General features: G+C 41.3%; 3 protein-coding genes across 5 annotated transcripts; 1 reads left to right on the forward strand and 2 right to left on the reverse strand.

The window, feature by feature from the left end:
- The first annotated feature begins 13,195 nt into the window (after positions 1 to 13,195).
- On the forward strand, positions 13,196 to 45,244 carry hmbsa (hydroxymethylbilane synthase a). 2 transcript variants are annotated; one of them, XM_064980778.1, is made up of 14 exons: positions 13,196 to 13,362; positions 33,394 to 33,447; positions 37,846 to 37,918; positions 38,260 to 38,309; positions 38,448 to 38,503; positions 39,322 to 39,399; positions 39,703 to 39,780; positions 40,134 to 40,209; positions 41,556 to 41,669; positions 41,933 to 41,971; positions 43,197 to 43,316; positions 43,565 to 43,618; positions 43,859 to 43,945; positions 44,190 to 45,244. In XM_064980778.1, exons 1-14 carry the CDS (start codon positions 13,336 to 13,338, stop codon positions 44,355 to 44,357), a joined length of 1,074 nt encoding a protein of 357 aa, XP_064836850.1. In that variant the 5' UTR covers positions 13,196 to 13,335; the 3' UTR covers positions 44,358 to 45,244. The 2 variants fall into 2 exon arrangements, with proteins under 2 accessions (XP_064836850.1, XP_064836849.1); XM_064980777.1 differs by lacking the exon at positions 13,196 to 13,362 and adding an exon at positions 33,174 to 33,291.
- Positions 45,245 to 45,798: 554 nt separating this feature from the next.
- Positions 45,799 to 46,476, reverse strand: LOC135550195 (histone H2AX). The gene has a single exon (XM_064980786.1). It carries the CDS (start codon positions 46,395 to 46,397, stop codon positions 45,969 to 45,971), a length of 429 nt encoding a protein of 142 aa, XP_064836858.1. The 5' UTR covers positions 46,398 to 46,476; the 3' UTR covers positions 45,799 to 45,968.
- Positions 46,477 to 58,073: 11,597 nt separating this feature from the next.
- c2cd2l (c2cd2 like) lies at positions 58,074 to 101,060 on the reverse strand. Of its 2 annotated transcripts, none has more exons than XM_064980766.1 (15): positions 100,780 to 101,060; positions 99,877 to 100,308; positions 75,429 to 75,524; positions 75,152 to 75,271; positions 74,324 to 74,431; positions 73,923 to 74,036; positions 73,450 to 73,561; positions 73,192 to 73,324; positions 72,897 to 72,961; positions 70,259 to 70,380; positions 69,841 to 70,009; positions 67,488 to 67,595; positions 63,380 to 63,513; positions 62,880 to 63,105; positions 58,074 to 62,571 (listed from the first exon to the last, which is right to left on the reverse strand). In XM_064980766.1, the coding sequence occupies exons 2-15, from the start codon at positions 100,249 to 100,251 to the stop codon at positions 62,330 to 62,332; spliced, it is 2,124 nt and encodes a 707-aa protein (XP_064836838.1). In that variant the 5' UTR covers positions 100,252 to 100,308; positions 100,780 to 101,060; the 3' UTR covers positions 58,074 to 62,329. The 2 variants fall into 2 exon arrangements, with proteins under 2 accessions (XP_064836838.1, XP_064836837.1); XM_064980765.1 differs by having other exon boundaries at positions 69,826 to 70,009.
- Between the last annotated feature and the right edge of the window lie 2,145 nt (positions 101,061 to 103,205).

Consider the following 103,205-nt stretch of genomic DNA (forward strand, 5'->3'; position numbering starts at 1 on the left):
TAATTCTAACAGCTTTTTTGTTAGTAGAGTATTTAATTGTCTTAAAATACAGTTCAATTTATTTTTGTGGGGTAAGAAAATTTTTCTTTTGTTTGTAAATTTACATTTGTGACTATGAAATTTGGCCAAAAGAATAATGAAATTAATTACATAAAAATGTTTCACCTTATTCCTATCGTAGGTAAAGAATCCAAGCAGTACATCTCTCCACAATAGTGTTAAACCTTCATAAAATTGTTCAATTATAAATCTACTGATGTCTTGCCAGTTTTCTTACATGAATACAATGCCAAAGAAGATGCACTGTTTCTGGGTGGTCATTACAAAAAGAGCAATTTGAGTTGATGTTTTCCTTAAACTTCTTCATATAGTGGTTGGCAGGATAACATCCTGCTGAAACAAGGTTTGTATCGCTCTGTTGTTGAATGGGCCAAAAGAGAAACAAATCTTTCCTACTGATGAGTCAAGAGGGTCTTGACACGTTCCTGAATAACAGAGCAACACCTGAGGGAATGGCATCTAAAACAATTACAAAATCTTTAGGTGTTACAGGGACCTTGTAAAGTGATAAGAATTCCTTATAACTGAGTAAAAGACCCTCTGCATTTACAAGTTGGCTCACCAATAGGATATTATTTCAAAACCAATATTCTAAAAACAAAGAAGTATTTTTATACAATATATCCCAATTATTCCATATATAATATCTGTGTGGAGAAAAATTGTGTTTATAAATTAAGGACCATGACAAGAAAACCTGCCGATGAAAAGCAAAAAGTTTCACTGGAACTTTGTCAATATCATAATTTCAGAACAACATGGAGTTAAGGCCACCAAAAGTAGAGAAGACTTGATGAGGAATAAAATTCCAGATAGAAATGGGTCTTCTTAGGAATTGCTTTATCCAATTGATCTTAAAAGTATTATTTAAGGTAGTAAAGTCCAGAAAATTCAGCCCAACATTTTCATCAGTGTTCATTACAACAGTTTTCCTAATGTAATGGGTACGGTTTCTCCACAGAAAGTTGAAAAACATCTGGTCTATCTCCTTGCTTATTTTACTGTCAAGATATAAAGATAGCTTCAGCCTTGGATATTAGGACTCTTCCTTTTAAAGATAAGTCCCTCTGTAGCCATTGATTTAGCTTCTTCTGGGGTTTTTTAATAAGAGGGTTAAAAATTTAGTAAGCCGCGAGACTTCTGATCCTTTGTAATGATTATGCTTAAATATGTAAGTTCGTCTTTTACTGGAATACCATAATATGAAGGTGTCACACAATCTTTGACAGCCATGAGATCACATTTATTAACATTAAGATACAGACCAGACCCTTGGGAAAAGGATCAAATCAAATCAAATTTTATTTGTCACATACACATGGTTAGCAGATGTTAATGCGAGTGTAGCGAAATGCTTGTGCTTCTAGTTCCGACAATGCAGTAATAACCAACAAGTAATCTAACTAACAATTCCTAATCTACTGTCTTATACACAAGGGATAAAGGGGATAAAGAATATGTACATAAGAATATATGAATGAGTGATGGTACAGAGCAGCATAGGCAAGATACAGTAGATGGTATCGAGTACAGTATATACATATGAGATGAGTATGTAAACAAAGTGGCATAGTTAAAGTGGCTAGTGATACATGTATTACATAAGGATGCAGTCGGTGATATAGAGTACAGTATATACGTATGCATATGAGATGAATAATGTAGGGTAAGTAACATTATATAAGGTAGCATTGTTTAAAGTGGCTAGTGATATATTTACATCATTTCCCATCAATTCCCATTATTAAAGTGGCTGGAGTTGAGTCAGTGTCAGTGTGTTGGCAGCAGCCACTCAATGTTAGTGGTGGCTGTTTAACAGTCTGATGGCCTTGAGATAGAAGCTGTTTTTCAGTCTCTCGGTCCCAGCTTTGATGCACCTGTACTGACCTCGCCTTCTGGATGATAGCGGGGTGAACAGGAAGTGGCTCGGGTGGTAGATGTCCTTGATGATCTTTATGGCCTTCCTGTAACATCGGGTGGTGTAGGTGTCCTGGAGGGCAGGTAGTTTGCCCCCGATGATGCGTTGTGCAGACCTCACTACCCTCTGGAGAGCCTTACGGTTGAGGGCGGAGCAGTTGCCATACCAGGCGGTGATATAGCCCGCCAGGATGCTCTCGATTGTGCATCTGTAGAAGTTTGTGAGTGCTTTTGGTGACAAGCCGAATTTCTTCAGCCTCCTGAGGTTGAAGAGGCGCTGCTGCGCCTTCTTCACGATGCTGTCAGTGTGAGTGGACCAATTCAGTTTGTCTGTGATGTGTATGCCGAGGAACTTAAAACTTGCTACTCTCTCCACTATTGTTCCATCGATGTGGATAGGGGGGTGTTCCCTCTGCTGTTTCCTGAAGTCCACAATCATCTCTTTAGTTTTGTTGACGTTGAGTGTGAGGTTATTTTCCTGACACCACACTCCGAGGGCCCTCACCTCCTCCCTGTAGGCCGCCTCGTCGTTGTTGGTAATCAAGCCTACCACTGTTGTGTCGTCCGCAAACTTGATGATTGAGTTGGAGGCGTGCGTGGCCACGCAGTCGTGGGTGAACAGGGAGTACAGGAGAGGGCTCAGAACGCACCCTTGTGGGGCCCCAGTGTTGAGGATCAGCGGGGAGGAGATGTTGTTACCTACCCTCACCACCTGGGGGCGGCCCGTCAGGAAGTCCAGTACCCAGTTGCACAGGGCGGGGTCGAGACCCAGGGTCTCGAGCTTGATGACAAGCTTGGAGGGTACTATGGTGTTGAATGCCGAGCTGTAGTCGATGAACAGCATTCTCACATAGGTATTCCTCTTGTCCAGATGGGTTAGGGCAGTGTGCAGTGTGGTTGAGATTGCATCGTCTGTGGACCTATTTGAGCGGTAAGCAAATTGGAGTGGGTCTAGGGTGTCAGGTAGGGTGGAGGTGATATGATCCTTGACTAGTCTCTCAAAGCACTTCATGATGACGGAAGTGAGTGCTACGGGGCGGTAGTCGTTTAGCTCAGTTACCTTAGCTTTCTTGGGAACAGGAACGATGGTGGCCCTCTTGAAGCATGTGGGAACAGCAGACTGGTATAGGGATGATTGAATATGTCCGTAAACACACCAGCCAGCTGGTCTGCGCATGCTCTGAGGGCGCGGCTGGGGATGCCGTCAGGGCCTGCAGCCTTGCGAGGGTTAACACGTTTAAATGTTTTACTCACCTCGGCTGCAGTGAAGGAGAGACCGCATTTTTCCGTTGCAGGCAGTGTCAGTGGCACTGTATTGTCCTCAAAGCGGGCAAAAAAGTTATTTTTTGTATCACATTTGATATGGGAATTTGGTTAGCATTTTTCTGAAAAAGTGTAGTATTGTTAGCCAGCTGGCTTATAATAATGTCTTTACCAGCTATGGAAATACCTTGTACAGGACTAATATTTAAAGAATTTGCAATATGTTGGGTGATTAATAAAAACAGGTATGGAGAGATAGGACAACCTTGCCTAATTCCTCTCTTTAACTCAAATCTAGGTGAGGTGCCATATTTCAATTTGATAGAGCTTTTACCATTTGCATAGAGAGTCTTAATAGCATTACAGAAAAAATCCCCAAAGCCAAGTCTCTCAAGGGAGTGGAAGAGGAACTGATGCTCTACTGTGTCAAATGCTTTATAAAAATCTAAAAAATAATATGAAGCTATCCTCAGTTATTAGGTCTGAGTAGTCAAGTATGTCTAATACTAGTCTGACATTGTAAGAAATATGTCTGTTCCTCATGAAGCCAGACTGTGTTTCATCAATGATTGCATCCAGGACTTTTTAAATTATTTTTGCAAGTAGTAAGGCTAATATCTTATAGTCATTATTAAGAAGACAAATTGGACGCCAGTTATCGATGAGCAACACTTCTTTTTTAGGCTTAGGTATCAGTGTTATTAACCCCTGACTCAGTTGTAGGAGGGCGAACATTGTTTTTAATACTCTCTAAAAAAAGACTTCAAATAGGAAGGGAGCTACTTGTCCATCAACACCTGGTGATTTATTGTTCCTTAGATGTTTGATAGACTCTATAATCTCTTCAAGTTTTATGGGTTCATCACACTGTTTAGATTCTATATCACTGATAGAGTGAACATTATTCAGTGAGTCAAAAAAACATATCTGTGGAACCCTGACAGTACGTACAGCTTTACTGTTTACAATTTTCTGTAAAAAATGCTATAGTATTTAGCGATTAATTTTTGGTCATCTGTAATAACACCATCAATGTTTAACTTATGGATAGTGTTATTTTCAGAGTGAATTTTTTTAAGTCTAAAGAAACAGGATGAATTATGTTCTCCCTCCTCAATCAATTTTTTCCTAGATATAATAAAGGCTCCTTCTGCTTTTAATCTATATATACAGTGCCTTGCGAAAGTATTCGTCCCCCTTGAACTTTGCGATCTTTTGCCACATTTCAGGCTTCAAACATAAAGATATAAAACTATATTTTTTTTGTGAAGAATCAACAACAAGTGGGACACAATCATGAAGTGGAACGACATTTATTGGATATTTCAAACTTTTTTAACAAATCAAAAACTGAAAAATTGGGCGTGCAAAATTATTCAGCCCCTTTACTTTCAGTGCAGCAAACTCTCTCCGGAAGTTCAGTGGGGATCTCTGAATGATCCAATGTTGACCTAAATGACTAATGATGATAAATACAATCCACCTGTGTGTAATCAAGTCTCCGTATAAATGCACCTGCACTGTGATAGTCTCAGAGGTCCGTTAAAAGCGCAGAGAGCATCATGAAGAACAAGGAACACACCAGGCAGGTCCGAGATACTGTTGTGAAGAAGTTTAAAGCCGGATTTGGATACAAAAAGATTTCCCAAGCTTTAAACATCTCAAGGAGCACTGTGCAAGCGTTAATATTGAAATGGAAGGAGTATCAGACCACTGCAAATCTACCAAGACCTGGCCGTCCCTCTAAACTTTCATCTCATACAAGGAGAAGACTGATCAGAGATGCAGCCAAGAGGCCCATGATCACTCCGGATGAACTGCAGAGATCTACAGCTGAGGTGGGAGACTCTGTCCATAGGACAACAATCAGTCGTATATTGCACAAATCTGGCCTTTATGGAAGAGTGGCAAGAAGAAAGCTATTTCTTAAAGATGTCCATAAAAAGTGTCATTTAAAGTTTGCCACAAGCCACCTGGGAGACACACCAAACATGTGGAAGAAGGTGCTCTGGTCAGATGAAACCAAAATTGAACTTTTTGGCAACAATGCAAAACGTTATGTTTGGCGTAAAAGCAACACAGCTCATCACCCTGAACACACCATCTCCACTGTCAAACATGGTGGTGGCAGCATCATGGTTTGGGCCTGCTTTTCTTCAGCAGGGACAGGGAAGATGGTTAAAATTGATGGGAAGATGGATGGAGCCAAATACAGGACCATTCTGGAAGAAAACCTGATGGAGTCTGCAAAAGACCTGAGACTGGAACGGAGATTTGTCTTCCAACAAGACAATGATCTAAAACATAAAGCAAAATCTACAATGGCATGGTTCAAAAATAAACATATCCAGGTGTTAGAATGGTCAAGTCAAAGTCCAGACCTGAATCCAATCGAGAATCTGTGGAATGAACTGAAAACTGCTCTTCACAAATGCTCTCCATCCAACCTCACTGAGCTCGAGCTGTTTTGCAAGGAGGAATGGGAAAAAATGTCAGTCTCTCGATGTGCAAAACTGATAGAGACATACCCCAAGCGACTTACAGCTGTAATCGCAGCAAAAGGTGGCGCTACAAAGTATTAACTTAAGGGGGCTGAATAATTTTGCACGCCCAATTTATCAGTTTTTGATTTGTTAAAAAAGTTTGAAATATCCAATAAATGTCGTTCCACTTCATGATTGTGTCCCACTTGTTGTTGATTCTTCATAAAAAAATACAGTTTTATATCTTTGTTTGAAGCCTGAAATGTGGCAAAAAGTCGCAAAGTTCAAGGGGGCCGAATACTTTCGCAAGGCACTGTATATTATCCAGTTTATTTTGTAACTCAATTAGTTCCATCTTCTCCTTCCCGAGAGGCCGGCTGGAGACCTCTGAGAAAGGGAAGTTATCTTAATGATCACCTTTTCCTCCTCAGCTCTTCTGGTCTTAGCAAGATTACTACCATAGTTTCTAAGGTATTTGGACACCTCAAATTTAAAGAGCTCCCAGTTCTTGCAATAAGATTTTTCTCCACAAGCCTTTTCCCAAAAGTGTGAAAGCAGATCTTTAACCTCAAACTTAACTATATCATTATATAATAATGAGCTTTTTAGCTTCCAGTAGGATGCTCTACCAAGGTTAGTATCAGGGGTAAATATTTTGATATCAATGTAAATGGCCCTATGGTCTGTGAGGGGAGCAGTACAAATATTTTGTAGTAACAAACTCACTATCAATACATTTTGATATAAGCCAAAAATCTATTCTGGATTGTCTGGAACCTGTTTTGTTACTCAAAGTGAATGATCTGTCAGCCAGAACCTTCTCTCTCCATATATCAGTAAGATCAAACTTTTTCCATAAAAAGTATTAAACCCAAATTCTGATTGGTTGGCCTACTATATTTATAGTAATGTTAAAGTCCCCTCCTATCAATAATAACAAATTTGGGAATTTAGATAACCAATGAAATATATGTTTCTCTATAGATTCAAGCAACTCATCATTCTCATGTTTGGTGTTGTACCCGTAGAAGTTTACAGTAATGAGCATAATGTCATTGTAAATGATCACAAGACAAATAACATGACCAAAGGCGTCACATTCCAGGTGTAGAATATTACCACCAAAGGTATTTTTCATTGTAGTGACACCAGCGGAGCTTTCAGATCCACTGGAAAGCCAAATATCGTTGCCCCACTGTGACCTGAGGCCGAAATTGAGTGAGACTCTTGAAAAATGAAAAAAGCTGTTCTAAATTATTTAGCAAATAAAAATAAGGCCTTGCGCTTCACATTGTTTCGTAACCCTCTAGCATTAAGAGAAACTATAGACAAAGACAAAACAACAAAGTATTAACTGTAGTAGGATGAGTCAAAAACGTAGGAGCAGTAAATATAAATGACAAGGAACCGAGATCTGCACCATTTAAGTCAATTTAAGGTGAAAATAGCTTATTCCATAAACTTTGAGGTAGACGTTATCCGACTTTGAAATTCAACTCAACTGAAAATTATGTTCAAGACCAAACCAAGGGTTATTGTAGTAAGAGACTAAAAAGTGTAATCAGGAACTATTCTGGAACTATTCTGAAAAAGAAAATACAAAATAATCATTTAAATAAAAGGGTATCTACTATTTTAAGTGCATATGAAAACTGATCATAAAAAATATTTTACATATACATGTTCCTAAGACCTATTTCACTTGGAAATAAGTATTAATAACTAAATAGAACAATAACCGTGTAAAGTCAGAGCAGACCTGTATGCCCTTTAAAACAGTATCTTAGTTACTGTATACATAAAAAATAAATGCAGCTTTCAGTCTTCTTCATAAATTTGTAAACTAAATAGGTATTCTGGTCATACAAGAACAAACTAATAAATTGAAGTACCTGAGTATTCCGAAAAATAGTCACTTGATGCTTGTTTGGTAAAGTTAAACAATATAAGGAAAATGAGAATACCATGGCTGAAACCATCAATCTGTTCCTTCTGGTGAGATTTTAGGGAGGAATACGGATTTCTTAAACGTTGATGTAGCCTTTCCCTCATTTCAAGGTAATCCACTCATCAAATCAAATCAAATTGATTTATATAGCCCTTCATACATCAGCTGATATCTCAAAGTGCTGTACAGAAACCCAGCCTAAAACCCCAAAACAGCAAGCAATGCAGGTGTTGAAGCACGTTGGCTAGGAAAAACTCCCTAGAAAGGCAAAAAACCTAGGGATGAACCAGGCTATGAGGGGTGACCAGTCCTCTTCTGGCTGTGCCTGGTGGAGATTATAACAGAACATGGCCAAGATGTTCAAATGTTCATAAATGACCAGCATGGTCAAATAATAGGTCTGGGACACGTAGAACGTCCGGTGAACAGGTCAGGATTCCATAGCCGCAGGCAGTACAGTTGAAACTGGAGCAGCATGCACTCATGTACACATATACTGATTCATAGACCTTTCAGGTTTCATCCGGAGTATATGGACCAACATCACAAGCGCACGAGCACTCAGTGTGTACAGGGAGAAGCGTGAGCAACGGCGACGTCATCACGTCATCCAAAAACATGGCAGACATTGAAAATGAAAAAAAAAGTTCATATCTTTGTGAGTGCTGGAAAAAAAAATTGGCCTCTGCGACAATTAATTGAATAATTGAATGGATGTTTTGTGTGCAAAGGTGATGACTAAAGTGTCTTATTAGTCATTTTCTAATTTGACTTCTCTATGTGGCCGTCTATGGAAATTGCCTTTTTCTGGACCGGGAATCAGTTAAACTGCAGTACCGAATCAAAACTGTAGGAGCAGGAGGAACTGGACTTCTAGATCCGAACCCTGGCCCCTTGGTCTGGTCTATAGATAGAGACAAAGCTGTGTCATTGAACACCAAACATTGCTAACGCTAGCTAGCCACTTACTATAACTTGTTTTCTCAATGCATGTTAGTTAGCAATTTTATGAATACAACTCCCATATTTTTTTCGACATTTGAGAGCACTAGTTAGCTACAAAAGTGGTTTTAGCTTTGACTGCATGCTGACAGTGAATTTAGATACATTCAGTGGCTAGCTATATTACAAACATAATTTTACCAGGTTCCTGTGAAGCAATTGTATTGACAGGCCAGCACAACATACCCAAGAGTTTCCTGATTGGCAAGGGGTAGTCTGTGTTTAATTATTTTTAATTGTGTATTAGAAACACAGTTTGAGATCATTGTGAGGGGATTTCGCCAGTGGTTGAATTGGGGTTCCTGGGAAAATGTTATCCGAGGTTGCAAGAGTAACCAAGGGTGACGGGGCTTAAGCGAAGAGTACATTTTCTTCTTCACAATTGGCTGTTCCCTCCTGATGATCCAAATGGACATGACTTCAACAGGAGGGTTCAGCCAATGAAGTTGGAAGTTCCACTCAATGAAGTTGGAAGTCCCACCCATTTGACAACATTAAAAAGCCCTCAATGGCGCTGCCCATGCTAATGGCCTTTTGGGTACTAGACTCTTATTCTCCATGATCTGGTCTACTTACTGTAGTTCATTGGGCTTGTTTTGAGTGGTAAGGCTGAAGCAACCAACTGCAGACGAAAGTTGAGGAGTGAAGTCGGGGGAGGTGCATCTACAACAACCGAAAGTCAGACTGTAACCACATTTCCCTCCACAGTTTTTATGCGAGTAAAGTCACACCGTATTTAAAAAATCACGACAGCTGTGATGGAAATGGGTAGTGTCAGTACAATTTTATATTTGCAGACAGATCATTTGTTCGTTTGACATGGTGGGATCTTTTTGTCAGTAAAATGAATTAGGCTATGTGAGAAATGGTGGTGGAGATGCCTTTATGCGCAAATATTGATATAAAGACCATAATATCGAAGTAAACTTTGTGAATTGGTATGGTATGGTGTGTGGTCCTCCCACTACGACTCGGTAAAGCATGCAGTTTATTAGGCTACAGATGAAATAAGTTATGACATTCACAGGGTGGTGAAAGTGCACAGTGATTTTGATGCCTTTTTCCAATAGATATTGAGGGTCTTATTCTGGGGATGATGATCGATGCTTGACTGCCGTTTGACCCAGTCTTTTTGACGTCATGAAAAAATGTCTTGTATTGGTTGTGATCTGGTTTTTGGTTGAAATCTGATTTAAACTGCTGACCAGTTATCTGAATGTTACTCAATTAATAGACACCGATTTATATAAACATGTGAATACTCTTTGTGGGCACTAGAACCATTACAATTATTAAAATTGGGTAATGTTCTTTTTCAGCATGGTTCAGTTTAGCACAGTTGGCAAACAGCTGGCCAGGGCCAGCGTTATGGACGCGCCTTAGGGGGCCTGGCCCGCCCTACCATACCCCCTTGCCCATCCAGATAAATGATCTATATTTTAATATTTTATTTGACCGAGACACACACCGACAGAAAGACGCATCAATATCAGATAAAACCTCCGATCGAGCGAAACAGCGCCCCCCTATCTCAGTATGTGTAGACCATGTATCTGATGCAGTCTGGACAAACATAGTGTGGCTGCTGCCCTATGTACATAGACATGGAATCACTGGTCACTTTAATAATGCTAACATACTGTTTTACTCAATTCATATGTCAATGCCATCCTATTCAGCTATTGCTGTATGTATGTATGTATGTATATTTATTATTGTTGTTGTATCCTACATATTCTACAGATATACTAAATATTCTATCCACGTACTGTCCATAATGTCTATACATCCCATGACACACATACATACAGTGCTTTAGGAAAGTATTCAGAACCCTCGACTTTTTACACATTTTGTTATGTTACAGCCTTATTCTAAAATTGATTAAATACATTTTTTTCCCCTTATCAATCTACATGCAATACCCCATAATGACACTGAAAAAACAGGTATTTAGAAAGTCTGACATTTGGAAAGGAACACACCTGCCTATATAAGGTCCCACACTTGACAGTGCATGTCACCTAATAATCCCCAGTTTACTGTTTACAATTGGCTCATTCATCCCCAGGTCGTTTGCTGTAAGTGAGAACATGTTCTCTGTCAACTTACCTGGTAAAATAACAGAAAGAAGAAAAAAAAATAATGTCCGTGCAAAAACCAAGCCATGAGGTCGAAAGATTTATGTGTAGAGCTCAGAGACAGGATTGTGTCAAGGCACAGAGCTGGGGAAGGGTACCTATATACATAGATATTTCTGCAGCATTGGAGGTCCCCAAGAACAGTGTCCTCCATCATTCTTAAATGGAAGAAGTTTGGAACCACCAAGACTCTTCCTAGAGCTGGCCACCCGGCCAAACTGTGCATTCGGGGGAGAAGGGCCTTGGTCAGAGAGGTGACCAAGAACTCGATGGTCACTCTGACAGAGTTCCAGAGTTCCTCTAAGGAGATGGTTGTCCTTCTGGAAGGTTCTCCCATCTCTGCAGCACTCCATCTATCAGGCCTTTATGGTAGAGTGGCAAGACCGAAGCCATTCCTCAGTAAATGACAGCCCGCTTGGAGTTTGCTCAAATCAAATGTTATTAGTCACATGCGCTGAATACAACATGTTTACAGTAAGTAAATGCGTACTTACAAGCCCCAACAATGCAGTCTAAATATGAATTATAAAAGGAAATAAAATAACAAGTAGTTAAAGAGCAGCAGTAAAATAACAATAGTGAGAATCCACTTCCAGAACCCCTTGTTGGAGCCCTATTCACCATCAACAGCAAGCAATACTTATTCAAAAGAATGCATTGAATCAAAGATATTTACAACTAACCCAAGATGGTTAATCTGTGTCGTTTACAGTGGGAGCAAATGAAACATAGTGGGCAGAACATGCAAGGAGGTGGTTATAAATCAAGAGCTAGCGAGATCCTATTGGCTCATTGTAGCTTGTATTTGCATATTTCCGTTAGGGAACGTCTCCTCTGTGAAGTCTGTGTTTGCACAAACTCAATTCGACCTTGCACTCCTTCTAAACAACAATTTTTTTTTACACTTTGGCAAAGTGTCAAGTCTATAAGACTTAGTGCAGTGTGTTTGTAACAGATTGTAGTTTTGGGAATAGAAAAATGAATTGAGATCAGATGTTTCATTGTTAACAAAATTTCCCACTACCTACGACTGAACTTCCTGACACTACCATATTTGGTGGTAAGAAAACGTTATTCCTCTGCAGTGGGCTTTAATGGTGGTGGGCATCCAATATGGTGCATTATCGTCCCCAACTGGACAATAGTATAAATCCGTTACAGTTTGTGATACAAAATGGAAGAAAAAAAATGTATAGAAAAAAATATAAACACCCTTCCAACTAACCCTACAGTCATTAAAAAACCCACTGCCCTATCCCACTACTTTGACCCTATCTGCTCCTGCAACACGCCAAAGGCCTGGGTGGACGGGACACCACCTCTCAACACACTCTGTAACTCTTCTGAAGTCAAATCTCGTACACCCAAGTACAGGTTGGCCTATCCCTCTGTGCTGGCACAGATCTACTACTCACAGGGACTCTCTCAGGATCTCACCCTTGAGCCATCTTCCTCTACTTTCTTGACTGCCTCAGCATAAAACACCTTCTTCACTTCTGAGCATGGCCACTTCAACCTGACTCTCTCCTACCAGACACTTCCGATCCCTAGCAAATTTGAAAATGAAATTTGCTTTAAAACTGCAAAATGATCACAATGTGTAAAATAGAGGGGGGGGGGGCTTGCTCAGACCTGCAAAACTGTGAACCAATGTGGAATAGATGTTGAATTGATGTCTGTGCCCAGTGGTCACTGCCTTCTTCCTCTGTTCCTCAGACACACTATTAATCAGGACAAGTACACCCGTGGTCACACTGACTGATCCCACTTTTACCAGCACAAGATACACCTTCGAAACCCCCAAACTGATATCCCAGATAAACATTGTTATCCAAAGATCGCATCCAAACAAGAAACAAAAACTTGTCTGACACACATTCATCATCCCCTTCAGTTTTCAACACTTTCTTCAACACTACTGTTTTCCATTCATCTTCTCCAACTCCACTCGACTCGCTTTTCATTTCAATATCGACATCCAATTCCGCCATGATTCCCCGAACGTGCATTGAATCCAAATGACATGACTTATTAACTAAGTGCACTGCAACCCATCAGCCATCATCTTATTTCCCAGGTTTACCCATTACAATAAACAAACAAAACAGTCATTATACAAATAAATGTGTTTACACAAGACTGTCAATTAAAACCATTGTCCAGAAAAACCATTGTCCGTGTATAAATATTATGGGAAAGATGCCTTTTTATGTAGCTACACTAGTTATGAACTACATGCCATGCTATCAGTAAGAAAAGTAGGCTTATGTATTGGGTCTCAACTATGGTGAGCAAAGAAACAAACGGACAGACAGGGCAGCGCTGCCTACATAGTCAAACTCCCTTGAACGCGCCACGCCTCATTTTTACTTTGACGGAAATGACATAGTCGTCGAGGACACTGATCCAAGGTGGATTGGAATTTGACATTCATTTACTATTTCGTTACGATAACAGCATATATTTTAATGATTTTGAACACCATTTTGATAACATCTCTGGGCAGTTTGTTTGCGATGAGATGTCTGGTGAAGTTCTAAACACACAGGTAAGAATCTGAGAGTACGGTGCACGAGGAGTTTAGTTTTTGGGACAGCCTTCATTGAACATCCATTGGTGGAAAAATACATAACACGCGCTGCTATTGGCTAAACAAGTGAATTGGTATTTGTTATTGGCTCCTCGGGGAGGAAATGTCCAAGAAATAATCTAGCAAGCAATTACGTACTGCCGAAAGATATCAGAGTTATAAAAACACGTACTCCTCTGAAGTGGTTAGTTGTTCTTCAATTAATCACTCCAGATATATATCGCACATAGACTTGTTTCTGTGTAGCTAGCCAGTTAATAGCCATATAAAAGACGCCGCCCATGGGCGTCCTGGGTGGTTAATATGCAGCGTCCGACAAATACTGCCGAAATGTTTTGGGGGAGGGGTACTTGTTTACGAAAATCTAGTTATTTAAAGAATCCGTGATCCTATAATTGTATAATTTCTGGATACCTGTATTGAAACAGTCTGACCCGCATTTTTCGGCACCTATAACTCTGATGTGGTAGAATACGCGTTTTTCGCTCCGTCTAGCACAGCAGCTAATTTGGAGAAGGATGCTATTCGGGGCGTTCCTGTATGTGGAAGTTGCCGCATTTGCAGGAACCCTCCCTTTATACCTTTTATATATTGGTAAATGTTAAATTAGCGGGAGGCGGGGACGCTCCAATATAGTAGGTGACGTTAATGCAAAAATAATGTTTGATTCCAGCTGCGACAACTGTAGAAGGCTGGACACATTACATTTTTAACAACGCTTTTTTTCTGATAAAAACTAGTTAAATGCATCCGCCATGGAGCTCAGTTTCATAATATTGCCATATGTCTCAGTTTCATAATATTGCCTAATGTCACAGCTACTTGCCATAGTTGAAGTAATATTGAAAAAAGCAATGTTATTTTAGGGCGTTAACCCTGTAGATTTACCTCGGGTAATTTATTATTAACACGGTTACGGCTACTTGGTGAGCAAGCTCACTGTTCTCCTGCGTATACGTTGTGGTAACCCACAGTGCTTGCGATGGCTGGCGCATAGCCCTCAACCATTAAACATTTTCTGGTCAAGGTTAACCACATTTCTTTTTAAGAAAACGTTGTAAAACCTCAACAAAACGCATGTCCCTGTCCTCGTATTAAAGATGTGGCCAGACAGTGCTTTTTTTTTTAATTAATAATTTTTGTTTGTTTCTAAATGGCTGCTGAGTAATTTTATATGCGTCAATCTGTTCATTTTTAGGAATCTAGAGGTCGAGCTCATTGATTTGTAAGATCTGACGCAGTTAACTCAGTCTATAAGTCTCGCAAGTGTGGCATGACTATTTTGACAATTTTTCGGAATACTCAGGTCCTTCAATGTATTAGTTTGTTCTTGTATGACTAGAAACCCTATTTTGTTTACAAACTGACGAAGAAGACTGAAAGCAGTATTTATATTTTATGTATATGGTAACTAAGATACTGTTTTAAAGGGCATACAGGTCTGCTCTGACTTTACATGGTTATTTTTCTATTTAGTTATTAATACTTATTTCCAAGTGAAAAAGGTCTTAGGAACATGTAATATATATACAATATGTAAAACATTTTTTATTCCATTTTTTTTATGATCAGTTTTCATATGCACTTAAAGTAATAGGTCCCCTTTTATTTAAAATATTATTTTGTATTTTATTTCTCAGAATAGTTCCTGATTACACTAAAGAGGGTTTTTAGTCTCTCTTACGACAAGAACCCTTGTCTTGAACATAATTTCCAGTTGAGTTGAATTTCAGAAGCTGGATAACGTCTAGCTCAAAGTTTATGGAATAAACTATTTTCACTTTAAATTGACTTAAATGGTGCAGATCTCTGTTCCTTGTCGTTTACGTTCACTGCTCCTACGTTTTTGACCTATCCTACTAAAGTTAATACTTTTATATAATCTTTGTTGTTTTGTCTTTGTCTATAGTTTCTCTTAATGCTAGGGGGTTATGAAAAAATAGGAAGCGCAAGGCCTTATTTTTATTTGCTAAACAATTTCAAACAGCTTTTAGATTTTTTTGCAAGAGTCTCACTCAATTTCGGCTGATGCCAACTTCTGGAGGTCACAGTGGGGCAACAATATTTGGCACTCCCATGGATCTGAACGCTCCGCTGTATGTCACTACAATGAAAAATACCTTTGGTGGTAATATTCTACACTCAGAATGTGACCCCTTTGGTCACTTTATTTGTCTTGTGATCAGTTACAATGACAGTACGCTCATTACTGTAAACTTCTACGGGTACAACACCAAACATGAGAATGATGAGTTGCTTGAATCTATAGGGAAACATATACTTCATTGGTTATCTAAATTTCCCAATTCGTTATTATTAATAGGAGGGGACTTTAACATTACTATAGATAATTAAACTGATAGATGGCCCCAAGGTAGGCCAACCAATCAGAATTTGGGTTTAATACTTTTTATGGAAAGGCTTGATCTTACTGATATATGGTGAGAGAGATTTCTGGCCGACAGATCATTCACTTGGAGTAACAAAACAGGTTCCAGACAATCCAGAATAGATTTTTGGCTTTTATCCAAATGTATTGATGGTGTGTTACTACAAATATTTGTACTGCTCCCCTCACAGACCATAGGGACATTTACATTGATATCAAAATATTTACCCCTGATACTAACCTTGGTAGAGCATCCTACTGGAAGTTAAATAGCTCATTATTATATAATGATATAGTTAAGTTTGAGGTTAAACATCTGCTTTCACACTTTTGGGAAAGGGCTTGTGAAGAAAAATCTTATTGCAAGAACTGGGAGCTCTTTAAATTTGTGGTGTTCAAATACCTTAGAAAATATGGTAGTAATCTTGCTAAGACCAGAAGAGCTGAGGAGGAAAAGGTGATCATTAAGATAACTTCCCTTCCTCAGAGGTCCCCAGCCGGCCTCTCAGGGGAGGAGAAGATGGAATTAATTGAGTTACAAAATAAACTGGATAATATATATAGATTAAAAGCAGGAGCCTTTATTAGATCTAGGAAAAAAATGATTGAGGAAAGAGAACAGAATTCATACTATTTCTTTAGACTTGAGAATTTTCACTCTGAAAATAACACTATCCATACGTTAAACATTGATGGTGTTATTACAGATGACCAAAAATTAATCGCTAAATACTGTAGCAATTTTTACGTAATTGTATAGTTCTATGTACTGTCAGGAATCCACAGATATGTTTTTTGACTCACTGAATAATGTTCACTCTATTAGTGATATAGAATATAAACAGTGTGATGAACCCATCAAACTTGAAGAGATTATAGAGTCTATCAAATATCTAAAGAACAATAAATCACCAGGTGTTGATGGAATTACATCAGAATTTTACAAATTATTTTCTGAATAAGTAGCTCCCTTCCTATTTGAAGTCTTTTTTTAGAGAGTATTAAACACAATGTTCGCCCTCCTACAATGAGTCAGGGGTTAATAACACTGATACCTAAGCCTAAAAAAGACGTGCTGCTCATCGATAACTGGCGTCCAATTTGTCTTCTTAATAATGACTATAAGATATTAGCCTTACTACTTGCAAAAATAATTTAAGAAGTCCTGGATGCAATCACTGATGAAACACAGTCTGGCTTCATGAGGAACAGACATATTTCTTACAATGTCAGACTAGTATTAGACATACTTGACTACTCAGACCTAATAACCGAGGATAGCTTTATATTATATTTAGATTTTTATAAAGCATTTGACACAGTAGAACATCAGTTCCTCTTCCACTCCCTTGAGAGACTTGGCTTTGGGGATTTTTTTTATGTAATGCTATTAAGACTCTCTATGCAAATGGTAACAGCTCTATCAAATTGAAATATGGCACCTCACCTAGATTTGAGTGAAAGAGAGGAATCAGGCAAGGTTGTCCTATCTCTCCATACCTGTTTTTATTAATCACCCAACTTCTTGCAAATTCTTTAAATAATAGTCCTGTACAAGGTGTTTCCATAGCTGGTAAAGAAATTATTATAAGCCAGCTGGCTAACGATACTACACTTTTTCGGAAAGATGCTAGCCAAATTCCCATATCGATCAATGTGATACAATCCTTTTCCAAAGCGTCTGGTCTATATCTGAACATTAATAAATGTGAACTCATGGCTATCAAAGATTGCGACACCTTCATATTATGGTTTTCAAGTAAAAGAAGAACTTAAATATTTAGGCATAACTATTATAAAGGATCAGAAGTCTAGAGGCTTACTAAATTTGAACCCTCTCATTAAAAAAACCCAGAAGAAGCTAAATAAATGGCTACAGAGGGACTTATGTTTAAAAGGAAGAGTCCTAATAACCAAGGCTGAAGGTATCTCTAGACTAACATATGGAGCTCTATCTTTCTATCTTGACAGTAAAATAAGCAGAGATAGACCAGATGCTTTTCAACTTTCTGTGGAGAAACCGTACCCATTACATTAGGAAAACTGTTGTAATGAACACTGATTAGAATGGTGGGCTGAATTTTCTGGACTTTACTACCTTAAATAATACTTTTAAGATCAATTGGATAAAACAATTCTTAAGAAGACCCACTTCTATCTGGAATTTTATTCCTCATCATATATTCTCTACTTTTGGTGGCCTTCATGTTGTTTTGCAATTATAATATTGACAAAGTTCCAGTGAAACTTTCTGCTTTTCATCGGCAGGTTTTCTTGTCATGGCCCTTATTTTATAAACACAATTTTTCTCCACGCAGATATTATATATGAAATAATTGGGATATATTGTATAAAAATACTTCTTTGTTTTTAGAATATTGGTTCCGAAATAATATCCTATTGGTGAGCCAACTTGTAAATGCAGAGGGTCTTTTACTCAGTTATAAGGAATTCTTATCACTTTACAAGGTCCATGTAAGATTTTGCAATTGTTTTAGATGCCATTCCCTCAGGTTTTGCTCTGTTACTCAGGAGCGTGTCAAGACCTGACCCTCAGAGCCTACCTTGTATTGACCCTGTTGACTCATCAGTAGGAAAGATTTGTTTCTCTTTTGGTCCATTCAACAACAGAGCGATACAAACCTTGTTTCAGCAGGATGTTGTATACCTTATGTCATTTCTTATTGGAATGGATTTATTGATCATATCCGTTAGAAAAAAGTTTGGATGTTGCCACACACATACCTACTTGGCGCTATTTCATTTTTGGATGAAAAACGTTCCCGTTTTAAACAAGATATTTTGTCACAAAAAGATGCTCGACTATGCATATAATTGGTAGCTTTGGAAAGAAAACACTCTGACGTGTCCAGAACTGCAAAGATATTCTCTGTGCGTGCCCTAGAACGTGAGCTACAGGCAAAACCAAGATGAAACGGCATCCAGGAAATGAGCAGGATTTTTGAGGCTCCGTTTTCCATTGTCTCCTTATATGGCTGTGAATGCGAGAGGAGTGAGTCTGCCCTTTCTGTCGTTTCCCCAAGGTGTCTGCAGCATTGTGACGTATTTGTAGGCATATCATTGGAAGATTGACCATAAGAGACCACATTTACCAGGTGTCCGCCCGGTGTCCTGCGCTGAAATTGGTGCGCAAAACTCAGCTGCAAGTATTTTTCCATGGAATTCAGAGAAGAAAGCAGGCTTCCACGAACGATATATCAATGAAGAGATATGTGAAAAAACACCTTGAGGATTGATTCCAAACAAGTTAGCTTAGCATACTCTTACAAAAATTAGTGAATTGCTATGGTTCAAAAGCATATTTTGAAAATCTGAGATGACAGTGTTGTTAAGAAAAGGCTAAGCTTGAGAGTATGCGCATTATTTTCATTTTATTTGCGATTTTCAGAAATCGTTAACGTTGCGTTATGCTAATGAGCCTGAGGCTTTATTCACGAACCCGGATCCGGGATGGAGAGTTTCAAGACAAAATTAACGAAGTTTCCTTTAAAATTATTCATAAATATCATCCTGCCAACCACTATATGAAGAAGTTTAAGGAAAACATCAACTCAAATTGCTCTTTTTGTAATGACCACCCAGAAACAGTGCATCTTCTTTGGCATTGTATTCATGTAAGAAAACTGGGGCAAGACATCAGTAGATTTATAATTGAACAATTTTATGAAGGTTTAACACTATTGTGGAGAGATGTACTGCTTGGATTCTTTACCTACATTAGGAATAAGCTGAAACATTTTTATGTAATTAATTTCATTATTCTTTTGGCCAAATTTCATATTCACAAATGTAAATCTACAAACAAAAAAACCCACATTTTCTTTCCCTACAAAAATAATTAAATACTATACTAACAAAAAAGCTCTTAGAATTACAAGTGTATGTAAGGTGTAAGGTACTTGTGTAATATGATATTGTACCCCAAGCTCAATTGTCCATTGTATATTATCCATATTATTATCCATATATACTTGTGGTCCCTTTTGTACTTCCTGTATTGATTTGTTGTTAATAAAAAATAAAAAAGGGAGGGAAAAAAAGTGTCGCAAATGAGTTTTCTAGTACTTGCAGAAGGCCATAAACCCATACTGGTTTTTGCCTTAAAAACCCTAAACCTACGTATAACCTATTTTAGCCTTAACCCTAAAACCTTATTCTAGGGTAGGGTAGCCTAAAACACTTTTAGCAGTAATATTACGTTAGTATTTGTCATTATAGTACTTAGTAGCATTTGGATCATTTAAAAAATCCCCCCAAAATTTTTTTGCTGTATTATTTTGTATTAGTTATTATACACTGCTCAAAAAAATAAAGTCAAAATGAGGCTCAGTAGTGTGTGTGGCCTCCACGTGCCTGTATGACCTCCCTACAACGCCTGGGCATGTCCTGATGAGGTGGCGGATGGTCTCCTGAGGGATCTCCTCCCAGACCTGGACTAAAGCATCCGCCAACTCCTGGACAGTCTGTGGTGCAACGTAGCGTTGGTGGATGGAGCGAGACATGATGTCCCAGATGTGCTCAATTGGATTCAGGTCTGGGGAACGGGCGGGCCAGTCCATAGCATCAATGCCTTCCTCTTGCAGGAACTGCTGACACTCCAGCCACATGAGGTCTAGCATTGTCTTGCATTAGGAGGAACCCAGGGCCAACCGCACCAGCATATGGTCTCACAAGGGGTCTGAGGATCTCATCTCGGTACCTAATGGCAGTCAGGCTACCTCTGGCGAGCACATGGAGGGCTGTGCGGCCCCCCCCAAAGAAATGCCACCCCACACCATGACTGACCCTCTGCCAAACCGGTCATGCTGGAGGATGTTGCAGGCAGCAGAATGTTCTCCACGGCGTCTCCAGACTGTCACGTCTGTCACATGTGCTCAGTGTGAACCTGCTCTCATCAGTGAAGAGCACAAGGGCGCCAGTGGCAAATTTGCCAATCTTGGTGTTCTCTGGCAAATGCAAAACGTCCTGCACGGCGTTGGGCTGTAAGCACAACACCCACCTGTGGACGTCGGGCCCTCATACCACCCTCATGGAGTCTGTTTCTGACCGTTTGAGCAGAAACATGCACATTTGTGGCCTGCTGGAGGTCATTTTGTAGGGCTCTGGCAGTGCTCCTCCTGCTCCTCCTTGCACAAAGGCGAAGGTAGCAGTCCTGCTGCTGGGTTGTTGCCCTCCTACAGCCTCTTCCATGTCTCCTGATGTACTGGCCTGTCTCCTGGTAGCACCTCCATGCTCTGGACACTACCTTCTTGCCACAGCTCGCATTGATGTGCCATCCTGGATGAGCTGCAGTACCTGAGCCACTTGTGTGGGTTGTAGACTCCGTCTCATGCTACCATTAGAGTGAAAGCACCGCCAGCATTCAAAGTGACCAAAACATCAGCCAGGAAGCGTAGGAACTGAGAAGTGGTCTGTGCTTATCACCTGCAGAACCACTCCTTTATTGGGGGTGTCTTGCTAATGGCCTATAATTTCCACCTGTTGTCTATTCCATTTGCACAACAGCATGTGAAATTTATTGTCAATCAGTGTTGCTTCCTAAGTGGACAGTTTGATTTCACAGAAGTGTGATTGACTCGGAGTTACATTGTGTTGTTTAAGTGTTCCCTTAATTTTTTTGAGCAGTGTATTTATTATTGCAAGGCAGAACACTTGATAAACAAGCCACATTTTATGTTTTATATTTCAAATGTGGTTTGAACTGGGTGTGACCTAGTAACCTCTATGTAAAAGTCCAGCAATTGGGGTGAGGTAGGTGGGGCAGGTTTGAGACTGATCTCAGGAATTAATAAGAAAAATACACTTTATTTCTCAGTCTTTATATGAATTAATGAATTAACTGCTAAATATTTCCAATAGATGGCAGCATAAGACCACTAAGCATCAGGTATAGGCTATAGCAGCAATATGTTTGACATAAAGTAGCATGCAACCAAAGACTATATGTCCCATGATTTTCTAAAATGATTACTCATTACTTTTACAGTAATATTTATTTGTTTATTTATTTGGGCTCTCGAGTGGCGCAGCAGTCTAAGGTTCTACATCACTACAGACCCGGTTTCGATCCCTGGCTGTTTTGCAGCCGGTTGCAACCAGGAGACCCATGAGGCATCGCACAATTGGCCCGGCATTGTCTGGGTTAGGGGAGGCTTTGGCCAGCCGGGATGTCCTTGTCCCATTGCGCTCTATTGACTTTGGCGGGGCCAGGCGCCGCACGCTGACTTCAGATGCTGTATGGTGTTTCCTCTGCCACATTGGTGCAGCTGGCTTCTGGGTTAAGTGTGCAGTGTGTCAAGAAGCAGTGTGGCTTGGCAGTGTCGTGTTTCGGGGGACGCATGGCTCTCAACCTTCCCCTCTCTCGAGTCCGTACAGGAGTTGCAGCAATGGGACAAGACTGTAACTACCAATTGGGGAGAAAAATGGGTAAAAGTAACACAACTAACCTCAACCTAGTATACAGTACCTTTGGAAAGTTTTCAGATCCCTTGACTTTTTACACATTTTGTTAGGTTACCGCCTTATTTATAAAAATGATAATAGTTTTTTCCCCCTTATTCACACAATAACCCAGGTTTGTATACATTTTTGCTAATTTATTAAAAATCATAAATGGAAATATGACATTTACGTAAGTATTCAGACCCAAGAAGCTTGGCACACCTGTATTTGGGGAGTTTTTCAAATTCTTCTCTGCAGATTCTCTCAAGCTCAGGTTTGATGGGGAACGTTGCTGCACAGCTATTTTCAGGTCTCTTCAGAGATGTTTGATCGGGTTCAAATCCGGGCTCTGCGTGGGCCACTCAAGAACATTCAGAGACTTGTCCTGAAGGCACTCTAGTGTTGTCTTGGCTGTGTGCTTATGCTCAATGTCCTGTTGGAAGGTGAACCTTCACCCCAGTCTGAGAACCTGCTCCAGAGCGCTCAGGACTTCATCAAGGATCTCTGTACTTTGCTCTGTTCATTTTTCCCTCAATCCTGACAAGTCTCCCAATCCCTACCGCTGGAAAACATCCTTACAGCATGATGTTGCCACCACCATGCTTCACTGTAGTGATGGTGCCATGTTTCCTCCAGATGTGACGCTTGGAAATCAGGCCAAAGAGTTCTATATTGGTTTCATCAGACCAGGTTATCTTGTTTCTCATGGTCTGAGAGTCTTTAAGTGCCTTTTGGGAAAACTCCAACCGGGTTGTCATGTGCCTTTTATTGAGGAGTGGCTTCCGTCTGGCGACTCTACCATAAAGGCTTGATTGGTGGAGTGCTGCAGAGATGGTTGTTCTTCTGGAAGCTTCTCCCATCTCCACAGAGGAACTCTGGAGTTCTGTCAGAGTGACCATCGGGTTCTTGGTCACCTCTCTGTCTGCTACTTGACTGCTCAGTTTTGCCGGGCAGCCAGCTCTAGGAAGTGTCTTGGTGGTTCCAAACTTCTTCCGTTTAAGAATGATGGAGGTCACTGTGTTCTTGACGACCTTCAATGCTGCAGACATTTTTTGGTTCTCTTCCCCAGATCTGTGTCTCGACACAATCTTGTCACAGAGCTCTAAGGACAATTCCTTTAACCTCGTGTCTTGGTTTTTGCTCTGACATGCTCTATCAACTGTGGGACCTTTTTTATAGACAGGTGTGTGCCTTTCCAAATCATGTCCAATCAATTGAATTTACCACAGGTCAACTTCAATCAAGTTGTAGAAACATCTCAAGGATGATCAATGGAAACAGAATGCACCTGCGCTCAGTTTTGAGTCTCATTTGCAAAAATGTCTTTAAAACTGTTTTATTTTCATTATGGGGTATTGTGTGTAGATTGCTGAGGATTTGTATTTTATGTTCTTCATTTTAGAGAAATTCAAAATTTTTTCAATAATTCCTCGTTATGCAGATGTAAGCACAGTTGACACCATCGAGGTGCGGATGTTTATTTTCTACACAAGTTGTTCTTTTTCAGATTTGTCCTAAGAACAGATTGTAGTGGTAAAATAAAAAGTGATACATTTTTTGTGACATTTAGGGATGAATTTAAGCATTTTCTAATCACAAGTTGTTATTTTTTCTTGCTCTTGTTCAGCTAAGAACAGACATTTTTCAGCCTTGGTGAAACTCATTCTAAAAAGTAGTAGTTATACATGGTTTTCACCCCCGCCTGTGACACTGTTTTTCGCAGTTCTGTTAAAGATTTTGTGGGAGGTTTCCAAGCAGGTATGGACTCTAGCTTTCAGCAAGTCCTCAGGAGGTACACAGCAGGCTTAGCGACACCGTGTGCTAGCTAACTATCAAGCCAGCTTATACACAGTGTTGCCTTAGCCTTCCGTCTGATGCTGTGCTAGCGGGAGGTGGGGACGACAGGTTGATGGTGTCCTTCACCCCCGTCTGTCGGGCACTGTTCTCCTGCAGCTCTGTTAACAACAGTGAGGGCAGGTGTTCGGCAGGCGGGAAGCGAAGGACACGGTCTAAAAATACTTTTTAAAACCTTTTTGACGCAAATTCAAAAGTGTCACGCAAGCATGAAGATGCCGTAGTGCCGATTGGTGGACAACGAATCAACGAGACAACGAAAGCCATTGTTAGGGCGGAGAGACACTTTTCGTCATGTAGTGTACGTATGTGGACACCTGCTCGTCGAACATCTCATTCCAAAATCATTGGCATTAATATGGAGTTGGTTCCCCTTTGCTGCTATAACAGCCTCCACATTTCTAGGAAGGCTTTCTACTAGCAGAATATTGCCGCGGGGACTTGCTTCCATTCAGCCACAAGAGCATTAGTGAGGTCAGGCACTGATGTTGGGCGAAGTCAAGTTCTTCCACTCCGATCTCGATTAAAAAAAATTGTATGGACCTCGCTTTGTGCATGAGGTCAACATTGGATCATTCAGAGATCCTCACTGAACTTCTGGAGAGAGTTTGCTGCACTGAAAGTAAAGGGGCTGAATAATTTTGCACGCCCAATTTTTCAGTTTTTGATTTGTTAAAAAAGTTTGAAATATCCAATAAATGTCGTTCCACTTCATGATTGTATCCCACTTGTTGTTGATTCTTCACAAAAAAATACAGTTTTATATCTTTATGTTTGAAGTCTGAAATGTGGCAAAAGGTCGCAAAGTTCAAGGGGGGCGAATACTTTCGCAAGGCACTGTATAATTATCCAGTTGGCATTTCCACTCGCCACCAAATATGGTGATAAGAGGATGCCTAGTGGGAGAAGATGGAACGAGATAAATTTTAGCCAACATTCTGCAAATGTTCTGATCAATGAAACATTTGATGTCAATACGTTTTTCTTGTTCCCAAAATTACACTGAGCAAAATTATAAACACAACATGTAAAGTGTTGGTCCGATGAAAAAATCCCAGATATTTTCATATTTCTCTCAGATTTTGTGCATAAATTTGTTTATATCCCTGTTATGGAGCATTTCACCTTTGCCAAGATAATCCATCTGTGGCATATCAAGAAGCTGATTAAATAGCATGATCATTACACAAGTGCATCTTGTGCTGGGGACAATAAAAGATCACTTTAAAATGTGCAGTTTTGTCACAACACAATGCCACAGATGTCTCAAGTTTCGAGGAAGTGTGCCACTGGCATGCTGACTGCAGGAATGTGGGGGGGGGGGGGGATTTCTGTCTGTAATAAAGCCATTTTGTGGGGGGAAAGCTCTGATTGGCTGCTACTGGCTCCACAAAGGGTGAGCCTGGCTGGCAAGTGGGTGGCCTATGCCCTCCCAGGCCCCCCCCCCCATGGCTGCACACCTGCCCAGTCATGTGAAATCCATAGATTAGGGCATAATTCATTTATTTGACTGATTTCCTTATATGAACTGTAAATCAGTGTATTTTTTCTTCAGTTTACCCACAGAGTGGAGTATGTTTTGTAGACTTGACCCTTTTGCCTAAATCAGGGCCTAAAATTTACAGCTGACACCCGTGGAGGTTCACAGTCAAGGCTCAACAGTGCAGCATTTCATACAAATAGTGCGAGTTGTGATTTGTGGCTAAATAAATGCTGCAATATGTTTTTAAAGTATTTCTGCCGTTTTGTTTCATATCTTGTATTGCACAAAGAAATCTGAATCTTAACGTTATCCCACTTTACGCAGCAACACTGCCTGTCTGGGGGGCTGTGAGCACTGCTAGTGAAGATCTAAAATATATGTTTTTAGAAGCAATGCGCACAGGCATAAAAGTTGGTCTAATTTACTCAAGTCTACTAAAGTGTGCCTTTGTCCTTGTGTATCTTGGATATTTACATTGTTTTGTTCACAAGCTAGCAGAAAGAGACATCGTCAGCCTCTACTAGTGAGATTATCACAGGCAGACGTGATGACTCGAGTCATATATTTGTATAACTAATGCCAGATAGACCACATCCTGTCTTTTCCAATGGAAGCAAATTAATCATTAATCACAGAGCAAGCAAGGAAGTGAGAGCCTATTGGCGCGCTCTAGCATGTATTTGCATATTTCCCTTAAGGAACGCCTACTCTGTGAAGTGCAATAACTCAATTCGCCCTTGCACTCCGAAACAACCCATTTAAAAAAAAACTTTGGCAAAGGGTAAAGTTTACAAAAGGTAGTCCACTCTGTTAGAAACATATTCTAGTTTTGGAAACAGAACTGTATTGACATCAAATGCTTCATCGATGAGAGAATTTGCAGGACGTCAACCCAAATCCATTTCTCCCCACTGCCGGCCACTGGGCTTGTTCACGCCACCATATTTTGTTAGTGAGTGGAAACCAACTGGATGCTTCACATTTATATATGAAGTATTCTAATTGTTCTATCTATGCTCAGTGGCCCTGTTACCAATTAAAAGGGGCAGCTGAACATTTTAGTCTCTGAAGACTCAGGTCACAGAATATTAAATCGAGCAATATACCACATTTACTTCTTAATAGTAAGGCATAATTATGAATGCTCATCCATTTTTTTGTCTGGTAAAAAATTCTGAGTGGCTGGTATATTAAAATAAATAAATCTAACTGCCACATTGGCTGGAATACAAAACAGTTTGTTTTATACGTTGTTTGGAGTGTAAGGGCGGATTGAGTTATTGCACACACGCACTTCAGAGCAGGCATTCCCTAACAGAAATATGCAAATACATGCTAGAGCGTGCAAATAGGATTTCGCTAGCTCGTGCTTGGCTCTGCCCACCTCCTTGCTTGTTGTTCCCACTTTGATTAATTTGCTCCCATTGGAAACGACAGGCTGTGGTCTATATTGGTTTAGTTATAAAAATCTTTGGCGTGGAAATCTGAATTAACGCGTTCAAAGTGTCTTGGCCGTGAGTATCTGTAATTCATCAGGGTCCAGTTTCCCAAAAGCATTTTAAGGCTTAGTTTAATTTATAGAACCTTCTTAGGAGCATTGTTAAATCGACAAGCTGTTTCCCAAAACCGTCGTTACTAAAGTTGCTATTTATTTAGTGATTGCCTCACGCTACTCCAAGAACAGCGTCGTAAGATGTTTTCTTTTTCAATTCCGCATCACTTTATACACAGAAGATCTCTGCTCAACATAGAATCAAGCTGTTTGTTTGTCTCTCTGTGACCATTGATAATTCGGAAACAAAGTTGACTACAATACAAAATTGCCAATATCTTTGCAATTGAACAAGCAAAGGATACAAATATATTTCAAATGCAAACTGAGATGACTGCATTAAAACGAAATCCAGGAGGCCAATAGGCTACATACAGTGCCTTCAGAAAGTATTCAGACCCCTTTTCTCCTACTATATTTTGTTACGTTACAGCCTTATTCTAATAATGATTTACAAAAGAAAATCCTTATCAATATACACAGATTGCCCAACAATGACAAAGTGGAAACAGGTTTTTAGAAATGTTTGCACTTTAAAAAAAAAATATTAACAGATACCTTATTTGCATAAGTATTGAGATATTTTGCCATGTGACTCGAAAATGAGCTCAGGTGCATCCTGTTTCCATTGATCATCCTTGAGATGTTTCTACAACTTGATGGAGTCCACCTGTGGTAAATTCAATTGATTGGACATGATTTGGAAAGGCACACCTGTCTACAGTGCATTCGGAAAGTATTCAGACCGCTTGACTTTTTCAGATTTTTGTCCCAGATGGGTCTATACCCATGCCCCCTGTCCAGTGGCTATGCAAGGTAGCCATCACAGGGGTTCGGGGTCTGGCAGGGAAGCTTAAATCCTTCTTCTTTACGCAATCCATGCATTTCTAACCAAGATAGCATAGCAGTTCAGACGTCTTTTGTCCTCGTCTTGTCGTGTCCCATATATATATATATATATATACACAAAACTTTTTTCATACATTTTTTTTATTTACATTTTCCATAAACACTCTCCTACAACCCGCCTTACCAATTTGTATTTATAAAAAAATTATAAAAAAGTATTACTTACCTCAAGTCTGTAATCATCCAAGAAGCTAGCCAGAAACTAGCCAGAAGCTAGCCAGGTGCTAATCCAGAAGCTAATCGGAAGCTAGTTGGAGTTTTCGTCGATTCCGGAGCGAGCATCGGTTGTTCCGGAGCTAGCCAGCTGAGGAGTTCCATCAATCGCTCCTGGGCTGCGGTCACCTGTACGGACCCGTTTTGCTGCCTGCGCGGAGCCCTGCCAGGCCTTCACGGCTGAACTGCCGACGTTGTCAACCCGAGGGAGTTATCCGTCTGGTTCCTCTGTCGCGACGTTGCCTGGGCGCCCATCTGCGGCCTGCTAGCCATTAGCTGTCTTATCGGCTGCTCTCTGAATAGATATTCGGACAATTTATTTTTATTGTTATTGTTTGTTTTTTTCTTCTGGGCCTCTAGCTATATCTATTGTTTTTATTTTTGTTGTTTTTGTGTGATTTGGATTGGTCCCCTCTACCACACGGAACCCCACTAATCTACTGACGGAGCGCAAGAGGTGGCTAATAACAGACGTCCATTCTATGCTAGCATGCTACCGATGGCCTGGCTGGCTGTCTGGATCGCCGTGACCCCCAACCAACCTCTCCACTCTGGACCCTTTTGATCACTCGACTAAGCATGCCTCTCCTTAATGTCAATATGCCTTGTCCGTTGCTGTTCTGGTTAGTGTTTATTGGCTTATTTCACTGTAGAGCCTCTAGTCCTGCTCACCATACCTTATCCAACCTATTAGTTCCACCACCCACACATGCAGTGACATCTCCTGGTTTCAATGATGTTTCTAGAGACAATATCTCTCTCTTCATCACTCAATACCTAGGTTTACCTCCACTGTATTCACATCCTACCATACCTGCTCTGTACATTATACCTTGATGCTATTTTATCGCCCCCAGAAACCTCCTTTTACTCTCTGTTCCAGACGTTCTAGACGACCAATTCTTATTGCTTTCAGCCGCACCCTTATTCTACTCCTCCTCTGTTCCTCTGGCGATGTAGAGGTGAATCCAGGCCCTACAGTGCCTTGCTCCACACCTATTCCCCAGGCGCTCTCTTTTGACGACTTCTGTAACCGTAATAGCCTTGGTTTCATGAATGTTAACATTAGAAGCCTCCTCCCTAAGTTTGTTCTATTCACTGCTTTAGCACACTCTGCCAACCCGGATGTTCTAGCTGTGTCTGAATCCTGGCTTAGGAAGACTACCAAAAATTCTGAAATTTTAATTCCAAACTATAACCTTTTCAGACAAGATAGAACTGCCAAAGGGGGCGGTGTTGCAATCTACTGCAAAGATAGCCTGCAGAGTTCTGTCCAGGTCTGTACCCAAACAATTTGAACTTCTACTTTTAAAAATCCACCTCTCTAAAAACAAGTCTCTCACCGTTGCAGTCTGCTATAGACCTCCCTCTGCCCCCAGTTGTGCTCTGGACACCATATGTGAACTGATTGCCCCCCATCTATCTTCAGAGCTCGTGCTGCTAGGCGACCTAAACTGAAACATGCTTAACACCCCAGCCATCCTACAATCTAAACTTGATGCCCTCAATCTCACACAAATTATCAATGAACCTACCAGGTACCTCCCCAAAGCCTTAAACACGGGCACCCTCATAGATATCATCCTAACCAACTTGCCCTCTAAATACACCTCTGCTCTCTTCAACCAAGATCTCAGCGATCACTGCCTCATTGCCTGCATCCGTAATGGGTCAGCTGTCAAACGACCCCCACTCATCACTGTAAAACGCTCCCTGAAGCACTTCAGCGAGCAGGCCTTTCTAATCGACCTGGCCGGGGTATCCTGGAAGGGTATTGATCTCATCCCGTCAGTAGAGGATGCCTGGATATTTTTTTTAAATGCCTTCCTAACCATCTTAAATAAACATGCCCCATTCAAGAAATTTAGAACCAGGAACAGATATAGCCCTTGGTTCTCCCCAGACCTGGGGCGGCAGAGTAGCCTAGTGGCTAGAGCGTTGGGCTAGTAATCGGAAGGTTGCGAGTTCAAACCCCCGAGCTGACAAGGTACAAATCTGTCGTTCTGCCCCTGAACAGGCAGTTAACCCACTGTTCCTAGGCCGTCATTGAAAATAAGAATTTGTTCTTAACTGACTTGCCTGGTTAAATAAAGGTAAAATAAAATTAAAATAAAGACCTGACTGCCCTTAACCAACACAAAAACATCCTATGGCGTTCTGCATTAGCATCGAACAGCCCCCGTGATATGCAGCTGTTCAGGGAAGCTAGAAACCATTATACACAGGCAGTTAGAAAAGTCAAGGCTAGCTTTTTCAAGCAGAAATTTGCTTCCTGCAACACTAACTCAAAAAAGTTCTGGGACACTGTAAAGTCCATGAAGAATAAGAACACCTCCTCCCAGCTGCCCACTGCACTGAAGATACTGTCCTCCCAGCTGCCCACTGTCACCACTGATAAATCCACCATAATTGAGAATTTCAATAAGCATTTTTCTACGGCTGGCCATGCTTTCCACCTGGCTACTCCTACCCCTGTCAACAGCACTGCACCCCCCACAGCAACTCGCCCAAGCCTTCCCCATTTCTCCTTCTCCCAAATCCGTTCAGCTGATGTTCTGAAAGAGCTGCAAAACCTGGACCCCTACAAATCAGCCGGGCTAGACAATATGGACCCTTTCTTTCTAAAATTATCTGCCGAAATTGTTGCCACCCCTATTACTAGCCTGTTCAACCTCTCTTTCGTGTCGTCTGAGATCCCCAAAGATTGGAAAGCAGCTGCGGTCATCCCCCCCCTTTTTAACAAATCAAAAACTGAAAAATTGGGCGTGCAAAATTATTCAGCCCCCTTAAGTTAATACTTTGTAGCGCCACCTTTTGCTGCGATTACAGCTGTAAGTCGCTTGGGGTATGTCTCTATCAGTTTTGCACATCGAGAGACTGAAATTTTTTCCCATTCCTCCTTGCAAAACAGCTCGAGCTCAGTGAGGTTGGATGGAGAGCATTTGTGAAGAGCAGTTTTCAGTTCATTCCACAGATTCTCGATTGGATTCAGGTCTGGACTTTGACTTGGCCATTCTAACACCTGGATATGTTTATTTTTGAACCATTCCATTGTAGATTTTGCTTTATGTTTTGGATCATTGTCTTGTCTTGTTGGAAGACAAATCTCCGTCCCAGTCTCAGGTCTTTTGCAGACTCCATCAGGTTTTCTTCCAGAATGGTCCTGTATTTGGCTCCATCCATCTTCCCATCAATTTTAACCATCTTCCCTGTCCCTGCTGAAGAAAAGCAGGCCCAAACCATGATGCTGCCACCACCATGTTTGACAGTGGAGATGGTGTGTTCAGGGTGATGAGCTGTGTTGCTTTTACGCCAAACATAACGTTTTGCATTGTTGCCAAAAAGTTCAATTTTGGTTTCATCTGACCAGAGCACCTTCTTCCACATGTTTGGTGTGTCTCCCAGGTGGCTTGTGGAAAACTTTAAATGACACTTTTTATGGACATCTTTAAGAAATCGCTTTCTTCTTGCCACTCTTCCATAAAGGCCAGATTTGTGCAATATGCGACTGATTGTTGTCCTATGGACAGAGTCTCCCACCTCAGCTGTAGATCTCTGCAGTTCATCCAGAGTGATCATGGGCCTCTTGGCTGAATCTCTGATCAGTCTTTTCCTTGTATGAGCTGAAAGTTTAGAGGGATGGCCAGGTCTTGGTAGATTTGCAGTGGTCTGATACTCCTTCCATTTCAATATTATCGCTTGCACAGTGCTCCTTGGGATGTTTAAAGCTTGGGAAATCTTTTTGTATCCAAATCCGGCTTTAAACTTCTTCACAACAGTATCTCGGACCTGCCTGGTGTGTTCCTTGTTCTTCATGATGCTCTCTGCGCTTTTAACGGACCTCTGAGACTATCACAGTGCAGGTGCATTTATACGGAGACTTGATTACACACAGGTGGATTGTATTTATCATCATTAGTCATTTAGGTCAACATTGGATCATTCAGAGATCCTCACTGAACTTCTGGAGAGAGTTTGCTGCACTGAAAGTAAAGGGGCTGAATAATTTTGCACGACCAATTTTTCAGTTTTTGATTTGTTAAAGTTTGAAATATCCAATAAATGTCTTCCACTTCATGATTGTGTCCCACTTGTTGTTGATTCTTCACAAAAAAATACAGTTTATATCTTTATGTTTGAAGTCTGAAATGTGGCAAAAGGTCGCAAAGTTCAAGGGGGCCGAATACTTTCGCAAGGCACTGTAGACTTGTTTATACTGTATTATTGACTGTATGTTTGTTTTGCTCCATGTGTAACTGTGTCGTTGTATGTGTCGAACTGCTTTGCTTTATCTTGGCCAGGTCGCAATTGTAAATGAGAACTTGTTCTCAACTTGCCTACCTGGTTAAATAAAGTTGAAATAAAATAAACAATTAGGCTAAATTCACAAGATAAGCATAGGCCTATAAGGCGACTTCATAGGAAGTGTACATAAAATGCCATTATGTGCAGATTTGTAAGTTAACCTTCTGTTTCAACATATAGGCTAGGCCTAGCTGTTACTCTACAAATGAAAAAAGATCAACTAGAAAATTGGAAAAACTATATCAATCTCAATTTTGCAGGGTTGCACATTTTCAATTTTATGAGTGGATCAGACATTTTTTTTAAACATTTAAAATAATATTATGTAATTCAATTTGAATGATTGTATTATTATTGGATTGATACGTGTTACATGCACTGACAATGACAAGAAAAAATGCGAAATGAATAGCCTAAATTCTTAATTTGTCCCTAAATAATATAGTGTGAAGGCTATGTGTAGGCTTAACACACACCACCCAACAACTGACACAATGAATCTGCATTCTTAATTTATCAGCATATGCCAGGAGGGTGGAGGCTAGAGTCTAAGACACTACAGGGCAAGGACACTCATAGCAGTGCTCTTCACATACTCCTCACAGACACATCATTGTAGAGCCTGAGGAAGAGCTCTCGTCTTTTTTCACCCTTACCAGGAAGATCCCCCTTTTTAAGTCACCCGAAAGAATGGAGGAAGGACCTTATAAGTGTGTTAGAGTGAGTGATTTAAGGTTTAACCTGGTACTTGCCTAATAAGTTGGAGTTATTAGGAAGATGGCTTATAAGGAAGTTGATGTATTTTTGTTATTTTCTTAACAGGATGGAAACGGAACAGTGAATCGGGTCATTAGGATGGGGACCAGGAAGAGCCAGGTAAATACATTCATTCATTTAGTTGTAAATGTATATCATTATAATAATTATTTTTATTCACACCTGCACTGTTGGCGCTCAGAGCTTAAGATTTTCACTGTACACAGCAACTACATCTGTGCATGTGACTAAATAAAAATGCAATCATTAATTGATTAACAAACTTGTTCAGATGATCTACTGTAGGATATTTGATCACTTCATGTCATTAATATTACCGTTCACTAATTCTGGTCACCAAATGTGGACTTAAAATCATTCAGTCATCATAGTAAAATGTCCTCTCAAAAAGCCCCTCTATTAACCTCCATTTTAGTAAGGATTTTTCAGTTGAGAGGTTAGGAAGGGAGGTCAACTTGAAAAGGGTGGGTCTGTGTGTACTCATCTGATAAGAGCTCATCCCTGATCTGTCACCATTGTGATAGTCACACAAGTGTCTGTGGCCATGTGTCACAGATACTGCACAGGCTATATAACTGATGACAATGCATACATTTGTGGTTAACTTGATGTTTATTCGTATCCCAATTAGCTGTTGCACATGCAGCATTTACTCTTCCTTGGGTCCACATAAAACAGAAAATACATGTAAAGGTAAAGAACAGTTACAGATAAGAACGGCCTTAGATATTATTACATTCAAATTAAAAGTAATATATTGTCAAGGCACCAAGAGACAATTATTTAAAAACTATTTACACACTCTTCATGTATACATATTCACATACCTACAGTTGAAGTCGGAAGTTTACATACACCTTAGCCAAATACATTTAAACTCAGTTTTTCACAATTCCTGACATTTAATCCGAGTAAAAATTCCCTGTCAGTTAGGATCACCACTTTATCTTAAGAAGGTGAAATGTCAGAATAATAGAAGAGTGATTTATTTTAGCTTTTATTTATTTCATCACATCACATCCCCCTGTTGGTCAGAATTTTACATACACTCAATTAGTATTTGGTAGCGTTGCCTTAAAATTGTTTAACTTGGGTGAAATGCTTCGGGTAGCCTTCCACAAGCTTCCCACAATAAGTTGGGTGGATTTTGGCCCATTCCTCCTGACAGAGCAGGTGTAACTGAGTCAGGTTTGTAGGCCTCCTTGCTCATACACTCGTTTTCAGTTCTGCCCACAAATGTTCTATTGGATTGAGGTCAGGGCTTTGTGATGGCCACTCCAATACCTTGACTTTCTTGTCCATAAGCCATTTTGCCACAACTTTGAAGTATGCTTGGGGTCATTGTCCATTTGGAAGACCCTTTTGCAACCAAGCTTTAACCTCCTGACTGATGTCTTGAGATGTTGCTTCAATATATCCACAAAATTTTCCTTCTCATGATGCCATCTATTTTGTGAAGTGCAGCAGTCCCTCCTGCAGCAAAGCACCCTCACAACATGATGCTGCCACCCCCGTGCTTCACGGTTAGCTGGTGTTCTTCGGCTTGCAAGCCTCCCCCTTTTTTTCTCCAAACATAACAATGGTCATTATGACCAAACAGTTCTGTTTTTGTTTCATCAGACCAGAGGACGTTTCCCCAAAAAGTGCAATCTTTGTCCCCATGTGCAGTTGCAAAACGTAGTCTGGCTTTTTATGGTGGTTTTGGAGTAGTGACTACTTCTTTGTTGAGCGGCCTTTCAGGTTATGTCGATATAGGACTTGTTTTACTGTGGATATAGATACTTTTGTACCTGTTTCCTCTAGCATCTTCACAAGGTCCTTTTACTGTTGTTCTGGGATTGATTTGCATTTTGCACCAAAGTACGTTCATCTCTAGGAGACAGAACGTGTCTCCTTCCTGAGCGGGATGATGGCTGCGTGGTCCCAGGGTATTTGTACTTGCGTACTATTGTTTGTACAGATAAACATTTTACCTTCAGAGGTTTGGAAATTGCTCCCAAGGATGAACCAGACTTGTGGAGGTCTACAATTATTTTTCTGAGGTCTTGGCTGATTTCTTTTGGTTTTCCCATGATGTCAAGCAAAGAGGCACTGAGTTTGAAGGTCAGCCTTGAAATACATCCACAGGTACACCTCCAATAGGCATATTGACATCATTTGAGTCAATCAGAAGCTTCTAAAGTCATGACACCATTTTCTGGAATTTTCCAAGCTGTTTAAAGGCACATTCAACTTAGTGTATGTAAACTTCTGACCCACTGGAATTGTGATGCAGTGAATTATAAGTTAAATAATCTGTCTGTAAACAATTGTTGGAAAAATTACTTGTGTCATGCACAAAGAAGATGTCCTAACCGACTTGTCAAAACTATAGTTTGTTAACAAGAAATTTGTGGAGTAGTTGAAAAACGAGTTTTAATGACTCCAACCTAAGTTTATGTAAACTTCCGACTTCAACTGTACATACAGTACAGTTCATTTTGATCTTTAGAAAGAAGTGGTGCAAGTTTTTACTGAACTTGCTTTTTGCCACCTCTGGTGGCAGAACATTCCATGATGACATTGCTCTACCGAACTGATTGACGCATTAAATCTGTTTTTTTGTTTGGGTAGCGTGAAGAAACCCATAGTGGCGTGTCTAGTGGGATATGTATGTCTAACTGAAGTGTATGCAAATATATTATACAAGTGGTTTGGAATTTTCAATACACAAATGTTTTTAAAAAGACTAGAAGAGAAATAGTCAATCTCTCTTCAACCAAGAAAGACTATAATTGATGTTGATATTAGTTCTGTGTGTGCAGTTAAGGGCAAGATGTGCTGCTCTGTTTTGAGCCAGCTGCAGCTTTACTAGGTCATTCTTTGCTGCAGCTGACCATATTACTTGACAGTAATCAAGATCGGACAAGACCAGCGCCTGAACAACTAGTACAGTCGAGTTTAGTCAAAAACACAAACTTTTTGTAACAGACATACCTCACCCCTTCTTTAATGCAACCCAGTCAATATGACTTACTTGACCATGATAACTGACCATCCAATGTTACTCCTAGGAGCTCAGCTTCTTCAACTTGCTCAATGGTCACACTCGTTATGCACAGCTCCATTGACCCATTTACTGTGTTGGTGTTGCTCATAAAATGTATCATCACTTCAGAATTAGCAGAGAGCCTACTCTAGAAATGTGACATGTTTAAAGAGTATATTGTTCCAAAGACTGTCTATAAAGGCAAAATACGAAAGTGTACTTTTTGAGATATTAATATTTTTTATGTTCAATGTGAACATTTTTATTTCAGAATCTAGATATACTCCATATGTTAGACCACACTATAAGGAGGATAATGACACCAAGATGTTGTCTGTCTTATGTACGATTCACATATCATAACATCTTACAGGAGTCATGTATAGATCTAAAAAAGGACCTGAAATGGTCACTTTCATCATGATAAAAATAAGTTAAAAGTTTGTCATCCTTCCTCCCAATTAAGTTTATATGTGAAAATTGCCAGAACAATCCAAGATACCAAAATATTTTCTGCCTACTCCGGTGTGGACTCCCCCTGTACTGTACTGATTCAGATGACTGATGATTGGCTAAAGGAAATGTATAATAAGATGATAGTTGGAGCTGTTTTGTTAGATTTCAGTGCAGCCTTTAATGTTATTGATCCTCATTTGTTATTGAAAAAACATCACCTGGTTGGAGACTTACAGCTAGCTGCCTAAATAATGCAAACATTTGAGTAAATGAGGGATACAAAGTATATTGAATGCAGGTGCTTCCACACAGGCATGGTTCCTGAGTTAATTAAGCAATTAACATCGCATCACGCTTGTCATGTATAAAAATGTTGGGCAGGCCATTATTTTCACTACCTTGGCTTTGCCCTCATAGGATGACATAGCCCCCATCCACAGGACACGAGTGGTCACTGAATGGTCAGTAGTTAACTTGTTATTTAGAAAAATAGCATTTACTAAGAATAGGCAGCAAACAAATTGGATGGCTGTTAGAGACAGCAAATGGTGCTTTACAATTTTATGTAGTGGAATTACTTTAGCTTCCTTCCACACCTGTGGGGATGCACTCCTTTTAGGCTTTGGTTAAAGACATGACAAATAGGGGTGGCAATACAGTCTGCTACCATTCTCAATAGTTTCTCATCTAGGTTGTCAATACCAATAAATGGTGGCTTATCATTATTGATGGATAACAATAGTTCTTCAACCTCTCCCACACTAACTTGACCAAATGCAAAACCCGCTATTCTTTCTCTCATTAGATCTTTTATATAAAAATACGATGGTTCACTGTTCAATGTTCACTATTTTTATTTTTTCACATTAATGTGCATGTCGTAGTCTTTATCAAGGAAAGTGCCCATATTTGCTCTAAGCAATGATGATAAATCAGTTTCACCTGGCACATCATTCCTTTCATATCTACATAATGTATGTAATAATATAAAATAATGTATTTTTATATTTCAGTTGGCTCGCATCCAGACTGATTATGTGGCAGAGAAACTGAAGGCACTTTATCCAGATGTCCATCTTGAAATAGGTGAGAAAAGTAGAGATGCGTAATACAAGAACACTCATACAGCCATACACTCTCTCTCGCTCTCCCACTTTTCCTCCCGCTCTCTCTTTCCCTCCCTGACTCTCTCTCTGTATTTCTTTCCTCTGTTTGTCAGCCTTTCAGTTACTGAACAAATAGTAGATTGTGTTTGGGAGAAGATGGTGTAAAGCATACAACTGTACTGACACACAGTTTACTGTCTTTCGGCTTTGTTGCTCTGACTGTCTTTTAAAGAGAATCTGCTGAAATGGAACTGATGACCTCACTACCACTGTCATTCATAGTCATGATTGTAATACACTACTTTTTTTCATTCATTCCAGTTGCCATGTCCACAATTGGTGACAAAATCTTGGACACTGCATTATCAAAGGTTAGTTCAGAATAAATAATGCTTGAATTGTATTTGGAGGTTTGAGATCATTGTCAATCGATTATCAGTGCTGTTGGTATGGCAACGTGGCTGGTATGTCTGTATTTAGCGTCTCAAAATGTGTCTTGGTTGTTTCAGATAGGTGAGAAAAGTCTTTTCACAAAGGAGCTCGAGAATGCTCTGGAGAGGAATGAGTAAGTATGGACAATGTTAATGAAAGTATTGATTTGAGTGACACTCTCCTGGTGACAAGTAGCAAGTCTGATAAATAGCTCCCTCTGTTGACACAACTCTGAACTCTATCAGATTTCATTGCGTAAGAACACGTACAGGTAACTGCCAAAATAAAAGAAACAAAGAATATTGAAAGCAAGTGCTTCCGTACATGTGTGGTTCTTGAGTTAATTAAGCAATTAACATTGCTTCATGCTTAAGGTCATGTATAAAAATGGTGGGCAGGCCATTATTTTGGCTACCATGGCTATGCCCCCTAAGGATGACAAAGCCCCCATCTCATCATGCTTAGAGTCATGTGTAAAAATGCTCAGTTGCCCATTATTTTGACTACCATAGCTAAGACCACCAGATCTCAACCAACTTGAACACTTAAGGAAGATTCTGAAGCGTTTTCTATCACCATCAACAAAACACCAAATTATGTAATTTCAATGTAATTTCAACAATAATAACAATTATGTAATTGTGTTGCATCCCTCCAATAGAGTTCAAGACACTTGTAGAACCTATGCCAAGGTACATTGAAGCTGTTCTGGCGGCTCGTGGTGGCCCAACATCGTATTAAGACACTATTTTGGTGTTTCCTTTATTTTGTCAGTAACTTGTAGATGAGTGCGTTAGAGGTTGGAAAATAAAGAGCAGTTCTTTATTATAGTATTAACTATATTGTGAAATGGGGGTTTATTTTGGTGTTTGGAAATGACAAGGCTATGAAGTTAATGCAAAAACTTGGAGTGTACAACTATTCTATAACCAGCATCTCTCTTTCTAACAGGGTAGACCTAGTAGTGCACTCTCTCAAAGACCTCCCTACAACTCTGCCCAATGGCTTCACTATAGGAGCAGTGCTTCAGTGAGTACAAACCCTACTTAGTACATCATCAGCACTGTCCATTGTCATCCACACTCTTCTTATAGTTGGACTAAGCAGTGACAGTGTTGTGGGATGGATAGTACCAACAACAATAGCCGGAAGCTGATGTCTTCCAATAAATGTCCATTCATACAAATCAATTATGAACTGATCTATGGAAATTCTGTTTAGTTTTCACATTCATTGAGTATGGGCCTATGTCTTTTTTGCTAAATAAGTTTCCCTTTTGAATACTAAGATTCTCTGTGTATGTTTTCTCTTCCTTTCCAATGTTTCTCAAAGGCGTGAAAGCCCACATGATGCAGTGGTGCTACATCCAAAGAACAGTGGACTGACCCTGGACACTTTGCCAGATGGCAGGTAGGTGTGCCACTATGCCAGGGAGAATAGTGAATGAAAGAGACCAATTCTCAGTGTTCTGTGGTAAACTTGACACACATCACACAGCCTATAATTTCTTCATCAAGCTTTAAGACTAGGACATGGCATATCCTATGATATTCAGCTGGAGCAATTGCAAAACTGCACCTGCAAAAAAAGACACAACTTAGTTGTTTTTTTGTTTTGTTTTTTTGCAACCATGTCCTTTTGAATTACTGACTATTACAATGCAATGGTCAATGTGTATATCTATATTTGATTCTTTTGAGAACTTCAATGGATGATTTTCAGACCAAACTCCACTGACGTCTGTGTCTGTTCTGTTCTCACAGTGTGATTGGTACTAGCTCTCTGCGTCGAGCTGCTCAGCTGAAGAAGAGGTTTCCTCATCTGGAGTTCAAAGACATTGTATCGTTTTCTAATGCAGAACTGCTATGATTTACTGTGTGTCTTATTGCTGTCAGTATTCATGCATGTAGCTATTGTAGGGGAGACTGGAGGAAATTATAACAGTTTTTGTCCTACACTATTGCTCAGAGAAGACTTGAACTAGGCCAGTCATTCAAGTGTCTTATATATCTGTCACCTGATCATTCATGGGGCGGCAGGGTAGCCTAGTAGTTAGAGCGTTGGACTAGTAACCGGAAGGTTGCAAGTTCAAACCCCCTAGCTGACAAGGTACAAATCTGTCGTTCTGCCCCTGAACAGGCAGTTAACCCACTGTTCCTAGGCCGTCATTGTAAACAAGAATTTGTTCTTAACTGACTTGCCTAGTTAAATAAAAGTAAAAAAATAAATAACAAAATACCTGTCGGATCACAATATTGATTTTAATCCGAAAAGTCATACAAGGGCAATTGTAATAGTAGCTGGGGTCAAATGTAACACCTACAAAATCAACCAAATACATGTATTAAAATGAAAAAAAAGTCATGTTCATGAATAATCATATCAGAGACGTATGTAATGATTTTGCAAGAAATATGACAATTTCTACGTACGTAACCAATAATTACATGGCCATTTGGTTCCTCTCAAAACATCTGAATAGTCGATGGTACCGAGATTATATCCGTTTACAACTTATTTGGCACTTTACAGGACCCCAAGGCTATTTACAGTTATTATATGTATAATTCATACAATCTTAAAGTTAAATTCACTTGTTTTCATCATTTGGCTGCTTGGCTCAGGGTCATTTTAACACTGTGTTACGAATGTCCCCAACCCAGCAGCCATGTCACAACCTCATGTGCCTAGCAAGAGACAACAAATTAAATCAAATTTTATTGGTCACATACACAAATTTCGCAGATGTTATTGCGGTGTAGTGAAACGCTTGTGAACATTTTTATGTAAGAAATAACACCAAAAAAAACTGAATACTGCAAAGTTGCTTAGGCGCTAGAAGCAGAGCGGCCATATCTGTCGTGCCATCTTGAATAGTGACCACATCAATATTTAGCCAACATATAGTGAACAAATTATGCTAGTTGGATTTATTAGACATTAATGCTCAGCGCAATATAAGAAAAATACAGCCAATTTTTTTAAATACACAAAACTACTTTCACCCCTAAAAAAAAGGTTACAAAATTGCCCATAAAATGTGAGATATTTCAAGCAGGAAAAAAACTAAATGGGCATGTACTGTGTGTTTCATCACTCTAGCTAGCTTCTGTTTGGCAAAATTCAAGGTGTTACAATTGCCCCCAGTCTCCCCTAGTAATTGTTCCTTAACCTGAGCGCTATAGCGAGGTAACCTCAACACTCGTCTGAAGAAGCTGGATGAAAAGGAGGACTATGCTGCCATCATCCTGGCGGCAGCAGGGCTGAAGAGGATGGGGTGGGAGGCACGAGTCAGCCAGGTACAATGCAACCAGCCTCCCCAAACATCTCTGGTGTGCCTGGCCCTCAAGGCAAATGTCATGGCATAACACAAGACACAAAACGTTTCACCAAACAATACAATTTCAGAGTGCATACCTATAAATTGACTAGGTGTCCCCCTTTCCTTAAGTTGATAAATATGCTAGGAAAATTTATTTGATAATGTTGTTGTGTTGTATGTCTCTTGGTAGCTATAGAAGCTGCTGTAGAAATGAAATGTTTGTTGGGTTTGTCTCTACAGGTTCTTGGCCCTGAGGACTGTATGTATGCTGTTGGCCAGGTGGGTACAGTTTTTAGCTATTGTTGTTGTTTACAGGAAGCACCTGGGGTGCCAGCCGTTATAACCGTTACACCATGAGTGCCACACCATGCACATCTATTCTGCATGTTGGTGTAGATTCACTGTAAAATATTTCATCTTGGGAGACTGAAGGCTTATGAATCCTTTGATGATATTTAAAGGTCCAATACAGCTGTTTTTATCTCAATATTAAAAAATGTCATGGTAACAATAAAGCACATTACTCTGATTGTTTTCAATCAAATATTCTAAACAATTAACAAAAATAGCAGAGACATTTCTCAAGCAAGAATTCTGTTAGGACTGTCTCGGAGTGGTCTGATTGGGGAGGGGAACATTGAAAAGTAGCTATTATTGGCAGAGAACTTTGGATCTCTTTCTTGTTGGTTTATTAACTAATTTACTAAAAGGGCATTATCATTTTCACAATTTCACAGTATTATTCCAACATCAATGTGGAAATATACACTCAGTGGACAGTGTATTAGGTACACCCATCTAGTACCGGGTCGGACCCCTCTTTTCCTCCAGAACAGCCTGAATTCTTTGGGGCATGTGCCAAGAAAACATTCCCCACACCATTGCACCACTGCCAGCAGCCTGTACTGTTGACAACAGGTAGGATGGGGCCATGCTGCTTTAATTCATTTAAATTGACAGGTGTGCCTTGTTAAAGGTACATTTGTGGAATTTATTTTCTTCTTAATGCGTTTGAGACAATTAATTGTGTTGTGACAAGGTAGGGGTGGTATACAGAAGATAGCCCTATTTGTTAGGGCAAGCACAGTTCAAATAAGCAAAGAGAAATGACAGTCCATCATTACTTTAAGACGTGAAGGTCAGTCAATCCAGAAAATGTCAAGAACTTTGAAAGTTTCATCAAGTGCAGTTGCAAAAACCATCAAGCACTATGATGAAACTGGCTCTCATGAGGACCACCACAGGAAAGGATGGCCCAGAGTTACCTCTGCTGCAGAGGATAAGTTCATTAGTTACCAGCCTCAGAAATTGCAGCATAAATAAATAAATGCTTCAGAGTTCAAGTAACAGACATCTCAACATCAGCTGTTTGCAGGACACTGCATGAATCAGGCCTTCATTTTCGATTTGCTGCAAAGAAACCACTACTAAAGGACACCAATGTGTCACAGGGAAATCACATTTTTGACTGCACTGAGACTTTAAGAGAGTCTGTATCCCCCAGGGTGCCCTTGCCGTGGAGGTGCGGGCGCGAGACTGTGACATCTTGGCGATGGTGTCTACCCTGCACCACTCAGAGACTGTGCTGCGCTGCATAGCAGAGAGGGCCTTTCTCAGACGCCTGGCAAGTTAACCATGCATTTCCCCATACACACGCCTGACAAAAACATAAACAAGACACTAGCTGGCAGCTGCACCTGCTGATGCCGAATAGTTGCGGTTCAAAAGCTGCAGCTTATAGAACTGAATGAGTATTTTTCTTGCCTCACACAATCAATTTGTTGCATGGATCATAATTTGTGTGCATCAATATTACAAAGCCTTCTATATTATCACTCTGACCCTTGCTGCTTTGATCCTTTTTGTACACAGGAGGGAGGTTGCAGTGTACCAGTTGCTGTGAACACAGAAGTGAAGGACTCAGTGGTAAGGAAATAGTTAGACATCTAAATCAGAATCGGGAATAGATGCCGAAACCACCAACCGTAGAGCTGAGCAGAATTATCTCTAAGCAGATTGCTGTACTGTACTGATTTTATTCAGTAACTTCCAATGGCCTATTTAAAATAATCAGTAGACTGTCGAAATTATCTACAGATGGAAGTTTTCTGTAATTGATGAGAGTCTGTGTGCTCATGAGTTTAATGCTCTTCTCTCCTGTTCCAGCTCTCTCTGACTGGTGCTGTGTACAGCCTAGATGGAGCTGACAGCTTGAAGGAGGCCATGGAAACCAGTGTAGACCCAGGAAATAAGGTTGGGGACAGGACCTATTTTTTATATGGCCGTCATGCCATATTCTTAATGTATTATTTACTGTATGTGATATTTTCTGTTTTTGTATGGTGGTCATGCTCTTACGATTATCCTGGAGTCTAAACTGATATGCTCAGTTTCAAGATTGTGATGAACGTTTGGATTTATGGCTAGTTTCATTTTATTCCTAGAAAGTGAATGTGATATTTTAGCCAATTGATTGTCTCCATTTTCCTCTTCTCAGTTAGTGTCGGCGGCAGACATCCAGCATGTTGGGGTTACAGCCCACAATGTGCCTCAGTGTGCCCAGGTAGCAGCTGAGAAGCTGGGGGTGGACCTGGCCGATCTCCTGCTCAGCAAAGGAGCCATGGAGATCCTGACCACTGCTCGGAAACTCAACGACGCACGCTAAGGCCCTCTCTCCACTCCTACAGCGGGTCCCAATTTGCTCCCTACCCCTTCCTTTGGCTCTCTAACCTTTCGGCCAAGGGGAACAAGTAGGGAGCGGATTGGGACTGGCTGCCTAACACTGTGCAAGCCATCGTCAGCATCCAAGACCAGCAGAAGTCGGCAGGATCTTGAATAATGTTTACTCTGAATATGTACAGATTCACCTAAGTTGTATTGTATGAGCTAAATGTATATGATCCTATTTATGTATGAGCTACTACTCTGGGTAAATACTAGGTGAAAATTTGTATAGATGCTGAGGGTTAAGAATGTACCAAACAAAGATTTCTGTGAGTATGACTGACCAACTCCACACACAGTATTACAACTGAACCGTATGACACATCTCAGGCAAGGCCCCTGGCCTTTTTTTAATCACTTTTCTAAGCAAGAACAAAATGATGTTCAAACCTGGAATCTAATGACAGCAAGAGAATGTTGTCACAAGTGAATATATAACTATCAACTCTTACTGGAAAATGTCTCATACCGATAGTGCCATGTATGTATACATTATGTGCTTTCTATGAAGCCTTCATATCTGCTTTAGCTCTATAAATACAGACCAGTTGTACTGAGTGATTAGTGATTTTTGAGGTCGTTTCAATTATTTAAAAGTTATACAATTAAATGCAGTAACAGACTAAAACAAAAGTCCCATGATGGTGACTGCCCATCAGTTTACCAAACGTCATGTGTATATTGTTTGATATTTCATTTGCTTGAGCTGCTATTTTAGTTACTGAAGTGCATACTTTTGTCAATACCAACTATCAGGTAGAGCTCATGCATCCGTCTTGAATTATGTCTGTAGCAGGAGTAAAAGAGAAACAGACCGCGTATGCGCTCAATGGATAATGGTCATTGTAGTCAATTACCTTCTGCGTTTAACTGTATAAAACTACAACTCCCTAAAATCGCTGTTTGGGTTTGATCTGATTTCTCTAGAGAAACTGCGCACAGGAAGAACGAAATTGAATTCAAATTGAACCGATGTAGGTCAGTTATTCGTTTAATTGCTCAGCACTACCAACAAGGCTGTTAGATAATTCAGCTGCAGGAGTGCGGCTCCTGAACACTTCATTGGGTAAACTACACATCGCCTTTGTTTCATCAGATTGTCTGGAGTCCACGCGAACCTGTCACATCGAGATGTAGAGACACAGTACACATAGTTATCTAGTTAATTTGTGGTCGGGACAAACTAGGCAAAGGTAATCGCCATGGCATGTCCTTTGAGAACTACGGTTGGTATATTGGTTAGCCAAGTTCCCCCAACAGTAGTGTAATGGCTATTGTTAGCATGCTCAACCCTGTCGCAAACACTTAAGGTTAGCTCTCTCAAACAAACATAGATTTCTCACTTGTTTAACTTTCGAATGGATACAAAACGTGACAAGATGTATCAAAAGAACATTTATTGCAACCTAAAGAATTTTAAGCGCGAAAAAAACAGCACATTTTCAACAAAGGAAAATAGGAATGGAAATTTAACAATTTTCAGAATGTGTGGGTGGCCCTTAAAAGGGCCTTTTGGTTGAAGAGTTCGGTGGAGGTTTATTTAAATCGCCAACTAATATTCTTGGGACTGTGAGGAAGCCTTCTTTCCCGCCTTCCCGCTTGGTGCAGCGGCCGCCCCTGTCTTCTTTGGTAGCAAAACAGCCTGGATGTTGGGCAACACACCTCCCTGGGCGATGGTTACACCGCCGAGTAGTTTGTTCAACTCCTCGTCGTTACGAACGGCCAGCTGTAGATGGCGGGGGATGATACGGGACTTCTTGTTGTCCCGAGCGGCATTGCCAGCCAACTCCAGGATCTCAGCCGTCAGGTACTCGAGGACAGCAGCCATGTACACGGGAGCACCAGCACCTACTCTATGAGCGTAGTTGCCCTTCCTCAGCAGACGATGGACACGACCTACGGGGAACTGAAGACCAGCGCGGGAGCTGCGGGACTTTGCCTTAGCGCGGGCCTTTCCTCCGGTTTTGCCTCTTCCAGACATGATGCAGATTCTCAAGACTCAGGTATAACAGAGATCCAACAGGCTGTGGTTCAAGGAAATAATGAACGCTAAAGGAACTACTGCGGAATATAAACACTGCAATTTAATCCCGCCTTCAAATCCTATTGGATATTGAAATAAGAAGGCGCATATAATTGGCTTTGAGAGGTAACTGCTTGAAAGAGATGAACCCTCATTGGCCTGAATTTTCTGTGCATATCAGAGTAGTTGAGGACCGTGTTTGATTGGTTTGTTGTGTTTATCGCTGTTGTCATTGGATCACTTTGCTCTCTCAAATTTGGGGGGAAATGTCACGCCAATCAAATACCCTCCCTCCCTATTTTAATTTTTGGTGGAAAGCCAGCAGTCTATGAAGACGAAACAATTATTTGTTACATGAATCAGCGTGTTTGTAGCAAGGTATATCACAGATGAATAGGGCAAAGTATATTTTGGTAAACAACGAATTGTTGGGGAGCGGGGGAAGAGCTACTGCTGCCAACGATAGAGAGAAATATTAATGGCGTCTTTTTGTAGGCAATGAATGGTTCGTTGGACAAAGCCTATGAGGAAAATGGATGGTGTTTTTGGATGAACGCCGTTCGGTCTATGGTTAACACAGGTTTAGGCATCTTATATGTTTTGTTATATGAGGTAATCTTCATCTAACCTCACTTTTTTGAATTTTGAAGAATTTAGAATATGTAATAATACAAACAAATCACAAATGCTTCATAATTTGTAAAGGTCATGTTAACTGACTGCCATTATATCATAGATCAAAATAAAGAATATTTCATAAGCACGGTGGGAAATTAAACTTTTTTTTTCAACAGCCAATGTGGTAAGTAACGTTAGATACAAAAAAAATCTAGCAGCCACTCAGATTTTTACCTTATCAAAATAATATTTTGCTCCATAATTACGCAAAGAAAATACATAAACAACGGTGAGCATGCTTTCTAATGTTTAAAAGATGAGATGTATTACTATTAATAGGGTATAATGTTTAATAACATTTTGTGACCTGCCTCAATGTGTTAAAATAAATAATTTAGATCTAATAATAAAAAGATAAACATCAAGAATCAATAAAGTGCATGCCCTTCCACAAAATGCTGAGTGATACAGCTTATTCATTATTATTATTATCAATGATGTTGCTCTTGCTGCGGGCGATTCCCTGATCCACCTCTAAGCAGACGACACCATTCTGTATACTTCTGGCCCTTCCTTGGACACTGTGCTATCTAACCTCCAAACCAGCTTCAATGCCATACAACACTCCTTCCGTGGCCTCCAACTGCTCTTAAACGCTAGTAAAACCAAATGCATGTTTTTCAACCGTTCGCTGCCTGCACTCGCACGCCTGACTAGCATCACCACCCTGGATGGTTCCGACCTAGAATATGTGGACATCTATAAGTACCTAGGTGTCTGGCTAGACTGCAAACTCTCCTTCCAGACTCATATCAAACATCTCCAATCGAAAATCAAATCTAGAGTCGGCTTTCTATTTCACAACACAGCCTCCTTCACTCACGCCGCAAAACTTACCCTTGTAAAACTGACTATCCTACCGATCCTCGACTTCAGCGATGCCATCTACAAAATAGCTTCCAATACTCTACTCAGCAAACTGGATGCAGTTTATCACAGTGCCATCCGTTTTGTTACTAAAGCACCTTATACCACCCACCACTGCGACCTGTATGCTCTAGTCGTCTGGCCCTCGCTACATGTTCGTTGCCAGACCCACTGGCTCCAGGTCATCTACAAGTCTATGCTAGGTAAAGCTCTGCCTTATCTCAGTTCACTGGTCACGATGGCAACACCCACCCATAGCACGCGCTCCAGCAGGTGAATCTCACTGATCATCCCTAAAGCCAAAACCTCATTTGGCCGCCTTTCCTTCCAGTTCTCTGCTGCCTGCGACTGGAACGAATTGCAAAAATCTTTGAAGTTGGAGACTTTTATCTCCCTCACCAACTTTACACATCTGCTATCTGAGCAGCTAACCGATCGCTACAGCTGTACATAGTCCATCGGTATATAGCCCACCCAATTTACCTACCTCATCCCCATACTGTTTTTATTTGATTTACTTTTCTGCTCTTTTGCACACCAGTATCTCTACCTGCACATGTTCATCTGATCATTTATCACTCCAGTGTAAATCTGCTAAATTGTAATTATTCACTCATATGGCCTATTTTTTGCCTACCTCCTCATGCCTTTTGCACACAATTATTCACTCATATGGCCTATGTATTGCCTACCTCCTCATGCCTTTTGCACACAATGTAATATAGATTATTTTTTCCCCCACTATGTTAATGACTTGTTCTCAACTAGCCTACCTGGTTAAATAAAGGTGAAATAAAATTAATACAAAAAATATATAGTTCAGGGGTCTATGATGATTTTTTTTATATATATATATAAGGATAGGGCCTACTTGATGTGCTCCTAATTAGAAAGGTAGAAGCACACAAATAAATCTAGGAGAACAATGACTAAAACTTAATGAATAAACATTTTGGGGAGTGATCCATAATCGAGCACAATCATTAGGTGAGCCAAAAACATTTCAGGTGGCCCGTGGTAACGACAGTTAATGAAATTGTAACTCCAGTTCTATGAGTGGCGGGGAGCCCCATAATGCAGCTCTGCTCGTGTTGGTTTACCCTGCTGCTGAGGCAGTGAGTACCCTGAGAAATGTATTATGCACACACCTGCAGCCAATGGGAATACAGGTGTCCCTATATATGGGGATTGCCTCCCCACAATCAGCCTCCTGAAAATGATCTTCAGCGAGACTGTGGATTGGCAAGGCCTTAAGGCCCATGGGACTCTGCTCCACATATAGAGCTGGAGTTACAACTTCAATAACCATCGTTCTATATCGTAGAGCTCCGCCTCTGCTCCTATTGGTTTAAGGCGGAGCGAAACGCTTCCTAAATGTACTCCCTGCCGAGCCCAACACTTCCCACGTAATGACAAGGTTGGGCCTAGCAATAGCTGTGACCGAGTTCAATGGCTGACTGGCCGTCAGGAGCACCGGGACATTTCCCGGTGGCTTGAGGGTCGTTTTGGCCTGCGGTGAATAGTCAACTTGTCCAGCGATAATATTGCAAGCAGGAATGAGTTGACGGAGAAGACACGCATCAAGCGTGGATGTGGAACTGGCACGTGAGCAGTTGACGCACCACTGGCAGTTCCTGGATGTGGAACTGGCACGTGAGCCCTGTATGGTTCTGATCACTGCATCAGATAACCCACAGCACTCTAACCTGTTCCTCTCAGGAACCAGACCATCAGACCACTCAGCCTCCTGCCTGAAACAACGTGTCCCATCGATGTGGAATGGGACGAGGCGGCGAAATCAGCATCTGAATCATCTCCGCAAACTATGGAGCCCCTGAGCGATCGGAAGCTATCAATATGATTGACAACCCGCCTGAACTCACCAGAGCTAGTAGCAGGAGAATGGAGGACAGTGGTGGAAATGTTTACAGGAGAACATATCTTACATTACTCATCTCATATGTATATACTGTATTCTATACCATCTATTGCATCTTGCCTATGCCGCTCGGTCATCGCTAATCCATATATTTATATGTACATATTCTTATTCAATCCCTGTACTTAGATTTGTGTGTATTAGGTAGTTGTTGTGGAATTTTTAGACTACTTGTTAGATATTACTGCAAGGTCGGAACTAGAAGCGCAAGCATTTCGCTACACTCACATTAACATCTGCTAACCATATGTATGTCACCAATAAAATTTGATTTGTCTAGCTGTATACACAGGTAGACAATCCTGTTGACTGGGCCAAGGTGCGCTCTTCTCAATTCACATGAACCCCAAATGTGTGAGATGAATCACCATCTGTGTTGTGTGTGCGACCGGCATCTCTGCTGACGGGGCATGCACCAGTAGGTCGTCCAGGTAATCCAAATCCCTTATCCCCTGGCAATGCAATGGTTCTATTGCCACCTCCACGCATTTGGAAAAGATGCGAGGTGCCAGGGCGTACCCAAACAGCATCCTTGTGTATTCGTATGCCATCCATTGAAAGGCAAAACGGATGCACCGGCACATGAATGTATGCGTCCTTCAGGTCTATGCAAAAGTCTTTCGCATGGACACATTCCAGCAGACATTTTGTCGTGAGAATTCCGAGCATTCATTTGGCTACGCTCTTGTCCAGTATCGGACTCATCCCCCCCCCCCCCCCAATCTTTTTTTGACACTGGGAAGTAGAGCGAATATAGCCCGCTGTTCCTTTGCTCTCAGGAAACCACTGTAACCGCATCCTTCGCCAAAAGTTCTGTGATCTCTGCAACGAGAGCGGCGACTTTTTGGTGCGATTTCATTACCGTCTACACGAACCCCGTAAATGGGGAGGGGTCCGGCGAAATTGGATGGTATAACCCTTCTCCAGCGTCCGGTCCAAAAATAATGGCAAAGCGGGAGAGTGCGAAGCTGTGGTGCATTCAGTAGGAAATGCCTGTAATCCCCTATAGCCCTTGCCGCCGCTGTCCGCCGACAATAAAGCGGCGGTGCAGCCCAAGGCGGGCCTCCCTTGAAAGGGAGAGGAAACAATAGCGCATTCTGTGAGAAACGGGGGCGATGACAGATTGGTTATACTTGTAACCTTGCTGTCCAAGCCCACCGTGATTGCAGCACGGGTCTGTACTGCACTGACAGAGGCGCTCGCTTGAGTCAGAGCGCCGTCCCCCAACAGGGATTGCGTCACCTGCCCAGAAACGGGCTGTGTATGCAGGCTGTTATGTGAAACCCGAGCCACCTTGCTCATAGGAGACTGTGGTGTGAGGTTTTTATGAAGTGTAGCGCGGGGGCTCATTAAAGGTGTCCGCCCTGCTACCTTGTCATTAGCCCTACTCAAACCAACCTTGTGTGAGTGCTAAACTACGCACCCGTGGTGGGCAGTCCTACAACCAGAGGGGTGTGTGTGTGTGTGTGTGTGTGTGTGAGTGAGAGAGAGAGTGATAGAGAGTAAGAATGAGAGAGGTTCTCTTGTGACAAAGTCATCTCTTTATGGAGCAAACAACACATAGGCTCCTCCATCCCAAGGATCGGACCCTTTAAAAAAAATAGCCTAAAATGACATACCCAAATCTTATTGTCTGTAGCCGAGGACATGAAACTAAGGATATGCATATTCTTGATACTGAGAGTACGTCCTCCTGAGGGATATCCTCCTGAAAAAAAAAAGGATCCGTGAGGCCACTCCTGGCATGCTGTGGTCCCAAACCCAAGAAACATAGGTCGCGTGAGTCCACAAACACCGCCATTGAAGAGCAGCGACACTGAGCTCTGATTGAGCTTTTGGGGGTGTTAATTTCCAACCCTGCTCCTAAACTTGTGTTAACTTCAGACTTTATTTTCGCTGTTTATTCCAAAACGTTATTCTTTCCCTATTTATTTTCCCCAAAGGGATGGCTGAATGAACCAGAGGTAATTTATTTCCCGATTTTAAGACTACAAACTGGCGAGCTCTATGCCTCGTTCAAAACAACTGGGAACTCGGAAATCTCTAACTTCAGTGTGTTCAAAATAACTGACTCTGATCACCAACATCATGATATGACCTCGTTTTTTTATTCAGAAAAATACAAGGTCGAATCATGACGTCAGTGATCTTCAGGTCGGAAAGTCAGAGCTCTAGAAAGAGGCCCGAGTTCCCGAGTTGGATGACCTTTCTTTGAAAACGATTTTTTCCAGTCGGAGCAAATTTCTTTCCTTAGTTCCCAGTTGTCTTGAACGCACTGAAGTCTGAGATTTCCAAGTTCCCAGTTGTTTTGAACATGGCACTAGTTGTCTTGAAAGCACCACAAACCCGCAAAGTAGGCTTAGTCTTGCTATCTTTTCAAACCTGCAGTAAACATGCACGAGAGAAAAAAAACATTTTGGCTTCTCATGCATTGAAAAATGCATCCTTTCATTGTGAAATGCAAAACTGACCTTCCTCAACAAAAACAGAAGAATTTAAAAAATGTATAGGCCTACAGAAGTATGAATGGGTAACACCCTTACGGGTATGATACAGTAGCACAGGATGCAGCACAGTGAAACACAGCTTCCCACTCATTTCAATGGAACAAATTATTATTTTCAATGACAGCCTAGGAACAGTGGGTTAACTGCCTGTTCAGGGGCAGAACAACAGATGTGTACCTTGTCAGCTCGGGGGTTTGAACTTGCAACCTTCCGGTAACTAGTCCAACACTCTAACCACTAGGCTACCCTAGCCATGACAAATTTGATGCTATGTGACCCAAGGCCGGAGACATTCTTCAGCAAAGGTGGCAGACAAAAATACTAGAATGGAAGCAAATGTAAGTGATTATAACATCATGATGAATCATGCAAAAAATGTACAGTTGACAGGAATATGTTAGTTAATGTAGAGACTAACAATTAGGCTTTTTTTATCATAAAGTTCATTTATGAAAATCGCAATTTAGTAAACTAGCTTACATTAACATTAGCCAGCTGGTTGGCTAGCTTTATGGGTGTTGCGACATGAGTATGACATTGTAATTCTGGTTGTTTCATGTTTTAGGGACTCCTGAAACAACCAGCAAACCAGGCTGTCATCTGTGAAACAGTGGATCTAAAGAATTTATCAAGCGAAAGCATTTACTGCAAATTGAATGTACAAGTTTGTAAGCTTTCCTTGCTGATATTTGCTATGCAATGCAGATAGATTAAATAATGTAGCTAGCTATGTTCTTGCTTATTGTGCAGTGGAAGATTTAAAAAAAATACCTGTATGCCTATGGATGTGTAGCTAGCTGTCTTGCCGACCTATGTTTAGACCCAAACGTTCGGTATACATATTAGTTCCTAGCCTAGCTATGAACCTCAGTCATCCAGTCTTTGTATGATGCTGTGTCTGCATGTATGTATTACAATTATACACTTCAACAGTGTTTACCACTTTGGTCCTGGGACATCAATGGTTACACATTCTAACTAATAGACTAGAAACAGGATTTTACTAGTTAATGGCTTTGTAATTCATATATACAGAAATATAATTTAAAAAAACAGTACACTACACTACACACTACACCATGCATCATGTAAATACTCTAAAACTAGTTCATCTCAATATCGAATGCTCTTCATCTGCATTGATCTGATAAACAGGATAGGCGTAGTACTTCATCAAATTAGACAATTTCAACCAGTAGAGAATGTGAAACTCCTTATTGAAAGTTCATTATTCAAGTGTTATGAATACATGCATTATGAATATTATAATTGTAATATTATAAATACATGGTCAGTCTGTACTTCTGTTGTGCATTATAAAATCTGGAAGAAAGAGGTGGCGAGAGAGGTGTAAAAGACAGACAGGGAAAGAGGTAAGAACATAGGAGCAGGGAAGGCAGCATATGATTAATGAATCACAGGGGTTGGCATCCTCTCACATCAAAACATATTCTGCAGACGAGAGAGATGGAGAGAGAGCGAGCATGTTTAAGCCTTGTTTTTTATTTTTTATTCTAACATTGTTAGTCATCATAATAATCAGGAGGGGAAATGCAAAACTGACCTTGGATCATTAATTCTGGGACTACTGCATCTATCTGTATTTCAATGTAAAGCATCTCTAACAATACTTCCTGTTGACCTGACCAAGTGACCTCTCATCTCTGATCATGCTGTGACCTCTATGTAGATAGTTCAGATGTGGGAGGGGTTCACCGACACAGCTGATAACCTAGAGGAGAGAGGGATGAAGTGAAGGAGAAAGACTTATTGAGAAAATAAGGTAGTTAAAGAGACAGTGTTCAACAGGAATCTGTGTGTGTAGCCTCACCTGGTGTCCACACCACACTAAGTGGCTGCAGAGTACTTTATGCTGAAAAACATGAACAGACACACAATGACAAATAATATAGTGTAGTTATAGAAATAATGAAGTGTCTTACTATTCTCCATGGTTGGCCCTCTTGCCTATTCTTTGAAGGTAGAAAAAGTTATACACACGAGCCTGCTTAGTGCACAACACAATCCATCAATCAGATTGATACATGAGTGTGTAGGTGTGGGTTATAGGGTGTCTAATTGTTCTACATTTTTTCAATATGGGTGATTTGAAATAACCTGTTTTGTTTTTGTACAGACCCTTACCTAAACAGCACCCTCATCTGAGAAGTAGAAATCAAAGGCAGAGAAACTGAGAATTGAATAACTGCAGTTGACATAGCTAAGTAAATGGAAGAAGACTCTTATTGCAATGTGAATGGCTTTTACAATAGCCTTTGGTTGTGCATAGTGTGGTCTTTGGTGTTGCCAGGGAACAGCACCCTCTTTGAAGAAGTAGGAGGTGAAGATCTCCTGCACACGGATTGCCTCTCTTGCTGCGTTGTCGGACCCCATCCTTGAAACATCCTGCAGAGCAGCAGACTTCTCCTCTGGCACACGACGGCGAGCTGCAGATCCCCTCCTGGATCTCGTGTCCATCTTCATGAAGTTATGCAGGACACGGGTAGTCTTCATACCTACCTTCACACCTGAATTTCTCCAGGAGGCAGTCCCAGATAGCCCTGGTCACCCAACGTTGCAGTGCCCTACACAGTAACTGTATGCAATCGTGTTGAAGGAATCTCCAGTTACAAGGTATCTAGGAATATGGAAGACAATGTAATTATTTGACTTTTACATCACCAGGTCATTGTGGAATACTAAAGTATAATATCCCTGATAACAAATCATGATAACATTGGATTGATAGATGCATGGGCACACATATGTGCATATGATAATAACAGGATCCTATCAAGGATAGCATCACAAATTAATACATAAATACCACTTGAAGCTGGATGATAAGTTGATCATTTGAATCAGCTGTGCAGTGCTTATGCAAAAACAAAAATGTGTACCCCTTTGAGTCCCCAGGACCAGGACTGAGAACCACTGCTCTTCATTGGGACTTCTTCATATGTAGACAGGCTTTCATATCTGAGGACAGAAAACCTCACAAGAAACAGACTTCATTATAGCCAAATTAAACCGCACTGAATATTATGTTACTATTATCTCTGTCCTCACTTTTAGGGACAGGAACTACACAAAAGTAACATTACCTGCCCTATCCAGAATATCCTACTCTCTCCCTTTGACAGTTGGGGTTGCTATCCTTTCACCCTCCTCCATGGCTGTTAGCTAGCTACCTACAAATGCATTTGGAGTTTGTTTTTTTATAGTGATAAATACATCAAGATAGCTAGCTAATATGAAGTTATGTAGCGGGTGATATTTAATTCACTTAGCTAGCTATCTATACAGTATGTGAAGTTGGCTAGATAGCTAACGTAAACTCACTTACTTTTTTACATCGCCTTGGTCTGTACAATTGACCTTTTTAGCGCCTCAAAAAACGTAATACTTCCAGATCAACTGTAATGTCAATTCCATTGTAAAGCACAATTTCTCCCCTTTCCAACAGAATCAATTAAATGACCCCCACGCTGCCCATTTCTGCATGATTCAAGAAAACAATGCGTGATAGTGAGAAGGAGAGATGTCGTGTGGGAAAATTGCTTTTTTTCACTCGATCTGTCCAACTTATCTTCTTATCGCCTCTAAAATGTAAGTAAAACACTATAAAGAGTTTATATTATTTGAAGGTTTGTGTCGAATTTGAATCAGGTTTTTAGGGTGGTGCTAAAGTGATCTTAGAAGTAAACAGTGGCTTTGAGAATGATGATCGCATGCAATGATGAAACAAAAAATGACTAGGTATCCCCCCGTCACTGTCCATTTCTTGTTTTTAAAGGATGAGAGAAGTGTTACACCTGGTGGAGAGAGATTGTAAGACAGAAATAGTTGCTTTATGCGTGCTGTACGTAAAGACATGACACGTCACGAAGTAATGGAGGGTCCGTTTTTTCAACCTTTCTCCAATAATATAGAGCCATTACCATGTCGATCAACACTTGAATAGAAACGTAGTTCACACCACCGATTTTGAAGTCAACACAGTCGTTACAGTCCCATTAGTTTTCTTTTTGTAGCCTCATGTGAATGTTACGGTTGCGCACATTTGTACGGAATGGGGTGAGTTTAGGTTAGCTAGCCAACCAGCTAGCCTGCACTGTAGCTAATAATACCTCTTTTTTTTTTTTTTTCGAAAAGTATTTACTTACTTGAATAGGTTCTCCCAGCCATGTGGACAATTGGAAACAGGGCAGGAAAGTGTTCATCACCATAGTGTTTTAGAGGATTTTACTATTGAACTATGTACCCATTTAATAACCAGACCTTCATACATACTTGCTATGCTGAATTCATGCTGCCAGCAAGCGAGTCACAATGGGCGGCCTAAACGGCACGTGGCAATTTACCGCAATCTAGTGTACATTCACCGTTTACAGGTTGGGTTAACAATTCAAGCAAAGTAGTTTTGTCTTTTCATTGCTTGTGAGTCATATATTTGCTGCCACCTAGGGGCTACTCCTGAGGTAGCTGGGTATATAGGGTAGGTCAGATCTGGTTGTGAAAAATAAAATGCATTATTTATTTTCCATAAAAAAAGATTATGTCTGCACAGCAATGTTGTTAGTTTGGAACCTGTTTTGAACATAATCTGCTCCCCCCGCCTGCAAAAAAAGTATCCCTCAAAGAAAAGAAAAAATGTAATGTGTCCCTTGATTAGATGGTTAAATGGGCTAGGTATGGGCCATCGCCTGCCTCCATCACTTATGGAAATTGTAGTCTCTCTGTAGACATTCACAGGAGACGGCATCACAGGAGGTTGGTGACACCTTAATTGTGGATGACTGGCTTATGGTAATGGCTGGAGCAGCATCAGTGGAATGGTATCAAATATATCTAACACATGGTTTCCAAATGTTTGATGCCATTCCATTTGCTTTGTTCCGGTCATTATTAGGAGCTGTCCTCCCCTAAGCAGCCTCCACTGGTCGGCATGTTCACTGGGCAATCTCCACCGTCTCTGTCATTCTACCCCCAAGCGAAAGGGAAACTTTGGGGCTCCTTTCTCAGTCACACATTTAGCCTAGTGTGGTAGTGGTACACATGTCTATGAGATTATTAACAAGGCATCAGTCCTGTATTAGACAAAAATAGTATTCTAAGATGTGGTTTATGAGATATTTTAGTAATAACTCTTAAGACTAAAATAGGAACAATAGGAATAATTGACTTATCTGAAGGTATGAATTATTTTGAGAATCAATTGAGAGTTCTTTACCAGAATAACAAGACAAACACAATGTATTTATACAATCAACATTTAATAACACTAATCTAAATATTTACAAACATAATGAGAATGATCATGAAAAGTTAGGAAATAGAATGAAAGACAAGAATTGAAGAGCTTGAGATCCTGAACATGCTTATTCCTCCTTTGGGTCCAGAGTTAAGAGAATGAGAGAAAGGAGAGCATTACTTTTCTAGTCCTGCCAGGTGACATGGTATCACACCTAGGCGTCTAGAGCCATTATTACGACCCATTGTCTTGGAGGTAGAGAAAGTATTTTGGGGAGGAAACCTAAAGTTGGTCAATTCAACATAATGTTCAGTATTGTTCAACATACAGTATGACATTCAAACAACACATCCCTACACTAGAGATGTGACAAATGATGAGTATCAGTGTTTTAAAAAATACATTTATTTCAAATAAATTAAACATTTAAAATGATTACATCATACTTTATATGTTTCAAATAGAAAGGATCTAGCTCGCCCCTTCTTGCTGGTTCTGCCCACTGACGAATTTGTTCCCATTGGAAACGACAGGCTGTGGTCTAGTTTGGGTTAGTTAAACTTTTTTTGTTTGTTATGGGTCCTTAATAATGCACATTTGTTCATTGTAAGGAGAGGGACCTATGTACTGAATTTATGACGCTACATCACACAGGCAGAGGGGCGTGAGCTTTCAAAGTTTCCATTTTAAATTGTTTATTATTAGTGCCAAGTGTGCAATTGGCATGGCATGAGACGGTGTGGCCCATGGCCCTTTACCACCCTACAATGTTGCACCAGCGTGGCTTACCGTTTCACAGGAATTTGAGTTTTCCACCAAATTGCTTGAACCCCTAAAAAAAACATATAGCTCCTTCAGAAAGTATTCACATCCCCTTTTCCAAATTTTGTTGTGTTACAGCCTCAATTTAAAATGAATTATATTGAGGTTATCTGCCACTGATCTACACACAATACCGTACAATGTCAATGTGGAATTTAGTTTTCAGCTTTAGATTTATTTTGTAAAAAAATTCTAAAAATGGAGTCAGTATGTATTCAACCCCTTTGTTATGGCAAACCTAAATACGTTCAGGAGTAAAAATTTACCTTCGACTACTGCGCCATTCGGTTGGCTGTGTAAGGCACTGCATCGCAGTGCTAGCTGTGCCACTAAAGATCCTGATTCGTGTCCAGGCTCTGTCGCATCCGGCCGCGACCGGAGACCCATGGGGCTGCGCACAATTGTCCCAGTATCGTCCGGATTAGAGGAGGGTTTGGCCGGCAGGGATGTTCTTGTTGCATCACACAATAGCGACTCCTGTGGCGGGCTGGGCACAATCCATGCTGACACTGTCGCCAGGTGTACGGTGTTTCCGTCGACACTTTGGTGCGGATGCCTTTTGGATTAAGCGGGCATTGTGTCAAGAAGCAGTGCGGCTTGGCTGGGTTGTGTTTCGGAGGACGCACGGCTCTCGACCTTCGCCTCTCGAGTCCATATGGGAGTTGCAGCGATGGGACAAGACTAACTACCAATTAGATACCACGAAATTGGGGAGAAAAAGGGGTAATAAATTAAATTAACCCCACACATACAGATAATTGTAAGGTCCCTCAGTGCATCGCATGAAGGGTACCTATTGGTAGATGGGTAAAAAAAAATTGTTTAAAGCAGACACTGAATATCCCTTTAAGCATGGCAAAGTTAATAATTACACTTTGGATGGTGTATCAATACATCCAGGCATCCTTACTAATTCAGTTGCTGGAGAGGAAAGAAACCTCTCAGGGATTTCACCATGAGGCCAATAGTGATTTTAACTGTTACAGGCCTCCCGAGTGGTGCATCACAGTGCTAGAGACATCACTACAGACCCGGGTTCAAATCCGGGCTGTATCACAACCGGCCCGTGATTGGGAGTCCCATAGGACAGCGCACAATTGTCCTAGCGTCGTCCGGGATAGGGGAGGGTTTGGGCTTTACAAGTCGGCCATCATTGTAAATAAGAATTTGTTCTTAACGGACTTGCCTAGTTAAATAAAGGTTAAATAAATCAAATCAAATAAATAGAGTTTAATGGCTGTGATAGGAGAAAACTGAGGATGGATCAATAGTGTTGTAGTTACTCCACAATACTAACCCAAATGACAGAGTGAAAAGAAGGAAGTCTGTACAGAATACAAATATTCCAAAACATGCATCCTTGTTTGCAGGTGCTAAAATAATATTTCCCAAAAAGTTGGCAAAGAAATTAACTTTTTGTCCTAAATTCAAAGCATTATGTTTGGGGCAAATCCAACAAAACAGATCACTAAGTACCACTCTTCATATTTTCAAGCATGGTGGGGGCTGCATCATGTTATGAATATGCTCATCATCTGCAAGGACTAGGGATTTTATTTTTTCAATAAAAAGAAACAGAATAGAGCTAAGCGCAGGGAAAATCATTGAGGGAAACCTGGTTCATTCTGCTTTCCAACAGACACTGGGAAACAAATTCACATTTCAGCAGGACAATAACCTAAGACACAAGGCCAAATATACACAGGAGTTGCTTACCAAGACGACATTGAATGTTCCTAATTACAGTTTTGACTTAAAACGGCTTGAAAATCTATGGCAACACTTGAAAATGGCTATCTAGCAATGATCAACAACCAACTTCACAGAGCTTGAAGAGTTAAAAAAAAAAAAAAATATTGTACAATCCAGATATGCAAAGCTCCTAAGAGACTTAACCCAAAAGACTCACAGCTGTAAATAGATACCAAAGGTGATTCTAACATGTATTGACTCAGGGGGTTGAACACTTGTCGAATCAAGATATATTAGTGTTTGATTTTTTATTAAGCTTTGAACAATTTAGATCCCCCCCCCCCGCACTTAAATCAATTTGAATCCCAATGTGCAGGGGTGTGAATACTTTCTGAAGGCACTGTGTGCTGTTATACATTGTCTTCAGACAAGCTGTAACATCAAGTAGTAATGTTTATGGGTTTCAACCAACAAAAAAGTTATGTTGACAATTTCATAAAGAAAACTTAATTATGTGTGTGACTTTACTTAATTATGTGTGTGACTTTACTTGGCAAACAGTACTATGTGATGATGATTATGGGAGTCTGTCTTAAAGAGTAGAGGTGGGGCAGGAGTAACAATATTTCCTTGTCTATTACTACTGAACCACATTCCCTTACTATAACATCAAATATACTTTAGGGATACACAATACAAATTCTGAGAGGATGGCAAAATAATTGTCTTACAAAACGCATATGCCAATACTGTACAAGATAACTACCTTTATGTACATCTTTACACTACCCTATGTGCTGTGCGTGACAACGCATGTCCTGGAGGACTGTGACATCTTATAAGCTCAACTTGAATTAAGGAGCAACAATCTTGTATTACAGGGGAGAAAGTCATAATAACCATCTGACCATCTTTTTTTATTACCTCAACCATGATAATTCCCTGATATTAATATTAAGAGGACTCAATCTGTATATCATTTACCATTCAACTATTAAAGATATTTATGGCATATCCTCCATCAATAATTCTGACCCAGAGAATGTGTAACGTTAGTACTCAGGCGATTGAGGTATTTCAACTTGCCTAGTAGATACAAATTAAAAAGGGTCTGAGCTGATCATTTAAAACAGTTTGCTTTTTTTATAACAGTTTGCCTTGAAGATTTCCCTTTCTAAAAAAACAAAATACGAAACACAGACATAAGTATGCCTGCATTTGGTTTTTGTACAACATACAATTATGAACAACATTGTTAAAACATAATGTATAAGCCACTATGAATGTCAACATTACCACCAGCTTAAGACCTATGCGAGGGGTTGATATTTGTTCTTCAACTAAGTTTGTTATTTAAGATTACATTTACAACTAAGCAGGAAAGAAAGATAAAGTCATGTCTCTACTGGGCCTACATAATGCAAACCACCAAACGTGACCCAATATTTTTTTGGGAAACAGAAGGATAATCATGTGAATCAGAGAGCAAACAATACAAATACCAATAAAATTAACACCAGAAGAAGCTGTCAAGTGCTGTAAACAATCCGATAAAGTGCAACCAAGAAAATCATATTTTTAAATAAATTGATTTGGAAGAGGCCACACTCACTCTACCTACTGCTCCTTTAGTGTTGAATTGCAACATCTTCAAGTTTATTCCTACTTTCGTTATCCCCCTTTACCCCCTGTAAATCCACCAGAGCAGCAGAGGCTCCTTCTGAAAAGAAATGGCTTTGATAATAAGCAAACAGTCCCTGGATCCATCGATCTGTCCCTGACGTGTGCGTTTCTCATCCAGAGGAAAAGGAGTCCTATCAGAGGTAAGAGATGCAGGATAGGTAACCACCAACCTGGGGTGTACGTGTTCTGCCTGCAAAAACTAGATAAAAGTGGCAAATTTGGGTTCCTCATCTGATGGTGAAAACAGAGGAAGAAATGGTGGGACAGGATGACCAAACTAAGCATCCTCCAACCATTTCAAGCAGTCCTACGATCCTACCCAACCCAATACCATTGACCCAGAAAAGCCAGGGCGATTTCTGGGTCCACGGCAACAGTAGCCTACTTCTAGGTCTCAGGAAGGCGGTAGCAATGCCATTAGCCATCCGCTACACCATTCAGTTGTGTATCAGTTGTCTGCTGTGCTCGGCCCTCCATTGGTGGCACTGGCTTTGTCCTTCGACTTCGACTTGAAGGAGAAGCGCTTGATGAGTCGTCGGGAGAAGCTGCCGGACTTCTTACGCACAATGGTGCCAGAGGCAGAGACACTGGCCAGGTTGGAGAGGTCCTCGTGGGATTGGCTGAAGGTTGGGTCCTTCTTTCGGTGTCTTGTACGGAATAGTAGCTTGGTTCCGCTGCGGAGGAAGCCGACTAGAAGAGCGTAATAGAGACAGGAGTTACATCATGGTGTATTATGGTGATTTGGAAAAAACAATATTGATATTGCAGTTTATATAAATACTGTAAATTTACATCAAAACATTTACATATTCATTTACATCCATATCTAATTATCCTCATAAGATGATGCAAACCACAACACAATTTCCTCTTATCGTATTTTCTTGATTCTATAAAATACTGTACATTTCCAGAGAGAAGTACTCGGGACAGCCAGAGTATCTCTCCATAGAGATTGGTCTGAAGCAGGCCCAGCCAGGGCTCTGTCAGCCTGGTACCTTTATGGTCTTTGAGGCTGCGTGTCTCCAGGGCTCCAGCGGAGCCCGTTTCTGACTCCACGTCGTCGACAGACGGCCGCTCAGACACATCTGAGGGCGTGGTCTCGTCTGCTTCCTGATGTTGCCCCGCCCCATAGTAGTTGGAGGCTCCTCCTCCCTGCAGGGCAGCATCCATGGCTGCAGCGTAGCCACAAGACAGGCCACAGTCATCCTCAGAGATGGGAACCTGAGGTATTAAATTCATTTAAATTTCACCCACAGGAGACAACAGACAGAGGCCCAAACTACGGTACTTCTATTTGAGCCCAATGAAACTAATGTCCTACATGATTACAAAACCTAAATGTAACAATATGTATATACAGTATGTACACAATATATGTATTCCTAGCTACTCCAGCACCAGACCCATCAGCACAGTGTGTTGTGAGATTGGCAGAGAACAGCTAGCTGCTCTAGATTCTATTTCTATGGTTTGGACACCACTGTTTGTTTCTAACCTTTGACACGCCAGAGATGATGAGCGTGCTCCGTTTAGTGGGAGTCTTCTTGGACACCTTGCTGGCGTTCTCCGTCAGCTGTCTTATAGCCGTGTCAGCCACCGGGTCCAGCCCATTGGACAGGGGACTATCAGCTAGACACAAACAGTCACAAACACACAGTCACAAAACACTAGTCATAAACAGTTGTTCCTCAATTAAAAGTTGAAGTTATGCCACAGCACATTTGCGGTAAACCGTGGCAGGTCGTGGTAGACAGCGTCACACCATCGCAAGGGGGGAGTTAGAATGCTGATTTGCTTTTGGTTTCTCTCCCTCTCCCTTTTAAACAAAAAGACAAATTAACATGTTTAACAGATTTAACATGTTAAATTCATAAGCACAAATAAGAATAAATGGAGAATGTTTCTATTGTGACAATAAGATGTGGGCAGTAGACAAAAGAAAAACAGAAATAATTCTAAAATAACAAACTGGCTGTAATTACCACAGTGTGGAAAGGGTAATAGTTCTAGTCTATATAAAGTGAGTTTCTTAAGGACTAGAGTCATTCTTTTCTGATGTGAAGAAGAATCTGAATGAAAGAGTACAGGGAGGAAAAACTGACAGGCAAGTCGTCTGTATGAGCCTCATTTATGCACACTGTATTAGGCAATTACACTGAACAAAAATATAAACACATCATGTAAAGTGTTGGTCACATGTTTTTAATGAGATCAAATAAAAGTTCCCAGATATGTTACTAACAAATTTGTTTACACCAGTTAGTGAGCATTTCTACCAAGACAATCCATCCACCTGGACAGGTGTGGCATATCAAGAAACTGATTAAACAGCATTACACAGGTGCACCTTGTACTGGGGCAAATAAAGGTCACTCTACAATGTGCAGTTTTGTTACACAACACATTGCCACAGAGGTCTCAAGTTGAGGGAGCGTGCAGTTGACATGCTGACTGCAGGAATGTCCAACACAGCTGTTACCAGAGAATTTAATGTTCATTTCTCTACCATATGCTGCCTCCAACGTCGTTTTAGAGAATTTGGCAGTACGTTCACTCGGTCCCACAACTGCTGACCACGTGTAAATATACCAGCCCAGGACCTCCACATCCAGCTTCTTCACCTGCGAGATCGTCTGAGACCTGCCACTTGGACAGCTGATGAATCTGTGGGTTTACACAAATCTCTCAGAAATCATCTCAGGGATGCTCATCTGCGTGTTCATCGTCCTCACCATGGTCTAGAGCTGACTGCAGCTTGGCGTCGTAATCAACTTCAGCGGGAAAATGCTCACCTTTGATGGCCACTGGCACGCTGGAGAAGTGTGCTCTTCACGGATGAATACCGGTTTCAACTGTACCGGCCAGATGGTATGACGTCTTGTGGGCGAGCGGTTTGCTGATGGCAACATTGTGAACAGTGCCGCATGGTGGCGGTGGGGTTATGGTATGGGCAGACATAAGCTATGGACATTGAACACAATTGCATTTTATCTATGGCAATTTGAATGCACAGAGATACCGTGACGAGATCCCAAGACCCATTGCCGTGCCATTCATCTGCCACCATCGTCTAATGTTTCAGCATGATAATGTCTCAAGGATTTGTACACAATTCCTGGATGCTGAATTCATGCTCCCAATTCTTCCATGGCCTGAATACTGTGACAACCCTCCCACTCTGCCTGCCGAATTATTTCTCTTTGCTCTTGCTTTCCTTAACAGGATGTCGGTTGGTGGTGCTGGGAGGGTGGTGAGCGACATGGGACACACCTGGGCCCGGGTGTGTCCTGGGATAAATACACATCTTCCCCATTCATTGAGGAGACCCTCTCCATACAGACACACTGATTTTGGTTGTGGCATTTTTGTGACTGTTTTGTTTGTCTGCTTTGGCACCTTTCAACATCCCTCATTATCACATTTATGGATGGAACCACTCACTTACACGACTGATCCACGCCCCTACTTAAAAAAAAGGTATCTTTGACCAACAGCTTAATATCTGTATTCAGATTTGAAGGATGGCGCTAAATACAGGGAAATTCTTGAGGAAAACCTGTTTCAGTCTTCCAGAGATTTGAGACTGGGATGTGGAACCCATCCAACTTGAAGGAACTGGAGCAGTTTTGCCTTGAAGAATGGGCAAAGATCCCAGTGGCCAGATGTGCCAAGCTTATAGAGCCATACCCCAAGAGACTTGCAGCTGTAATTGCTGCAAAAGGTGGCTCTACAAACTATTGACTTTGACATAATATTTTTGTCTTATTTCTTGTTTGGTTCACAATAAAAAATATTTTGCATCTTCAGTGGTAGGCATGTTGTGTAAATAAAATGATACAAACCCACCCCAAAAAAATCAATTTTAATTCCAGGATGTAGGGCAACAAAATAGGGAAAATGCCAAGGGGGGTGAATACTTTCGCAAGCCACTGTAGTAATCAAACATCTCTGGTGCTGCAGCAAGAGCTCATTCGCTGTCATGCTCTGTTGTGGTATAAAAAAAATATATAGATATATTCTGCCTGTCTCCAGTTATGTAAAATGATGCAGAATTGCATGAAATGCATTTATGAAAAGCAATTTTTTCCTCAGACCGCAAATAACATGATAGATTCATGCAGTGCTTTTATTATAATGATATCATTTCACCCCTACCCTTGTCCACAGTGGTCTGTGAATCCACAACCTTCTGGCTACTTTGCTATGTAATGCTTACAAAATGAAGAACAGTTTCTAAAACTGCATATCTAAGGCTCTGGTCTATCAAAGTGTTATCCCATTTATGTTTTAATTATTACACTGACTGTAGGTCTATAACCTCTCACATAGTCTTAATATTAAGTCCTGCAGAATTAAGCATTTCTTGCAGTAAAATAATACACAAATTGTACATTTTCACTCGGGAACAAGAGTGGAGATATATGATTTCTTTCTTTAAGCATTTAAGCTTGAGAGAATGTGAATGCACAGTTAGGGACCGTCTGTGCTGTCTTTATCAGCATCATAAAAGCTGATAGTATTTCAACCACATAATATATGCAAACTGAAATCTCATCAGAAACATGTTGGATCGTTTTCACAGCTTTCTATTTCCTTACCACCGGTCAAAAAATCTTTCACATTTTTGGGGGCTGAGTTATTGCTAATCATCTTTGCACCACGAAAGAAGCAGATATGACAGAAAACTTTACTGATGTCAACTAGATTGAAGCATTAATTTGATCATTTATGACATTCTGGTGAGCAAGGGTTTCTGAAGTCTTCTAGGGAAACATTTAATGACAGAAGAGAAGATGCATGTATCTAATTATAGACAAGTTGACTGACAAATAGCCTACCAAAATGTTGGAAATTCTAAGCAGAAACATATATAAAAAATTAGGCAACAACAAAAAATCCTGCACCCCTTGTCAAGAAATCTTTCTGGCGTCTCTAACTGTAGCCTACAGCACATTTTCTATATTTGAGGGTTAGGGTCGGGTGCGGGCCTCAGATTTTCACATATATCATGTGTTGCAGATGGGTTATTAGCAATTGCGGGTGCGGGTGACCCACGCACCACTACTGCTCACCACAGTATTTATTTAACTCAGGCTGGAGTAGATGTGCTCAAAGATGCACTCTGGTGCCTTGAATGAGCCATAACAGCAAGCGCTGTAATTTAATTATAATTTACATTTTTTTATTTTACCTTTATTTAACCAGGCAAGTCAGTTAAGAACAAATTCTTATTTTCAATGACGGCCTAGGAACAGTGGGTTAACTGCCTGTTCAGGGAACGACAGATTTGTACCTTGTCAGCTCGGGGGTTTGAACTTGCAACCTTCCGGCTACTAGTCCAACGCTCTAACCACTAGGCTACCCTGCCGCCCCAATGCACCATAACGTGACACAACTACTAAATGAGGACACACTGGATGTATCATGTTGAAAAATATTAGAATAAATATCTGTGGAAGTAAGTGTTGAGGAGTGTGGAGCCATTAGCCTGGCCCCAGATCTGTTTGTGATAATAATGACTATAACAATGACCATAGGAGTTGGCAAGACAGCACAAACAGATCTGAGACCAGGCTATGAAACGATGGAGGAACATAACTCACTGCTTAGAGTAGGGCTGGAGCTGGTTCTGCTATGGCAGCCATCAGTGAGGAATATGGTCCCTTTCTCTGTCACCTCCACTTTGGACGGGGACCGCGAGGGAGAGTCACCTGAGTAAATGCAGAGACAGAGGATGTGAGGGTCAACAGAAGCAACAGTGCAGTGGTCACCAACTCGTCGATCTCCAACGCATTCCTTGTCGATTACCAAACATTTTGATAAAAACCCAGATGATAAAGCCTTGCGTTCCTATTTATTTAATTTTTTTCATGCTGTTGGCCGTAGGTGCACTTGATTCAGCAGCCCTAGCACCGGGAAGGCAGTGTTCCCATTTTGAACCATTTCATGTGTCTGAAGGTAGAACTCCACCTACCCGGCAGGCACAGAGAGCAAATTAAGTGCACCTATAGGCCAACCGCTGGCCAAACAGATTTCCTCAAGCCATAGACTGTAAAAAGAAGCCTAAAATGCACAGCAAAGTTGATACTATGAGATTTAAAAACCATGACTAGAGAGCGACTCAACGAATACAGCAAAGAGCTGATGTTTTTATGAGTAGATTTATGATTTAGTTTATTCAGCACTGTTCACATTTTGTTCAACACTTTATAAGCCATAAAATACACATTCTCCCTATTCCATATGTTTAGAGGTTAATGTTGCATTATTAACATTATTAAGTTCTGAGTACTCATTACATTTTGACAGGAAAATGGTCAAATTCACACACCCATCTTTTTGGGTGTCAGGGAAAATGTAAGGAGTAAAAAGTACATTATTTTCTTTAGGAATGTAGTGAAGTAAAAGTATAAAAAGTAAATGTACAGATACCCAAAAAAACGACTTAAGAAGTACTTTAAAGTATTTTTACTTAAGTACTTTACACCACTGCTCTATTGCAGTGGTCAACAACCTTTTCTGAGTCAAGATCACTTTCTGAGTCAAAATGCAAGCCGAGATCTACCGCTCAGAATGTACGCCTATGCAACATTAACCTCTAAACATATGGAATAGGGAGAATGTGTATTTTATGGCTTATAAAGTGTTGAACAAAGTGTTGACAGTTCCCTTGATAAGTATCAAGGGAATATCCCTACTGCCTCTGATCTGGTGGACTCACTATATCATGTCTGAGTGTTGGAGTGTGTCCCTGGCTATTCGTCAATAAAAATAAAAACATACATTTATGCCGTCTGGTTTGCTTCATATATGGAATTTGAAATGGTTTATACCTTTACTTTTGATACTTAAGTACATTTTAGAGATTGCATTTAATTTTGATAGTTAAGTATATTTAAAACCAAATACTTTTAGACTTTTACTCAAGTAGTATTTTACTGGGTGACTTTCACTTTTACTTGAATCACTTTCTATTAAAGGTATCTTTACTTTTACTTAAGTATGACAATTGAGTACTTTTCCACCATTGCAATTGTTACGCCCCTGAAAACAGGGGAGAAATAATCACGAGTGATACGGTGTTGTATTCTCAATTCAACTTTAAGTTCAATCTTTACAAATGTAACACATTACAAAAACAACAGAAAACCCATTATACAATTAACACAGCAAAATATCTTATTAACAACGTACATGTTCATTCACAATCGACATAAAATGGCAGCTAATCTCAGTACGATGCTATTCTTCACTTCAACCGAGCAGGGCTAATGTTACTCTCTTCAAACTTAACTCTAACTTCCTCAAGACGTTACTAAAACACACCTTAAACACTCTTGTCATGTTAGTGAGTTATAACATTTAAATTCCTATTTTTATCATCAATAAAGTACCTGAAAACAGGGGAGAAATAATCACGAGTGATACGGTGTTGTATTCTCAAATCAACTTTAAATTCAATGAGAAAAGACCGATTTTCCCCAGGAATATGGGTGGAGACCAGAGCAATCGATCTCTGGCTCATAGATTAAGAGTATTTCGTAGATCACAGATTAACACTTTTAGGCACCACAAAATAAAGTAATCAATATAACGTTTACACATTACTCTCACAATTCGTACCATTTGACAGATTTGAACTTTAACACAATTATATGAATGTTATCAATCTGTATCAACTAATACTGAATGCATCTTTTTAACCTGAGATGTTTTAAGATCCTCACATACTTACTAATACTTTTTAATGTATAACAGGCTATGAATATTTCCTTTAACCTGTCACACAATAGAGTATAGTAAAATGAAGGAGTGGCATGCAGGGTGCAGGGTTGCAATCCTCTTTTTTTCATAGAATCAGTACTATCAAGTAATCAATATCATATTTGTCATTATGATTAGCTGCAGTCCACTCTCCGGCCCCTCCATATGCGAACTCACCCAGACCTACTGTACCTAGTTTTCCCGGTCTGGGTCGTGACTGTATGGTGGTAACGGTGGTGACGATGGTGCCGTCTGGCATGATGGTCCGGTCCACATCCACCTTCTTGGTCGGGGTGATGGAGGTGCGGAGGGGCGTGGTGTAGTGAGCTCCAAGGGGGTCCACTATCTCCAGGTACACCAGCTACAGGTGGAGAGGGACCCAGATTACCATTAATGTTATGAACTGTGTTGGAAGTATTGTTATGTACTATGTTTTACCCTCTAGGATTATCATGTGGAGTACTCCACAATACATTGATATGATAAGAGAGAACAGTCTCCATTCAAATCAATGTTCTGTAATTGTATTTCTATGTCATCTATATTGTAACACACCAACTAATTATCTATACACTTTGGAACAGCATTCCACCTATCACATGCCATTCACCTCAAAGGTGACCGTAGCATTGGGTGCCAGGCCGTGCCCTGGACTGACTGACAGCACATGCTGACCAGTAGGAGCTCTGCGGGTGAGGTCCAAGGGTAGCGAGGCAAAGCCAGACAAGAATTCTGCCAAAAGAGAAAGACTAAGCATAGAAATACAGAGAAGACAACATCACAGTGTTTTGCTTACTTAGAGTATAACATGACATTTGAAAAATGGTTTGAATATAGTCTTTATAGTATTGGAAATCCCAAACTAGGGCAACAGCCCTACTTCTGGGAATCACAAAGGATTCTCTTGGACAAATCTCCCAACTAATCAAAAGTTTGGGCACAAATTTTGGATTATAATGCAGGCATGAATTGTGCTCATGGGGTACATGCAATGCCGTCGGGGGTACGCCAAATAAAAATGTGATTCACATGAGATTTTTTTTTATTTTTAAACAGGGCTATACATTTGGGTGAGTTTTTTCTCTCGCCTGAATAGCCTAGTTTCACTGCCAAAATACAATTAAACCATCCAGTGCTCAGCGAAACAACAACACAATGTCAAATACAGGTAGCCGAGTCAAATATTTAACATCCAATCACATTAACCGTTACTCTCTCGCGGGAAACCTTTACTCTTTCACAGACATTTAGAAACAAAACATGCCAATTTGAAGACAAAAAACACAGAAGTTTTTTGAGCGAGAATTAAGACTGTCACACCCTGATCTGTTTCACCTGTCCTTGTGATTGTCTCCACCCCCTCCAGGTGTTGCCTATAATCCCCGGTGTATATATCCCTGTCTCTCTGTGCCAGTTTGCCTTGTTTGCTAAGTCAACCAGCGGTTTTCCTTGCTCCTATTTTTTCCCCCAGGCTCTTTTGGTTCTCGTCCTCCTGGTTTTGACCCTTGCCTGTCCTGACTCTGAACCCACCTGCCTGACCACTCTGCCTGTTCTGTCTTCAAGCCTGCCTATCCCCTTGTACTGTTTGGACTCGGATCTGGTTATTGAACTCTTGCCTGTCCCCGACCTACCCCTTAGATTAATAAATATCGGAGCTCAACCATCTGCTTCCTGTGTCTGCATTTGGGTCTCGCCTTGTGTCCTTATAAAGACGCAACAGATGCCATTAATAAGAAGGGTCTAGAAGAAGCGTCATATATGGTGAGCTACCGAGTGGCTAGGACAGGCAAGCCCCATACTATTGTGGGGGACTTAATTCTCCCTGCTGCCGCGGATATGGTTGGGACAATGCTATTATCATACCACACCGTTTCACGACGCATCAGTGACATGGCAGGAGATGTTTTGAAACAATTACTGCTTCACATACAACCCAGTGAATTCTATGCGTGACAGCTGGATGAGTCAACAGACGTGGCAGGCCTGGCACAGCTCCTGGTATATGTCCGTATCCAGTGGTTTGCAGAAGAGGAAGACATCTTCTGCAAACCACTGGAAACCAGGCCAACAGGAGAGGGTATTTTTTAAATACTGGACAGCTTTGTGACATCAAATGGACTTTGGTGGTCAAAATGTGTTGGTATCTGTACAGACGGTACAAAAGCCTGCATGCAAGCAGTTGCTCCCGACGCTACTGCACACTGCAGCAACCAATCCCTTAGGGAATGCCTGACAGCTTGAAAGATGTTTTGGACACTACAGTAAAAATGGTTAACTTTGTTAAAGCAAGGCCCCTGAACTCTTGTGTATTTTCTGCATTATACAATGATATGGGCAGTGACCATGTAATGCTTTTACAACATACAGATGTGCGCTGGTTATCAAGGGGCAAAGTATTGACATGTTTTTTGGAATTGAGAGACGAGATTAAAGTTTTCACTGACCATCATTTTTCACTTGTCTGACCACTTGCATGATGACAAGTTTCTCACACAACTGGCCTATCAGGGTGATGTTTTTTCCTGCCTGAATGATCTGAAGCTAGGATTACAGGGACTCTCCGAAACTATATTTAATGTGTGGAACAGAATTGAGGCTATGATTAAGAAGTTGGAGCACTTATCTGTCTGCATTAACAAGGACAACACACAGGTCTTTCCATCATTGTATATATTTTTTGTGTGCAAATGAACTCAAGCTTACGGACAATGTCAAATGTGATATAGCGAAGCACCTGAGTGAGTTGGGTGCGCAATTACGCAGCTACTTTCCCGAAACAGATGACACAAACAACTGGATTCCTTAACCCTTTCATGCCCTGCCTCCAGTCGACTTACCGATATCTGAACAAGAGAGCCTCATCAAAATTGCAAAAGGGGTTCTGTGAAAATTTAATTTAATCAAAAGCTACTGTCAGATTTCTGGATTGGGCTGCGCTCAAGGTGTCCTGCCTTGGCAAATTGCACTGTTAAGACACTGATGCCCTTTGCAACCACGTACCTATGTGATGGTGGATTCTCGGCCCTCACTAGCATGAAAACGAAATACAGGCACAGACTGTGTGTGGAAAAGGATTTAAGACAGACTCTCTCCAATACAACCCAACACTGCAGAGTGCTGTGCATCCTTTCAAGCACACCCTTCTCATTAACCTGTGGTGAGTTATTCACAATTTACGAAAGCAGATAGGCAATTTCTCATTAATCTATGACCTTTAATAATAAGTATCTAATTGAGAGGAGCCTTACGTTCCCCCTTGGTGGTCTTCTCCAGCATTCTCACTCTCAGCTCTTTGGTTTCTGGAGCCAGATCCCTGCAGAACACAATCACAGATAATCAAAGATTGTATGTTAGACTCACAGTAGGCATAACAGTGTCAAACAATGAGTGCATGCTATTTAGAGTTTTCACTTGATGGTAAAATCATTGTTGAACTATTATTGTAGTTTATTTCTGTTGTAAAAGATCAATAATTCATATCTATAATTGGGTCGTATGTGTGTGACTGCCAGCGGCTGGCTGGGCTATAGCTAGCAGTCTTACAGTGAGATGTCCTCACTCCAGTCCAGTGAGGTGTCAGGGCTGGGGGTTGCAGGCAGGAAGCAGGTCCTCCTTTCTGTTGATGGCTGGTCCAGGCTCACGGTACAGCACAGCTCCCCTGAACTGCATGACTTGGCTACACACACACACACACACACACACACACACACACACACACACACACACACACACACACACACAGTAATCGACTCTGGTTTTTGGGAGAAGAAGGTGGGTTGTGGCTGATGTGATATAGCTGACCTGCTCTGAGGCAGGTTCCCCTGAGCTGGCGAAGCAGGAGCCTTCGTATGGGGGGTAAACTCTGGGACGGGGGGGTCAGACCAGTCGGGGTTAGGCCTGTTGCCCTGGGGAACTGGATGTCATAAAGAGAGAAATGGAATTAAAGACCAGAGAGTGAAATCACTAGAACATAAAACATTTAGTTATAGCTCTTGGTTCATCCTATCGGGAAGGTTTTACCAGTGGTAATTGTAATTATACTGCATGTTTCGCATGTTGGTTTTTCCCATGCCTACTAGCCGCAGTTGACTATATTGGGTGTGTTTCAATGAGACACACTATTCCGTATGCAGAAGCATCAATTCAGTGATGTGAGCTCTGGCTGCTTTTGATTTCTGCCCCAGTTTTGATGCTTCTAGTCTGATGTAGCAGGCTAAAAACAACTCTAATGGAAGGAAAACACTTGCAGCGTAGTTGTAGTGCAATGGTCTTACCGTAGTGCTGGACACACAGGCCCTGAGGTTGAGGATCATGGCTGGCTGTGTGCTGAACAGAGTATCCTTCACCAGCTCCCGAATCATGTCCGGGTCTATCTCTGCATCACTCTCCTGAGCACAAAACACCACTAAAGTAAGCTACCTGCCACCAAGAAGTACACCAAACAGACTAAAATAGATTAGATAGTAAACAGATTAGGTGTATGGTGACCTGGACTGAAAAACACTCTGGGCCCCACACTGAAAAAAAAGGTGCTATCTAGAACCTAAAAGGGTTCTTTGGCTGTCCCCATAGGAGAACCTTTTGAATAACCCTTTTTGGTTCCCGGTAGAACCCTTTTGCTTTTGGGTTCCATGTAGAACCTTTTCCATAGAGGGTTCCAATGACTGTTTCTCACCTCTCTCTGGATCCTGCGTGGGGCCACGGTGAGGGAGATCGGCTGCTGGGAGAAAGTCCAGGACACCAGCAGACCCTCTTCTTCTACTTCCTCCAGACGCACCACCAACTGATTGGGGGGAGAGGGGGACAGGCATGTTACAGGCAGTTGCAAGCTGGTTTAAAGGGATAGTTCACCCAAATTACAAAATGACAAATTGCTTTCTTTACACTGAAAGCAGTCTATGGATAAGGTATGACAGCAATCCCTGCTTTGGTTGTGTTTACTTGGCCACTAACATTTTAGCATTTGTGGCACAACTCCAATGCAAGTCAATTGCATCTCTATTAGCATTTTGTCACTTCATGTCCAAACCATCTTAAAGTAACTTTATTAAGTTACACAATAAATATTTGGATACTTTAGGATGATTTGGACATGAAGCGCAAAAGGTGCAAATTGACCTGTATTGGATTATAGCCACAAATGCTAAAAAGTTAGCATTTTAAACAGTGGCCAGGTAAACAAATCCAAAGCATGGATTGCTTTCATACCTTGTCCATAGACTGCTTACAGTGTAAGGAAAGCAATGTAATTTTGTAATTTTAGTGAACTATCCCTACTTAGTATAGCTCAACTCAATGGAATAGTCATGAAGCGTGGGAGAGTTCATTTTAATGAAAGTGATTTTACATACGCATACATAAGCCTATGAGGTTTCATCCAACGCAGGTACAACATTCCATTTGAGGGCAATTCAATGAAGTGAAAGCTCAACAGGGTTAACTTTTTTTTGAGAGGCACACACATGCAAACTTACAAATGCAAAACCATGGTGATGTGTCATACCTGGGCCAGCATTGGCTTTATGGTGATCTGGTAGGTATCCATGGAAACAGCTGCAGGTGACTGCTGGGTGACAGTCACAGGGAACGTTACAGTGTCAACCGCACACTTACACTGTAAGACCTGGAGCAGGGAGAGGGAAGAGACCACCATTAGAATCTATAATGTACTAGAAGAAATGGATCTATGAGAAGTCTTGTCTTGATAAAAAAATAACACATCATGGGTTCTATATCATGTTAACCTCTAGAAAAGGCATGCATGTTTAGTTGATACTCACCATAGTGGTAGGTGATTGGTCTGTGCAGGTCACACTATCTACAATAGCAGAGGCAGGGAGCTGGAGACTGTTGTCAAAGGTGATCTGGATGGAGCTCTGAGGAAGAGAGAGCAAAAAGCAAAAACATCAGACATTGTACATCAGTCTAATCTAGAGGGCTTAAACACACAAGGAGGAAGTATTTAAGCAGATTTTTGTAGCAAAGATACAGATTATAATAGAGTTGGCCTTGCATGGCCTTGCCTGCTCAGGCTTAAACTCCAACAGCTGCTAAGAGACCTCACTATGACTTGACTTCATTGAAATGCAAATACATCAGATTCTGAGCTTTTCCTGCAGTGAAAAGTACCTCTAGTAACACTCCTCTTGAAACAAATTGCATATGCTTCCCATCAATTAAACAATTCCCAGCACTTCATACCACCTGATACAGAGAGATACAATGCCTATGCAAAGCATGTGGCTGACACAAATCCATTGCTTGTATGTGAAAAATGCAAATGCTTCCTTGCAATACCAACAGAATATATTTATTGTAAGGATAGGGACACATTCTCTGTCATAGTACATTAGTTCAAGACCCATGACTTCATGTCCCCATTGAATCCATTCTGTGGCATAATACTACACAGGTTCTCCCATACGTCTGTCTGCTACCACCATCTGTTCCATGTGAGAATGACAGAGCAAAGACTCCAGTCACTTCAGTAAAAAGGAAAATACAGTTAGATTCTCTGTGCTGTTGGCAAGTGCATAGGAATTGGCAAGGAGATGAAACATATGCTCTGAATGCTCCAGTAGCCCGGCTGCCATGGCACGCTCATTGAAAAGGCTTATTTTAATGAACTGCCATGATACATTCACATGTTAATTTCCCTGTTGTGTTGTGGGCAGGGCCAGTGCCATCATCACAGACCAGGTGCACGTGGTTGACAGCAGCATCCTAGTCTCTGGTCTCCATGATGAAAACCAAATCCCACAGTCGGAGAGTTGTCAGTTTGTGTTGATCAAATTCTGCTAGATATTTTGCCAATTGGTAATACATAACCCAGTCAACTAGATTCAGAGCAGAGGTCTGATATTTCAATTTTTTATTTATTTAACCTTTATTTAATTAGGCAAGTCAGTTAAGAACACATTCTTATTTCAAATGATGGCCTACCAGGGAACAATGGGTTAACTGCCTTGTTTAGGGGCAGAATGACAGATTTTTACCCTGTAAGCTCAAATATTCGATCCAGCAACCTTTTGGTCACTGTGCTACCTGCCGCCCCCCCAATATGACTTGAGATTGGAGACCCTTTTGTGAATCTCTGTGTACCGGTGACAGAAGATTAGAAGTTAAGTTTCAATGGGTAGCTTTAACTGTCTCAGGAGGAGAGAGCTGGGAGGGGGAAACAAATCCCCTATTGTCAGAGCATGTGTTGCTCATTGTCTTACTGAAATCGCCATCAAATGGAACTGCAGGGAAGCAAGAGGTGGCTGGTGTGACGCGGCCAGATTGTGTGTATGTCTGTGTGTGTGTGTGTAAGTACACATGTGCTTGTGTGCATGTTTGTGCATGTGTGGTGAGAGAGGTTCATTGTGCCAACCAAAATGGCTGGAGACAAAAATAGATGCAGCATGAGGTGCAAGCATTTCGCTACACTCGCATTAACATCTGCTAACCATGTGTATGTGACAAATAAAAAATGTGATTTGGAAGGGAGAAACAAGGTACTGTCAGCTCAATCATTCTAACCTACTGTGTACCTCAGGTTTTGCCTGGCTACATTTCTCTTGCCAAATGCCCAGCCACTCCCCCCAAATGTTTCTTCTCCGATTTAAGTCTGGATGTGATACTCTTCCCAACCCCTTCTAAAATGTGAACACATTCTAGACTGTCTGACTGGTCACAGAAACCGATGGGTTGGGCCAGAGCAGGCCTACTTGATGACTTTATCAACATGCGTGGAAGTTAAGCAAACAACAATGGCGGCGGCTACTGGAGAAAAAATGTGTTGCTATCGAAGCAGTTTTACAAAGACTGGAGGAGATACATGCTCTGAAAGAAGAACAGTTTTCAGTGTTGAAGACCTTCCTTCGAGGAGAAGACAGGGTTTGGGAAGAATTTAATTTTCCAGCAGCCCCTGCTAGTACTCAAAGAAATGGGTTGTCAAAGGCCCATAATCATTGGCATTTTCCCATTTGATCGCACTGATGGAGGACCAGGTAAATGAAGCTGAAAAAATAAAATAATAATTGGGGTCAAGGCAATGACACTGACTAAGGGCTGGGAATGGCCAGGGACATAGAAACTAAAGGCCACGAGAAACTTTGTCAAAAATAATGTCACTGATTGGCCTATAGGTGGCGCAGTTTCAAGCAGTCTCACTTAAACCCTCATATCCGCCACCTCAATGACCAACAAAATTTAAACTTTGTATGTAGGTGTCTTTCCTCATGCTGAACAAATTTGCATGAGGACCCATAAGGTCCATCAGGATAGATTTTGCTTTTTGAAAACCTTTGAAAAACGTCCAAAAGTTTGGGCTCAATTAATTAAAAATGTCCTTGTTTTGAAAGAAAATATATTTTTTGTCCATTAAAATAACATCACATTGGTAAAAAATGACAGTGTAGACATTGTTAACGTTGTAAATGACTATTGTAGCTGGAAACAGATGATTTGTTATGGAATATCTACATAGGCGTACAGAGGCCCATTATCAGCAACCATCACTCCTGTGTTCCAAGTACACATTGTGTTAGCCAATCCACGTTCATCATTTAAAAGGCTAATTGATCATTAGAAAATCATTTTGCAATTATGTTAGCAGAGCTATAAACTGTTGTTCTGATTAAACAAGGAAAAAAATGGCCTTCTTTAGACTAGTTGAGTATCTGGAGCATCAGCATTTGTGGGTTTGATTACAGGCTCAAAATGGCCAGAAGCAAAGTACTTTCTTCTGAAACTCGTCAGTCTATTCTAGTTCTGAGAAATGAAGGCTATTCCATGCGAGAAATTGCCAATAAACTGAAGATCTCGTACAACGCTGTGTATTTAAGGGCCTCCCTTCACAGAACAGTGCAAACTGGCTCTAACCAGAATAGAAAAAGGAGTGGGAGGCCCTGGTGCAAAACTGAGCAAGAGGATAAGTATATTAGAGTGTCTCGTTTTAGAAAGACGCCACAGAAGTCCTCAACTGGCAGCTTCATTAAATAGTACCCGCAAAACATCAGTCTCAATGTCAACAGTGAAGAGGCGACTCCGGGATGCTGGCCTTCTAGGCAGAGTTGTAAAGAAAAAGCCATCCCAGACTGGCCAATAAACATAAAATATTAAGATAGGCAAAAGAACAGACACTGGACAGAGGAACTCTGCCTAGAATGCCAGCATCCCGGAGTCACCTTTTCACTGTTGATGTTGAGACTGGTGTTTTGCGGGTACTACTTCATGAAGCTGAAAGACATATGGGAGTCCCTAAAGAGTTTGAGAAAATAACGTTGATGCATTCAATGCATTCAAAGACCCACCAGTAGATGGGTGGAATGTTATTCATATTTTTTATTATTATTAATCATTATTTCAAAAAGCCCTATAATTAATAAACATTACTTCTAAAAACCCGCCGAAAATCTGGTGTTTCTAAGTCAAAGGGTTTTGTTATATTTCAGTCTTCTGTGATGTATATTAAGTGTAATATTTGGATGTAATTTATTTCTATATCTAACATGGTGCATGGTCTTCCTTTTTTAAGCCCATAACCATGTGTGAGGTGTCAACTTTTGTTTCAACATAGTTTTGTTTAAGACTTCCAAGGAACACTGTGTGACCCTGATTTGCCAACTGCTGTAAAATGTATACTTAGTTTGAGAAAAGCTAAGCAATTGGTCAAAAGATGCCGGAGTAAAAAAATAAAAAAAAAGTATTCTGATTTTACGTGTCCATTTAAGCTACTGTAAATCCACTGCACAGTGGCCTGTCAAGTTTGTCATCGCTATCATGGACGTCCCTGGACGTATTGATGTTTCAAAAAACAAGGAAACTATTAACAACTCATTCTTTGCATGTGTAACACTAATGCTCAAAGATCATCTGCAATCATCTTATTCTCATGAAACATGTCAGATTCTCTCCAGATTTTGTATTTAGACTCATTACAACAGTTTTTAATGTCTTCAATAGATGCTGCATTCAAATATGGTCACACCGGACCTATAGATGCTTGTTAGCACATATGCTAATGCAGAAAATACTTAAAAATCTTCTCATGAACCAAAAGTCACATTGTCTCCAGATGTTGTATTCAAAAAGTATTCAAAAAGTGATGAGCGGTGCCTGGTTTTCTCCAGACGTGACGCTTGTCATTCAGGCCAAAGAGTTCAATCTTGGTTTCATTAGACCAGAGAATCCTTTTTCTCATGGTCTGATAGTCCATCAGGTGCCTTTTGTTTATTCATTCAATATTTTATACTTTCACATTTATTTATTTGAGCTGGTCAGTGTGTGTAGGTAATCATGTCTAATGCAGTTTTTTTTAAATCATCACTTAGTAGAACTGCATAAGTGTTGCTCTCCAACACTTATGCAGAGGACCTTATGCAGGTCCTCTCTTTCTGGAAGACCAAGTTTTGAAATCAGTGAAATTAGAGTATGATAGCTAAGGAGATGGAGAAAACCCCTGTCTTCAGATTACATCTTCAATCTAAGGGCAACCATGGCATCTGTGACAGGGAGAGGAGTCCATCCATGATGTATACGTGTAAGACAGCTACATTTTTAGACATTACACATTTCTAATTTTGACAAAGTTGTTTTCATTTCAAGTTAGTGTACTGTTAGCTAGCTAACTAACGTTATATGTCTGATCTTACCATTTGTATCTCAGAGCCATTTGCTTTGCTAGTTATAGCCTAATGTCAGCTAGTTAACATTGAACCTGGTTGGTTAGCTACCTGTAGATAAATGCAGGGTAGTATTGTCATGAGTTAGGATTATGGTTCATTGTTTACCTAGATTGATAGCTACATGTCTTAACAAAAGAGTAACCATTTAAATAGAATATCACTGTGACAACTGTTGATAGACGTAGCTGGTAAATTCGCTCTGGCTATCTACGCCGATCTCAGAGCACTCTTGTTTGAGTGTGCCAGAGCGCAGAATAACTGACGAATTTACAAATGCTCAACACCCGTTGAATATGGACGTTGTCAGTCAACGTCAGTCAACGTTGGCAAAAAAGTGTAAATTGTTGCCAGCAGCACAGTTGCACTCACCAATGCTCTGGATAACATAAAAACAGCCTAAACATCTCTGCTAGGGCGAGTAAAATGGTCAGTGAATGGTTCTCTTATGCTAGCCAGTTAGCTTGAGTGCCTGACTATTGTTGTTAGGACAGAACAGAACACTCAATCAACCCTTAAAGAGAAGGGTGGTGCTAAAGATTAAGAGGGTGTGAACAATGCTGAATGGGTGTAGACAAAGAATAGCTCTCCACTAGGTACCAAAACACTCAAAGGCCATTTTCTCAAAAGTGAAGTTACAAGTTTATCAACTTTCAAAGCAGGATTACTTTCCCGTTGTTCCTCAACTGCAGTGTATGGCATACCATTGTGTAGCTCTGTGTCTCTGCTTTTATTCAATATAAAAATAAAAAACATTTCACATATGCATCTGTTGGTCACAGATACCTTAATAAAAGGTAGGGGCGTGGATCAGAAAACCAGTCAGTATCTGGTGTGACCACCATTTTCCTCATGCAACGCGACACATCTCCTTCGCATAGAGTTGATCAGGATGATTATTGTGGCCTGTGGTATACACTGACTGAACCACCCGATTCATCAATACATACATAGATGATGTGATACCAATGGTGTCTTTCAAAACTTACTGAATTAAAAACCTTAGATTGATTGCAGCCTTGTCAGGAAACTGAAGGAGAGATTGCAAGACACATGTATAGGGATAAAGTGGAGGAGGAATTCAGCGGGTATGACACGAGGCGCGTGTGGCTTCTAAAGATCACGGATTACAAAAAGAAAACCAGTCACGTTGCATCCTACCGGACGAGCTAAACACCTTTTGTTTTCACGCTTCCAGCGTAAAAACTCTGAGCTGCAGAGGAGAGCCCCATAGGATAACAACGGCTACGTGCTTATGGTCTCCACAGAGGACATTATGTGGGGAGAACAAGTATTTGATAACCTGCTAAATCGGCAGTGTTTTCGAACATTTTCAATCTCAGGCCGTTATCCTCACCTACTTCATGATGTCCACCATCATCTCCGTGCCCAAGAAAGGTAAAGTTACTGAACTGAATTGACTACCGACCCATAGCACTCCCTTCATCATGCAGTGCTTTGAGAGGTTAGTAAAAGACCACATCACCTCTTCCCTCCCCAACACACTCAACCCTCTCCAATTTGCTTACCACACCAACATATCCACGATGCAATTGCACTGCCCTCACCCACCTGGACAAAATGAATGCATATGTGAGGACGTTGTTTGATTACAGCTCAGCCTTCAATACCATAGTGCCCTCTAAGCTAACAACAAAGTTCACTGCCCTGGAACTGAACTCCTCCCTATGCCACTAAGTCCTGGACTTCCTGATGGGTCATCCCCAGGTGGTGATGGTAGGCAACATTACCTCCTCAACACTGATCCTCAACACGGGGACCCCACAAGGGTGCGTCTTGGTGAAGAAGGCCCAACAGCGACTCCTCAACCTCAGGAATCTGTAGAAATTTGGCCTGTCACTGAGAGCCGACAGTGTTCTACAGGAGCACCATCATGTCAGCCTGGTACGGCAACTCCATCGCTGCTGACCGCAAGGCTCTACAGAGGGTGGTACGCTCAGCCGAACGCAACATTTGGTGCACACCACCTGCCCTTCAGGACACCGACATCACTAGTGTCACAGGAAGGCCAAAAAGAGCATTAAGTACCTCAGCCCCCGAGCCACAGCCTGTTCTCCTCGCTTCCATCACTCAGACGCATACAGTATATGAGCATCATAAATAAATAATAAAAGGTAAACATTTTTTTTACAAAAATCATGGCAAAAACTGTCAGACTGGCCAATATAACTCACCAGCAGAATAACTCAGTTTGAGTCATGAGGCCCTGGCATATGGAGTGCTTACTCAAACTGGTCTGTAGTTGTTGACATCGGAGGGATCCCCCATTGCTACGCGGTTTGCAGTGAAGGATTTTGATGAGACAGTGACTCGACCCTCCAGTTTATATAAAACTTTGCATAGCTCTCGGATTTCACTTTGCCTTCAATAATAGCTTTGACCATATCATTTCAATAAATCAAAAACATGGCATGAAACATTTACCCTCACCATGAGGTTAAGCTAGTTTAGAGCAGCATCTACTGTACTTTCACCCCTCTATTATCAATCACTTTGAATCCCAACACTGTGCTCAAAAAAAAACATTGAAAAGGTCAATACTATCATCCTCAGTCATTTGTGTAATACAATGAGACTACATTCATATATCCTGAGTCATTACAATGAAACTTTTCTTATTTAAATCGTCTAAAATCCATTCTTTACTGCACCTGATGCTATATGGTTGAACAACCGAGTCGTTAAAGATTGGCTTACTCCTCATGTGGGAGAAGTGACAGTCACAGTTACAGCTTTGTTCTTCAGAGAGTGAGAGTCTCTACAGGGGGAATTTATAGAGCGAGATCCTTCCTGAGGATGTCCAGGGTGTCACTTTGTGTTTGCGTCACTGTCCTAAGGCCCACGAGTCTCTGGGTAACTACAGTGCCTTCAGAAAGTATTCACACCCTGTGACGGTTCTCATTTCCGTCACCATCTATTTGAGATTTTCACGAATTACAAGTTACTATTTATTTGTTTATTGAGCACCGGTGTGTAATGTGCAACAAAGTGCCATATGAGCGAGGTGTTGGGAGCCGGGGGAAGACAAAACAGTGGGCACACAGCAAGCTGTAACATAAACAAACAAACACCACATTTTAGTAATCTCTGGTTCATTGTTAAAATGATCCCCTTATATTGTTAAGAGTCGCTATGTTGTGCTCTTTCTGTATTTGAATGTCTGTTAGCTAACTGCATTTGTTTTCAGAACCTGAGCCGTGTACTTAGCCTGATGTGCATTCCATTTGCTTCATCTCATCCTGGCTGTTGTAAAGGAAGTGATGGCACATTCAGCCCCTTTTTATGAAATGGTTCCCACCACTGTTGATCATGTGAATTTCTAGAAGTAATTGATAGTCATGACGTTTGATATTATTTGGCAAAGTTCTATAAATGTTAATTAATTAAGGATAATGAGGTAACATGTACATTGGTGAATATTGAAGTTAATGGATATGTTGGCTTGTTCCACAGTCATGGTATAAAGATCCTGGCAGACACTTATAAGAAATCCTGCTACGCCCTCCGACGGACCATCAAACCAGCAAAGCATCAATACAGGATTAAGATTGTAATCCGTGATAGAGCCGGAGTAGTAGGATTCAAAGGGAAGCCCAGCCACAAGATGCCCAATGACACAAGCCTACCAGATGAGCTAAATGCCTTCTATGATCACTTTGAGGCAAGCAACACTGAACCATGTGTGAGAGCACCGGCTGTTCCAGATGACTGTGTGATCACACTCTCCATAGCCGAAGAAAGACATTTAAAACAAGCTAACATTCACAAGACAGAATACCAGGATGCATACTTAGAGAATGCGCTGACCAGATGGAAAGTGGTGTCACTGACATTTTCAACCTCGCCCTGTAGCACTCATATCTGTAGCCATGAAATACTTTGAAAGGCTGGTCATGGCTCACATCAGCACCATCATCCCAAACAACCTGCAACTACTTCAATTTGCATATCGCCCCAATAGATCCACAGATGACGCAATCTCTATTGCATTCCACACTTCCCTTTCCCACATGGACAAAAGGAACACCTTCGTGAGAATGCTGTTCTTTAACTACAGTTCAGCGTTCAACGCCACAGTGCTCTCAAAGCTCAACACTAAGCTAAAGTCCCTGGGACTGAACACCTCCCTCTGAAACTGAATCCTGGACTTCCTGATGGCCCGCCCCCAGGTGGTGAGGGTAGGCAACAACACATCCGCCACACTGACCCTCAACACGGGGGCCCCTCAGGGGTGCTTGCTTAGTCCCCTCTTGTACTCCATGTTCACAACACGACGCCAACACCATCATTAACTTTGTCGACAACACAACGCGGGTAGGCCTGATCACCGACACCAATGAGACAGCCTATAGGGAGGAGGTCAGAGACCTGGCAGTGTGGTGCTAGGACAACAAAAACTCTCCCTCAACATCAGTAAGACAAAGGAGCTGATCATCGAGCACACCTTCATTCACATTGATGGGGCTGTATTAGAGTGGGTTGAGAGCTTCAAGTTCCTAGGTGTCCACATCACCAAGGATCTATCATGGTCCAAACACCAACACAGTCGTGAAGAGGGCACAACAATGCCTCATCCCCCTCAAGATGTTGAAAAGATTTGGCATGGGTCCTCAGATTCTCATAAAGCTCTGCAGATGCACCCCCGAGAGAATCTTTACTGGCTACATCACCGCTTGGTATGGCAACTGCTTGGCATCTGACCGCAAGGCGCTACAGAGCGTACTGAGTACAGCCCAGTACATCACTGGGGCTGGGCTCCCTGCCATCCATTACCTCTATACCAGGTGGTGTCAGAGAAGAAGACTCCAGCCACGCAAGCCACAGACTGTTTTCTCTGCTACTGCACGGCAAGTGGTACCAAGTCTGGAACCAACAGGACCCTGAATAGCTTCTACACCTAAGCCATAAGACTTCTAAACAAGACTGCTAAATAGCAATTCAAGTGGATACCTACATTTACTCATTTTTTTAAACTAACTCTGTTGCACTGACTCTATGTACACACACTGGACTCTACCCACACACACTTAAATGACAGCCAAACACACATAACATGAACACACATGCATACTGACGCCACACACACACACTTTTTCACACTTACCACATACGCTGCTGCTAGTCACTTTACCCCTACCTACAGTGGGGCAAAAAAGTATTTAGTCAGCCACCAATTGTGCAAGTTCTCCCACTTAAAGATGAGAGAGGCCTGTAATTTTCATCATTGTGTTGGCTGTAATTTTCATCATGACAGACAAAATGAGGGGGAAAAAAAATCCAGAAAAATCACATTGTAGGATTTTTAATTTATTTATTTGCAAATGATGGTGGAAAATAAGTATTTGGTCAATAACAAAAGTGTATCTCAATACTTTGTTATATACCCTTTGTTGGCAATGACAGAGGTCAAACGTTTTCTGTAAGTCTTCACACACTGTTGCTGGTATTTTGGCCCATTCCTCCATGCAGATCTCCTCTAGAGCAGTGATGTTTTGGGGCTGTTGCTGGGAAACACAGACTTTCAACTCCCTCCAAAGATCTTCTATGGGGTTGAGATCTAGAGACTGGCTAGGCCACTCCAGGACCTTGAAATGCTTCTTACGAAGCAACTTCTTCGTTGCCCGGGCGGTGTGTTTGGGATCATTGTCATGCTGAAAGACCCAGCCACGTTTCATCTTCAATGCCCTTGCTAGTGGAAGGAGGTTTTCACTCAAAATCTCACGATACATGGCCCCATTCATTCTTTCCTTTACACAGATCAGTCGTCCTGGACCCATTGCAGAAATACAGCCCCAAAGCATGATGTTTCCACCCCCATGCTTCACAGTAGGTATGGTGTTCTTTGGATGCAACTCAGCATTCTTTGCCCTCCAAACACGACGAGTTGAGATTTTACCAAAAAGTTATATTTTGGTTTCATCTGACCATATGACATTCTCCCAATCTTCTTCTGGATCATCCAAATGCTCTCTAGCAAACTTCAGACGGGCCTGGACATGTACTGGCTTAAGCGGAAGGACACGTCTGGCACTGCAGGATTTGAGTCCCTGGCGGCGTAGTGTGTTACTGATGGTAGGCTTTGTTACTTTGGTCCCAGCTCTCTGCAGATCATTCACTAGGTCCCCCTGTGTGGTTCTGGGATTTTTGCTCACCGTTCTTGTGATCATTTTGACCCCACGGGGTAAGATCTTGCGTGGAGCCCCAGATCGAGGGAGATTATCAGTGGTCTTGTATGTCTTCCATTTCCTAATAATTGCTCTCACAGTTGATTTCTTCAAACCAAGCTGCTTACCTATTGCAGATTCAGTCTTCCCAGCCTGGTGCAGGTCTACAATTTTGTTTCTGGTGTCCTTTGACAGCTCTTTGGTCTTGGCCATAGTTGAGTTTGGAGTGTGACTGTTTGAGGTTGTGGACAGGTGTCTTTTATACTGAGAACAAGTTCAATCAGGTGCCATTAATACAGGTAACGAGTGGAGGACAGAGGAGCCTCTTAAAGAAGAAGTTACAGGTCTGTGAGAGCCAGAAATCTTGCTTGTTTGTAGGTGACCAAATACTTTTTTCCCACCATAATTTGCAAATAAAATCATAAAAAAATCCTACAATGTGATTTTATGGATTTTTCCCCCTCATTTTGTCTGTCATAGTTGAAGTGTACCTATGATGAAAATTACAGGCCTCATCTTTTTAAGTGGGATAACTTGCACAATTGGTGGCTGACTAAATACTTTTTTGCCCCACTGTATGTCAAGGGGTATGAATACTTTGTGAAAGCCCTAAGCTATTCTACTATGGGGTTGTTCAACTTTTCTATTCATTACTCGTTTTATTTGCAAATTTAAAAAAGTAAAAGTAAATTTAAATATGGACTGTTCTAGCATCTTTAAAAAAAATGCACCCAGGCAGACATATTTCTTCATGCTCTATGTTTTTTTGTGATGACATAATGATTTTTGCTGAGGTGCAGCGCCAAAGCTAAATGAATGTGATGGAAACACAATCTGGCATACAACAACATATTTCCCGCTCCCGCTGAAGTGGAATTGCCCACATGGCATTCTGCAGTCGGCAAATCACGTTTCAATGGATACGCTACTACCCATGACTCATACTGCGTGTTTTACATGTTAAATTAAGTTGCATTTTGGTGCAGCATTAAATCAGAGAGGATTCCCAGATTTCCCACACAAAACCATCTACTGGTGTTGGAAAATTAAGATAAATGTTTTTGAAGGAAGCTTTTTGAAGGACGGCATTTGTTGTCCAACAAAGCCCGGGTCACAGAAAGAGAGAGAACCTTGGTCTTGAGATAATCATCAGGCTATTTATAATTGCAGACCCCCCCAGCCACCCATCAGCAGACAGTCTTCTTTTCTTTCCTTTCCTCCAGATGCACAGTGATGCACACAGTGAGGCTGTAACCTGCTCCTCCCAAACTGACCCACCTCCTGTAGTGTAGAGACCACTCAGACAATGGGATGACATTACTGATGATGCAGATGCCAACCAAGCCTTCTCCTACAGCAGTGTCACACACCAGCTTGCTCCGAGTACCTTCTTGGCCCTGCTCAGCATAAAGCCTTGCTATATAAAACTCAAGTCTTTCTTCAAATAGGGTTACTATTTTATACTCGTTCTTACTATTCAAATGACGTCACAATTTTGTTTGTCAACGTGTCACTAAATGTTTCGGAACCCGGCAATAACACTTCTTCTACTCATAGGCCTTAAACTCTGGCTGAGTAACATCACACAAACAATGCCACAGCTCCTCAATCTCTCATCAAAGGACTTCCAAAATTCTCTCCCAAGGTGGAAGCCGTGAAGCTGTTGCATCACACACTAGTAAACAACTACATCGGAAGAGAGGACCCTCATGTGCATCTATCGGAGGAGAGTACTGTATATGTGCATTTTCTATGTACGCAGTATCAAAGAGGTCAGTGTGTGTTTGTGTGTGTATGCTTAATTGCTTTAGCATTATCATGTATAAGCGAAGCTGGAGCCACTATGTTAGTGTTTGTAAGCATCTGCTCTCTCTCTGTGTGCATTAGTCTGGAGCATTACGCTGTGGAATGAGTCCGCCGGTCAGAGCTGTGTCTGTCTGATGTGCGTTGTGTTTTAAATGAAAATCTATATGATCCGCCATCATATGGGCTACCCACCATGTGGATAGGAGCATGTGTTGGTACATTAGCCAGAGGCGTGTACTTATGTTTTTGTACAGTACTTGTCAATAGAGGTGATTATAATTGTAATTACACAGCACCATGTGTAATTGTGTGTGTGTGCGTCCTCCCAGAGGACGTCCTTCTGTTGACATCCGAGTCACACGTAACCAGCTGTGCTGAGGCCTTATGCCAAATCCCTGGATTACAGAGCGCGAGAGAGACGGGAAAGCTTCTTAGTTTACCCGGTTGATCATCATCATTTAACCGGACACACACACACACTTCTGCATTCCTCCTCTCCAGTCTTTCTCCCATTCACATAGGCACTCCTGTGATCCGTCTCCATCAGCAGCACACCAGTGGTAATCGAACTAAAATGGCACTGTGGAATTGTGTTTGCAGAACCGATTAACACGAATGACAATATCCTGATCCAGCATCTTCAGGAGAGTGGGGGTACACCCGTGTCCGTCACACCAAATTATGTGTGGGTATCGACGCCAAAGTCTGTGTGTGGAAATGGAACACATCCATCACATAGTATCAGACACTTGGATGCCAGGACAGCCCAGACTGCGGAATAACACCCTCACGGCGCACTCACGCAGACATACACACACTCGTGTGTCCCTGGCTTCCTCACCTACAGTGCATTTGGAAAGTATTCAGACCCCTTGATTTTTTTCCCCACGTTGTTCCATTACAGCCTTATTCTAAAATTAATTAAAAGTAATTGTTTTCCTCATCGATCTACACACAATACCCCATAATGACACAGTGAAAACAGGTAAAAAACAGAAATACCTTATTTACATAAGTATTCAGACCCTTCGCTATGAGACTTAAAATTGAGCTCAGGTGCATCCTGTTTCCATTGATCATCATTGAAATGTTTCTACAACTTGATTGGAGTCCACCTGTAAATCCACCTGGTAAATTCAATTGATTGTACATGATTTGGAAAGGCACACCTGTTTATATAAGGTCCCACAGTTGACAGTGTACTGCATGTCAGCGCAAAAACCAAGCAGTGATGTCGAAGGAATTGTCCAAGGAGCTCAGAGACAGGATTGTGTCGAGGCACAGATCTGGGGAAGGGTACCAAAACATTTCTGCAGCATTGAAGGTCCCCAAGAACACAGTGGCCCCCATCATTCTTAAATGGAAGAAGTTTGGAACCCCCAAGACTCTTCCTAGAGCTGGCCGCCCGGCCATACTGTACAATTGGAAGAGAAGGCCCTTGGTCAGGGAGTTGACCAAGAACCCAATGGTCACTCTGACAGAGCTCCAGAGTTCCTCTGTGGAGATGGGATAACTTTCCAGAAGGACAACCATCTCAACCATCAACCATCTCAAATAAATCAGGCCTTTATTGTAGTGGCCAGAAGGAAGCCACTTCTCAGTAAAAAAAACTTGACTTCAGAAATAGGTTCAGACTGAACATTACTCACTCAGTTGAGTAAGATAGTATTTCCAGGTTCTGCTGTGTTTCTTATGCAGGTTTTGTTTGTTAGAAGTTTTTGTCTTGATAATCCTTGGTAGTAAGGTTTGGATGTTGAGGTTAGAATCCGGTACCCTTCCCCACAGATCTGGGGAAGGGTACCAAAACATTAATGCAGCATTTTATTTTTTTATTTTAACCTTTATTTAACTAGTCAAGTCAGTTAAGAACAAATTCTTATTAACAATGACGGTCTAGTAACAGTAGGTTAACTGCCTTGTTCGAACGACCGATTTTGACTTTGTCAGCTCAGGGATTCGATCTAGAAACTTTTCGGTTACTGGCCCAATGCTCTAACCACGAGGCTACCTGCCGCCCACTTGGAATTTGCCAAAAGTCACCTAAAGGACTCTGACCATGAGAAATAAGATTATCTGGTCTGATGAAACCAAGATTGAACTCTTTGACCTGAATGCCAAGCATCAAACCTGGCACCATCCCTACAGTGAAGCATGGCGGTGCAGCATCATGCTGTGGGATGTTTTTCAGAGGCAGGGCCCGGGAGACTAGTCAGGATCGAGGGAAAGATGAACGGAGCAAAGTACTGAGAGATTCTTTTATTTATTTTTACTCCTTTGTCTCCCCAATTTCGTGATATTCAATTGGTAGTTACAGTATTGTCCCATCACTGCAACACCCGTACAAACTCGGGAGAGGCGAAGGTCGAGAGTCATGTGTCCCCCGAAACACAAGCCTGACAAGACGCACTGCTTCTTGACACACTCTTGTTCAACCCGGAAGCCAGCCGCACCAATGTGTTGGAGGAAACACTGTACAACCGATGTCAGCGTGCATCCGCTCCGGCCCACCACAAGGAGTCGTTAGAGGGCGATGGGACAAGGACATCCCGGCCAGCCAAACCCTCCCCTAACCCGGATGACGCTGGGAAAATTGTGCGCTGCCTCATGGGTCTCCCGGTCGCGGCTGGCTGCGACACAGCCTGGGATCAAACCCGGGTCTGTAGTGACAGCTCAAGCATTGCGATGCAGTGCCTTAGACCGTTGCGCCACTCGGGAGGCCTACAGAGAGATCCTTTATGAAAACCTGCTCCAGAGAGCTCAGGACCTCAGACTGAGGTGAAGGTTCACCTTCCAACGGGACAACGACCCTAAGCACACAGGAGTGGCTTCGGGACAAGTCTCAATGTCCTTGAGTGGCCCAGCCAGAGCCCGAACATCTCTGGAGAAACGTGAAAATAGCTGTGCAGCGACGCTCTCCATTCAACCTGACAGAGCTTGAGAGGATCTGTGGCGAAGAATGGGAGAAACTCCCCAAATACAGGTGTGCCAAGCTTTTACCATCATACCCAAGAAGACGAGGCTGTAATCACTGCCAAAGGTGCTTCAACAAAGTACTGAGTAAAGGGTCTGAACTTATAGAAATGTTATATTTCAGTGTTTTATTTTTAATACATTTGCAAAAAATTCTAAAAAAATGTTTTTGCTTTGTCATTATGGGGTATTGTGTGTGGATTAATGAGAAATAAACAACAATTTAATCCATTTTAGAATAAGAATGTAATGTAACAAAATGTGGAAAAGGTCCAGATGTATGAATACTTTCCGAATGCAAGCTCTTAGCCTCAAAGTGGCTGCGTGTTTGGGCCATGGTTTACAGCATGACAGCCTAGTTCCAAGCAAAAACGGACTTGGGTGTACACTCAGGTTAAGGCTATGGTAGCCTCAGTTGATTCCATGCTCCCTGTACGACACGTGGGAATGAGACCTGGGAGATTGGTAATGCAAGACGAATAAGGCCATGGGACTCTACCGTGTGATGTCAGGTGGTGACATACTGTATACCTAGAGTGTAAGGATTTAAGTGTATCAGAAGACAAAGACAGACATGACATACTTATTTAGAAGTAAGATACAACTTTTCTCATTTCTATTACAAAATATAGCCTTTAGTGGATTATCACATATCTGATGATGCTGTGTAGGTAATGGTAATCTTGGTGGTAATTTTAAACTTGAATAGCCATGTCTTCATATCACAACAAGTATTCTATAATAACATCAGTGGATGGTGCCAGAGCAGCACTTTAGGATAATGTAATAAAATTACTCAGGTTTCTCCATCCCGACGTAACAACCATGTAATGACACTGATGCCTCTATTTCTCCTGCATATTTTGCCCGATGCAGAAACATAATCGTGACAGTGCACAGGTCAGTGTGAACGTGAGTCACAGTTGCAAACACCATGGTTTGGGACTGTTGCCAAGGTATCTGTTACCGTGTGTCCAGGGCAACATGCCTGGCAGGTGCCTGTGTGTGAGGAGCGGAGAGCTTGATGACGGTGACATGGCTTGCCCCTTGGTTAAGGCAGTTAAGGTGACCATTTTACCGGCACGAGTCATGAAGGCAGTCAAATTCCATGTGAGCGTTTAGTCATGGTAATAAGGCTTCTCCAAGCTCTGATGCTGCTGATGGTCATTAGTAGCCTACCAAACCTGCTAACTGCCTGGTACTCAGTGTAATCGGTCCTGTACCACTGTAACTCTGCGTGATTGATTTAGACTATACTATTTAGACTATGTACTTCGGAGATCTTGAGAAAAAAACAATACACTAATATTGCAGGTAGCCATGACAGCCTTTATAATAGAACGCTTGTGACCACACACACACACTAGAGGTTGACCGATTAATCAGAATGGCCGATTAATTAGGGCCGATTTCAAGTTGTCATAACAATCGGAAATCGGTATTTTTGGGCGCGGATTATTTTTTGTATTTTTTTACACCTTTATTTAATCTTTATTTCGCTAGGCAAGTCAGTTAAGAACACATTCTTATTTTAGGAACGGTGGGTTAATTGCCTCGTTCAGGGGCAGAAAGACAGATTTTCACCTTATCAGCGCGGGGGATCCAATCTTGCAACCTTACAGTTAACTAGTCCAATGCAATAACGACCTGCCTCTTTCTCGTTGCACTCCACAAGGAGACTGCCTGTTAAGGAAATGCAGTAAACCAAGGTAAGTTGCTAGCTTAGCATTAAACTTATCTTAATAAAAAACAAATGATAATCACTAGTTAACTACACATGGTTGATGATGTTACTAGATATTATCTAGCGTGTCCTGTGTTGCATATAATCTGACTGTGCATACAAGCATCTAAGTATCTGACTGAGCGGTGGTAGGCAGAAGCAGGCGCGTAAACATTCATTCAAACAGCACATTCGTGTGTTTTGCCAGCAGCTCTTCGTTGTGAGTCAAGCATTGCGCGGTTTATGACTTCAAAATCTATCAACTCTCGAGATGAGGCTGGTGTGACCGAAGTGAAATGGCTGGCTAGTTAGCGCGCGCTAATAGCATTTCAAACTTCACTTGCTCTGAGCCTTGGAGTGGTTGTTCCCCTTGCTCTGCATGGGTAACGCTGCTTCGATGTGGTGGCTGTTGTCGTTGTGTTGCTGGTTCGAGCCCAGGGAGGAGCGAGGAGAGGGACGGAGGCTATACTGTTACACTGGCAATACTAAAGTGCCTATAAGAACATCCAATAGGCAAAGGTTAATGAAATACAAATGGTATAGAGGGAAATAGTCCTATAATAACTACAACCTAAAACTTCTTACCTGGAAATATTGAAGACTTATGATAAAAGGAACCACCAGCTTTCATATGTTCTCGTGTTCTGAGCAAGGAACTGAAACGTTAGCTTTCTTACATAGCACATATTGCACTTTTACGTTCTTCTCCAACACTTTGTTTTTGCATTATTTAAACCAAATTGAAGATGTTTCATTATCTACTTGAGGCTAAATGGATTGTATTGATGTATTATATTAAGTTAAAATAAGTGTTAATTCAGTATTGTTGTAATTGTCATTATTACAAACACATTTATATATATATTTATATATATAAAAAATCCAACAATGTGATTTTCTGGATTTTTTTTTCTCATTTTGTCTGTCATAGTTGAAGTGTACCTATGATGAAAATTACAGGCCTCATCTTTTTAAGTGGGAGAACTTGCACAATTGGTGGCTTGGCATCCAGCCTATTTTGGATTCAAAACAACAAATTTTTGCCGAAAGGTGACTCGTTTTCATCCCTGGGACATTCGCACTTATAGCCTACTGCTGTGTGCACATTGCTGCGCTTATAATGTGAAGAAATAGCCTAATAGTTTATGAACATTTTAAGCTAAACATTCTCACCTGTTGAGTCAGGCTCATTGCTTAAAATATATTTTTTTAATGCTAGTGTTGTATTAATTTGGGATCTATCGCATCCCACAACAGTCCCGGACTATGTTTGGAATATTTATTTGTTCCACAGAATAGGTCAACTTTTGTACTATAGAGGATAGTAGATTGACATAAACTAGTGCTTTTGCTGTTTGTTAGGCCTACTCATCTTCTTGGCTGACGGAAAAGTAAATGTGGACAGTTCTTCCAATATCTTCAATATGGGTCTTGGAATTGGATAAGGATAATCAAGGTTTCATAATTATTGGAACTCCTCATTTAGTACTTAGTGCAACCACCTCTGGCAAGGATAATGGCATGGAGTCAGGTTTAATGTTTGACAAGGTTAAGGAACACATTTGGAGGGATTTTGGATCATTCCTCTATGCAGATCCTTTCAAGATCCTTCACATTCTTGGGTTTGCGCTTATCAACTGCCCTCTTCAAGTCAGCCCACAGGTTTAGGATTGGATTGAGGTCCGGCGACTAAGATGGCCATGGCAGAACATTGGTTCTGTGACAACAAAATCATTTCTGTGTGGATCTTGAGGTATGTTTTGGGTCATTGTCTTGTTGGAAAGTCCACCTACGGCCAAGTCACAGCCTTCTGGCAGAGGCAATCTGATTGTCAGCCAAAATTGCCTGATACTTGGTGGAATTCATTATGCCATTAATCTTAACCAGTGCCCCTGGACCTCGAATTAAAACAGCCCCAAAACATCACTGGCCCAACACCATATTTCACCGTGGGTATGAGATGCCTCTCCTTGTATGCATCTGTTTCAATGCCAAACATTCCAATGCTGTATCTGACCAAAACGTTCAATTTTGGAGAGCACCTTCATCTAGTCATAATTGAAATGAAGTCTGGCAAACTCCAAGCACTTGCGTCTGTGTCTTGGGGTCAGAAAGGGCTTTCTTCTGGCAACCCTTCCAAATAGCCTGTGGTTGTGGAGGTGGCATCTGATGGTGCTTTTTGAAACCTGGTGACCCCAAGACGCCACCAAGGCCTGCAATTAATTCACAGTGATTCTTGGGGATTTTGTTGCTTCTCTCACCATCCTCCTCCCTATCCTCAGGGGCAAAATGCATTTCAGTCCTCTACCCGTGAGGTTTTCAACTGTTCCGTATCTTTTGAATTTTTTTATAATTGCCCTGACAGTGCTCAGTGGTATATTAAATTGTTTGTGGATATTCTTGTAGCCACTACCAGATTTATGAAGGTCTATGACCATCTGTCTCTTTTGAACTGCCAGTTAATTTGTTTTCTTCATGGTGTTGGATGACAAAGGGATAATTGTATTTTGTATTTATTATGGATCCCTATTAGATCATGGCCTAACATACTTTTACTGGGGTCTAGCAAAATTAAGGCAGTTTATACAATTTTAAAAACATTACAATACATTCACAGATTTCATAACACACTGTGTGTGCCCTCAGGCCCCTACTCCACCACTACCACATATCTACAGTACTAAATCCATGTGTATGTATAATGCATATGACATTGTGTGTGTGTGTGTGTATGCATGTGTCTGTGTTTGTGTTGCTTCCCTGTCCCCGCTGTTCTATAAGGCATTTTTTTTTATCTGTTTTTTAAAATCTAATTTTACTGCTTGCGTCAGTTACTTGATGTGGAATAGAGTTACATGTAGTCATGGCTGTGTGCCAGTAGTTTAGGCTCAGTGCATTCAACATGTCAATACCTCTCATAAATAAAAGTAGTGATGAAGTCAATCTCTCCTCCACTTTTCAGCCAGGAGAGATTGACATGCATATTATTAATATTAGCCAGCGTGTTACCTCCTTTTTATACACTAGTGAAACAGGAAGTGATGTAACGGCTCAATATAGTTCCTTAAGCTTAGAAAAACTTAAAAAAGTGGAATTTAATTCCTGATTTAATTTTGGTAGTTGTTATTTACAATAATCTTTAAGGATGCCATTAATTGTGAAACCTTGATTTGGAGGACATTGATTTTTAATTAAATCAATAAATAATTTTGGTGGGTTCCATTGAAACATTAATAAAGTACAGTACATTTACATTACATTTAAGTCATTTAGCAGACGCTCTTATCCAGAGCGACTTACAAATTGGTGAATTCACCTTCTGACATCCAGTGGAACAGCCACTTTACAATAGTGCATCTAAATCATTAAGGGGGGGGGGGGTGGTGAGAAGGATTACTTATCCTATCCTAGGTATTCCTTGAAGAGGTGGGGTTTCAGGTGTCTCCGGAAGGTGGTGATTGACTCCGCTGTCCTGGCGTCGTGAGGGAGTTTGTTCCACCATTGGGGGCCAGAGCAGCGAACAGTTTTGACTGGGCTGAGCGGGAACTGTACTTCCTCAATGGTAGGGAGGCGAGCAGGCCAGAGGTGGATGAACGCAGTGCCCTTGCTTGGGTGTAGGGCCTGATCAGAGCCTGGAGGTACTGCGGTGCCGTTCCCCTCACAGCTCCGTAGGCAAGCACCATGGTCTTGTAGCGGATGCGAGCTTCAACTGGAAGCCAGTGGAGAGAGCGGAGGAGCGGGGTGACGTGAGAGAACTTGGGAAGGTTGAACACCAGACGGGCTGCAGCGTTCTGGATGAGTTGTAGGGGTTTAATGGCACAGGCAGGGAGCCCAGCCAACAGCGAGTTGCAGTAATCCAGACGGGAGATGACAAGTGCCTGGATTAGGACCTGCGCCGCTTCCTGTGTGAGGCAGGGTCGTACTCTGCGGATGTTGTAGAGCATGAACCTACAGGAACGGGCCACCGCCATGATGTTGGTTGAGAACGACAGGGTGTTGTCCAGGATCACGCCAAGGTTCTTAGCGCTCTGGGAGGAGGACACAATGGAGTTGTCAACCGTGATGGCGAGATCATGGAACGGGCAGTCCTTCCCCGGGAGGAAGAGCAGCTCCGTCTTGCCGAGGTATTGCCAGTATTTCTCACATGTTAGTATTTTGAGTTTCTCTATAATTATATGGTTTATATTTTGTGCATCGCCAGGCAGAGGTGCCAGTAAATTGAGCCCACTGTCGCATAGCCAGATCAGGGCCTAACATAAGGACAACTCAGAGTATGCTATTCTGTTCTTCTGAAATAGACTACATTTTCTTAATATCATGTTTCTTTAGACCCGTCTAAAATAAATTATGGATTTGTTGTGATGGTATAGGCTACATTAAATGGATTTATTTGACTTTTTAAAATGTAGATGTTCCAAAGGTCTGCATCAGTGGTTTGTAGGCTATGCATAGAAGACAGGAGATGCTAAATGTGTTTATGTTAATCAATTACTGCGAGACCAGCAGATATTTGCTTGACAATCACCGGCTGACAAAATGGCATGACCGCCACAGCCCTACCCTTGGTTATCTAACACTTGTCATACTGTAGCAGCACAACCCTTCCGGCTGGTTTTTCAGGTCAGGTGTATTTGAAGATGAGGGGAGCTGGTAAGGAGGAACCAAAGACCTCTTACTAAGACACGGGCATGTGACCACCTCATGCTAAACACCACAGGTTCATTGTGGAGCTGTGATTTGCCTTCAAATACAGTAGGTTATAGGTTAAAATGTAGGTTAATATACATACAGTCCATTAAGTTGAGTAAGAGTCTGTTGTTGGGCCTAGCAAAATGAGGGGGGTGAACACTGTTATTGGATGACTGTGTGAGGTCAACATGTAAGGCTTTAGTCGGTGAAGGATACAATGACATTCCTTCTACAACCAACCTACTCACAGATGTAAAATTTACCAGAGACTTTGATGTGCTTGGGATGCCCAGTTGCCCACACAAATTACTTGTTGGCCTAATCCAAGATACCACACAGATTACACCAATGAGAGTTGATTGCGGGTTTTTTTCGTAACGCAGAGGAAATAGCAACATTAGGTGCCTCTATCAGCTTTGGCGGTTAGCCAGAGTACAAATTAAACACCACATGGGTAAACAGCTTTTTTCTGATGCGGTCTTGTCCTTGTCTTCTCCTGGCGCATTTATTTGCAGACTGGCTTTGAAATGTAAGCAAAAAAATGATGTAACCGTGTTCTTACCCCCTGACAACGGTGAGGAAATATCTGGGTTGCTGAACAAACACTAGTATTTAATTCGCTAGGCAGAGGGGTGGAAACGGTGTGCAAAGCATTTAACTTAACAAGCCTTCTGTTCTCTATAAAACACCCATTTGACCCTCTTTGATTAGAAAGAGAGTTCCGTTGCAGAGCTTGTTGAAGGAATATAGCAGTGTGGAATATATGAAGTGATACATTCTACAAGAATGCTGTTGGACCATGCCTCAAAATTATAATTGCATCTGATCAATTGCACCAGGAGGTTATTGTTGGCTGCATTGACGTAACACACAAACTGGATTTTCCTCTATGTCTTCCTGGACTAGACTTAGGGTTTTGTTGACGTTCTGGTCTTTGTACAGTACCATCTTTGGGTCTACAATAGCCTTTGTAGGTCATAACAAGAGGAGAGCTCTGAGCAGTGTCCCCTTTCACCCTAGGGAGTTGCAGTTCGACTACCTTTAAACTAACACACATACACACACAAAAAACGCCCATGGACGCATGTACATATGCACACGCACACTGCACACACATTTTGAGCTGACTGGTGGTAGTTTGAGCCCCTTTAAACTTTAACACGCACACATTCTTACACATGCACTCACCCACACACATACAGATCGTGGTCGAAGGTGCCCACTAGGGCAGTAGATGAAGCAGTGGGATTTGATACAGGCACATCAAACGTAGAGTTTGAATAAAGTAAGAGTACATTAACAGTCTGATGTCCACCGCAAACACAGGACTTACAACAGTAGGGGGTAGACTGTCTATTTGTGACTGGCAGCATGACAGGGAGAAATGAAAGGGTTTTCTAGGCTCGGACTTGTACTAAAAAGTGGATGTGCATTACCCAGTAATAGAGAAGATAGAGAAATTGTGTATTGGCATCCATTTGAGTGCATACATTCATCAGAGAGAGTGGCTGCTTATTTCAGCCCTTTCCTTGATACCACCATCTCTGTGTTGCCATACAGGTGAAAAGGGATAGTTATTGATTATATAACACATGGTCGGCATTCCAAATGGCACCCTGTTCACTACATAGTGCACTACTTTTGATCTGAGCGCTATGGGCCCCGGTCAAAAATAGTGCACCATGTAGGGAATATGGTGCCATTTGGGACACAGATGAACGTTCATACTTTGAGTTTTGTGGGATTGTCTCACACCCACAGAAATAAGTTGAACATATTATAACACATCTCTATGGTCTCACCACTCACATGTGGATTGATTCAGTGCGGTTACACAATAACCGCTCTCTCTCGCCTGCTTATCGTGACACTCAAACTCCCACACAAAACTCCAACAATGAGAAGCACTGCCCGCCTCCCTGCCTGCTGCCTGGAATGATGGAGATACCACTGCCTACACATACTTACAGCACACAGACACACATTATGGCACAATGTTTTCAGATTTCAACATTGCAACTGCTGCTGTGTTGCTTGACAGTTAATGTCAAAACAAGCAATCTGTAACAGGCTAATTGTATATTGGGTTTTGATGCTCAATGCTCTTATCGACATGATTTCTTCCACGTCTAATGAATTAGTCAATCTTGCCATAGAACGGCCAGGAGCAACAACAAAAATAACTTACCCCATGTCTGCAGGCTTGTTCATTGAGAACTTTGACCCAAGCCCTCTGCCAATGTTCCCGGAAAGACTTGAAAGAGAACAGTGATGTGAGCAGACCCTTCACCCCGGCCTCGGACGCTGCTCCTCCTCGATCCCGTCCGCGCCAGAGCTTGAGCAGGGTGCCCCACACACCCCCAGCCTGAGTCCGGTGGGAGAGGGTGATAGGTGGGAGTAGCCTGGATGTGGCACCCCAGCCCTGGGTGAGTGACTTGGGGCTCTTCGGGTGTAGTATGTCCAGGGAGTACTGGACAAGCCAGGCCAACACGATGAGTAGGGAGGCCAGGAAAAGACCCATCAGGCACAGCCAGTTTATGTACCAGAGCATCTCGATCATCATCTAGGGCTTCTCGTATCATCAGACTGGAGGATTAAGTTTGGGTCTTCTTTTGTATGCCTATATGGGTTGAGGGCCAGAGAACAGTCATTCATGAGTCATTTAGGTTTACATATTTCAAGAGCATATTTATTAATAATCTATTAAGAAATATTCAAGAAAGATTGGACGAATTAGGTTGGTTATTTGAAATGAACCTGAATAGATCTAGCCATGACAAGAATCACAAGTTAGATTTGTAAATGCATGACAACTGTAATTACAACTGTGTGTTACTAAAATGCTGTGCACTTATGGCAGTATAGGCTGTAGTCACATGCAAAATTCTGCATGTGTGTTTTCAGGCAAATTGCGTCGTCATATCAAAAGGTTGCCATATTTAGTAACACAACATGCATTACGTAACTCTACAGTAGAATAAACCATGCATAAATAAAACAAATGCTGGTGCTATATTGTTGCTCTTGATTGAAGAGTGAGTGTATCCTATTGCAATAGCCTTTAAAATAGTAAAACACGGAATTAGCCTACAGCGTAATTCACGAAAGGTCGGATCTGACAGCGCCACCATTTAAGTCAGTGGAGGCATCGACAGCAAGAAATCGGTAACCGCGGATACATTGTGTCCGTCATCCGAATGTGCTTCTGTTGTCATGATCAGCGGTAGTGCCGTTTCCCGATCAATGTGCAACTGCTATTTATATCCTCAATAAGTTGCATGATTGGATATCAACTGTTTTATAGCCTGCATGCCCTCCGATCATCCGATCCAGTACAAATTCGGCAATGGTACGCTATTGCGCAGTAACTGATGAACTGTCAAGTCGCACAAACAGCGCGTGCACAACCACTCTGAACCATACATTTAAAGGGCCACGCAACATTTTATTTTTCGGCAAGTCCTCCTTGGACGCGCACCAATGATGTATATCAACCCTGGATTGCTTTTGTTACTATTGGCCATTTCCACGCATTTCAAAGCTGCCGGTAGGCCATATTGGCACTTCACAGTAGACGCAGGCCTCCATATGGAATGAATGTAATTCTACAGTATTTCAATTACATGTTTAAAGGACGTGTATTTGTGTATTTTTTGTTGTTGTAGTGGGGACAGTAACAGTCATCTCAAAAAATGATACTCCAAGGAAAATGCTTTTATATATATTTGTTGATGTATGTTTAGCTCTCATTGTATACCTTAAAAGTGTCTATACATTAAGTTGTTTGTAAGATAATAAATATGGCAAAAATGAATGTAGACATTAATAAATGCATTTCTATAGCTTCCAAAATATTTTTTACAATGGGGGAGTGCTAAGATGAAGTAAATTACTGTAAAAATTCAGGACAAAATGAGAACTGGTCTTTTATTGGTCCATGTTATGTCCATAAAATTAGAATGCTTCATCTTCAGAGCAGTGTGCCTTGACCTGAACCTGCACTGTTTTATGGTTGTCCTGTCAGCGACAGTCAAATGCCCCAACACCAAGAGACATTGACGAAATGTGTAACGGATGTGAAACGGCTAGCTTAGTTAGCGGTGGTACACGCTAAATAGCGTTTCAATCGGTGACGTCACTTGCTCTGAGACCTTGAAGTAGTGCGGCTTTTGTGGAGCGATGGGTAACGATGCTTTGTGGGTGACTGTTGTTGATGTGTGCAGAGGGTCCCTGGTTTGCGCCCCGGGTATTAAAAAAAAAAAAAAAATGTAACCTTTATTTTACTAGGCAAGTCAGTTAAGAACAAATTCTTATTTTCAATGATGGCGTAGGAACGACAGATTTGTTCCTTGTCAGCTTGGGGATTTGAACTAGTCCAACACTTTAACCACTAGGCTACACTGCCGCCCCAATGGGTGAGGGGACGGTCTAAAGTTATACTGTTACATTGATGCTGTTGACCCGGATCACTGGTTGCTGCGGAAAAGGAGGAGGTCAAAAGGGGAGTGAGTGTAACGGATGTGAAACGGCTAGCTTAGTTAGCGGTGGTACGCGCTAAATAGCGTTTCAATCGGTGACGTCACTTGCTCTGAGACCTTGAAGTAGTGGTTCCCCTTGCGGCTTTTGTGGAGCGATGGGTAACGATGCTTCGTGGGTGACTGTTGACTGGTTGCTGCGGAAAAGGAGGAGGTCAAAAGGGGAGTGAGTGTAACGGATGTGAAACGGCTAGCTTAGTTAGCGGTGGTACGCGCTAAATAGCGTTTCAATCGGTGACGTCACTTGCTCTGAGACACTGTTGACGATGGGTTGTGGGTGACTGTTGTTGATGTGTGCAGAGGGTCCCTGGATTGTGCCCGGGTATGGGCGAGGGGACGGTCTAAAGTTATACTGTTACACATACACAGGTGACATTTTTGCGTGATCCGTTTTCTATCGCTCATTTGCACGTCACGTCAATGATATCATGTCATGGTGTGGGACTGTGGGTCAATTAACCTTGTCGGCGTGGGCGCCCTGATTTTAGTTTGTGAGCTCGGCAGGCTACTGCCTGGAAAGGTCTCCCACTCAGTACGGTCGGGGATAGGTTGACCTCAGGTCTCCCCACTGGAAGCCGGAGGTAGGGGGAGCGCTAACAAAGGTGCGCTATATGACTTTGTACAGTACTGATGCAATTTAGTTTGTGTGTTTCTTGTTTGAAGTGCAATAGTGTAATAATCAGGTTCTCTTCTTTATGTGTGTTATCTGTGTGATATAGGATTTGTGCAATTTAGTTTTCGCCCAGGGAGCCATACAAGCTCGAACCGCCACTGAGGAAGTGTCATTGTATACAATGACATCGGATTTACGATACATTCAGAAACGAAGAAGAAAAGTTGCTGCAAACTTCCGTGTTACCCTGTAATTGCGTCCGTCTGAAACGGATTAAAACCCATTTTTAAAACCCATTTTCGATCTAAATGAAGAGGTCTAATTTTGATAGATAGTGAAACCAATTACGTGAGAAATAATTGTGAAGAG

The sequence above is a fragment of the Oncorhynchus masou genome, chromosome 12 (genome assembly GCF_036934945.1).
Source record: "Oncorhynchus masou masou isolate Uvic2021 chromosome 12, UVic_Omas_1.1, whole genome shotgun sequence".
Taxonomy (NCBI): domain Eukaryota; kingdom Metazoa; phylum Chordata; class Actinopteri; order Salmoniformes; family Salmonidae; genus Oncorhynchus; species Oncorhynchus masou.

Bases quoted from the DNA above. Each gene is read 5' to 3' on its own strand.
- hmbsa (XM_064980777.1), top strand. From the start codon at position 33,262: ATGGAGGAAGGACCTTATAAGTGTGTTAGA. The intron at 38,310-38,447 runs GTTAGTTCAGAA...TGGTTGTTTCAG, and splicing joins TGGACACTGCATTATCAAAG to ATAGGTGAGAAAAGTCTTTT. The intron at 38,504-39,321 runs GTAAGTATGGAC...TCTTTCTAACAG, and splicing joins AATGCTCTGGAGAGGAATGA to GGTAGACCTAGTAGTGCACT.
- LOC135550195 (XM_064980786.1), bottom strand. From the start codon at position 46,397: ATGTCTGGAAGAGGCAAAACCGGAGGAAAGGCCCGCGCTAAGGCAAAG.
- c2cd2l (XM_064980765.1), bottom strand. From the start codon at position 100,251: ATGATGATCGAGATGCTCTGGTACATAAACTGGCTGTGCCTGATGGGT. The intron at 75,272-75,428 runs GTGAGTATCAAC...TCCCTGCTCCAG, and splicing joins ACCAATCACCTACCACTATG to GTCTTACAGTGTAAGTGTGC. The intron at 63,106-63,379 runs GTTAGAAACAAA...TTAATACCTCAG, and splicing joins TCATCTCTGGCGTGTCAAAG to GTTCCCATCTCTGAGGATGA.